Source organism: Melospiza georgiana, chromosome 6 (genome assembly GCF_028018845.1).
Source record: "Melospiza georgiana isolate bMelGeo1 chromosome 6, bMelGeo1.pri, whole genome shotgun sequence".
Taxonomy (NCBI): domain Eukaryota; kingdom Metazoa; phylum Chordata; class Aves; order Passeriformes; family Passerellidae; genus Melospiza; species Melospiza georgiana.
This window is the reverse complement of record NC_080435.1, coordinates 20,647,789-20,764,006: the sequence shown is the minus strand read 5'-3', so window position 1 is coordinate 20,764,006 and position 116,218 is coordinate 20,647,789. Positions and strand designations below refer to the sequence as shown.

At 58.8% G+C, this 116,218-nt stretch overlaps 15 protein-coding genes across 18 annotated transcripts; 11 read left to right on the top strand and 4 right to left on the bottom strand.

The window, feature by feature from the left end:
* Positions 1-1,299: 1,299 nt before the first annotated feature.
* NUP160 (nucleoporin 160) lies at positions 1,300-27,689 on the top strand. The gene is made up of 35 exons (XM_058026051.1): positions 1,300-1,502; positions 1,649-1,859; positions 2,768-2,990; positions 3,073-3,151; positions 4,368-4,482; positions 7,362-7,520; positions 8,384-8,461; positions 8,988-9,085; positions 9,705-9,789; positions 10,004-10,072; positions 10,694-10,777; positions 11,214-11,384; positions 11,469-11,568; positions 12,673-12,838; positions 13,389-13,504; positions 13,596-13,756; positions 14,858-14,991; positions 15,263-15,333; positions 16,832-16,991; positions 17,427-17,496; positions 20,182-20,280; positions 20,524-20,643; positions 21,327-21,422; positions 21,510-21,604; positions 22,231-22,327; positions 22,417-22,522; positions 22,650-22,810; positions 23,351-23,411; positions 24,528-24,638; positions 25,615-25,738; positions 25,941-26,042; positions 26,267-26,408; positions 26,977-27,102; positions 27,177-27,281; positions 27,361-27,689. Exons 1-35 carry the CDS (start codon positions 1,300-1,302, stop codon positions 27,445-27,447), a joined length of 4,185 nt encoding a protein of 1,394 aa, XP_057882034.1. The 3' UTR covers positions 27,448-27,689.
* A 504-nt stretch (positions 27,690-28,193) lies between these two features.
* On the top strand, positions 28,194-38,518 carry FNBP4 (formin binding protein 4). Of its 2 annotated transcripts, none has more exons than XM_058026322.1 (16): positions 28,194-28,317; positions 28,478-28,558; positions 29,390-29,526; positions 29,669-29,879; positions 29,969-30,119; positions 30,200-30,317; positions 30,484-30,822; positions 30,910-31,120; positions 33,035-33,153; positions 35,239-35,343; positions 35,615-35,748; positions 36,706-36,887; positions 37,045-37,358; positions 37,465-37,974; positions 38,067-38,224; positions 38,332-38,518. In XM_058026322.1, exons 1-16 carry the CDS (start codon positions 28,194-28,196, stop codon positions 38,420-38,422), a joined length of 2,985 nt encoding a protein of 994 aa, XP_057882305.1. In that variant the 3' UTR covers positions 38,423-38,518. The 2 variants fall into 2 exon arrangements, with proteins under 2 accessions (XP_057882305.1, XP_057882304.1); XM_058026321.1 differs by having other exon boundaries at positions 30,197-30,317.
* Positions 38,519-39,776: 1,258 nt separating this feature from the next.
* AGBL2 (AGBL carboxypeptidase 2) lies at positions 39,777-43,148 on the top strand. Its single transcript, XM_058026642.1, has 11 exons — positions 39,777-39,828; positions 40,236-40,343; positions 40,421-40,571; positions 40,647-41,411; positions 41,489-41,651; positions 41,770-41,896; positions 41,987-42,084; positions 42,162-42,271; positions 42,345-42,411; positions 42,520-42,606; positions 42,726-43,148. Exons 1-11 carry the CDS (start codon positions 39,777-39,779, stop codon positions 43,146-43,148), a joined length of 2,151 nt encoding a protein of 716 aa, XP_057882625.1.
* A 472-nt stretch (positions 43,149-43,620) lies between these two features.
* On the top strand, positions 43,621-46,604 carry MTCH2 (mitochondrial carrier 2). Its single transcript, XM_058025917.1, has 13 exons — positions 43,621-43,758; positions 43,846-43,930; positions 44,018-44,124; positions 44,248-44,274; positions 44,700-44,747; positions 44,829-44,886; positions 44,970-45,021; positions 45,111-45,170; positions 45,406-45,499; positions 45,615-45,662; positions 45,907-45,974; positions 46,199-46,274; positions 46,403-46,604. Exons 1-13 carry the CDS (start codon positions 43,672-43,674, stop codon positions 46,487-46,489), a joined length of 897 nt encoding a protein of 298 aa, XP_057881900.1. The 5' UTR covers positions 43,621-43,671; the 3' UTR covers positions 46,490-46,604.
* An 851-nt stretch (positions 46,605-47,455) lies between these two features.
* On the top strand, positions 47,456-49,102 carry NUDT8 (nudix hydrolase 8). The gene is made up of 4 exons (XM_058025918.1): positions 47,456-47,691; positions 47,760-47,892; positions 48,602-48,679; positions 48,752-49,102. The coding sequence occupies exons 1-4, from the start codon at positions 47,471-47,473 to the stop codon at positions 48,980-48,982; spliced, it is 663 nt and encodes a 220-aa protein (XP_057881901.1). The 5' UTR covers positions 47,456-47,470; the 3' UTR covers positions 48,983-49,102.
* Positions 49,103-49,406: 304 nt separating this feature from the next.
* On the bottom strand, positions 49,407-51,892 carry NDUFV1 (NADH:ubiquinone oxidoreductase core subunit V1). Its single transcript, XM_058026392.1, has 10 exons — positions 51,771-51,892; positions 51,604-51,686; positions 51,341-51,511; positions 51,084-51,267; positions 50,816-51,005; positions 50,274-50,486; positions 50,040-50,206; positions 49,884-49,965; positions 49,664-49,809; positions 49,407-49,590 (listed from the first exon to the last, which is right to left on the bottom strand). Exons 1-10 carry the CDS (start codon positions 51,822-51,824, stop codon positions 49,507-49,509), a joined length of 1,374 nt encoding a protein of 457 aa, XP_057882375.1. The 5' UTR covers positions 51,825-51,892; the 3' UTR covers positions 49,407-49,506.
* A 401-nt stretch (positions 51,893-52,293) lies between these two features.
* Positions 52,294-54,733, top strand: LOC131084888 (calcium-binding protein 2-like). Its single transcript, XM_058026653.1, has 7 exons — positions 52,294-52,551; positions 52,996-53,157; positions 53,273-53,303; positions 53,374-53,508; positions 53,579-53,688; positions 53,767-53,914; positions 53,995-54,733. The coding sequence occupies exons 1-7, from the start codon at positions 52,294-52,296 to the stop codon at positions 54,018-54,020; spliced, it is 870 nt and encodes a 289-aa protein (XP_057882636.1). The 3' UTR covers positions 54,021-54,733.
* Positions 54,734-55,414: 681 nt separating this feature from the next.
* Positions 55,415-56,375, top strand: CDK2AP2 (cyclin dependent kinase 2 associated protein 2). Its single transcript, XM_058026632.1, has 4 exons — positions 55,415-55,592; positions 55,747-55,847; positions 55,940-56,072; positions 56,170-56,375. The coding sequence occupies exons 1-4, from the start codon at positions 55,502-55,504 to the stop codon at positions 56,235-56,237; spliced, it is 393 nt and encodes a 130-aa protein (XP_057882615.1). The 5' UTR covers positions 55,415-55,501; the 3' UTR covers positions 56,238-56,375.
* Positions 56,376-56,670: 295 nt separating this feature from the next.
* PITPNM1 (phosphatidylinositol transfer protein membrane associated 1) lies at positions 56,671-68,051 on the top strand. Its single transcript, XM_058026604.1, has 24 exons — positions 56,671-56,727; positions 57,288-57,395; positions 58,194-58,408; positions 58,482-58,603; positions 60,991-61,215; positions 61,289-61,603; positions 61,881-61,976; positions 62,084-62,191; positions 62,294-62,355; positions 62,426-62,670; positions 63,181-63,370; positions 63,474-63,581; positions 63,675-63,817; positions 64,043-64,221; positions 64,536-64,706; positions 64,904-65,053; positions 65,153-65,301; positions 65,375-65,485; positions 65,620-65,736; positions 65,944-66,092; positions 66,194-66,343; positions 66,681-66,864; positions 67,092-67,220; positions 67,326-68,051. The coding sequence occupies exons 2-24, from the start codon at positions 57,318-57,320 to the stop codon at positions 67,590-67,592; spliced, it is 3,663 nt and encodes a 1,220-aa protein (XP_057882587.1). The 5' UTR covers positions 56,671-56,727; positions 57,288-57,317; the 3' UTR covers positions 67,593-68,051.
* Positions 68,052-68,309: 258 nt separating this feature from the next.
* On the bottom strand, positions 68,310-70,525 carry AIP (aryl hydrocarbon receptor interacting protein). Its single transcript, XM_058026406.1, has 6 exons — positions 70,362-70,525; positions 70,043-70,222; positions 69,665-69,853; positions 69,310-69,486; positions 69,083-69,224; positions 68,310-68,996 (listed from the first exon to the last, which is right to left on the bottom strand). Exons 1-6 carry the CDS (start codon positions 70,458-70,460, stop codon positions 68,791-68,793), a joined length of 993 nt encoding a protein of 330 aa, XP_057882389.1. The 5' UTR covers positions 70,461-70,525; the 3' UTR covers positions 68,310-68,790.
* Positions 70,526-72,169: 1,644 nt separating this feature from the next.
* On the top strand, positions 72,170-84,423 carry LOC131084886 (antigen WC1.1-like). Its single transcript, XM_058026652.1, has 27 exons — positions 72,170-72,430; positions 72,747-73,067; positions 73,156-73,476; positions 73,550-73,852; positions 73,926-74,240; positions 74,361-74,717; positions 74,793-75,101; positions 75,189-75,563; positions 75,645-75,788; positions 75,938-76,033; positions 76,247-76,330; positions 76,567-76,707; positions 76,891-77,000; positions 77,616-78,103; positions 79,068-79,335; positions 79,450-79,861; positions 79,936-80,256; positions 80,345-80,665; positions 80,739-81,041; positions 81,115-81,429; positions 81,563-82,330; positions 82,418-82,792; positions 82,874-83,017; positions 83,167-83,262; positions 83,476-83,559; positions 83,796-83,936; positions 84,120-84,423. Exons 1-27 carry the CDS (start codon positions 72,262-72,264, stop codon positions 84,233-84,235), a joined length of 7,197 nt encoding a protein of 2,398 aa, XP_057882635.1. The 5' UTR covers positions 72,170-72,261; the 3' UTR covers positions 84,236-84,423.
* A 215-nt stretch (positions 84,424-84,638) lies between these two features.
* LOC131084885 (uncharacterized) lies at positions 84,639-85,868 on the bottom strand. Its single transcript, XM_058026651.1, has 3 exons — positions 85,575-85,868; positions 85,160-85,419; positions 84,639-84,994 (listed from the first exon to the last, which is right to left on the bottom strand). The coding sequence occupies exons 1-3, from the start codon at positions 85,866-85,868 to the stop codon at positions 84,793-84,795; spliced, it is 756 nt and encodes a 251-aa protein (XP_057882634.1). The 3' UTR covers positions 84,639-84,792.
* A 245-nt stretch (positions 85,869-86,113) lies between these two features.
* On the top strand, positions 86,114-91,654 carry LOC131084884 (antigen WC1.1-like). Its single transcript, XM_058026650.1, has 14 exons — positions 86,114-86,136; positions 86,520-86,641; positions 87,171-87,491; positions 87,580-87,900; positions 87,974-88,276; positions 88,350-88,664; positions 88,785-89,153; positions 89,229-89,537; positions 89,625-89,996; positions 90,078-90,221; positions 90,366-90,461; positions 90,675-90,758; positions 91,010-91,150; positions 91,334-91,654. The coding sequence occupies exons 1-14, from the start codon at positions 86,114-86,116 to the stop codon at positions 91,447-91,449; spliced, it is 3,036 nt and encodes a 1,011-aa protein (XP_057882633.1). The 3' UTR covers positions 91,450-91,654.
* A 15-nt stretch (positions 91,655-91,669) lies between these two features.
* LOC131084775 (NACHT, LRR and PYD domains-containing protein 12-like) lies at positions 91,670-96,635 on the bottom strand. The gene is made up of 7 exons (XM_058026485.1): positions 96,475-96,635; positions 94,070-95,762; positions 93,444-93,572; positions 93,042-93,212; positions 92,658-92,831; positions 92,363-92,533; positions 91,670-92,197 (listed from the first exon to the last, which is right to left on the bottom strand). Exons 1-7 carry the CDS (start codon positions 96,518-96,520, stop codon positions 91,996-91,998), a joined length of 2,586 nt encoding a protein of 861 aa, XP_057882468.1. The 5' UTR covers positions 96,521-96,635; the 3' UTR covers positions 91,670-91,995.
* Positions 96,636-99,290: 2,655 nt separating this feature from the next.
* On the top strand, positions 99,291-112,766 carry CEND1 (cell cycle exit and neuronal differentiation 1). 3 transcript variants are annotated; one of them, XM_058026487.1, is made up of 2 exons: positions 99,291-99,393; positions 108,794-112,766. In XM_058026487.1, the coding sequence occupies exon 2, from the start codon at positions 108,961-108,963 to the stop codon at positions 109,351-109,353; it is 393 nt and encodes a 130-aa protein (XP_057882470.1). In that variant the 5' UTR covers positions 99,291-99,393; positions 108,794-108,960; the 3' UTR covers positions 109,354-112,766. The 3 variants fall into 3 exon arrangements, with proteins under 3 accessions (XP_057882470.1, XP_057882472.1, XP_057882471.1); XM_058026489.1 differs by lacking the exon at positions 99,291-99,393 and adding an exon at positions 99,499-99,519; XM_058026488.1 differs by lacking the exon at positions 99,291-99,393 and adding an exon at positions 108,433-108,570.
* The last annotated feature ends 3,452 nt before the right edge of the window (positions 112,767-116,218 follow it).

Genomic DNA, 116,218 nt, shown 5'->3' with positions numbered 1-116,218 from the left:
GTCTAGATGCTGTCCTGGTACAGGAGCCATCCAGAGATGGTTCAGGTACTGTCCCGGCACGGTCCCGGTACTGTTCCGGTACAGAACTAGGCGTGCTTCTGGCGTGATCCCGGTACTGTCCCGGCACAGTCCCGAGGCGGTCCCGGGATGCTCCTGATCCTGTTTCGGGGTGCACCGAGCATGGCGGACGGGAGCCCACAGCCACCGCGTCACCCGTGGGGTCCCTTCCCAGGGGACACGGGTACCTGAAGGGGTCCCAGCCCCAGCCATGGGCACCCCCCATTCCTGCCCGAGGGGACACAGGCGGGGACATAGACAGCCATTGCCGCCAGGCACGGGGTGGATGCAGGGCACCCCTCGGTGCCCAGGTGGGATGGATGCCCGCGGGTGAGGCCTGGTCCCAGTGCCCCTCCATCCCACCTCAGCCCCTTCCATGACTGATGCATGGCCCTGGCACTGCTGTGACACTTTAGCCCCCAAATCCAACTGTGTGCCAAATCCAACTGGGCTCCAACCCCCCAGTAAAGCTGGGGGCCAGCTGGAGCCCCCGGCCCCTCATGGCACCTGCCACCAGAATGGGCCCATTCTGCAGGCGGGCGCCTCATGCGCCGGCCCTGGATCTGCTCAAAGGCCGGATTGTTCCAAGCGGAGCGGGAGCCTGGCCAGGCCCAGCGCTGGCACTGGCACTGTGTGGTGTTGTGGGGGGACGTGTGGCATCCATGGATGGTGGGGTCCCCACTGCCCACACCAGTATGGGAACATGTGCTCTGCCAGTGCTGGGTCCGGTGTGCTGGACATGCCCGGGAAGGCGGCAGTGGCTGCTTCCCTGGGATGAGGTATGGGCACAGGTGGATGTCAGGAGCTGCCGGGGTGGGTGCTGCTGAGGGCACACGCCCCCACTAAACCAGACCTCCTGTCCTGTTCCCGAGTGTCCTGCCCCAAATTTCATAGACCTTCCTCAAAACCCTTTCCCAAATCTCCTTTACCTTCCCCCCATATCCACTCTCCCTATAGCCCCTCCTCTTCCCCTCTCCCTGTAACCCCTTCCTACACCTTTTCCCCATTCTCCCCTCCCCATAGTCCCCTTCCCACATCTCTATCTCCCCAGACCCTCTCCCCACCCTCCCGCCCCGAGCCCTCCTCTCTCCTCCCTTGTTCTCTCTCTTGCCCCCGTCCTCCCGCCCGCCGGGGGGCGTCCTGTCCCCTCTTGCCCCCGTCCTCCCGCCCGCCGGGGGGCGCCCGCTCCCTCCCCTTCCCGCCGTGCCCCGCGCGGCCAAGGCGGGAACGCGGCGGCCCAAGATGGCGGCGGCTCTGGCGGCGCGGAGCTGCCTCGAGCTGAGCGCGGCCGGCCGGGCCCCGCCGCGATCCCCGCAGGAGCTGAGCTTCGTGCCCCCCGGCATCGCCCCGCTCCCCGCCGGCCGCTACAGCGACAGCGCCGGCGGCTTCTGCTACCAAGAGAGCGCGCAGCTCGGGGCCGCCACCAGGAATCGCTGGGTGCGATGGTGAGTGCACGCCCCCGTCCGCCTTGCCTCGCTTGGACTCTTCTCATCCGCACCTCTCCCTTCTCACCCTTCTGACACCCTCCTCATCCTCATCTCTCCCCTCTCAGACCCTCCTCATGCTCAGATCTGCCCCTCTGTTCCCGCAGGAGCACGTCGGGGGACACGGTGGAGCTGGTGGAGGAGTCCCTGGACGTGAACCTGCTGAACAACGCCGTGCGGCTGCGGATCCAGGGCTGCCCGTTCCTGCCGGGCGGGATCCACCTGTGCGAGGTGCAGAGTCACCTGGTGGTGCTGCTGCTCACGGCGCAGACCGTGCACCGCCTGCTGCTCCCGCACCCCGCCCGTCTCTACCGCAGCGTGAGTGCCGGGAATGCCGCCGGGGGCCGGGGCAGGGGTCCCTGTCAGCACAGGGAGGGCTTGGGAAGGGGTAGGCGACCCAAAATACAGCGGGAACAAGAAGAAAAGTGGAGGTCTGGGGAATTTAGCCGTGTTTTGCTCAGGAACTGGCTGGGTGTCCAGCCTGTGTCATGACACTGGAGTTGAGCTGCTGCTGGGATTGAGCCTCAGCTTTTCCAGAGCCCTTCCTGGTTGGATTGTCTTTTTTTTCCTCAGCTGAAAAGGCTGCAGGCTGATTTTGTCTGGGTTGGAATCTGTATTTCATGTGGCAGATAGATCCTAGGCAGGGTTTATATCACATTTATCATCATTCCATGGATGTGGGTTGGAGCTGGATGGTTTTTAAGGTCTCTTCTGACTGAAACCGTTGCAGGATTCTGTGCTTCTCCCCATTTGCTCTGACTTTTCCTCTAGTGCCTGCTTTTTACCAGGATCCTCTCCTCTCTTGGAGAGCTTCTCTCTTGCGTTTAAAACTCTGGGGAACTTTCCCAAGGGATGATCCTGTGCTGTGGCAGAGCTGCTCTTCCTGGGATGTGTCAGCAGCAGTTTTCTCTGAGCTATGACAGAGATTTTTTACTGGAAAAGTCCTTTTTATCAAGGAGACAGTTGCTATTCCATCAGTGTCTGGTGTGATTTTTTTTTCCTGCGCGTTAGATATGTGTGCTAAGGATTTGATGTTTTATTGAATCCTCTAGGATCATGGAGTCCAGCACTGCCAAGGCCACCCATGTCCCCAGGCACCACATCCTGCATGATGGGAATTCCACCACTGGAGCCTGATAACCCTTTCCATGAAGGAATTGTCCCTGATATCCAACCTAAACCTCCTCTGGCTCAACTTGAGGCTGTTTTCTCCTGTTTCCCCACAGGAGCTGATAACAGAGAGCCAAGTGCAGTCCGTGTTTACAGATATCAGCAAGATCCACATCAGGGATCCCTCCAATTACTACGTGATTCCCAGCGTGCCAGGGCTGGCTCCCAACTCCGTGGCCTCTGCAGCCTGGCTCAGCAGCGAGGGGGAGGCTCTGTTTGCCCTTCCCTCTGCCTCAGGAGGGATCTTTGTCCTTAAGCTGCCTCCTCCTGATGCTCCTGGTAAGGATTGGGCACTACAACCCCTCTCCTGTCTTGGAGTTTCATTTGATCTTCATTTTTGATTTTCCTTTTGTTTTTGAAGGAAGTGTTTCTGTTGTGGAGTTGAAGCAGAGCTCAGTGGTGCAGCGTTTCCTCACGGGCTGGATGCCAACTGCCATCAGGTGAGTGCCTGGGGATGGGTAAACTGAGCTAATTTTGACTTTTGGATCCCCTCACCTGGAATTTTTAGCTTGAGTCACACAGGCACCTATAAATACTCCACCCAAAAAAGTTAAGGGGGTCACAGGAGCTATCAGAATACGGAAGTTGGGAGTGGAATGCTGGATTAGCAGGGTCCTGCTGTTCCATGTGTCTGTGAACATGTTCTCTAGTAATTGGCCTTCAAGGATTTGCCCAGGATGTGGCTCACAGCCAGCATGGATTAGGGATTACTCTGCCCTGGTGCTGAGGAGCCAGGCATGTTCCTGACAAGCAGAGGTTACGTGGGGATCACACGGATGCTCCATGGTGGGTTGGGATCTTTAGGGTGGCTGAGGGGGCAGAGCTGAGTCCTAGAGCCTTTTTCTTGGAAGTGGGAGTGAGTCCTTTGGTGCCCTGAGTGACTTTGGCCATTGTGGGGGTGTTGCCCAGGGTCTGGCAGTATCCTTGCCAGGATCCTAGCAGGATCCATCCTTACAGATTGCTCTCCTCAATTTGCTGCTGTTTATACTTTTTGGGCCTGAAGCTGCAATGGTGTCCTTGGTTCTTGGGCTGGAAAAGGACTGCTTTGTCTAACTGAACTGGGAAGAGAACTTGCTAACATTTCATATGAAGCTCAGAGTTCTATACTGATGCAGTATGGAATCTGGAAAACACGAAAGCTAAAACTTAAGGCATCATTTGGAGCTGTCAGGATCCTTGCTCATGGCTTCTTGGATCCTTGTCAGGGCCTGGCAGGATCCATGCCAGGACTGCTTGGATCCTTTTTTCCCTCTGGATCCTTCACCTGTGTTTTGCAAGTACCAGGCTGGGGATGGGGAAATGGGAATCTGCTTCAGTTCCACCAAAGCGAGTGAAGAACTTGGTGTCACTGGTGTGGTGGATCCTCTGCTCTGTGGATGCTGAAACATTCCCTTCTCCTGATCTCACCTAGTGATTTATTTGGATTTAAGCACAATGGAGGAGCCCCGCTGCCTTGGATCTGTGCAACTGCCATGATTTTAGAGTCATTAAATCCTGGAACAGCTTGAGTTGCAAGGGGCCTTAAAGCTCATCAAGTCCCACCCCCTGCCTAGGGCAGGGACACCTTCCACTAGACCAGTGTCCAGGCTGGGTTTGGGCACTTGCAGGGATGGAGAACTTTCTTTGAAGGTGTTGATGTAACCTCTGGTTTTCCAGAGGCGATGGCGGCCCCTCGGATGTGCCCGTCAGCCTCTCGGTGCACTGCCTGGATCACGATGCCTTCCTCTTCGCCCTCTGCCAGGACCACAAGCTCCGCATGTGGTCCTACAAGGTGAGCAGAACCTGGGGTTGGGGGAGCAAAACGAAGCCCCAGGAATCACAGATGAGTGTGGTTCTATCTGCCTTTAAATTGTGGCTGTGGCTTCTGCACACTGGGATTTGGGACAATATGTGAGAACAGTCGTGGTGTGTGTTTGTAGCAGTGTCTGTGAAGTGAGGGGTTTCCTGCCCAGCCTCATTCCTGTAGACACACAGGTTGTGGGAAGTGGGAGTGAGGCTGTGACTGAGCCCCATCCCCAATGGGCTGCAGCTGTGGAAAGCAGGTGAACAGTGTTGAAGGTAATGAGGGGTTATTGACCAATCACCAAAGGGAGCAGAGGGCTCACAGGTGCAGTGCATCAGCAATAAAGGGTATTAAAAGGTTGGGCTGAAGAACAAGAAGGGCAGATGCTTGCAGCCTTCTGAGGTGAGGTGATGTTGTATGGGCAGACTCCTGAAGCCCTCTGATGTGGTAGGGTGACACTCTGGATGGGTTGAAGCCTCCTGATACTGTGTGATGATTCTCTGTGTATAGTGGCCCTCTCAACTGCAGCCTCTGCTGTGTTGTATGTTGTGACCTTTGGTGACCCTGGTGTCTCTCAGGATTGGGCTGTAGGGTGAGGTACAGCCTGAGGCAGAGCCAGCCTGGTGGTGAGAGCAGCAGGAGAAGCTGCCTGGTCTGGACCAGACTGATTTTAACACCTGGGGTGCAGTTGAGCTGCTGAGGACATAATGGGAAATAACTTACCAAGTGAAGAACAGAGTGTTTTATCTACATGGAAAGCTTTGTGGAAAAGAGAAGGAGTTGAGACTACTGACTATGCCCTTTGTAGGGTTTTACCATGGGCAAAGTAATAAGATTTTAAGACTGATGCAAGTACTGCATTTAGTGTTTAGAAAGAAGTTAGGAAAAGACTGTGAGACCTGGACAGAGCTGCCAACGTGCAAAGGACAAGCTGGGGGATGTGGCACACCTCCAGCTATTCACAGTGCAGAGCTTCTTGTTCTTCTTGCAAGAATATCAACGAGGTGAGACTGTGGAATACAAATGCCCAAATTTCTATATGTTGAAAGGATCTCCAACAATCACCTGTCTTAGTGGGCAGTGGACAAGCCCCCCAGTTTGCCTGGTGTCCTGTACAGCATCAGAAGAAGATATGGGCAGAAACAGTGGGAAGGAACTGCTCCCTGGATAGGAGCACTATGGAAAAGAACAATACTGAGTTGCAGTCATCCAGCCACTTGAGCCCCTCGGGGGACCCTGCTGTCTTTGAGTGCAAGCACTGGTACCAGCAGGTTTCCCAGAGGGAGAAGTTCAGAGCACAGTGCCTGGATGGAGTGATTCCATATCCTCTGTGTGAATAATTATCCTTGTTTGGGTAAATGGAAGTGGCATGGGGGAGCCCAGCTGTGGAAATGACAGAGCCCTCAACCAACCTGGTGACTTGAGCTCAACTTTTCCTGGTGTTTCCCATTTTGCTGTGCTTTGTTTGCAGCTTAGGCAATGTTCTGCCTTGGAATTTGTTCTTGTTTTTATTACTGGATGGTTGTCTTTGCATATTATCCATGTTAGATCTAGTTTTGTGAATATATTTACAAAATATATTTTATGTAGACGTAGAGTTGTGCTCGCATTTTAACCATTCTACACTGATTTCACTGTTATTTTATTAACAATTGTAAAAGGATTGTAACTTGGAATTATATAGCTGTATAATTATTGATATTGTTAAAGGTCGTGTAGCTATTGGGGGGAATTGTATAGCTGTTGATTTTGTTGATATCCTGGTATTTTGGCCTTTGGCTTATTCTTGTTGCTATTGATATTGTCAATATTCTATAAATGTAAGTATAAAGATTTTAATAATATGCAAGTTTAGAGAGTGAATCAAGGTCAGTACAGGGATGCATTCTAGAGTTGTTGGAACCTACAAAACAGATACTTGTACCATGTTTACTATTTCTTCTGCAAGGGCCCTGTAGAGAAATAGTAGACATAGCATTTGTTTAAAAGAAAAAAAAAAGGGAATTGTAGGCACACAGTTTGTGGGAATTGGGAGTGGGGCTGTGGCTGAGCCCCATCCCCAATGGGCTGCAGCTGTGAAAGGCAGGTGAGCAGTGTTGGAGGTGATGAGCCAGGGAGTGCTGAGGGGTTACTGACCAATCACCAAAGGGAGCAGAGGGCTCACAGGTGCAGTGCATCAGCAATAAGGGGTATGAAAGGTTGGGCTGAAGGACAAGAAGGGCAGAGGCTTGCAGCTTTTGGAGGTGAGATGATGTTGCTCTGTATGGGCAGACACCTTCTGATGTGGTAGGGTGTTACTGTGTATGGGTTGGAGCCTTCTGGTATTGTATGGTGATACTCTGTGTACCATCATGCAATGTATGTGTGGCTGTCTCAACTGCAGCATACGCATTCCTGGGATACACATTCCTCCAGACCTACTGAGCATTTGGGAAGGCAGGCAGGAGTGCTTTGAAGCCCAAGGAGCCATCCCAAATGGATTTTCTCCCGCTTTCAGCAGTACAGCAGTAATGAAAGTGTCTTTGTCAATAGGAAGTTAATAAAAGCCTCTCGCTCCAGATATTGAGTGCCAGAGCTAATGGAGCAGCACGGTGCTTTCACGGCTCAGTGGCACTGGAATGTGCTCTGGGAGGGAGGGGAAGCTTTCTCCTGCATGCCTGGGCTCTGGCAGCCCGTGGGATTGGTGGGCAGGGGGCCCAGGTGAGCTGGGAGAAGCCAAGGAGTGGTTCAGGTAAGCGTACGGAGCCATAATTCACATCTGTTGTGCAAAGTTCTGGGCAGATGTTTTCTGAAGGGGAAGAAGAGGAGCAGTTTCTCAATCCAGACTATTTCCTAAGCTGCTCTCCTGCTGCTTTGGTTGTTTGCAGGATCAGATGTGCCTGATGGTGGCGGACCTGCTGGAGTTCATGCCGGTCAGCCGGGACCTGCGGCTGGCGGCCGGCACCGGGCACCGCCTGCGCCTGGCCTTCTCCCAGTCCCTGGGCCTCTACCTGGGAGTCTACATGCACGCTCCCAAGCGAGGGCAGGTACGGAGCCACGGGCTCTTCAATGACTCAAGAGGAGTCATTCCCCTAGGGCTTGGGTTTGGAAGGCAAGAAAAGGGAAAAGTTTCATGTGTGGCCCTCTGGAGGGATCGGTTGTTTCTAAATAAACATTTCCCCCCCCACAGCATTGGGGGATATGTGTGCCTGAGTTCTGGGAGTGGAATTCCCTGTGTGGCTAAACTGATCCGCGAGGGCTGGTTCACTTGTTTACCTCCCGCTCTGAAAGAGTGGATGTGCCGTGGGAAAAGGAAAGGTCCAACAGGAGCATGGAAATGCTGGTGGTGTGTTTACACCAGGCTCCTGGGAGCATGTGGATGCTTCTGCAACTTGGGGAGAACTTTTTGTGGAGAAGGATAAATTTAGCAGGAGAGGAGGGACAGCACAAACCAGCCTCATCTGTTGGACAGCTTATCCCTTTCTCCAGGGAATTCCCACACAGAACAAGAGCGTGTAACATGAGTCCTGCTGTCCCACGAGTGCTCTGCTCTGGGAAGAACATGCAGAGCTGGGCCTGCAGCTGAGAAATTGGGGCTTTCCCACCTTAATCCCCTTCTTTTCCCACATCTTGTGGTCACTGGTAGTGCTGGGTGTGGTGGTCTTACAGTTTTTCAAGTTTAGTGTTTGGAAAGACTTGGGAGTCCTTCGGGTCCAGGCAGGGATGATTGTCCTTGGGGAGAAGCCAGGATTTCTGTGCAGAGGGTCCAGTGGTGTGCTCAGCTCATGTCTCTTGTCCTTCAGATTCTGCTACCCCTAGCACCAGGCAGTGAGATGGACTGGAATGGTGATACTCCATGAGATGTGTTGGTTTAGTCCTTCAGGAAATGATTTATGAGGTGTGTTTGTAGTTTTGTGTCTTCCAGCTGGTGAGCACTGAGAGCAACCGCTACAGCCTTGACCACATCTCCTCCCTGTTCTCCTCACAGGTGAGAGCCCCAGGAGGAAGAGTCCTGGACTTTGGGATTTAAATCACAGAGTCACAGAATATTGGGTTGGAAGGAACCCCTTAAAGCTCCTCTTGTTGTTCCAATCTCCTGCTGTGGGCAGAGACACCTTCCACTAGACCAGGCTGCTCCAAGCCCTGTCCAACCTGGCCTTGGATGCTTTCAGGGATGGGGCAGCCACAGCTTCTCTGGGCAGCCTCAGCACCCTCATAGGGAACAGTTGCTTCCAATATCCCATCTGAATCTCCTCTTTCTCAGTTTGGAGCTGTTCCCCCTTGTCCTGTCACTCCAAGCCCTGGTTGAAATTCCCTATTCATCTTTCTTGTAGGTTTCCTTTAGGTACTGGAGGGGGCAATTAGGTCACCCCAAAGCCCTCTCATTTCCAGACTGAACAATTCCCAAAGCCTGTTAAATTCCACAGGGGAATGTTTTGCTGTTAAGTACCCACCTTTCTGTGTGTTCTAATTTGGGGATAAGAAAGGAAATTAGCTCTTTTCCTCTTTCCTAGGAGACTCTGGTTGACTTTGCCTTAACCTCGGCCGAGATCTGGGCACTGTGGCACAACGAGGAGAACCAAACTGTTGTGAAATACATCAACTTTGAGCAGTGAGTTTTGGGCATGGATCACTGGGATAACTGCAGAAAAACCCTGATAGAACTCCTCAAATTAGAGATTTACACTCAAGCTGTTGGAACATGGAAAATGTAAAAATCCAGGCAGCAGGATTGCTGAAAGTGGAGTTTGAGCATGGTAGAGGGAGCATTGTGCTTCCCCACAGCTCCTTCAAAACAACCAGGTGCTCCCTTCCAGGAAAAAACATGTTCTGGGGAGATGGTGATGGGAAAGGATCATCCCTGAATATGAAGCTGAGAGGATGGCTTGGTGCAGAATCAGGGAGTTGAACAGTGAATGAAAAATGCTGTGAGTGTGCAAATTTTAGGAGACGAAGATACTAGTCAGTCTGAGAGTTGCCTGTGAGTTAATGGGATGGGGAGAATGTTGAATTAAATGAAGGATTCCAACCAAGTGTTCCATCAGTTTATGGCTAGGAGTGCCACAGTTAACCTCTCTTGCCAAAATCTGTCCCTTGTCACTGCACACACCTCTTTTTCCACACCCAGAGGGTGTGGAACCCAGAAAAACCAGAGGGTTGTTTTTGCTGACGAAAGCCACAGGTTTGGTTCAGGTGGATGCCAAGGTGATTCCAGGTTTGTTTCCTTGCAGGAATGTTGCAGGCCAGTGGAACCAGGTGTTTGTGCAGCCGCTCCCTGAGGAGGAGGTGACGGTCCGGCAGGATCAGGATCCCCGGGTGAGCCAAAAATAACGAGGTCACTCAGGAGAGAGAATGGGAATAAACAAAGTCAGGAGTGTGCAGGAAGCCATTTTTGATCTCAGGCTGGAGCAGGGTATGGACAGAAACACAGATCCAGGGGATGATGTTGATAATGGGAGGAAAGACCAGAAACAGCAGCTTAAATGTTCTCCTCATCCTTGAGCTTCCTTAAGTGACGATCTTTTTGCAGGAAATCTACTTGGAATATCTCTTCATGCCAGGCCGGTTCACTAATGCAGCTATCCAGAAGGCTTTGCAGGTAAGTGAGAGGGAATTTGGGATGCTCTCTGTTCATCCTTCTGGTGCTTTAGATGTGAAGCAGCAAGATTGCTTGGAGCTCTTACCAGGCCTGTTTTCATAGGGAGTCCCTGGAGTGAGTTGGTGGCTGCTGGGCTGCAGCTGCTGTGTGCCCACAGCTGGAGATGGAACCTGGAATCCAGATAATTGTTTTTTTTCCCCCTTGGATAGCACAGCAAGTTGATGAGCTTGTTTTTCATTCCTGCTGATGTAGCCAGGAGAATGGGGACTCAGCACCCTGTGGTGCTGTTTGTCAGGATGTGTCATGGAATTACTAAGGTCAGAAAAGCTCTCTGAGATGGTGGAGTCTGACAGTTCCCTCCAGCACTGCCAAGGCCACCACTAACCCATCTCCCTAAATGCCACATCACACACATTTTAAATCTCTTGAGCTGTGGTGGTTGCACATTGCCACACATCCGTGTATCCCAAATTTAGCATCCAGACCTTTTTTTTTAACACTTCCATCCCACAAAGTGCTGGCTGATGCTCTTGTCCTGCTTTACCTCACTGAGTGCTGCTTGAACCTTTGGTGAGACTTTTATTTTGCCTTAAAACCCAAGTTTCTTGTGCTGCTTTGCAGATCTTTTCTCAAGGAACTGAGAGGCACGTGGATCTGACGTGGGATGAGTTAAGGAAAGAGGTCACCTTAGCTGTGGAAAATGAGGTGAGATGGATTTTCCTTCCAGGATATTGTGTTGTACGTGGTGTCATGATATTTTAGATGCCAGGTGACCCCGCACCTCAGTTTATCCTTTTTTTCTCCAAAGAGAATGATGTAACTTTAAAAAAAAAAGTACAAGTCTTCATCCTTCCTGCCTGGGGTTCTCTTTTCCTCTTGGGTTTTTGGAATCCTGGCTGTTCTGCCTCTGCTCCCTGTGTGCACTTTGGTCACCCATCCCGTGGTGCCCAGACCACCCCTGCAGAGCAGTTGCACATCATTTTGGAAGAGAATCCAAAACAGAGGGATTATCTTCCAAATAACAATTATTAGGAGACCTACCTGAGAGATCCCTATGTTCTTTTTGTGTTTCAATTCCCTTGTTTTATCCTGCTCTTATTTCACTTGGCTGTTCCTGAATCCCTTGTTTTGCCCCCAACAGTTCCAGGGCAGTGTGACAGAATATGAGTGCTCCCCAGAGGAGTTTTGGCAGCTGCAGGTGGAATTCTGGTCCAAGTTCTATGCCTGCTGCCTGCAGTACCAGGAAGCTCTTTCCAGGCCCCTGGCCTTGCACCTGAACCCCTACACCAGCATGGTGTGCCTGCTAAAGAAGGTGAGGCTGGGTGGAGGTGAGGTTCCCTGAACAAGTTTCTGCAGAAGATTTGGGAAGCTCAAGGACTTTCTCCTCACCTTTCAGGGCTCCATGTCCTTCCTTGTGCCCTGCTCCTTGGTTGATCATCTCTATCTCCTCTCCAACGAGCACCTCCTGACTGAGGATGATGCTGCCATCTTTGAAGGTGAGAATACAAGGAGTTTCTTCTCTCCTGTCAGAGATCTCCATAGAGATCCCTTGAAGAGCTCCTGATCCATAGCTGCATGAAAATAGTTTTATTTTGGTTTTGCAGGGGTACTTATTTTGTGAAATTTGCCATCATGCTCACACCAGCAATTAGAAAATAGTGTCAAGGCTGCCAGTAGAATCATGGAATTGTTTGGGTTGGGTGAAATATTTCCCTGTGAGGGTGGGGACACCCTGGCACAGGTGCCCAGAGAAGCTGTGGACACTCCTTGGGAGTGTCCAGAGTTTGGAGCAGTCTGGGAATATTGGAGGGTGTCCCTGCCCATGGCAGGGGGTGGGACTGGATGGGCTTTAAGGTCCATTGCAACCCAAACCGTTCCAGGATTTATGAAATGTTTTCACATCAGCTGTGGAAAGGGGCTGTGCTGTTCCTTGTGTCCAGGAAGTGAATGCCAGAGTATGGAAAACATGTCATTAATATTGTCACCACAGTGCCCTCTGTGCTTTGCTGGCCCTGGAATGCCGTTTCACTAAGAAAAAGGCAATGGAAAATGTTACCTAAGCTCCATTTTTATGCTTGAGTGATTTTTATATATTTTTAAGAAGTGGAATCGTCATCTGTTTGGTTGAGCTTTTTGTGGAGCAGAGGGAAGGAAAGCTGGAGGCCTGAGCTGGATTGGGAGCCTCAGCAGGAGCCCCAGCAGTTCCTCCCCTGGCTGTTTTAAACAGTCACGGTCTCAAAAAATGGGATTTAATTTAAAATCTGACCCATAAAGGATTGCAGAGCCGAGCTGAGCCATTTTCTTCAGGATATATTTTTTTGTGCTGCTTATTTTCTTTCAACCTGTGGCTGGAAAAAATCCCTTGGAGGGAATTTAGGTATTTTATTGTTGCATCATTTTTTATTTTCTGAATAATAAAGCTCAAATCTTTCCCTTGTTGACTCCTGAGCTTTAATTCAGCCTCATTGTTATTGGGGAAGGTTTGGCATAGGGAACTGGGACCTGGGTGATAGGAGCTGAACTAACTGGCTTTTGCATGGTCTTCCCACCTTCCCTTGGAAATCTCTTGGAAAATACACAGTTAGATTCTTTCATTGCAGATTTGGAGATGTCTCGTGATGTTGTCTGTCTTGTCCAGTGCCTTCGCCTGATCGGAGAGTCAATTTCTATGGAAATGGCATTCATCATGGAAATGGCTTGCTCCCGCCTCCAGCCTCCAGAAAAGGCTGCAGAGCAGATCCTGGAGGACTTGATAGCTAATGACACGTAAGGAGATGGGTTTTCCAGAAGCTTCTCAGAGTGGCTGAGCTGGGATTGTCCAGAGCTGTCCCTGCCTGTCATCCAAGGGCGTTTGAGATGTGTGGGCTCCTTGCCCTGTGCTGCAGGAGACTTTTCCAGGGATAGGGACAACCATGGTTTGGAGTTGTTGGCAGTGTCTTCCATCCACAGCCCTGAGAGCAGAGGAGGCACAAATTCCTGTTAGGTGTGAAAAGAGGTGCCTGGAGACAGAAGGGAGAGATCAGAGCCTTGGTCAAACCTTGTGGTCCTGTGTGGTTCCTGTGCTAACCCAAATTGTTTCCTTGTGGAATGCCAGCTATCTGGCTGTTATTTCCTGGTAGCCTGAGGGAGTGGAATAAATAGACTGGTCCCTGCAGGCACTGTAATAAAACTCACAAGCTAGCCAAGGATTCCAGTTAGGAATGTCCAGGCTGATCAGATACTGATCCTCTCTGGAAGGGAGCGTAAGAGAGCCCTCTTCAGTTGGAACCTCAGGTTGCTGTTCGTGATGATGATGAGGATCTTTTTGATATTGCAGGGAAAATGTGATGGAGGATATCCACAGTAAACTGCAGGAGATCAGGAACCCCATCCATGCCATTGGCTTGCTCATCCGAGAGATGGACTACGAGACTGACGCTGACATGGAAAGAGGTGAAAGCTCTTCAGCAGCTTCTGGGAAACGCTAGGAAGTGCCCTTGTCCTGGGAATGGCTCCTGCCTCACCTGGGTGGTTTTCCCCTCAGCTCCGCACCTGGCGCTGCGCATGAGCCTGTCCCAGCTGTTCGGCAGCAGCACCGCGGCGCACGTGGTGTGCGGGGGGGTGGCCAAGATCTGCTCCGTGCGCTTCCTCCTCTGCCGGGACCTGCTCATCCTCCAGCAGCTCCTGCTGCGCCTCGGAGATCCCGTGAGTACAGCTCCTGGCACCTGGGATCCTGTGGGGCTCTGCTGCTGGTGCAGGGCGGAGCTCTGTCTCATCCCACAAGGCTGTTGGAATAGCCCGAGGCTTGGGCAGGTCCTGCTCTCTCCTCCAGCTGCTTTTGTCTTCCTAAGCAAAGCAGCCTAATTCCCTTTATTCCTCTATGAACATCCAGGAAGCCAAGGTGTATTTGTGGGAGGAGGGCATGGATTCCAGCCTCCTGTGTGAATCAGCACACATGCAGCTCTTCCAGCTGTGCCCTGTCCCTCTCCCAGCAGTGATGGCAGCTCTGTTCTCTAGCAGCACACTCCAAGGTTGCAGTTTCAGCCCTTTGGAAGCTGCTCCAGCCAGAGCAAACAGCCCCCACGATGGTAGCTGTGTTTGGGAATGGTGGGATGGACTGGTCTGGGTCTGTCCCACCCGGCCTGAGGCCATGTGAGGCGAGGTGCTGCTGCTTTGGATGGACACAGCGATGCGGAACAAGTCCCCAGACAAGGACAGCCTTGTTTAAACCAATATTATTTGCTTAGAAATAGCCAGCAGTTTCCTGGTTGAAAATAAATCCCTTTTTCCTGGATAAGGTTATTCTGGTAGCATTTAAGGTGCATTGCAAGGTGCCCTCTGGAGCTGGGCTCTCCCAGACCATGAGGCATGTGACCTGCTGCTTTCCCACCTTGATGTACCTGTGTCCTTCAAAAGCTCGGATTGTTTCATCTCCTGTGACTCTTTGCTGGAGCTTATGGAGACCTTGAGGTGATCTCTGCAGCAAAGCCATGGTTTCAGTCTCAGGGACAGCAATCCTGGAACGCTTTGTGTTGGAAGGGACCTTAAAGACTGTTTAATTCCAAGCCCCTCACGTGGGCAGGGGCATTTGCCACTAGGCTAGGTTTCCCCAAGCACCTTCCACTCTAGCTTTGAACACTTCCAGACGTGGGGCAAGAGTTCCTGCTGGTTCCCTGGGAGGGCTGAGTTCTGCCCGGCTGTTGAGCACCTTGCTGTTCGCAGAAGGGACAAGCTGGGCCTGCCACAAACCTCTCTGGTTGTCCTTGTCCTGCACCAAGTGTGCCAAGCTCTGGGCTTTCCTTGCAGATGGTTTTGGGAGGGGGACAGCTCTTCCAGTCCCAGCAGGACTTGCTGCACCGCACCTCTCCCCTGCTGCTGTCCTACTTCCTGATCCGGTGGGCGAGCCAGTGCCTGGCCTCCGACGTCCCTGTGGACACGCTGTGAGTCTCTGCCTCACCTGGCTTTGGTCCTCCTTAACCCACCTGAAATGCCCTTCCTGGTGTGGAAAGCAGGTGGTTCCTGTGGGAGTATCACTCCAGGAGCACTGGGGAGGGTTTTTTTTCCCTTCCATGTTCTGAGCTGACTCTGCCTTGTGCTAAATCTGCCCTGTGAGGCCTCGCTGTTCTGTGCTCCGTAGGAGTTGAACAATGAGCACAGTTAAAGCGGGAGGCGTTTTGTTGTCTCTTCACTGATGGCTCCTTTCTTCCCTAGGGAATCTAATCTGCAGCATCTCTCCGTGTTGGAGTTAGCAGACACCACTGCTCTGACACCACACAGACTGGGTAAGGTGTCCATGGATCATCAACTCTCCCTTTCAGTTATTTAAGCCTGACTCTGCCACCTAAGGGAAGTGCTTTATGCAGGGAGCTAATGGACTGTGTGGTTGAATGACCCTGATTTAAGTAGGGATGTTTGTCAGGCTGTCCACAAAAAAAAAAAAAAAAACAAAAAAACACAGACAACAAAGCAACAACAAAGGATCTTAGCACTGAACTCAGGTTTTACTCTCAGCCTGAGAAGGATGGGAATGCCTCACTGAGCCAAAAATTTGTCATTCTAACCCTGGGAGCATCAGCCAAACTTACCCCTCATGTACTTTACAGTGGCTGTGGTAGCTCAGACCAGGTCTGTCACAGAATCCTGGAATGGCTTGTGTTGGAAAGACCTTAAAGCTCATCCAGTTCCACCCCCTGCCATGGCAGAGACACCTTCCACTAGCTGGAGGTGCTCAGAGCAACCTGTTCCATCCAACCTGTCCTGCTCTCCACCCTTTACCCTACAGCAACCAAGAGCAGCAGCTCAGGGAAGCATGAAAATGTAGAAGTACTTGCTCAAAACATGTTTAAAAATATGGAAATACCTTCCCAAAACATTGCAGCTGATATTTGGTTCATATTTTTTTAAGTTCTGCTGTAAAGATGTAACTTTTGGGTTAGTTTTTTATTGGGAGAATATAAGTCTGCTTAATTAGGGAAATGTGGGCCTTGAAGTGGTTCCAGAGGGAGGAGATGAGCAGGGATGGGAAGGAAACATGCAGGTAAGAGCCTGCTGTGACTAGTCAGCACTTGGAGGCTGAGATACTTCAGAGGGAGCTGGGGAAATCTGGGACAAACAGGCAGCAGTGCCACGTGTGAGCTGGGAAAGAAATTCTTCCACTTTCTGACATTGGTGATCCTCAGAGCCTGAGCTCTCCCTGATGGAGAGTCTGGGTGCACACGGAGGCAGCTGGAAATGTCAGGGAAGTTGAAAACATCCTTTGTGTGTGCTGGTGTCGTGGGTTATTTCTTGGCTGGCTCGTGAGGGAAGTCCTGTTTGGCCACTGTTCTTTGGGGAGAAATATGTGAAATGTAGGGAAGGAGGTGGCAGCTCAGGGAGAGGCGTTGGGAACAGTCAGTGAGGGGGGATTTTTGGGGTGCTGGAATGAGGAGGGAGGGAATGGAACAGCCAGCTCAGCACTCCCTCAGCCCTGTCATGCTGGAAAGCTGCAGCTGGGCTGGGAATAACAAGTGGAGAGGGAGCAGAGCCCTTTTTTTGTGTGTTTTAATTGAGCTGTGGTTAATAAACACTGCAGGATGGGGCACTTTGATCTCCTGCTGCTCCCTCTGACTTAACCAGACAGCAGGAGAAATCCAAAACCAACAAGTTGGAGTGTGGAACGTGCTTTTGGTTTGCCCTAACTTAATCTGTGCTGTTTGGGCTGATGAGCACAGGACAGGGTGGAAAACCTGGCATCTCTACTGCAGGCTCTCTACTCACTGTTCCTTTAATTCCTACTTTTAGTGTCCGGCCCTCAAACGATCGTGGAGCTCTTCTTTCAGGAAGTGGCCAGAAAACACATCATATCCAGACTCTTCCTGCAACCAAACACCTCTTTGGCTGAGACAAGTTTGAACTGGCCCCACCTGATCACCTCAATAGTGACTGATTTTCTGCCTCTCCTGTATCCTTGGCTGTGAATCCATTGCCACTGAGCCTCCTGCCATTCCAAAATCAGGTTTTGACCTCCAAATTTCCAAGACAAACCTCCTGAACGAGTGAGGTTGTTGGCAATAATGGGATTTGTGGGTATTTTAAGATTTCACAGGTTTCATCCTGTTTAGGTGCACGATAAAGGATTTGAGTTTTTGACTTTAAGCCCCTAAGCTCTCACTACTTGACTTGGTGGGGTGGGATGCTGGGGGATTTGGAAGGGTAACAGGAGTTGGGGATTAGATGTACTGGTGATTTTGTTCTAATATGGATAAATCTTATTACAGAATAATGATTTGTATAAAGAGCAGCTTAATCTTCTCTCCTCTCCCCCCCCACAAACGGAGCATGAGAGGCATGTTGGCTTCCAGACTGGATTGTCCTGTGTTCCTTAACCTCTGCTCAGATGGCCCAGCAATCCCAGCTTCCTCTTCCCAGAGTGCCTGATGGGGAGCTGTCAGTACACCCAGCTCCAGGTGAGTGCATCATGCCAGCCTCTCACAGGTGCTGGAAACCTCCCTGAAACATCATCCTTCCAAGTGCTGGAGTTCTGCTTTCCCCTAGTTGTGAAATCCTGGAATGGTTTGGGTTGGGAGGGACTTCAGAGCTCATTCAGTTCCATCCCCTGCCATGGACAGGGATACTGTCCACTATCCCAGGTTGCTCCAAGCCCTGTCCAAACTGGCCTTGGATATTGCCAGGGATGGGGCAGCCTGTGCCAGGGTGTCCCCACTCTCACAGGGAAGAATTTCTTCCCAATATCCAGTGTAAATTTCCCCTGTTTTAGTTTAAAACCACCACCCCTAATCTCTGAGCTGAGGCAATGCCACAGAGTGTTTGATGGGGAGTGATTTAGGATTGTGGAATCCCAGAACAGTTTGGGTTGGGAAGGACCTTAAAGCTCATCTCATTCCACTCCCCTGCCATGGGGGAGTCATCTTCAGCATTTTCTCTTTCATCTGTTTTCAAGAGCATCCAGATAGTCAGGTTTATACTATTCCCTTTCCTTGGAGGAGTTTATTCTCCCAGGGCTTGTCTGACCGCGTGACGCTGCGCTCCTGAAACATCTTTGCAGAGCCTGTTTGAATATCCCAGCAATCCTAGAGCTTGTTGGCAGCTGGTGTGCTCACAGCCTTTCCTGTACCACCTCTGCCTGTGATTGCCCATGGGACCTGGCTTCAGAAGGATTTCTTCAGTCCAGAAAGGACTGATTTATTTCTTAAATGTCCTTATTAATAAAAAAACAGTGTGAGAAACACCTGCCATCATTCCATCCCTGGCTGCTCCTGGCATCCCAGTAGCAGGGACAGTGAACTCCTGATTTCCAGGGGTTTTAGACTGCTGTATTTCAGATCACTGTTCCTCCACCTTTCTCCCTGTGCTCTTGGCAGCTGGAGTTGCTTGTGCTCGAGTTCTGACCTGCACAATTCCTTGTCTGCAGCTCCACGTGATGTGCAGCTTTATCCCTGTCTGGGCATTCCTGGAGGCAGCAGGCCAGGCAGGCTGTTAGTGACCTGTTTTTCAGCAGAACCTTTTATCCTCGCAGCCCCTCATACCTGGGGGCTGAATTGCTTCCTTTTGTGTTGCTGCTGAGAAGAATTGAGAGAAGAATTTCAATTCTTCAGAGCTTTTGAGCCAGGAAATGCCAAGATTGGAGCAGCATCATTCTCCCTCCTGGCATATGTGCAGGCTCTGAATCTCCTCACATTTCTTTCGCCTCACTGGTGTCTCCTCCAGGCTTTTATCTTTGCAGAGCCTGGCTCCTCCTCCTCCCCACTGCCTTCTGTTCCTCTCCCTGATCCCAGTCGCTCACGGAAACTTGGATTAAGTGCCTTGACCCCAGGGAGATAACAACAGCTTTGCTGTGAGCATGGTGACCCAAACTGGGGGGGTACAGGAGGCTCCTTGCAAGGAGCAGACGGGCACAGGGGCAGTCTGGTGGCAGAGCAGGGGGCTGGGACATGGGCCAAAGCTCTCCGTGCTGCTCATTGTGTGTGACAAGCTGGAGCAGGATTTATCCCTTGTAGCTGCTAATCCAGGGAGTGAATCCGTGCTCCGAATACGTCACCACGTGGTTTTGAGAGGACTCATGGCCAGCAAAGGTGAGGCAAGAGGTGCTGGTGGTTTGTGCACCTGTAGAGGTGGCTTGGCTTCCAAGTCCTGGTTTCTCTTCCCAATTCCTGCTGAGTCCCACGGCCCTGCTAGCAGGACATGGCTGCTCCTCCAAGGATGACGAGGATGCTGTGCTGGCACAGGCCCAGGCTGGGTCATCTCGCTTTGTCTGTGCCCTCAGTGCCATCAGCACTCCCTCCCATATGCTGTAATCCATGTGCTTCCCTGGCTGCTGGCCCTCTCCTGCACAGGTATTCCCCTTCTAGCACCTGCCCTGCCCATTGTGCTGCAGCCTTAGCTCTGCCCTCCACATTCTGTCCACATCTCCCCTGCAGTCCCTGCAACAGGATGTAGGAAGAATCCTGTCTGATTTTTGGCTGTGTTGGGAGCTGTTCCTGAAGTTCTTCACACAGACACCGGAGCTGTTTAGAGCAGTTTTTTTTCCCAGGAGCATGTGGGGGATATCTCCCCCTTACAGGGCTGGAGCAGCTCTGCTCTGGAGAGCTGGGAACATTCAGCCTGCAAAGAGGTCGCCTGGAAACCTCTTCCAGTGCCTAAAGGAGCTCCTAGAGAGCTGGAGAGGGGCTTTGGAGAAGGACCTGGACTGACAGGACAGGGGGAATGACTTCCTACTGAAAGAGAGCAGGGCCAGATGGGATATTGGAAAAAATTGTTCCTTGTAGGGAAGCTGAGGCCCTGGCACAGCCTGCCCAAGGAAGCAGTGGCTGCCTCATCCCTGGAAGAGTCCAAGGCCAGGCTGGACAAGGCATGGAGCAACCTGGTCTAGTGGTAGGTGTCCCTGGTTTTCACAGGGATGTGGGGCTGGATAGGCTTAAGGGGTCCCTTCCAACCCAAATCATTCCAGGATTTCATGATCAGTGCATTGAAGGGACTTTGAGGCTGGAAAGACCGGCCCTCAAGCTGGAGAAGCAGGACTTGTCTGAGCACAGTAGCTAAAGGAGCCACCAAAATCTTGGTGGTCCTGGCTGCCTGCAGATCACAAGTGAGTGCTGACCTGAGTCCAATCTCCCATTCCTTCCTTCCTGTAGGAATACATCCGACTGCTGCAGCCCTGGTGCCACGTGAACATGGGCTCCTGCTGCTTCATGATGGGCAGGTGCTACCTGGTCATGGGGGAAGGACACAAGGTGAGGCCTTCCCTCATCTCCTTCCCAGGGTCTGGGAGCTTTTCCCTTGGGAGGGGGAGGTGCACAGGAATCAGCCTTCCCAAGCAATCCCATCCCCTTGGGAAGAGATGGGATTGGAGCGGCACGGTCTGATCTGCTCTTGGGAAGATCTCACAGGCTTGGACAGGCAGTGTTGTCCCCTCACCTGTACAGCAGGTGGATCAGTCTGAGGGGACAGTGAGCTGATTCCAGGTCTGCTTCCAGGCTTTGGATTGCTTCTGCCAAGCTGCCTCTGAGGTGGGAAGGGAGGAGTTCCTGGACAGGCTGATCCAGCCCGAGGAGGGCGAGGTGGTCTCCACGCCCCGCCTGCAGTACTACAACAAGGTACAGTGCTGAGCAGCTGAACTGGCACCAAGTCCTCCCACACTGGAGAGGGAATTCCTGCTCCATCCCTGCCTTTGTGGAAAGTGACTTGAGCCTCAGAAAACTTAGCTCGTGGAATGTGAAATGTGTGCTTTCTTTTCTTTGTTTGGGGGTGATGACAAGCTGAGTATGTGAAATTTAGGTACTTTCCACCTGTTGATTTCCTAATAGCTAAGGACTTGGTTATCCAGCAGAAAAAGGCAGGATGAGATCCAGCTGCTGGAAGCAGAAGCCAGGCATGTCCTGGCTTGATGTAAGATGCTGCCTAAGGCAAGGTTTACTAAGCTCTGAGGCAAATTAAAAATGAGTATGTTTAAATTGAGATAAGATCTATCTTCTGCATAATGCTGTGGTTCAGGCAGGCTGCAAGCCTGGAGCTGGGCTCTTGGTGAGGGATTCCCTGGAATTAGGATCCAGAAAACTAACCATTAATGCTGAAATGCTTCAAAAATCCCCCATACACAGAGGTGAATCCTCCAGAGAAGCTACAATCTGGTCCTGTCGTGCTGGGATTTCATCCAGATCCCTGTGGTTTACCCAAATATTCCCCTTTCAAGTCTAATCCCTTAAATATCTTTAGGGGCAGGAACAGCTCCTAAAACTAAAAAAAAAAAAACAAACCAACAAACTCTCCTGCCTTCCAGGTCCTTCGCCTGTTGGAGATGCTGGGTCTGCCAGAGCTGGTCATTGAGCTGGCCACCCTGGCCATCATGGAATCAGCAGATGACTGGAGAAGCCAGGTACAGCCATTTATTTCCCTGTTTCTTCAGGAACCTCTTCCACAGGAACTTCTTTCTGGGTTTATAACTGATTTGTGCTGTTTTCAGGCTACTTTGAGGACCTGCATCTTCAAACATCACTTGGATTTAGGGCACAACAGTGACGCCTATGTAGCCTTAACACAAAACCCAGATCCAGGCAGGTAGGTGACAGGCTTATCTTTGTTGTGGAGGTCCATGGTCCCATTTTTCCATGAAACTGAAAGGAAAACCATACTTTAGGGAAGGGCATGACTGCTGTGTTAAGTTAATGTGTAGAGGTGGCTTTAAAAATGTAGAATTCATTTTTGGATGTTCATCTGAAGGACACCTAGGATTGGCACCCTCTCAAAAGAGGAAAATGAGAGGAAGAAAAGCAAGGAAGAGACTGAAGGATCATGTGTGTAGCATTGTATGTTTAGAAGCTGTAGGAGCCTAGTTGATTTTGCTTAATAAAAAGATTTAGTGTTGAGATTTCAGTTTGGGAAGTGAACTGGGTAGGAAAAGCTTTATCCTAGCAGAGAAAAATAACAGGGGAGAAATAGGAATGCTTTTTAACTAATTGAGGGAGGGAGACTGCCCTCCTGAGAGGCCTTTCCAGAAGATCTCTGTTTCCAGTATAGGAGAAACTTGAAGGTTTAAGTTGGTTCTTAGCCAGGAAAAACCCTGCAGAGCTCATTTGGAAGGCAGGAGCTTGTCACAGAGTGGTTGTTTGTTGTTTAAATCCCGGGTTTGTTCCTGCTCCTGGGTTTATTCCTGCTCCTCCAAAGGGTTGTGCTTCCCTCTGCAGGCAGCTGGACTGCTTACGCCAGCTAGTGGTGGTTCTCTGCGAGCGATCCCAGCTCCAGGACCTGGTGGAATTTCCTTACGTGAACCTGCACAATGAGGTAATCCTGCACTGGGATCACGGCTTGTGGGGAGCACACCTTCCCTTTAAAGGGGATTATGGACCCACTGGAGCCTCTGTGTGCTGCAGGTCGTTGGGATCATCGAGTCCCACGCTCGGGCTGTGGATCTGATGACTCACAACTACTACGAGCTGCTCTACGCCTTCCACGTGTACCGGCACAACTACCGGAAAGGTAAAGCTTGGGATGCACCTGCACTGCCCACCTGCTGGGACACCCTTTCCCTGCCCTGCCAGGGCCTGCCTGGCCTGCCTGGCCTCTCTCTCCAGGCTGGTGGCTGATGGCTTTTCCCTGTTTTCAGCTGGAACGGTGATGTTTGAGTACGGCATGCGGCTGGGCAGGGAGGTGCGAACGCTGCGGGGGCTCCAGAAGCAGGGGAATTGTTTCCTGGCTGCCATCAACTGCCTGCGCCTGATCCGCCCGGAATACGCCTGGATAGTGCAGCCGGCCTCCGGGGCTGTGGTGAGAATGCTGAGCTTCCTGAAAAGGAGCTTCCAGAATCCTTTCTGATGGGAGCACAGACACTGGACTTCTTATCTGCTGCCTGTGACCAGCTGTCTTGCTCTGCTCACTGGCCCTATCCATCACCCTTGTGCCATTCCCCCCTTTTTAGGGCAGGGGGAAGTGGGATAGCTTTTGGGAATGGGCTGATGGATAGATATGGGAGTATATCACCTTGTGCTGAAGACAGAAAATGTTTCGGGGAGTGTGAACAGCTGGAATACCAGTCCAGGGGAGAGTTAGTGTTGTGTTTCAAATCCCAGGGGTTGTGTTTCAAATCCCAGTCAGGACTCAGGGAGGTGGTGTCTGCAGCCTGGTCATCTGATCCTGATGTTCCTGATAGCCTGGTATAAACTAACCTGACTTCCCAAGGGACTGCACAGCTTCCCTGGTCCAAATCAAGGCTTGAAATTGAGAGCTCTTGTTGGGATTTATTGTATCAGTGATTTATCCTTCAGAAACCGGGTGGGTATAAATTTTCTTTCTGCTTTTTCCTGCAAGTACGAGCGCCCAGGAGCATCCCCGAAGAGGAGCCACGATGGGGAGTGCATGGCTGTTCCCAGTAAGTGCCCAGTCCTGGTCCTTCCCATGCCTCTGGAGTTTCCACAGCCTCTCTGCAGCTCCCATGGGAGCTGGGACATGGCTCAGGGCAGCTCCTGCCTCCACCAGATCAATAATGTGTGGAATTTTAAGGTCGTTAAATCTCCCAGTGTCTTTCAACAACAAGCTGCCACTATTCCCCAGGGAATACAGCAATTTCCCCAAGGGAGCAGCTATTCCCCAAGGAGCTCCTGTGCCTGCTCCTAACAGCTTGATGCCTTCACAGCATTTTTTTTTCAGTGGAAGTAACTTGTAATTTAAACCAAAACCAGCTTTTTGAGGCAATTTCTAGTTTTTCAAGGCTGTTTGTGCTTTTGAAAATCCTGTTGGGAATAAGCTCTGCCTGTGTCTGCCACAGCCCAGGATGTGGGATCAGGTTATCCTCAGTGTTCCAGTAAGAAAATTTAAGGTCAGGTATTTTTAAACCTGCTTTTTCTGAAGAGGTTTTTTTTTTTTTTTTTTTTTTTTGTGGCGTGTGCCTGGCAGGCAAAGCAGCAGCTGTTCCCAAATATTATCTAACATCTGGAGGAGGAGGAGCAGGACAATGGTATCAAGGACATAAGCACAGTCAAGGGACCGGGGAGGAGTCAGCAAATCCTAATCATTCCTTTGGTGCTTTTTGGGGTACAAATCCTCTTAGGATAGCAGAGGGGTGTAGCGATGCTTTTACCAGGGCTCCAGGGAGACCTCAGGGCCACTTCAGTGCCTAAAGGGGCTCCAAGAGAGCTGGAGAGGGGCTTTGGACAGGAGATGAGCACCAGGACAAGGGGGAATGGCTTTGGACTGTCAGGGGGTGGATGTAGATGGAATGTGTGTAAGAAATTCTTCCCTGTGAGGGTGCTGAGGCTCCTGGGACAGATTGCTCAGAGAAGCTGTGGCTGCCCCATCCCTGTCAATGTCCAGGGCCAGGTTGGACAGGGCTTGGAGCAACCTGGTCTAGTGGATAGTGTCCCTGCCCACAGAAGTGGATGAGTTTTAGGGTCCCTTCCAGCCCAAACCATTCTGTGATTCCATGACATTCTGCACAGTGCCCAGAGCCCTTTCTGAAGTACTGAGAGCCCAGTATCATCTGTTCCAGGCACTCGCCAGATTGAGATCCTGGAGCTGGAGGACTTGGAGAGGGAATGTCTGCTGGCACGGATCCGGCTCACCCTGGTGGAACACGACGTGTCAGCAGCAGCTGTGGCAGGTGAGGGGGGCTCAGCCACTCTCCTGTCCCAGAGGCAAGCCCAGAAGCTGCCAGGGACCATCAAATTCTCATCCCTACCATGAAATCCAGACACTGACTTCAGCAGGGCCTGAGATGCAGATCAGGAGAGCCAATTTGAAGTTTTCCACCTTTTTTTTGGCTTTTTCGAGCTCTGGTTGTCTGCAGTGGGGGTGGGATGAGCTTCTGAGTTGGGACAAAAAAGGCATTTTGGAAATAATGGAAGCAAAGAATTATTAAGGCTGGAAAAGACCTTCAAGATCATGAAATTCAACCTTTTTAAGTGATGAATAATTTATTTTCCTGGACAATGCTGTTTCATGGAACAGTGTTAAAAAGTTGTGAAAGTTGTTCCTTTCTGGGAAGCAGGAAGGTGTAGCTCTCCCACCTGGAGTATTTTAGCATCTCTGGTACAAGTTACACAACATGTCCACATCTTTCCCCTCTAAATGTCAGGAGGAGGTGATTTCCCAGTGTGGGATTGCAGGGAAAGGATGGAACAGCTGCTTTGAGGGCAGAGTGGTGACGCAGGGCGCCGAGTGCCACAGTTTCTGTGCTGCCAGAATATGCTTGGATGCAGGCCTGTGATGAGACTGCCCTCTCCCTAACCTCAGTGATCTTGGGGATCTTTTTCCAAGCTTAACAATTCAATGATTCTAAGCAGCAGCATTTCCCTATCATGTATTGCTACCTGTGTCCCTCCCCAGCTGGTGCTCCATCAGGGACAGCTCTGTGAGTCACAGCTGCTCTGTCCAATCCCTTCAGGGATAACTGCTGGGCTCATGGGATGCTCGGGAGGCCAGGAAAGCCTCCAGCCATGGATTGAGGAGTACTGCTGCAGGGTGTTGGAGGCTGCTGGCACCCTGCTGCTGCATCTGTCAATGAGTAACCCCGGGCAGGGCCCTGTGAGCACTGGGATGTTACTGGGGAGGCTTTACCTGCTCTTCCTCCCCTTCAGGCAACTCCACACCCGAGGAAACGGTGTCTCTGCTGGTGCGGGCCGGGCTCTTCGACTCGGCCATCACCCTGTGCCAGACCTTCAAGCTGCCCTTGACACCCATCTTTGAGGGCCTGACCTTCAAGTACGTCCGGTGCCCTCCCACCTCAGGGGATGCAGGGCTGGAGGGATGCAGGGGCTTGGGCGTGGAGCTTGCCCAAGAGACTTCTTTCCCTGCCAGTCCAGCTAGGTTGTTTGTTGGGAATAGTCCTGTAAGGGACTTTGATGCTGGTGGGAAGGGGCTGGCTCTGGAGGGACCCACCTTCCCATGGCTTTTGGTCGTGCAGGTGCATCAATCTCCAGCTGGGAGGGGAAGCAGCACAGGCAAAGGCCTGGGACTGGCTGGCAGCCAACCAACTCTCAGCCCTGGTCACCACCAAGGAGTCCAGGTAGGTTTATCTCCACAGTTCGGGAGGAGGAGGATGAGACAGGAGCTCTGTGCAAATCCAGAGGGTGTCAGGTCCTTAAAACCCCTAATGCCTAAACTGTGGGCACAGGATGTGGGGAGAGCTGTGCTTCCACCCTGTCCCCACATCACCTGGAGCACACCATGGCCTCGCAGATGGGGCAGGAGCTGCTGGCACGGGTTCCACTGGAAACTGTTTCCTTGCAGTGCCACAGATGAAGCCTGGAGGCTGCTGTCATCCTACTTGGAGCGTTACCCATCCCAGAACAGCCTGTACCATCGCTGCGTCATCAACAAGCTCCTGGCACACGGGATACCTCTGCCCAACTGGCTCATTAACAGCTACAAGGTGACAACAGCTGTCCCCAAAATCCCCAAAACTCCAAATTTCCCAGGGCTGCCAGGTCACCCTCACTGCATTGCAGAGCACCTGCCAGGTGCTCTGTGCCTGGTACCAAGGCTCAGAGCTGTGGTGCTGTTTGTAGAGGTCCCAGGATGAGGGAAGAGATGAGAATGTTGACTTTATGTTTCAGAAGATTTGATTTATTATGATATATATTATATTAAAACTATACTAAAAGAATAGAAGAAAAGATTTCATCAGAAGGCTAGCTAAGAATAGAAAAGGAATGATAACAAAGGCTTGTGACTGACTGAGACAGTCTGGACAGCTGGACTTTGATGGGCCATTAATTAGAAACAACCACATGAGACCAATCAAAGATCCACTTGTTGCATTCCACAGCAGCAGATAAACCATTGTTTACATTTTGTCTCTGAGGTCTCTCAGCTTCTCAGGAGACAAAATCCTAAGGAAAGGATTTTTCATAGAACATGTCTGTGACACAGAGCAGGTTCTCTCAGCGTGGTCCCAGTCCTGGTCACATTCCCTGGCTGAGTTTCCCTCTTTCTGGCAGGAAGTGGATGCTGCCGAGCTGCTGCGCCTGTACCTGAACTACGACCTGCTGGAGGAGGCCGTGGATTTGGTCCTGGAGTACGTGGATGCTGTGCTGGGCAAAGGGCACCAGTACTTTGGGATCAAGGTGAGCTCACCTGCTGTTGGGGTGTGGTGGGATGTTCCCTGAGGACGTGATGTGAGGGTTCCTGTCTGTTCCAGGTGCCTCTGTCCCCAGCGTCCCCCACGATGTGGCTTCCCTACACTGCCATAGACCAGCTGCTGCAGGCGCTGCGGGAGAGCAGTGCCAGCGAGAACAGCGTCGTGGTGGGTACCGGCATGGGGAATGGCGTGGGAGCGTGCTGGGACAGGGTGGGATCCCTCGTGACTCCTGCCTCTCTCCCAGCTCTATGAGAAGCTGAACGACAGGATGGAGGACTACCAGCAGAAGGTCAGCGTGGCCACCATGGAGCGCCTGTACTGCCGGCCCTAGTCCAGGTGACATCGCCAGGAGTGTCACCGTCCCGCCCTGCGGTGCTGGTTTTACCCATTGGTTTTCCATAAGGATCCGGTTCAGGGAGGTGGAGTGCCAAAGGGCGTGTCCCCTCATTGTCCCTTTTGTGGGCAGTGGGTGGGCAGCAGAGCTGGGGTGTGTGGCCTTGGCACCCCCTTGCTCTCTGCCTCCTCCAGACATGGAACTGTTGGGAATTTCTTTTATTTATTGGTATGTTTTTGCATCAACTTTAATAAAATGAAACTGTTATTTGAGGTGTGCATAAGGATGTGGTGGGAAAAGGGGGGGTGGACTGTGATGCTCCTCTCCTGGGATAATCCCCATATCGCCCTGGTCCTAGGGCTGGGGTATGGGGTAGGATGGAGCTATATCCCCAGTGGATATAGCTCAAGGGAGGTTCAAGGTAAAGGGGGTATAGGATAATAAAGGGCTGTAGCCCCCAGGAAGAACTATGGGATAGCACGGGCCCACAGCCCTGGAGGGGCGGGACGGGGATCTGGGATGGGGCTCTAGGATCAAGAGGCAGGACCCTGCTGTAGGGCAGGACGGAGCCGCGGGCCCGGATGGATCCATAACCCCTGGCTCGCCCCCATCCAGAGGGAGCGCGCGCCCGCAGTCCCGCTCCTGGGGGCGCGTCTCGCGCGGGCTCCGCCCTCTGGTGACGTCAGCATCCCGCCCCCTGCGCGCGGCGCGCGCGGCCCCAGCCCTGAGGCGCAGCCGCCGCCATGGGGAAGAAGGCGCGGGCCGCGCCCGGCCGCCGGCCCATCCTGCAGCTCTCCCCGCCCGCCCCGCGCCGCGACGAGGCCGCAGGACCCGCGGGAGAGGGGGGCGACTCGGGCTCTGAAGCGGGTAAGGCGAAGAAGGCGGAGGGAAGCGGGGGGCACTTTGTTGGCGGGGTGCGGCCTAGTGCGGCCTAGCACGGCCTGGCGGGACCGGGTGGTCCCGATCCGCTTCTCCCCCGCCATCCCCCCAGCATGAGCCCCCCGTGATTGACGCTTGTGCCCCGCAGATGAGCCCGAGACGGTGGCGGAGCCGCCCCGCAACCCGCCGAATCCGCCGCCTCCCGCTCCCGCCGCGGTCAAGGCCACAGGTAAGGGAGCGCTGTGTGATGAGACGCGGGATTACATCCCCCCTGAAAAACCAGGGGGAGAATTTCAGGATTTTGGGGTGCTTTCGTTCCATAATGTACAATATTGATAAAAGAAATGTTGGCGTTGTGGTTTTAAGTGGGGCTTTTTGTCTTAATTTTGGGGGTGGTTTGTTCTCACATATAATTTTTTTGGGTTCAAACCATGATTTATTTAAAGTTTAAAATGTGGGGAGTTTAGTCCTCAAAGAGGTGTTTTGTCCTAAATCTAGGCGTTTTTGATACTTGGGGGCTTGGGAGTCGTAAATGTAGGAGCTTGGTCCTTTGTGAGATTTTTTTTTTTTTTTTGTTTGATGGTATGTATGGAGTTTTGGTCCTAAAAGTGCAGGGCTGTGAGGTTCCAAATAGTTTTTGGAGATGCTGAGCGTGGGTTTTGTGTTTCCAAGTGTGGTGGGTTTTATGCTAAATTTAGGGGCTTTTATGGAACTGTGTTTGTTTTCCTCTCCATAACCCCGTATATTTAACACAGGGTAATTAACCATGTGTAACTATTATTTTTAATGGAAGGGAGTTAACCCTTTCCTGAATAATTCACTTTGGGGCTGGAGTTGTTTCCATGTTGATTATTTTAGTCATGCTGTTATATCCCTAGAGGCGACTGCTCATTCCTAAATGCATTTTATTACTGCTCTGGTACTGATTCCCCCCAGGCTGTCCCTGGCACTTGTCCAGGGGCTGTTCCCACAGCGGCACCTGGAGCAGAGGTGGAGGGTGGGATCCAGTGCCCTGTGGCAGCAGGAGGGTTCCCCTGAGTGTCCCCTCTCCCTTCTGCAGGAGGTTTGTGCCTGCTGGGTGCCTATGCTGACAGTGATGATGAGGAGGGTGAGACCCCGGAGAAGCCGGCCCGCTCCACGGATGCCAACGGCAGCAACTCTGCCGACATCGACAGCACCCTGGCGAACTTCCTGGCTGTGAGTGCCCCTCCAGCGGGCACAGAGGGAGGGAGAGGTGGCGGGAGGAGGGCGGTGTCATAGTCCAAGGCATTGTCCTCATCAGTCAGAGCTTTGCTTTGGCTTGGGATTTGAAGCTCATGGCTGGATGCTGTTTTTACAGGAGATCGACGCCATCACGGCCCCAGCACAGCCTGCTGAGCCCACTGCTGCCTCCTCTTCCTCATCTTCCTCCTCCTCCGTGCCGCCCCCGATGCCTCCCCGCCCGGAGCCCAAGGAGTCGGGCTCAGGCCCCTCGTCGGGCACAGCCAACGGCACGGGCTCGGCTCCGGCCCCCGAGTGGCAGTACGACACCCAGTGCTCGCTGGCCGGAGGTGAGAGCCCTTCCTCTCTCCAGAGGGGTGCTGACAGACGGGTGTCACTGGGGAGAGGGGAGTGACAGGCTGTCCTTGTCCACTGGCAGTGGGAGAGCTGGAGATGGGTGACTGGCAGGAAGTGTGGGATGAGAACACCGGCTGCTACTACTATTGGAACACCCAGAGCAACGAGGTGACCTGGGAGCTGCCGCAGTACTTGGCAACGCAGGTCCAGGGCCTGCAGCATTACCAGCACAGGTGAGCAAGACCTCCAAGATGTGTCCTTGTGGGATGTTGTCCCAGTCCTGCCCTTCATTCCTTCATGTCTTCCTCAGCAGCACCGTGGCAGGCACCAATGGCAGCTTCATGGCAGCCACGGAGCCATTCCCTCAGGAGAAGGGGACCCCAGGCAGCACTGGCCGTGGGACCAGCCTCAGCACGCGGGAGGTGAAGAAGGTCAGTCCTGTGGGTTCTGGCTGCCATGGGGCTTGCAGGCACCTCCTTGGGTTTCCTTGGAAGCAGCTGGGATGCTCTGCTCCATCCACAGCCCTAGGAGGGGCCTGGTAGCATGGGCTCTTTCCCAGGCAGCTGTCAGAAAGCTCACATGGAGCTCATCCCACAGGAAGTGAATGAAGGAGTGCAGGCTCTCTCCAACAGTGAGGAAGAGAGGAAGGGAGTGGCTGCGGCCCTCCTGGCCCCACTCGTGCCTGACGTGGTGAAGGAGGAAGAGGAGCGCTGGAGGAGGAAAGTGATTTGCAAAGAGGAGGTTGAGCCACCTCTGGAAGAGGAGGCGAAAGTGGAAGAGGCACCAGCTGTCCCAGAAGAGCCAGAGCCCAGCAGGGATCCCCTGGAAGACACAGGGCAGGAGGATCTGTGCAGCGTGGTGCAGTCAGGGGAGAGCGCGGAGGAGGAGGAGGAGCAGGACACACTAGAGCTGGAGATGGTGCTGGAGAGGAAAAAGGTAATGGGAGATGTTTGTCCTGGAAACAGGGCACACATGGCAGCCATGGCGTTGCTGGGAATACACCGGGGTGTCGTGTCCCGGCAGGCGGAGCTGCGTGCCCTGGAGGAGGGGGATGGCAGCGTCTCGGGCTCCAGCCCGCTCTCCGACGGGAGCCAGTCGGCCCCGCAGGACGCGTCCCGCAGGCTGGCCTCCAAGAGGGGCAAATGGAAGCTGTTCGTGGGAGCCGCCAGCCCCGAGGCTGCCAGCCGAGGCCCCAGCAGAACGGGCCGGGAGAGCCCAGAGGCAGGAGAAGCAGGTAATTGGAAAGGCTTCCTTTGGAGGCAGGAGCAGGGGGTCTCCATTCCCTGAAGACCCGCAGAGCAGTGCCAGGAAGGGCCGTGAGGTACGTGTGTACGTGTGCCAGGTGGGAACAGGCTGAGGGTGGCTCTGTCACAGCCCAGCCTCCCTGGGATAAGCTGCTCCTCTGCCACAGTCTCTCTGTTCTAATTACCCACATGAGGAGAAGAGTTCCGTGTGCAGTGGTTCTTTGGGGACAGGACACTGATAGCAGCTGCCTCACCTCCCATTGCCTTCCTGTTCCTCCCAACATCACAAATCCAGCCTGTGGCACAATGGGTACTGTCACCCTCCACTTGTAAAGTTCAGTTTTTGAGCTGCCTGGTACTGAATTCCAGACAGCTGCAGTGTCCCTGGAGCCACTCCAGGGCCCCACACTCAGTGTGCAGGAAATGTAACTCCAGCCTTTGTGGAAAGGCAGCCCTGTTTCTGTGGGGCTGGTTCAGCTTAGAGTGGTGTGGATAGATCAGTCATACACAACTACCCCTCATGTTCCAGTTGGATCCCCCAGAGCTGTGCTTCCCAAAATGCACCAGCTATAGCATTTTAAGGACCACTCTGTGCCCAGCAGCTCTGGGACTCCCAGATTGTAGAATCATGGAGTTGTTCAAGTTGGAAATGCCCTCTAAGGTCATGGAGTCCAGCTGTTCCCCGAGCACTGCCAAGGCCACCACTAACCTATGTCCCCAAGTGCCACATCTGCATGGTTTTTTAATCCCTCCAGGGATGGAGACTCTACCACATCCCTGGGCAGCCTGTGCAAGGGCTGGACAGCTCTTTCCACTATGAAATTTCCCCCAATGTCCTACTTTAATGTCCCTTGGCACAACTTAAGGCTGTTTCTTCTTGTCCTGTCTCTTGTTTGCTGGGAGCAGAGCCTGACTCCACCCTTCTCTCTGGGCATTGTGGGGACTGAGAAGGTCCCCCTGAGTCTGCTTTTCTCTGGATGTGCCAGTCCCTTCCCAGCACAAGATTTGTGTGCCTGCAGCACAGAAAGCTTCATGAAACTGCTTTTTCAAGGAAAAACTGGTACAAAAGTGCCTACAGCAGGCTGTGTCCTGCTGGAGTGGGAGTTGGTGCTTGCCCCATCCCAGGGTTCTTGTGGCCCTGAGGCACCTCTGCTTCAGGCAGAGGCATGAGCTGGGTGACAGCTCTGGTATTAAGTCAGTGATGTCATTTTTGCATAGGAAAATGAATGGTTTTGCCAGAGGGCTTTGCAAATAACCCTAAAGCCAGCACTTCCCAGCAGCACCAGATTCCACCTTAGCCTAGGGAACAACGAGCTGTCACTCCAAAATAACCAGTTTAAATTGAGCACCCTGCTGCCAGAGGGTGATTTAGGGAAGTGTCATGCCTTCCAGCACCAGGACATGCTGGGAGTTGGGCTTTCTCCCCAGATGCCTGTGGGACTCTGTCACAAAATTCTTTCTTTTGATTTGATTGCTTTGACAGTGAATTGGTAATCTGAAGGCAAAACCTTCTGGTATTGGCAGCTTTTGGGGACCTCTTCAGTCTTTCATAATTAACTTATGTAATACCTAGTACCTGTTATTGACAGATTTTGGGAGTTTGTCTCTTCCTGCTTCCCTGATGCCCAATTTTCCAGGTCTTGCCTCATCGCTGCTTTGCACTATAGCTGCTCCAATGCTCCCCTTCCATGTTATCCTTCTGGAAGGATCCCCACCACCAAAACAGAGCAGTGACCATCCATCCTTTTAAATTTCAGGCTGGTGTCACTGGCTCTGGTGGGTCCTAGCTCTTTGCCCACTGTTGCCCGCATTGCCTTTGGTTCTAGGCACAGTGTCCAGCCAGCTGCTGGCACTGCCAGGGTAGTGATGGGACAAGGACTGACTTGTCCTTCTTTCTCCTGCAGCCCCAAGCACAGAAGCAACTGATCTGAGCTCAGACAAAGAGACAGAATCTGAGGAGCCCCAGGAAAAAGCCAAATCACAAGGGGCTCCAAAAATGGAAGAGGAGGAGCAGGATCTAAAGGTATGGAGAGGTAGAGGTGCATGTCCATGAGATGAGGGATGTGATGGGTGCTCCAGCTGCCAGCAGGAGCAAGGGACATGCTGGTTCCCCCAGCCACCTCTTCCCTGGGGACACTGGAGCTTTGGGCTCTGGATTTGGCCCACCTGAAGCTTTTAAAGCTCAGATCCCAGTGTGCCTGTGGGAACAGCTTGAGAAGGAAGGGCTCTGCAGGGCTGGGACAATATCCTGTCTCCAGTAGGATTCAGCAGCAAAAACTTGGATGAAAGGAGGGTGTGGGGGGGCAAAGACTGAGCCCTGGGTGTTGTGGTGGCAGAGGACAACCAGTTTGATCTTGACTTTGTTTTCACCACTAACAATATTCCAGTCTCTGGCCCGGTCAGTCGTCCCGTTTCCAGGCTGAAGATTCCTCGTCCGTAATCTCTCCGTTTCTTGAGGCTGACGGTACCACTCTGCCCTTCGCCCGGCATTACTCTTAGATACAAGCTGGGGAAGCCCTGGGGATTTCTGCAGCATCCTGCTGATAGCTCTTCTCTGGGCCTTGGTTTGTTCCTTTGGCTGCACTGGATCAGTTCCCTGATCCATAGCAGAGCTCCAGGCTCTAGGGCAGTATGACAGAGCAATAGGGGAGACCTTTCCCGTTTGTCCTTTAGTCCCCATGTCAGTTGTTACCCTGAGATCTCCTGCGGCATAAAATTTGGCTCTGGAGTTATTCTGTGATGTTGGAAATGTTGTCACCTCCCTGTGGCAGATGGGGAATCGCCGGCTCATAGTGGAGCCCAGGTGGAACCTGCAGTGAGAGTTGCCTATCCCTGTCCTCATTTCTCACCACTTAAATAATTTTTCTGGTGTGAAAAGGAAGGTCCTTTTGTCCTTGTGAAAAATCTCGTATCTCCCCCATAAAACAACTCCTTAAAGGATTTTGAGATGTAACGTTCCCAGACCAAAACTGAGCGTTCCTCAGTGCAGCATCCTTTTGAGACCTGATTTTTAAATTAATTTATTTATATAAAAAGAATAAAAGCGTGTAGCAGGGCTGGACTTGCGGGTCCTCTCTGCAGTCCCCTGTGCAGTCCCCTTCTTCTCGGCACTGTGACAGACCGTGTGGTGCTTTTCCATGCAGGATTCCCTTAGAGCCGTTGGAGGAATGCCGGCTCCCTGGGTAACCAGTGCCATTTGCTCATCGGGTTGGGATCTCTCTGGTTACAGGAGCTGCGCCGGGGCCACCGCTCCCAAGTCACCCTCTGCTCCGGGATGTTCCCTGGCTTCTCCAGAGATACATTAACATGGGGATTCATATGCCTGCCTTGGTCTTCTCTAGGGCTTGCTTGTCTGGCCCATCACCCCTGGAGACAGATGCTTCCTTGGTGGCTTTGGTGGACATTCCAAAGCCTCTTCGGAGGAGTGAAGTTAGATATTTTTAAAGCCTTCCTTAAAGCAGTGGTGATGCCACTTGCAGACATTTCTTGTTCTGGATTCCCTTCTGGCTTGTGGCTGCTTCCATGCAGTGCCTTCAGTCAGGAGGATGGAGTCAGGGTTCCCCATGTCCCCAGATTGGAGGTTTCACTCCCATGGGATGCTGGGGTCGAGTAGCCATGGTTGCCATGAGCTGACCTGAGTTTTGGTGTAGCTGCTGCCTCTGCTCTGGAGTAAATCCAGAGCTGTTGTCCCTTTCTGGTGCTTTCCTGCTAGTTTCTCTGGAAAGCAGTTATTTACAGAATCTGGAATGACATCCTGGCCTATTTATTTGGGAAACATTCTTAGATATCTGCTGTGGTGATGGTTCTGCTGTAACTCCCGAGTACCAGAGCTACTGGAGCCTGTGTTGTCCTTCCGCACAGAGTCAAGCGCAGTCCGTGGAGGAGCTGTCACCCAGCCACCCACACTGCCCTGTCCCTGGGGTGCAGGATGTAGCAGGACTTAACAGAGGGGGTGACAAACACACAGGGCCAGGGTGGCACGTCCCAGTCCCTCCAGGCTGAGGGGCTGTGGGTGGTCCCGAGCGGTGTTTCCCGAGAGCCGCGGGGCCGTAGCCGCCCAATGCTGCTCCCAGAAGACAGCTCTTGACTCTGTCCTTTTTCCTGGCAGTTTCAGATTGGAGAGCTGGCAAATACTCTGACTAGTAAATTGGAGTTCCTGGGCATCAACAGACAATCTATCTCCAACTTCCACATGTTGCTGTTGCAGACAGAGGTAACCGAGCCTTCGCCCCTCGCTCCGGCCTCGTGTTCCGGAGCGGATCGGATGCAATCCGCCGTCCGTCCGAGCGCCGGTGCTGCGTGAGCCTCGTGGCGCCCTCCCTTCCTCGGCGGGGGGAGAGCGCGGCTTGGCGCGGAGGCGGGGTGTCCTCCTCCTGGCCCCCCGCGTCCCGTGCCGGAAGGGAGCCTCCCGATCCTCGAGTCCCGTCCCCCCCAGGGCCTCTGGCAGCCCACCTCACCGGCTTCCCCCGGTTCTTGCCCTCTAGACCCGCATTGCAGACTGGCGAGAAGGTGCTCTCAATGGAAACTACCTCAAACGCAAACTCCAAGACGCAGCCGAACAGCTTAAACAATACGAAATAAACGCCACCCCTAAAGGCTGGTCCTGCCACTGGGACAGGTACGCGCTCTCCTCCTTTCTCACCTTTCATCTCTGACATCTCAGACATGATTTGTGACCATCAACCACCCGACGACGCTGGCGCCGTCCCTCTGGCAGACTGAGAGCGGCTTCTGTTAGTGCTGGGCAGGCAGAGAAACGTCCGGCACTCGCAGAGTTTGGGCCGGCCGCCAAACTGGAGGATCCAGACGGAGTGCCCAGTGCTTTGCGACGGAGCCGATTCCTGACGGACAGAGCTGGTTGTGCCTCTCGCGAGTGTCCAGCGCTGTGGAGGGCGGGCCTGGGGGGTCGCGCATGCGAGAGCTCTGTGAACTTTGCAGGATCTCTGGATCAACTCTTCTGACCAACAGCTCTTCTAAAGGACAAACTTCAACTCACCGACGGAATGAAGAACAAGATTTCTGTCTCCTGCCAGCAGGTCAGACCCAAACATTTCTTTGTCTATTTGGCTTTCTTGATTAATTTTCCTTTGTTTGAAATCTTTTGCTCTTTTGTTTTTCAGCTCCCAGATCCGCTCCCTCTCTCTAGCATTCACTGTGTGTTTGACACCAAGAGTATCATAAAAAACTCTGCGCACCATGGGGTAGGGGGGCAGCCGCTTCCCTCCATTGGGCTGTTCCCCTGTGCCTCTTCTCGGAGGGCGACTTTCAGCCAAGGCCGTGCTGAAAGTCCCAATGCTAGCGAGACGTTGCCAGCGTTCCGGCCCTCCTCTCCCTCGGAGCGGGGGGGCTCAGGGTGACGTTCCCGCAGCCAGCGATAGCAAATAGCTTTGAGCGAGTCGGCTCGGGCCTCTCCTGCCTCTGTCCTCAAAGTTGTTTGTTGTGTGTGGGAAAGCAGCAGCCCTGCTGCACGAGGGTCTCCCCTGCGAGAGCGCACTGCTGTCGTGGGCAGGCCCGCCTTGGAGTGTCGGGGGCGGAGAAGGGAAGCTGAAGCCTCCTTCTCTTTCTTGTGATCTAGGGAGCATAGACGCTATTTCTATGTTAACGAGCGCTCGGGAGAGTCGCAGTGGGAGTTCCCCGATGGGGAGGACGAAGAGGAGGGACAGCGAGGTGCCGCCGACAGAAAACCCGACAGTCCTCCAAAGCCACCTCCCAAAGACAAAGGAGAGCAGGCCGAGGGCCCCGCCGAGCGCCCCGCAGGTACGCCTCGCTGGCAGGGGGGGTCCTGGCCCCAGAGCACAGGGTGGGGGACAGGGCAGTCCACAGCGGTGGTGTCTCCAAGTGGGACCATGGGCAAGAGCAGGTGGTATAGATTGTAGGCCATGCATTCAAGCCTGTGTCAATGTCTGTTCTTCAGGCTCCCTTTGTAAAGAATCCTTCTCAGGCCAAGTTCCTGCTACATCTCTCATGCCGCTCACTCCATTTTGGACTCTGCTTCAGTCCTCTGTCCCAGTCCTCCAACCTCCCTTGCCTTTGGAAATGCCTCCGCCGCCTCCACCCCCCCCAGACTCGCCCCCGCCACCTCCACCGCCGCCTCCACCGCCTGGAGAAGATGGGGAGATCCAGGAAGTGGAGATGGAAGATGAGGGGGGTGAGGAGCCACCTGCCCCAGGAACAGAGGAAGATGCTCCCCTGAAGTCCCTGGTGCGCCCTGCTGCCAGCAGCAGCCAGGTGAGCACTGGAGCCAGGGCTCCACTGATTCCAGAGTGTGAGACTCTGGGAAATGGGTGTGTAATGGTGCTCCTGCCTCAACACTCACCTCAGCACTCTCTTCCAGACCACCGTCGATCCGAGCCCAGCCCCGCTGCTCTCGGCCAAGCCACAGAAGAGGAAAGCAGTGGAGATGAGCCCGGGGCTGATGCAGCGCACGGCCACCATTGGCAGCTGCCCCGTCATCTACAGCCAGCCCCTGATGGCCACGGGCAAGTACCAGCCATCAGCCGTGCCCCTGGCCTCCCTAAGGCCCCGCCAGCGCCTCCAGAGCGAGATCCAGGGACGGCCCAACCTCCGCATGGCTCCGGGCCCCGCTCAGCCCGCGGCGCTGGGGCTGCAGTCCAGCTACCTGGGTGTGACGGGACCTGCCGCTCCTTCCATGATGGGATACTCGGAGTGCGCTGTGCCCGTCAGCCCGGCCAGCACGCAGCCGGTGCCGGCACGGGGAGCGCTGCCAGCCACGGGCACTGCAGCTGAGCAGCCCCCGCCACCCCCACAGACACCCCCACCGCCCACCCCCAAGGCGCCGCCGCCTCCGGAGAAGGAGAAGCCGAGGAAGGGGCGCAAGGACAAGGTAGGCCGGTAGGCCAGACGGTCTCACACCGACACCGTTCCTTCCCTCTTCCCTTTCCAGCCACACTCACCACTGTCATTTTTGTGGCACAGGGCAAGAAGGGCAAGACGAAGATGCCATCGCTGGTGAAGAAGTGGCAGAGTATCCAGCGGGAGCTGGATGAGGAGGAGAATTCCAGCTCCAGCGAGGAGGACCGGGAGACCACAGCCCAGCGGCGCATCGAGGAGTGGAAGCAGCAGCAGCTGATGAGGTACAGACCCTGGGGGCTGGCACCAGGACGTTTCCTGGTCCCTTGTAAAGGTGGGGGGATCCATGAGAGAGCCAGCTGGGTGCTGACATTCTGCTTTATCCCTGCAGTGGCATGGCTGAGAGAAACGCCAACTTCGAGGCACTGCCAGAGGACTGGCGGTCACGGCTGAAGCGGAGGAAAACAGCCTCGAGCACATGAGGCCGTGCCCACCTCTTGGGGTTTTTTGTTTTGTTGTTTTTTTACAGATGTACAGTTCCTTTGACCATTGTCCAATAAATTGTAGCAGTTTGGGAAGTGTCATCTCACTGATTCTGCTGAGGGCAGGTGCTAGATGGGGATGGGGAGCACAACAGACCCCTGTAATCCACAATTACAAGTTGGGTGGGTGTGTGGGTTGTGGAGGCAGGAAGGCTCTGCAGAGGAAACTGGACAGGCTGAATTGAAGGGCTGAGGGTAAAGGCCGAGTGCCAGGTCCTACACTTGGGTCACACAAACCCTGTTGAATGCTCCAGGCTGGAGGAAGAGAGGCTGGAAAGCTGGGAAGGGCCCTGGTTGTGCTGGTGAGAGCAGCTGAACAGGAACCCAGCTGATGGCACCTGGGCTGTCCCAGCATTGGTGTGGCCACAGGCTTGTCCTCTGTTCTGACACTGCTGGGCCACCTCCAGCAGTGGAGGTGACCTCCACTCTACCTGGGGCCCTCGTGGCAAGAGGGGCTGTCCAAAGAAGGGAATGGAGCAGAGGAAGGGTCTAGAGCACCAGGAGGAGCTGAGGGGGCCTCAGCCTGGATTCAAGGAGGCCTGGGGGGGGACCCTCTGGCTCTCCACAATTCCCTGACAGGAGGGTGCAGCTAGGGGCTGTGTCAGGGTCTGCTGCCAGGGAACAAGGGACAGCCTCAAACTCTGCCAGGGGAAGTTGAGGTTGGACAAGAGGAGGAATTTCTTCATAGAAAGTGGTGTGAGGCATGAGAAGGGGCTGCTCAGAAAGGTGGTGGAGTCCCCAGCCCTGGAGGTGTCTGAGGAATGACTGGACATGGAATCACATGAACACCTCAGTGCTCTGGTCTGGATGATGAGGTGGAGATTGGTCACAGGTTGGGCTCAATGATCCTGGAAGTCTTTTCCATCTTTAATGACTCCCTGAAATCTCTCTGGCTCCTTTCCCACCTCTGCTCCAGGACTGCCCCATTCCTCCCTGTAGCTCAGCAACCGGGTGCCAGCCCAGCCCTGACGCTGCCTCTGCTGTTCCGGCTCTCCCGGGGCTCTCACAGCCATGGAGCCCGCAGGGCGCCGCGCTGCCCAGAGCGGGGAGGGGGCTCCGGGGAGGTTCAGAGGGGGACAGGTCCTGAAACCCTATGACAGCTTCATCCGCACCCACCTGCGCTTCTATGGCTACTTCCGAGGTGAGCCCTGGCCGCTGTGCCCCCTGTCCCTGGGCCGTGTCCCCTCCTGCCCCCTGGCTGCAGCGCTGTTCTCCCCAAGATGAGAAGCTGGGCGGGGAAGAGACTGCAGTGTCCCCGGGGGAACCCTCCGGGCAGCATCCCAAGGCATCCACCATGGGGAACACCGGCCCTGGCTGGCAGCGAGCTCCTGGGCACGAGCCAAACCGTGAGTGAGACCCTGCAGCCCCTCACAGCCCCTGAGCACAGCGTCCTCCCAGCGCAGCAAGCGTGGGGGGAGGGCCTCTCCCTGTCCCTGCCTTGGTTTTGGGGGGTGCCCCTACCCCAACCACAATGGAGACCCCCCGGCCCTTCCCGGTGCTCTTGCAGCCCCCAGGGTGGTGCAGACGCCCCACCAGGGCAGACTGACCCCCTTTAGGCAGCCCTGGAGGTCTCCAGGAGAACCACAGGCTCCGTTCTCCCTCCCTGCTCCCCGCTGGCCTGTGGAGTGTGAAGTCATCCCGGAGACGATTGAGCACATCGGTGAGGGGATGCTCCAGCTCTCCCCTGCCTCACCCCTGTGCCAGACCTTTGTTGTGTGTATGGCATTTGTCTCTGTGTCCCCCTCTCTCCCAGAGTGGGTTCCCCCCAAACCGGAGCCCTTCTGTGCACCCATGGGCCCGGAGCAGGCCCTGTGCACCCTCGGTGAGGAGCAGGGCACTGTTGTCTACCACTCCAGCCCAGGTAAGGGAGCACAGGCAGCACCCCTGCGTGCCTCTGCTCTCCCAAGCCCCCCACCACTGTCCCTGCTCCCCCCACAGCGCTCCAAGGTTCCTGCTTTACCCATGCTCGGGTTGGAGGAGCCCCAGGGCCACTCTCCTCGCCAGCAGCCCCCTTGGAGGGTCCCCAGGACACCACGCTGCTCTTCGAGTCCCGCTTTGAGAGTGGGAACCTCCAGAAGGCCATCAAGGTGTAAGAGAGAGGCCGGGGTCCATGGGGCCTTTCATGCCAGCTGGGAGCCGGAGCACTGCCCTTCCCTCCACACAGGGGACCCTACGAGTACGTGCTGATGCTGCGGCCAGACCTGTACACAGCCAAACACACACAGTGGTTCTACTTCCGTGTCCAAAACACGCGGCAGGAGCCGCTCTACCGCTTCACCATCGCCAACATGGCCAAGCCCAAGAGCCTCTATGGCCAGGGCCTGCAGCCGCTGTTCTACTCGCAGCAGGATGCCCAGAGCCGTGGCATAGGCTGGCGCCGGGTCGGGACCGATGTCTGCTACTACCGTGGCAGCGCGGGGGAGCCGCCGCTGTTCCGGCTCAGCTGGACCGTGCGCTTCCCCCACGATGGTGACACCTGCTTCTTCGCCGCCGGCTACCCCTACACCTATTCGGATCTGGGGCGCTACCTGCGCGTGCTGGCGGCCGACCCGGTGCGCTCACGGTACTGCACGGTGCGGGTGCTGTGCCGCAGCCTGGCCGGCAACACCGTGCCCCTGCTGACCATCACCGGCCCGGGCGGCACGGCCGGCAAGCGCACGGTGGTGCTGAGTGCCCGTGTGCATCCCGGCGAGAGCGGCGGCTCCTGGGCCATGCGGGGATTCCTGGATTTCCTGCTGAGCCCCCACGAGGACGCGCAGCTCCTGCGTCGCCTCTTCGTCTTCAAGGTGGTGCCAATGCTCAACCCCGATGGGGTGGTGGTGGGCAACTCCCGCTGCTCCCTGGCAGGACGGGATCCCAACAGGGCCTATGGGAAGGCGCTTCCCGGCTCCTTCCCTGGTGTGTGGCACCTGCGGGCCATGGTCCAAAGGTGAGGCGGGTGTGGGGAGCCGGTGGCACAGGGTCACTCCTGTGGCGGTGCTGGTGGCTGTATCCTGATATGTGCAGGGAGCTGGCGGAGCGGGAGGTGGTGCTGTACTGCGACTTCCATGGACACAGCAGGAAGAACAATGTCTTCATGTACGGCTGCGATGGCAGCGGGGACGGCACAGGGACACGGCTGCGCCAGCGTGTATTCCCTCTGATGCTGAGCAAAAACGCCCCCAACAAGGTGGGACACGGATGCCTCAGGGCCACCGTGTTGCGGTGGCAGCGGGAATGCAGCCAGTGTGCTGCTTCCCCAGCTGTCCCTGTGGGGCTGGGACCCCTCTGACCCTGGGGGCCTCCAGTTCTCCTTCTCCAGCTGCAAGTTCCAGGTGCAGAAGAGCAAAGAGGGGACAGGCCGGGTCTCCATGTGGCGCCTGGGTGTCTCCCACAGCTACACCCTGGAGGTGGCCTTCAGTGGCTCCACACTGGGTGAGGGGCTGCCACAGCCACAGGGACAGTGCCAGTGGGGTGGTCCTGGCCTGGAAGCTGCCCTTGTTTCCTTTTCCCTGTCCCCTGCAGGTGGGAGGAGCTCCCACTTTAGCGTGGAGGACCTCGAGTCACTGGGCCGCCTCCTCTGTGACACCCTGCTCGACTTCTGCGACCCTGCACCCGCCAAGGTGGGCTTGGGCCTGGCTCAGGGAGTCCTGGTGCCATGGGACCATGGTGACACCGTGACACTGGCACTGTCCTGCAGCTCCAGCAGTGCCTGGTGGAGGCTGATGTGCTGCTGCAGCGGCGGATGGGTCGTGAGCCAGGCTCTGGAGGCAGCTGGAGTGATATGTCCCCCTCAGAACTTGAGTCCAGGTATGTCATCCCCTGTCACCTCGTGTCCCCCCGAGGTGCCACTGGGGGCTGCAGATGGTTCTTCCCCCTGCAGCATCAGTGGGTCTGACAGCTCTGTGTCCGACGGGATCCCAGATGACTTCCACAGCCCCAACCAACAGGTGAGTCTCCATGTGCCACTGATTTTGAGGTGGCAGAGACGCAGAGCCAGGGTGGAACATGGTGACAGAGGGTACAGATGTCCCAGTGCCACTTTACCACTGGCACAGATGGAGCCACGCAGGAAGAAGCAGCTGCAGAGACGAAGAGCAAGGAATGTCCTGCGCCGAACAAAGCGGAGCCACACCAGCATCCGGGTGAGCCTGGAGCCACCATAGGCCAGCCAGGCCCCCAGGGGACAGTCCTGCAGGGACACTTGTCCCCAGTGCTGTCCCACCCCTCAAGTGGGTCTGACACCTCTCCTGTGCCCCCCCAGGCTGGGACCCGCAGGCATCCAGTTCTTCCTGATGTCCAGAGTGGAGGTGACAATGTGGGAGAGAAGCCCAGAGCCAGCTCCAGCGTCACCTTTTCCAGCGCAGCTGGAACAGGGAATGGCTCCTGTGCCATTGCAAGAGAGGTGCCTGGTGCTGACTCTGGAGTGGCCATTGCCAGGGCACCTGACGCAGGGAAGGGCCACTGTGCCACCATGAGAAGGCATCAGCTGGACAGTGGCACAAACGCTGTGACACACCACAAGCCACCACTGAGCCCCTGCCACCATGCTGCCACCAGTGACTCTTCCCAGGATCCAGGCATGGGAGCAATCTTGGGGCCATCCTGGCAGCGGGACAGGGACAGGGCCCGTCCCCTCACTGTCCGTGCGGTGACCTCACGCTGCTGCGCCTGCGCTCGGCAGTAAAGGAGCTGCCACCTCCATGTCTGTGCCTGCTGCTGCCTGTTTTCATTGTGATGTCCCCTCAGGAGTCCCCTTGTCCCTGAGCTCGGCCAGAGTCTTGCTGGCACCCAACGCCATGACACCACCGTGGTGTCAGCGTATGCCTGTGGTGCTACCTTGGGCCTTGCCACCAGCGTGTCACCTCCATTACCTGGTGTCACCTCAGCCCTGCCACCATGGTATCACCTTGGGCTCTAGGGATGTGGTGGCTCTGCCACCCGGTGACTCCTCAGCCCTGTGACCCCGCTGTCCCCCCTGTCACCACGGTGTCCCCGCAGGCCCCGTGGGTGCCCCAGGCCCGCAGGCCCCGTTGCCATGGCAACACCCCCACGGCGCCTCCGGCCGTTTCCATGGCAGCCGCTGCGCCCAGGGCGCCCCCCAGCGGCCGGAATCGCGTCACGGCGGCGCCGGAACTCCCGGGAGGCGGAAGCGGAAGCGGCGGCAGCCGTGGCCGTGTCCTTCTGTGCCGTGACGCCGGGGCGGCACCATGGAGAACGCGGCTTCGCAGGTGCTGCTGGGCTCGGGGCTCACCGTGCTCTCGCAGCCGCTCATGTACGTGAAGGTGCTGGTGCAGGTAAGGGCGGGAACGGCGGGGTTGAGAGGGGGTACCGGGCCCGGTATCGGCCGCGCGGGGGATACAGCCTGCCCGTTCCCGCTGCAGGTGGGCTACGAGCCGCTGCCGCCCACCCTGGGGAGGAACATCTTCGGCCGCCAGGTGTATCAGCTGCCCGGCCTCTTCTCTTACGGTGAGTCCGCCTTGGTGGGGCCGCCCCGGCGCCGTCCCGGTGCCGCCGCGGGGTCCCCCCGGGGCTGACGGTCCCCGCTGTCCCCAGCCAAGCACATCATAAAGGTGGACGGGAGAGCAGGACTCTTTAAAGGCCTCACCCCCCGCCTCTGCTCCAGCGCCATCGGCACCGTGGTGCACAGCAAAGTGCTGCAGGTACCGGCACGGGCGGGGCGCTGCGGGAACCGGGGGTTCTGCCGCCGGGACGGGGGGACACCGGGGCCCCCTGGCTCCCCGCACGGTGCTGACCCTGCGCTGACCTTGCTCTTTGCTCCGCAGCGGTACCAGGAGGCCGAGAAGGCTGAGGTGGGTGCAGAGATGCTTCCCACAGGGAATGTATCCTCCCCTCCCCTCCTGTCTCCTCCTTTCTCCCTTTATTTCTCTGTTCTTCTAGTCTTCTCTTATCCTTTCTTTTTTTCTTTTCCTCATTCCTTTCTCCTTTTTCTCCTTCTCCTTCCCTCTTTCCTTCCTCCTCTTCTCTCTCTCCTTCCCTCTTTCCTTCATTCTGCTCTTCTGTCCTTTTTCCCTGCTCCATGCTTTCCCTCCTTCTTTTCCCTTTGTTTCTCTCCGTTCTTTCCTCCTCCTCCCCTTTCTCTTCCCTCTCTCCCTCCTTCCCATGGCCCCCGGATTTGGGCAGCCCCAGCCCTGCATCCGGAGCTTCCACCCCACTCTGGGGACAGCCTCCCCTCTCCGGGCAGCTCTTCCCCCCTGACTGCTCCTTCCCCCTCCAGCCTGGAGCCAGGAGGAAGGAGTCCTCGCTGGAGCAGGTGCTCAAGGAGGTGAGGAGCAGCAGGAGGAGGAGGGAGGCAGTGGGATGTCACATCCCTGTCCCCTCCTGCTGAGGCTCCCTTTGTTCCCAGACCTCCCAGGAGATGGTCGCCCGCTCTGCCGCCACCCTCATCACCCACCCCTTCCACGGTAGGTATCCCCCCACCCCAGGGCCCCGGGGGTGCAGTGCCAGGAGCCTCCTGTCACCCCCGTGTCCCCCCGTGTCCCCGCAGTGATCACCCTGCGCTGCATGGTGCAGTTCATCGGCCGCGAGACCAAGTACAGGTACGGCCCGGGGGCTCTGGGTGCTCTGGGGGGCCGGGAGTCCTGGGGTCCACCCCTGACCTTATCCCTCCTCTTCCTCCCTATCCTAGCGGGACACTAAGCGCCTTCGCCACAATCTACCGGGAAGAGGGAATCTTGGGATTCTTCGCGTGAGTGCCGGCAAGGCGGGGAGGGGCACGGCGGGGGTGTCAGCGGTGGGAAGGTCCCAAAGCCTTCCTGGGAGTACATTGGATCCCTCCAGCAGCTCTGGATCTCTCACCTGAGCATCCCAGCTCCCAGGGATGGCTGTTCCCTCTCACCCTGTCCCACACCAGCTATTCCCAGCTCTCCTCACAGCCCCATCCCAACCCTGGGCCGTCATTCCCACTGTTTGTTCCCTTGCAGCGGCCTCATCCCGCGGCTCCTCGGGGACATCCTCTCCCTGTGGCTGTGCAACATGCTGGCCTACCTCATCAACACGTACGCGCTGGAGAACGGGGTAGGCTCTGCTCCGGCATCCCCAGTGCCCGGAGCTCACGGGGGGCAGCTCCGGGGGTGTTCTGGGAGCCACCACCCCGCTCTGGGGGGACTCAGGTGCTGTTGCTCCTCCTCAGGTCTCCGCCATGACTGAGATGAAGAGCTACTCCCAGGCGGTCACTGGGGTGAGTACAGCCACGGGCAGGGAGCGGATCCTTTCCCTAGGGAGGGGTGTGTTCCTGGAATCCTGCAGCTGCCAGGGTGGGATCAGCTGGATTAGCCCACAGGCCAAGGGATGCTCCCTGGAGGACACGTGTGACCCTGTGGAGGTGGCAGGAGTGGGCTCCCCTCCCTGGGGAGAAACTCTGAGGGGTTCTCCCGATGTGGAGGGAAGAGGGAGTATCCCACTGATCCCCATTTTTCCTGCAGTTCTTTGCCAGCATGCTGACCTACCCCTTCGTCCTGGTCTCCAACCTGATGGCTGTGAACAACTGCGGGTGAGTCCCTGCTCCCACTGACCCTGCGTCCCTCTGCCCCAGATCAGCTCCTGGAACTGAAATTCCCAGGTGGAAAGGTGCTTCCAGTGCTCCACAGGGTTGATCCCTCTGTGCTTAAAGTGGGAGAGGATCGTTTTGGGGTTCAACCTGGTGTGGAGCTACAGAGGAATTGGGTCATTCCCGGATGGGAATAATTCCCTGTGGGTCTTTCCTCCCTTCCCCAGGTTGGCCGGGGGTCTCCTTCCCTATGCACCCACCTACTCCTCCTGGCTGGATTGCTGGAGCCAGCTGCAGAGGGAGGTAAGTGCTGGAGCTGGGATGCTCCAGACACCAGGGACACGGAGAGGAGCCAGGTGGAAGCCCCATGGGGTTTGGAGAGGCCACCCTGGACCTTTTGTGGCCCCTCCATGGTCATTTTCCCTTTCCAGGGCAACATGAGCCGAGGGAACAGCCTGTTCTTGCGCAAGGTTCCAGCAGGGAAGCGATATGTGTGGGAGGAGCAGAGGTTCCGCTGATTCCAGAGATGGGAGTGGGATTGTGGAGCCAATGGTGGGCTCTGGAAGCAAAGAATCATGGAGAGTGATGATTTCTATACAGTTTTTTAAAAATCATTTCCTGCTGAGAGCTGAAGATGCAGGTGTGAGAGTCTCTGTCCATGGGGGTTTCCTGGGAAGTGGGGCTGGCCGGTCACTAGCATTCCCTGACTTATCCAGGAGCTTTTCCCAACCTCAAACACCATTGAGGCTGTTTCCACAGCAGAAATTCCCTGACAAGCCCAGGCACCTGCTGACATGGAGGGCCAGTGGCACATGGGGGCTGTCAGCAGTAGGGGGAGTGTGTGCCTGGAAGGGGCTGTTGGATGCCTGGAAGGGGTTGTTGGACTCCTGGAAGGGTCCTTGCCAGGCCTGTGGGGGTCAGAGGTGAGCGTTGCACACTGGGCCAGAGGTTTGCACACCCAGGGGGTGTGTGGGGCTGGGAGCTGGGGTCACACAGCTGGCAGGGGCTGTCACACACCAGCAAGGGGGACACACTCTGAGGGGGTCATTGCACACCTGGCAGGGGCTGCTGCGCCTGTGATGAGGGATATGGCATGGCTGGAGCAGGTCTTGCACAGCCGGCAGAGCCGGAAGGTTGTCACAAAGCTGGAGGGTAGGTGGCACACCTGGCGGGAGTTGTTGCACACCTGGTGCGGCTGGAGCAGGACTGGCACACTTGGCAGGGACACCGCCAAGGTGGGACGTGGGTCACACACTCACACACCTGGGGGCGGCTGTCACACACACAGCCAAAGGGCTGCACGCCCGGGAGCGGCTGGCAGGCGGTTTCATACCCGGCCGGGGCCGTTCCGCACCGGGGGAGACTGTCGCCCCCCGGGCAGGGCTGCCCCACGCTGTGCACGGCCGGGCCGCGGCGGGGCGGGCTCGGTGCGGGGGGCGGTGCCGGTCCCTCCCCGCGTCCCTCCTCCCTCGCCGCTCCTCCCGCCCCGTGCCGGCGCCATGGCGGGCCCGGGCGGTGCCGACGGTGCCGGGGACGCCGGGGATGTGCTGAGCGGCGGCAGCGAGCGGCGGTGCCGGGCGCGGCTGGCGGCGGCGGGCGCGGGGGGCGCGGCGGCGGCGGCCGCGGTTCTGGTGCCGCTGTGCTCGGTGCGCGGCCGCCCCGCGCTGCTCTTCACGCTCCGCTCCCGCCGCCTCGCCGGCCCCCACAGCGGCGACGTCAGGTACCGGCGGGGGGAGCGGGCACCGGGGCCGGGCCGGCCCTGACCCCAGCCCCCGATCCCTCCCGCAGCTTCCCCGGTGGGCGGCGGGACCCGGCGGACGGGGACGCGGTGGCCACGGCTCTGCGGGAGACGCGGGAGGAGCTGGGGGTGGCGGTGGCAGCCACCAGCGTCTGGGGACAGCTTCGGACGCTGCCCGACCGGGTACCGGGGATCGGCGGGGCTTGGAGGCGCGGGGACAAGGGCGGGCAGGGACACGGGATGGGTTCAAGGTGACAGGGAAGGTGGCAGCGTCACGGGTGACAGGGGCAAGGCAACAGGGTCACGGGTGACGGGTTCGAGGTGACGAGAACAAAGGTTCTGGCGTGATGGCTTTGGGGTGACAGGGGCACAGGTGACAGGGGTTGTGGTGTCAGGAACAAGATGTGACAGGAATAAGGCCACAGGGACACAGAGGAGGAAGGGGTTCAGTTGACAGAGAAAGCAGTAGGGACACAGGGGACAGAGCAAGGGTTCTGGGTGACAGGGACAAGGCAAGGAGATGGGTGACAGGGTGCAGGTGACTGGGGTCCAGGGGGACAGGAACACAGGTGAGGGGGGATTGCAGGCAGCAGCGGATTGGAATGACAAGGAAAAGGCAGCAGGGTCATGGGTGACAGGGACAAAGCAACAGGGTCATGTGTGACAGATTCGGGGGGACAGGGATGTGGGTGACAGGTGTTACAAATGATGACGATTCTGGGTGTCAGGAGGGCATGGGTGACAAGAATTCTGGTCATTCAAGGTGAAAAGCCAAAAGCCACTGGTGAGGGGGTGACACACAGGGTGGGTGTCTGCACTGGGTGCAGTGGGTCAAGGCATGGGCACTTTGGGGAGGGGGTGTCACCCTGTCCCTCGCTGACACACCTTCCAGCATGGAATGACTGTGGCGCCCGTCGTGGCCAACCTGGGGCCGCTGGAGGCCTTGACACTGAACCCCAACCCTGATGAGGTGAGTGGCTCCTCCCCAGGGCTGCTCCCCTTCCCCTGGCAGCCGCTCCTGTCACTGTGGTCTGTGTGACAGGTGGAGGAGGTGTTCACCCTGCCCCTGGCTCACCTGCTCCGCGAGGAGAACCAGGGCTACACCCACTTCCGCACGGCCAGCGGCTACGGATACACCCTGCCCGTGTTCCTCAACGGCCCCCACAAGGTCTGGGGGCTCACAGCCATCATCACCGAGCTGACCCTGGAGCTGCTGCTGCCCGGCCGCTACCGCAGGAAGACCCACGTGCCCCCGCGGAAAGCCTCGGCCTGAGCGGGCAGGGGCAGCTGCAGGGTCCCTGTGCCTCGGTTCTCCACGTGCATGGGGAAACGGCTCCAAGCCCAGCAGGGATGTCACACACTGTGATTCAGTAAAAGCCATGTTTGGAACTGCCCTGGGCTCCGAGTTGTGGACTGTGGCCAGGACAGCTGTCCCTTGGCACGGGCACAGGAGGAGGAGTCTTGGTGCCACTGTGGCGGGGACAGGGAGTGTGGGTTCCCCAAGGAGGGGACTGTGTCTGTTAGTACCCCACAGCCATTGCCTCTGCCCCACCCCTAGCCTATGGAAATCCAGGATCTCCCCTCGGGCTCCATCTGTGTGACCCCATGATCCCTGGTGATCTTATACTCCAGGGGCAGCAGGACCTTGAGGCCCTCTGCCCTGTCAGTCCCCTTCTACCATGTAATGCCCACAGCAGAGCCTGGGAGCACAGCAGCATTTATTGAGAAGCCTCTGAGTGCTGCCAGCACCCCAGAAACCCCTTCCAAGCAGGACGAGGGAGGCGTGGTGGTGGATCCTTACGCCGACGCCGCTCGGGCTTTGCCCTCGTTGTAGCGCCGCATCCTCTCCTCCAGCTCGGGGCGGAAGTGGCGGATGAGGCCCTGCATGGAGCGGGGCAGTGGTTAACGGGGTGGGGGAAGGCTGCTGGCCCCTCCAACCCTCCAGGCCCCTCACCTGCACAGGCCAGGCCGCGCCGTCGCCCAGGGCACAGATGGTGTGTCCCTCGATCTGCTTGCTGATCTCCCAGAGCGCGTCGATCTCAGCAGCCTGTGCGTCACCCCGCACAAACCGCGCCATCACCTTGTTCATCCAGTCCACACCTGTGGGAATCGGGATGGGGATGAGTCCCTGCAGTGCCCCACCCTGCAGCCCCTCAGCCATGGCCCCCACTCACCTTCCCGGCATGGAGTGCACTGCCCACAGCTCTCATGCTTGTAGAATTCGATCAGGCGCGCGATGGCTTTGACGATGTCGGTCTGGGAAGAGAGGGAAGGTGAGGAAGGCAAGGGTCTCACCATGGCTGGGGGAGCTGGGGGAGCCCACCCCTCACCGATTTATCCATGACGATGACGGCAGCTGTGCCCAGCCCGCTCTGCGCCTGCACCAGGGAGTCGAAGTCCATCAGCACGGTCTCACACACAGACTTGGGCAGCAGCGGTGTGGAGGAGCCGCCCGGGATGACGGCCAGCAGGTTGTCCCAGCCCCCGCGGACGCCTCCTGCAAAGAGGAGGGTCAGGACAGGCAGCTCCGGCCCCGCTGCGGCCCGGCTCAGCGCGGCACTCACCGGCGTGTTTCTCGATGAGCTCCTTCAGCGGCACCGACATCTCCTCCTCCACCGTGCAGGGCGTGTTGACGTGCCCCGAGATGTTGAAGAGCTTGGTGCCGGAGTTCCGCTCCCGGCCGAAGCTGGCGAACCAGGCGCCGCCGCGCCGGCAGATGGTGGGGGCCACCGACACCGTCTCCACGTTGGCCACTGTGGTGGGGCAGCCGAACACACCTGGGGAAACATCAGGAAAAAATTCCTCCCTGTGAGGGTGGTAATGCCCTGGCACAAGTGGTGCAAAGATGCTGTGGCTGCCGCATCCCTGAAGTGTCCAAGGCCAAGTTCAACAGGGCTTGGAGCAACCTGGGATTGTGGTATGTGGCCCATGGGAGTGGGGTGGAATGAGACAGCTCCCTTCCAACCCACACCATTCTATGGAACAGTGGGAGCTCTTAATGGACGTGGTGTTGGCTGTGGTGTTGTCCCTGCAGCAGGACAGTGTCCTGGGGACAGTTGTTTTGGGGTGGCAGCTGGGAACTGGGGACAGAGCTGTGGCGCCGTACCCACGTCAGCGGGGAAGGGGGGCTTGAGGCGGGGCTTCCCCTGCTTGCCCTCGATGGACTCGATGAGCGCCGTCTCCTCCCCGCAGATGTAGGCGCCGGCACCGCGCACCACGAACACGTCAAAGGCGTATCCCGAGCCGCAGGCGTCGCCGCCCAGCAGCCCGGCCTCGTAGGCCTCGCGGATGGCCACCTGCAGGGGGCAGGGGGTGAGCCCGGAGCGCCCCGAGCCCCGCCGGGCTGTGGGGGGGCTGTGGGGCACTCCCCGCACCTGCAGGTTGGAGGCCTCGTTGTAGAACTCCCCGCGGATGTAGATGTAGGCGGCGCGGGCGCCCATGGCCCGTCCCGCCACCAGGCAGCCCTCCAGCAGCTTGTGCGGGTCGTGCCGCATGATCTCCCGGTCCTTGCAGGTGCCCGGCTCGCCCTCGTCCGCGTTCACCACCAGGTACTTGGGTCTGCGGGGAGCTCACGGTCAGCGGGGGCTCCCCGCAGGCCGGGGCCGCGCTACCGGAGCTGTGCCGGTCTCACCTCCCGTCCGAGGGTTTGTTCATGAAGCTCCACTTGAGCCCGGTGGGGAACCCGGCGCCGCCGCGGCCCCGCAGCCCCGAGGTCTTGATCTCGCCGAGGATCCAGTCCACGCCCTTGAGCAGGATCTCCTTCGTCTTGTACCAGTCCCCGCGGCGCAGCGCGCCCCGCAGCCTGCGGGCACCGGGCACGGTGACCATGGCACGCTGGCACCGGGCACGCTGGCACGGGGCGCCGGCGCTCCCCACGCTGCTCCCGCTACTCACCGCCAGTCGTGCCGCCCGTAGAGGTTGGTGAAGATCCGGTCCTCATCCCGCAGCGACCCGAACTGCGTCTTCTTGGGCGCCGTCTGCGGGGACACACGGATTCAGCCCCGGGAACACTGGGAGCGGTACCGCACGGTCCCGGCGCTCCCCGCCCCGTCCCCGCTCACCGAGAAGGAGGCGGCGGGCAGGCGCCGCAGCGCCAGGAGCTGCCTGCCGGCCATGGCGGGGGGCACCGGCACCGGGACCCGCCGCCGTCACCTTCAGCCGCCCCCCGGTGACGTCACGGGGAGCGCCGCCGGCGCTGCAGTGACGTCACGAGAGAGGCCGGCCCAGTGTAGGTTTGGGGCGGGGCCGGAGCGGGGGGCGCGGTCACAAGGCGGGCTCGCGGCGCCGGGGGGGCGTGGCCTGGCTGTTGGCGCGCCGGCACGTGCCCCGCGCCCGGCCCGGGTCGGGTTTCGGTGCTGAAACCGGAGCCCCCCGTCCGCCCCCCCCCGGAGCCCCCCGGGGCGCCCCGCTCCCCCCCCCCAGCGCCCCGGGGGGTCGCTGCGCTCCACCCGATCTCCTGTGCACCGCGGCGGGTCCCGGGGACGGCGGTGGCCTCGTCCCTGCGAGGGACGGGCGCAGCTCCGGGGCGATCTGGTTTCTCCTGCTCGGTCCCGGTAGTGGGGAGAAGGAGCAGGAGCGGGCGGGATGTTCTTTCTCTTCCGCGGCCCGCAGCGGCGCGGCCCTGGCAGCCCCGCGCCCCCCGCCTGCCGGGGCACCCCCCGGCGCCACGGCCCCGGCCGGAGAGGGGCCCGCGGCTCCCGGCCGGCCCCTCGGCTCAGGGGTCCCGGCACCGCCGGCACTGCGGGCAGCCAGGGCAGATTAAGCCGTAGTGGTGCGTCCCCCGTGGAGCTTCAGCGGGCTGCCCAGGAGCCGGAGCCCCGGCCGCCCCCCGCTTTTGGGCAGGTAACCGGCGGCGGGGACGGGCCCGGGGCACGGTGGGTGCCGGGGATCCTGCGTGCCTTCGCAGGGAGGCTGCGGGACTGGGGAACAGCTGGGCGGCTGCCCACATCTGGAGCAGGGCGGCCGAGCGGGGAATAATCCGGAGGATTATGCACGCGGGCGCGGCACCCACCCCCCCGCGCCTGCCCTGCATATCCCCAGATATTCCATAAAAACCTCAAATCCCCGGTGGCAGTCCCGCGGTCTGCGCCAGCCGGCCCCCCCGGGGCCAGGCATGTCCTGCGGCGCGGGGGCAGCCCCCAGCCATGGGCAACTGCACCAAGACCCCTGAGCGGCGGCTCCCCAAGGCACGGCAGGGCTGCGGCACCCGCGGGGCAGCAGCAGGAGGAGGAGGGGGGGGGTCCCTGCTCGGCCCCCCCTCGCCGCTGACGCCTGCTCCACCCGCAGGATGGGAAGCCGCGCTCGGGCGCTCCAGGCTCCGGCGCAGGGGACCCTGAGGACGTGCTGGACGCGGCGCAGACCCCCCCGATGCAGGGATACTCGGTGCTGCAGGGGCTGGTGGGGCCGGCCTGCATCTTCCTGCGGCAGAGCATCGCCATCACCCAACGGGTACGGCACCGTCCCTCCCCTCCCCACGTGCTCCCGGGGGGCGCAGGGCAGAATCCCTGTGGGATCCCCGGGAGCAGGACCCCTCTTTCGTCTCTTCCCCTTCTCTCTTCCCCAGGACCGGGAGCTGCGGCCCGAGGAGATCGAAGGTGAGCTGCTGGGGAGGGGGTCCCGCTCGGGTGGGTGGCGGTGCCGGTGGTGACGCTGTGGTGTCCCCAGAGCTGAAGCAGGCGTTCCGGGAGTTTGACAAGGACCACGACGGTTACATCAGCTACAAGGACCTGGGCGAGTGCATGCGGACCATGGGCTACATGCCCACGGAGATGGAGCTCATCGAGCTGTCCCAGCAGATCAGTACGTGGTGGGGCAGCGGGTGCCTGTCAGTCCCTGCCCCTGCCCCCCTGACACCCCTCTCCTGTCACAGCCGGGGGCAAGGTGGATTTTGATGATTTCGTGGAGCTGATGGGCCCCAAGATGCTGGCGGAGACGGCGGATATGATTGGGATCAAGGAGCTGCGTGACGCCTTCCGCGAGGTATGGGGACAGTGGGGACAGACAGGTAGGCTGCCAGCGTGCCAGGGGTGGCCGGTGGCAACGGGACCTTGTCCGTAGTTTGACAGCAATGGGGACGGACAGATCAGCATGGCGGAGCTGCGGGAGGCCATGCGCAAGCTCCTGGGGCAGCAGCTCAACTATCGGGAGGTGGATGAGATCCTCAAGGACGTGGATCTCAATGGCGACGGCCTGGTGGACTTTGAAGGTAGGAGCAGGGAAGGGGCCAGGAGCGCTCCCAGGGACAGCTGGGATGTTCCAGATGTGTTCCCCCTCCTCCCCCGGCAGAGTTTGTGCGGATGATGTCGCGCTGAGGGCGGCGTGTGCCAACGTGGGACCTGAGCCCCCCGTGCCTTACAAAGACGAGGGGGCCATGGAGGGACCCCCAGCTCCAGGGGCTGGGGCAGTGCTGGCACAGCGGTGCCCGTGCCCGGGGTGAGGCTGGGCGCCGGGGCTGCTCCAATGCTGAGCTCTGACCGTGGCGGGAGGCACCGGGGCCGAATTCGGGACCCTTCTCTGCACAGGCTCGGCCGAGCTTCGACTACTCTCGCCCTCATCTCTGCTCTCTCCCTGCATCATCCCCCTTCCCACCTGGACCTCACCCTGAAAGTCACACTATCGTGGTCCCCTCTCCTTCAGCTGTGCCCCATCCCTGCTGCTCATCCCTCCAGCCTCCATTCCCACTCTGTGTGCCGCACTGAGCCCCTCAGGCTCCCCCACGCCAGGTTTATTGCGGACTGCAAGCATAACCCGCCCTGCCACCACGGTTTGAGCTCAGACCCGCCCCAGACCTGCCTAGGGTGAGGCATCCGTCCCCTTTTGGGGCTGGCACAGACCCTCATGGATGTTCTGGCAGCCCTCAGCACAGGGGAGACTCCCGGCAGCCCAGCCAGGAGACCCTCCAGGGGTGAAATAAAGCATTACTGGGTGGAAGGGCCTCAGCCAGCTGCAGGCAGGGCTGCTGTAGGTACCCTCCCTGCCCTGGCTGCAGTTTTGGGGCCAATTTTGCCCTTTTGAAATGATAAAACTCTCTGTACGGACTTTTGGCTTGTGTTTTATGTTGTTTCCAAAGAGTTTATTCGTGGTTGTTCCATCCACTGCTATTCCCCAAAACCCTGGACTCCCACTGTGCCTCACGGGAGCCCCCCAGGGAGCCGGGACCGCGGGCACAGGGCTCTGGGGAATGTGCGGCCGGCGGGTGGGGCCTGTTCCCCAAAGTCCGGGCCGGTGTTCACCCCCGCGGAGAGTCGGGACGCCCGGACCGACGGCGGCTCGGGGCTGTGGGGTGACACGGGGGCTCTTGGCGGCGGGGGGAGCGCGGCGGTGCCGCTCCCGGTGCCCCCCCCGCGCCCCCGGGGCGGCGGCGCCCGTCAGTCACGTGACACCGAGAGAGGCCCCGCCGAGCGAGGGGGCGTGGCCCGCACAGCAGTCACGTGGTCGGATAGGCACCGAGGGGCGGGGCCGACGCCGCGTGTCTCCACGGTGACCGGCCGGCGGGCGCGCGGCGGCGTGATGACGTCGCGCTCGTGACGCGCCTGCGTCATCACCGCGAGCGCCGGCGGCGGCGGCGGAGGGGGGAGAGACCCGGGTCAGGCCGGGGCCGCGCAGCACTACCGGGAACCGGGGCCGCTGCGCTCCGCTCCGGTTCCCGGCTTCTCGCCGGGCCGAGCGGGGCCGAGCTGAGCTGAAGAGGGGCGGGCACCGGCGATACAACCGGCGGGGCGAGCGCGGGGGCCGCACGCCGACCCCCGCCGCGGGGCTCCAGGGATCCGGGAGCGGCGGGCGGCCGTCGGGGATGTCCTACAAGCCCATCGCTCCCGCCCCCGCTACCCCCGGAGCCGCCAGCGCCAGCCCCGCCCCGCCGGGGCCCGGGGCACCGTCCGCCGGTGAGAGAACGCCGCGGTAACCGCGGGGGACGGGGGGCACCGAGAGCGGAGAGGGACCGGAGGGATGGAGGGTGGTACCCCGGGAAGGGATGGTACCGGATCAGGGTGGTACCGAGGAAGAGGGAGTGCGGCCGTGACCCTCAGTTTCTCGCAGCCACGAGTGTCCCGTCGCCCTCCGGTTCTGTCCCTGGCGCCGCCGCCCCTTTCCGGCCGCTCTTCAATGACTTCGGGCCGCCGTCCATGGGCTACGTGCAGGTGAGGCGCGGCGCCGGGGCCGCCCGGGCCGGGTGCGGCGGCGGGGGCGGCCCCCAGCCCCTCCGTCCCTGCTTGTCCCCCTGTTCCCGCAGGCCATGAAGCCCCCCGGGGCGCAAGGCTCGCAGAGCACCTATACGGACCTGCTCTCGGTCATCGAGGAGATGGGGAAGGAGATCCGGCCCACCTACGCCGGCAGCAAGAGCGCCATGGAGCGGCTGAAGCGGGGTAGGGGCAGGGTGGGGAACCGGGTGCCCCCGAGGCTCCTCAGCCCCGCGGGGAGCCGCTGGAGGTGATACGAGGTGTCCCTGTGCTTCTCCCGCAGGGATCATCCACGCCCGGGCGCTGGTCAGGGAGTGCCTGGCAGAGACAGAGCGAAACGCCCGCACGTAACGGCAGCTGCCGCCCGGGAGCCCCCGGGACCTCCCGGTGGCGGGGGCGGGGGGGCCGCCGTGCTGCCCGAGCCCCCCCTCCCCGCGCTCTCCGCTCTTTATAAATGCGTGTTTTTATAAATAAAGGACAATGTTGGAACTTGGCCTCGGTGTGTCCCCGCGGACTGGGTCCCGATGGCGATGGTGGGACGCGGGGTAGAGGTGGGGGAGTCGGGGGGGGTTTGGAGCCGCGCTGGGTGGGTGTCGCGGAGCTGAGAGTGCAGGAGTGATCGGACCACTCGTTGATCACTTAAAAGAGTGGCTTTTAAAATAAAACACCGGGTTTTTCCGGGGGCGGCGGTGCCGGTACACGCGGAGCGCCCGTGAGTGGCGCTCGCTGCCTTCCGCTCTCTGACGTCACGGGCCCCCCCCTCACCTCCATACGTCACGGCTGTCGCCGTGGGAACGGGCTGTGATGTCACGATCCGAGGGGCCGGTGCGGAGCGGCGCAGGTTTGGTGGGGCCGGGGGGCGGCGGGGACCGGGCGGGCGGGCGGGGGGAGTGGAGGGGGCCGCGTTGCCATGGCAACGGAGCCGAGACCAGTGGGGCCGAGCCGGGCCGAACCCGGGGCCGAGAGGGGCCGAGCGGTACCGGACTGAGCCGAACGCGGGACTGAGCCGGGCCGAACCCGGAGCCGAGGGTGGCCGAGCGGTACCAGACTGAACCGAACCGGGAGCCGAGCGGTACCAGACTCCGCCGAACCCGGGGCCGGGCTTTTCCGAGCCGGGCCGAACCTGGGGCCGAGCGGTGCCGGGCGGTACCGAACTCAGCCGAGCGTGGTGCCGAGCCGGGCCGAACCCGGGACCGAGCGCAGCCGAGCGATACCGGACTGAACCGAACCCGGAGCCGAGCGATACCGGACTCAGCCGAACCCGGGGACGGAGCGGCTCCGAGACGGGCCGAACCCGTACCGGGCTGAGCTGAGTGCGCCCCGAGCGGTTCTGAAGGGGTGCCGAACCGGCCCGAGCTGTCCCGGAGCCGGCCCGGTCCGGTGTAACGGAAACCCCCTCAGGAGCTGCCCCCGCTGTGCCCCGCCGCCGCCATGCTGATCAAGGAGTACCACATCCTGCTGCCCATGAGCCTGGAGGAGTACCAGGTGGCCCAGCTGTACATGATCCAGGTGGGAATGCGGGGCTGAGCGTGAGGGCTCGGGGGAGCTGCGGGGCTGAGCGGGGGGACCTGGGGATGCAGGGTCTGGGGGGTGAGCCTGGGGGCTGCACGGGTCTGGGCTTGCGGGGCTGAGCCTGAGGGGTGTGGGGACCAAGGGCCGAGCCTGATGGGGTGCACAGAGCTGTGGGGCTGGGCATGGGGAGCTGGAGGGGTGCAGGGATCTGGGCACTGTGACTGAGGGGTGCACAGGGCTGTGGGGCTGGGCATGGGGAGCTGGAGGGGTGCAGGGATCTGGGCACTGTGACTGAGGGGTGCACAGAGCTGTGGGGCTGGGCATGGGGAGCTGGAGGGGTGCAGGGATCTGGGCACTGTGACTGAGGGGGTGCAGGAGGCTGGGAGAGGCTGGAGAGTGTGGCCTGAGGGGTGTAGAGGGCTGTGGGGAGGCATGAGGGATGCAGGGGCTGAGCCTGAGGGTGCACAGGGGACTGTGAGGCTGAGCATGGGGTGCTGGAGGGTGTAAGGGGGCTGTGGGGCAGAGTGTGGGGAGCTGTAGGGCTGAGCATGGAGCCTGGAGGGGCACGGTAGGGGGCTGAGGCTGATCCCAAAGGATCACCCTTGCAGATTGCAGGGGTTTCACTGAGGCTCCGGGCGGGTTTGGGACCAGCGAGCCAAGCAGAGGGTGCTGTGAGCAGGTGTGGGGCCGGTGGATGCCGGCACATGGGGCAGGAGTGTACACGGACCCTGCGCCCCCGTGGGGGTGGGGTCTCGGGGCTTGGAGGGGCCGCACCGAGCCATCGTCTCTGTGCAGAAGAAGAGCCGGGAGGAGTCGAGTGGCGAGGGCAGCGGCGTGGAGATCCTGGCCAACCGGCCCTACAGCGATGGCCCTGGGGGCAGCGGCCAGTACACCCACAAGATCTACCACGTGGGCTCCCACATCCCCAGCTGGTTCCGGGCTCTGCTCCCCAAAGCCGCGCTCCAGGTGGAGGAGGAATCCTGGAATGCTTATCCCTACACTCGCACCAGGTGGGAGCTGGGAGGCGGCGGGGTGGGCTGCAGGACTGGCCGTGCCCCTGGGCTCAGTCCTGTGCTCCTCCAGGTACACGTGTCCCTTCGTGGAGAAGTTTTCCATTGAGATCGAGACATATTACCGCCCGGATGCAGGGCAGCAGACCAACATCTTCAACCTGAGCGCCGCGGAGAAGAGGCAGAGGATTTTGGGTGGGTATGGCTGGTTTGGGGAACGGGGCGGGACTCTGTGGCTGCTGGGATTCCCACATAATGCTTTTGGGATGGGTGTGTGGTTGTGATGGGACCTTAGGGACTCAACTTCACTCTTCTTGCTGGCCCTCATGTTTTAGGGATGCTGGAAGGGAAGAGCTCCCTGGATCCTGAGCTCTCTGCCCTAGGTTCCCTGCTCCAAGCTCCCTGCCTGCTCCCTCTCAGCGCTGCGAATTAAGTTCCACATTAAAGATATTTTCAGGGACAATTTTGTCCTCTGCCTCTTCCCTTGCCTCTATTTCTGTTTGCAGCTTCTCCTTTCTAGTGCCAGCCTACTCCCCTCTCCTTCCGTGTCCCACCCTTGTTCTGGCATGGATTTGCCTTCTCAGTCTCTCCTGGTGTAGATGGGACCCCTGGGTCCTGTGAGGTGTTTTGGATCAGCTGGAGCAGGGAGAGCTGGAAAAGCATGTCCCCATTTTCCTACTCCCTGCCCTGCTTCCCCTCTCCCCAGGGCTTTGCTCCAGTTCGCTGTCTGCCTCCTTTGTGCTGGGATGGTGGGCAGAACGGGGAGCTCGGGGTGGGATTCTTCCCTGTGCACAGAGTTCCCATTCTCAGTGGTGTTGGACATGGTCAGTTCAGGCGCCAGAGTGTGGAGTGTGACGTGCTGCCTCTTAAAATGGAGGCCCAAAATAGGCACTCGGAGGAAATGATTCATCTGACCTATTTCTCTCCCCGGCTCTTGCGGCACTGGGGATGTCCGGCCGGGATACCGATGGCTGCGACCTGGGGGCAGGAATTCTGCCCCTACTGCCCTCAGGAAGCCACCAGGGCCAAGCAGACGGCATCAGGGCATGGCCCCGTGCCCACTGCCTGGTTTTCCACTCTCTGTGCCCGTCCAGTGGGCATTCCACAGGGCACTCAGCATCTCCAATGGCTGCTGCCTTCCACAGAGAGGAGGGTTGAAGTGGGTCCAGCCCCAGTGTGGATCCCACTGGGATTTCTCTGCCCTGGTGTCTTGTAGCACTGACAGATTTAAACCCCTCTCCCGTTTCAAAGGGCAATGGAAAAACATGGTCTGGGCGATCCGCAGGGATAACTGCTTCCTTGGCAGCTTTCTCCCAGTGGCAAAAGCAGAGGGAGTTGGATTGTGATGGGAATGACACTGCCAGGAGCTGCTTGGGGACAGCAGGTCCTATCCCAGCTCTTTGCTGCTATTATCCAAGATGCTTGGCATCATGCTGTGCATTGCGTCATTTTTGTGGATTCAGGGCATCTCTCGTTTTCTTTTCCCCCCCTTTTTTCAGTCCAAGCTGGAGGAAGTGAGGCTGACAGCACCTTAGGGACATCAAGGAGGGCAAATAAATGGGCTTGTCACATCCTAGAATTGGGGACAGGGCTGCAGGATGGTACTGGGAATGAGTGGGGTGCCCTGGGATCCCCCAGACCATGACCTGGAGACAGGGCTGGAAATGCCAAATTCTAGCAGATTTTGTGCTGGATTGAGCCCGAACAGCTGTTGGAGCGTGTTTTCCTGGGTGTCCTTCAGGACCCTTTCTCTCATCTTGGGAGGTCATCCTCATTTGGGGGGAGCTCACCCTCATTTGGGAAAGGTCACCTTTGTCTAGAGATGGGGCTCATTTCCTTTTCCCCACCCCCAGGTCTCTGGAGGCTCCTGTGTCACATGGTGGTTTTGCTGTGCCCTGGTTTTGGGGGACCCTTGGGCTTTTTGGTGGGGAGCCAGGAACTGTGCCAACTTTTCCCCATGTGCTTTCCCTGTTGTAGCCCCCCATGTCCCCCAGGGTGGCTGGGATCACTCTGCAGCTGCCAGATCTGCCAGCTGATGTGTGTATGTGTGTCAGCCTCAGCTCTCCCCAGCTCCCAGACCCTCCCTCCCTGTGCTGCTCCCTGGGGTGCTGGATTGGGATCCCACGTGGGGACAGAGATGTCTTTGGCTGCACTAAGGGTGTCTGTGATGTTCCAGCCATGGGATTTTATATGTTCTATTAGGAAATTCTTGCCTGTGAGAGTGGTGAGGCCCTGACACAGGGTGTCCAGAAAAACTGTGGGTGCTCCATCCCTGGAAGTGTCCAAGGCCAGGTTGGACGGGGCTTGCAGCAGCCTGGGATAGTGGAAGGAGTCCCTGCCCATGGCAGGGGGTGGAATGAGATGATCCCTAAGGTCCCTTCCAACCAAAGCTATTCCAGGTTTCTATGATTCCAGAACTCCAAGATTTTAGAATTCTCAGACAGAGAGTGTTTGCTGCCAGCTGCGTTGGGTGCATGGCTCATGGGAACAATTTGACCTTAATTTTGTCCCTTTTTCCTTATTTTCGTACCTATGCCCCCTTGCCAAGCGCTGCGGGGTGACAAGCGCCGTTTCCCCCACAGACACCATCGACATTGTGCGTGATCCCATCTCCCCCGGGGAATACAAACCCGAGGAGGATCCCAAGCTCTACCACTCATCCAAGACGGGCCGGGGGCCACTGGGGGATGACTGGCTGGAGGCAGCAGCAGCCAGCGGGCCCCTCATGTGCGCCTACAAGCTCTGCAAGGTGGAGTTCCGATACTGGGGGATGCAGTCCAAGATCGAGCAGTTCATCCATGACGTGGGTGAGTTCAGACCCGGGGGTTGCTGGAGGATCATTTTGGGCAGCCGTGGGATCACACTGGACTCTGCCCCCAGGCTTGAGGAAGGTGATGCTGCGCGCCCACCGCCAAGCCTGGTGCTGGCAGGACGAGTGGACGGACCTGACGATGGAGGACATCCGGCAGCTGGAGGAGGAGACGGCGCGCATGCTGGCACAGAAGATGGCCAAGTGTGGCGAGGGCGAGGAGCCACCCGCGGCTGGGGTCAGCCCCGAGGGGCAGCCGGAGCCAGATGGTCCTGGCGTTCAGGAGGAGGCTGAGCTGCAGGCAGGGACCGATACCCCCTCGGATGATACCTTTGCCAAGCAGTGGTCCACCTCCTCCCGGTCTTCCTACTCTTCCCAGCATGGAGGTGAGACCAGGTCCGGGGTGGTTTTGCCCTGGATGCTGCAGTTCTCTATAGGAGATGTGTCAGGGGACTGTTTTGCCTGGCTTGGGTCTCCATGGCTGGGGCTCTGGGTTTCCTAGGGATGGTCACAGATCTCCCAAGGAGGGATTCTGAGGGACACAGGGATGGCTCCAGATCTCCCTGTGCATCTGGGTCCATGACCAAGGGGGAGCTGTGGGGCAGGAGAGGGGGTCTCTCTCGCAGCAGGGGGCTGTGAGTGCTGACCCCCCATGGGTGGCAGGGGGCGTGTCTCCTCAGAGCCTGTCGGAGTGGCGGATGCAGAACATTGCCCGGGACTCGGAGAACAGCTCCGAAGAGGAATTTTTCGATGCCCATGGTACTGGCACCATGCTGGAACAGGCTGGGTGGGGGCAAGTGCATCTGAGGATGGGAATGCAGGCACAGGGGTGTCCCCCCACCCACGCTTCCCTCCTGCCTCTGCAGAGGATCTGTCTGACAGCGACGAGGTCTTTGCCAAGGAGATGACCAAGTGGAGCTCCAATGACTTCTTGGACACCCTTGAGCGGCCAGCAGAGCTGGATGAGGCACTGGGTGAGCTCTGGGGGTGCTCTGGCCCCAAATCCTGGGGTGGATGTCCTGGGACAGGCCTGATTCCCACCTGGAGACCCCAGCTACCTCACTGTGTGCTTACAGGGGATGGAGCCAGCGCTGCCAAGGGAGATGGTGAAGGATTGGGAACATCCAGCTTCCCTGAGGTGCGTGTCTCCTCCCTTGGGCCCTGCCCTCCTGCCATGTCCCCCAACTTGACTGCTCTCCTTCCTGCAGGGAGGCACGGCAGAGAGCACGGAGCAGATGTGCCGGATCCACGCGCTCTTCCTCATCCTCCACAGTGGGAACATCCTGGATCAGGGAGCAGGCGAGCCGGGCTCCAAGCAGGCGGATGTGCAGACTCTGGCAGCCACCTTTGATGCTGTCACCCGCGTCCACTTTCCCGAGGCACTGGGACATGTGGCCCTGCGCCTGGTGCCCTGCCCGCCCATCTGTGCTGCAGCCTACACCCTTGTCTCCAAGTACGGATTCCCACTGGGAAAGCAGGGGGCCGGGGAGCTGGTATCCTTGGAGAGGGGACTTCACTTCTGGTGGGACATTAAGGACTGGAGAGGGGGTGGAGGTTAACTCCTGGTGCAGTGTCTTGGGCCAAGACAGTGTTGTGTGATGAGATGGGATGGCATACATATAATTCCTGGTGTGGTATTCCAGGACATGCAGGTATTTTGGTGTGGGACGAGGACAGTGGGGTAGGATGGGATGGGATAGGATGGGGGATAACTCCTCATGCAGGTTCCTGGGTTGAGCAAGCATTGTGCAGAGAGATGGGGACATCAAGGCAGCATGAAATGGCATGGAATTGGATGGAATGGGGTAACTCTGGATACAGCATCCTGGATGAGCAAGTGTCTCGTGATGGGAGGGAACAGGATGGGGATTACTCCTGGTATGGCATCCGGGATGAACCAGTACCATGCAGTGGGATGAGGACATCAGAACAGTCACGTTCATCCCTCACTGTGTCCCCTCAGGCTCAGCCCTTACAGCCATGACAGGGACAGCCTGTCCAGCAGCCAGGACCACATCCCACTGGCAGCACTCCCACTGCTGGCCACCTCCTCAGGCACCTACCAGCAGGCCGTGGGCACTGTCATCACCCGTGCCAACCAGGCCTACACAGCCTTCCTGCACTCTGGAGAGGGCACTGGCTTCTGTGGCCAGGTGAGGTGGAATCTGGGGGGAAGCTTGGCTCTGGGGTCCAGCTGTGACCCTGCATGGAGGGTTTGGGGGTTTCACCCTCCTCAAGGATCTGTGGTCTCTGCAGGTGGTGCTGCTGGGGGACTGTGTGGGTGGCATCCTGGGATTTGATGCTCTGTGCCAGAGCCGGGCGGGCTCGGGGGGCAGCCGGAGCAGCAGCCGCCGTGGCAGTCTGGTGAGTGCCTTGCATTCCTACACCCCCTGGGGAGGGTTTGCGGGTGCACTGGAGGCTACATGGGATCTGGGTGTTTGCTGCCTTTCCCTGCAGAGCACAGAACCCATCTCCCCAGAGCAGTGTGGTGGCCTGGACCCGCTGGCTGATGGGACAGAGGGAGCGCCAGTATTGGGCCAGGCCAGCCCTGAGGCCCCAGGGGCACAGGGGGACAGCCAGCAGCACAGCTCCACAAGCAGGTGAGCCCAAGGGCGATGGTTGGCTATACTGTCCTTTATCGAAAGGGCACAATTCCCATTTGCTCCAGGCTGGGAAGGAGCATTTCATGGAGGCTACCTGCCCTGGGGGGATCTTACTGGAGCTCCTCTGGGATAACAGGGCCACACCAGGCACAGCTTTGCCTTCAGGATGGTGGGAATCGATGTTGCCATCCCTCCCCATGCCCACTGTCTCTGCTGTCCCAGCCTGCAGGCCAGCGAGGCCCCGCTGGAGGCAGAGGCACCCCGGAGCAGTGCCGTGGCGCTGGATGGGGCAGAGGGTGCCAGCACCCGCCTCGAATTTAAGGTATCCGGCTTCTTCCTCTTCGGTTCCCCACTGGGGCTGGTGCTCGCGCTGCGCAAGACCGTCATGCCTGCTCTGGATGGTGAGCATCCCTGCCTGCCACGGTGCCAGCCCCTGACCCTCCCTGCAGGGCTCAGGTCCCTGAGTCATGCTCACCTGACAAGCCTGAGCTCCTCAGGACCAACCCAGAGAGCCCTGCTTGGGTTTGAGCCCCTTGCATGCCCAGCCCTGGCTGTGTGGGTGTTGGTGGGTGGCTGAGTGTTCCTGCTCTGTGCCAGCCTCAGCCTATCTCTGGTGCCCCAAATTTCCCTGTCCAGCCTTTCCTTTTGCTCTGTCCTGCTTTACCCCTCCTCGGTATTTTGCTCCTGGTGCCCCTGACCCTGCTCTGTGCTGCAGTGGCCCAGCTGCGTCCTGCCTGTGAGCAGATCTACAACCTCTTCCACGCCGCCGATCCCTGCGCCTCCCGCCTGGAGCCCCTCCTGGCCAAGGCCTTCCATGCTGTGCCCCCGCTCAGCGTGCCCCGATACCAGAAGTACCCCCTGGGTGATGGCACCTCGTCCCTGTTGGGTGAGCAAGTTCCCACCAGGCTGGTGCCAGGCACCCTGGGGCCACATCAGGGTACCCAGAGCACCCACATCCTGGGTGGGTGCGGGTAGGGGGATGTGCAAGCCCTTCCCACTGCTCTGGGGCTCTACAGGAGGGGTGTTTTGGAGTGGTGTGTGTCCCCAGGGGCTCTGGGTGTGCTCACCCAGCTCTCTCTTCAGCGGAGGCCCTGCAGACACACTCTGCCCTGTTCCTGCCCAAAGTGGATGTGGCTGCTCCCCCTACCCCGACTGGCAGCTTTGGGGGCTTCTGGAAGGGCAGTGAGCCGACAGAGCCCCCCACTCCTGCCAGCACCAGCGAGGTTGTCAAGAGTAAGTGTCATCCCCACCCACCCTATCCCATGTGGACACCTTAGGCAGCCCAACAGGGGATGAGGTCTGGAAAAGGCTTCATTCCAGCTCTCCCTGCAGTCCTGGAGCGCTGGTGGGGCCCGAAGCGCATTGACTACTCTCTGTACTGCCCCGACGCCCTGACTGCCTTCCCCACCATCACCTTGCCCCACCTCTTCCACGCCAGCTACTGGGAATCCTCCGACGTGGTGGCCTTCATCCTGCGCCAGGTACGGCGGGCCCGGTGGGGTGGGTGGCAGGCCGGGGCCGACGGAGGCTGAGCCGGTCCCGCGCTGCCGGCAGGTGATGGAGAAGGAGGGGCCACAGCCTGCGGAGAGCGAGGAGAGCTCCATCTACAGCCCCGCCATCCCGCGGGAGAAGTGGCAGCGCAAGCGCACCCAAGTGAAGATCCGGGTATGTGGCCAGCTGGAGGCCACCTGGGGCATCCTGGGGTGTGTGGGTTCTGGGACAATCCTACAGCCCTGTGGTGTCCCTGTGGTGCCTCAGGAGCTCCCCCAGGAGCTGCTGAACATCCCATGTGCCTGCAGAACGTGACGGCCAACCACCGTGCCTGCGATGTCATTGTGTGCGAGGGCAAAGCGCAGGTCCTCAGCGGGCGCTTCATGTACGGACCCCTGGACGTGGTGACACTGACTGGGGAGAAGGTATTGCTGGGCTCAGGGGCCACCAGGACCCCTCAAACAGGGTGGGATGTCCAGGACTGGGCATAGGGCTGGTGTCACCCACAGCAGGGGAAGGATATGGTTAGCAGGACCCTGTGTAGGGTGGCGGGAGAAGGTTGTAAGGACTTGTGTAGGGATGCAGCAGGATGTGGGAGTCCAGCCTCTGCCCAGCCCATCTCCCTCTCTCAGGTGGACATCTACATCATGACACAGCCACTGTCAGGGAAGTGGCTGTACTATGGCACCGAGGTGACGAGTGGCAGCGGGCGCGTGACCTTCACCATCCCTCCAGACAAGGCTCTGGCCATCGGGATCTACCCTGTGCGCATGGTGGTCAGGTGAGGCGTTGCCTCAGTGTCTCCTGCAGCCCTTCTGGCAGAGCTACACCTGCTGCTCTGGCAGGAGAGCTGGTGCTGAGCCACCATCTCTGCCTTTGCAGAGGGGACCACAGCTATGCTGAGGCGTACCTGACCGTGGTGGCCCGTGGCACCGAGTCTGTTGTGTTCAGCATCGATGGCTCCTTCACTGCCAGCGTCTCCATCATGGGCAGTGACCCCAAAGTGCGAGCCGGGGCTGTGGACGTTGTAAGGTGGGTGCCCTTCTGTCAGCGATTTAGTTTCCCCATCTTTCATGGTGTGACAACTCAGCTGCGGAGTGTCAGAGCAGGGACAAGGGGCAGGGTATTCCACCACTCCCTTGCCTCCAGCACAACATCATCTCTGTGCTGGTGCCCTATTGTGGAAAATAATCCTGTCCAAGTTTAGATGTGGTCCCCAGAGCTCTGCTGGGCCTTCTCCTTGATAAAATCCCTGGGAGCAAGGAGGTTTTGGAGGCAGCACCCATACATGCTGTACTGGGAGATCCCAGCTCCCATAGCAGGACTGTCTCCACACAGGCTCCTGGCAGCCACCCATGTCCCCTCCTAGGCACTGGCAGGACTCGGGGTACATGATCATCTACGTGACGGGGCGCCCCGACATGCAGAAGCACCGCGTGGTGGCCTGGCTCTCACAGCACAACTTCCCCCACGGCGCCGTGTCCTTCTGCGACGGGCTCACCCACGACCCGCTGCGCCAGAAAGCCGCCTTCCTGCAGAGCCTGCGCACCGAGGTGGCCATGGGGGTGCTGCCGGGACACAGGGCTGGTGCTGGGGTGGTGGGGGCTGTGCTGAATCCTGGTGGGGATGCTGGGAGCTGGACTGCATTGCCATGGCGGAGCTGGAAGCTTCTCGGGGCAGCTTCCAGCCATCCCTCTTAACATGAGGGTGTCCAAGCCCTTAGGGGTAGCTGTCCCTGGGAAAGGCTGTTCCTTGCCCTAATGCTCTTGTCCCTGGGCAGGCAGAGATCTCCATAGTCGCTGGCTACGGCTCCACCAAGGATGTCTCCGTCTACAGCTCACTGGGACTCGCGCCAGCACACATCTACATTGTAGGACGGGCCGTCAAGAAGTTCCACAACCAGTGCCAGGTACGGTGGTGGCAGGGCTGGGGACAGACTGGGGACATAGGGGATGATGGCTGACCCCACCAGCCAGCCGTGGCCACTGGCTCAGGCTGTCTGTGTGTCCTGCAGTTCCTCTCTGAGGGTTATGTTGCCCACCTGGCCCAGCTGGAAGCCGCAGCCCTGGCTCACTCCCCCAAGGGCCCCCCACGGCCTGTGCTGGGCAAAGGCACCTATGGCTGCCCGGCGCCTGTCGACTTCCTGCGGAAGCAGAGCCAGCTCCTGCGCTCCCGGGGCTCCAGCCAGGCAGAGCGGGATGGGGGGCCCCCCTCAGCACCCCCCGGCTTTTCCCGGACCAAGCCCCGCAGCATCAGCCTCAAGCTGGAGGGTGAGGAGTGAGGGTGGCACGGCCATGTCCCCCTTCTGCCACATCCCTGATTTCCCAGCAAGGAGCACCTGGGGACAGAGCTGGTGCTGGGCCATGAGGCCATCGCAAGGAGATGAGGGTGCTGGGTCCCCTGAGGCCAGGGGGTGCTGGGACAAGGCTCAGAGCTCCCCAGAGGACCAGAGTGATCCCCTCAGGGCAGGGCCACCCTGGGTCCTCCCTGCTGCCCCCAGCCCCGTCCCCTCTGGTCCTTTGGGGCCGTTGGGCAGTGCCCAGTGGGGTCTGCACCCCAGGGTCATTATCCCTGTGCAGAACTGGGGCTGTGGCTGTGCCCCAGAGCGAGTGGCACCTCCCCACCTATTTATTTCCGTCCGGTGTCACAGCGCAGGGCTGGGTTGGGGTTCCAGAGTGGTTCCTCTGTTCCCCCCCCTTTCGTTTTGGTGTTGAATAAAGAGATGTTATGACAAGGTGCCAGCACCCACGAGTGTGCTCTGTGCTTGTGGCTGCAGGGTTCCCATCCACTGGAAAAGCCCTGGGGAGCCTCCAGGGACACCATGTCCCACAGGGAGATGGCTGTGGGGCACAGCAGTTGGGTCACAAGCAATTTAGGACAGGGAAAAGAGCCTGGTGTGTGTGGGCTGTGCCGATGCTGATACCTTCCCCCTCTCCAACGTGGTTTCCCCTCATTCTACCTCTAGCAGCAAATTTTTGTAGTGACCAGGGTGTGTGACTGGTTTTACTTAAGTTTATCTTGGCATAGCATGATCAGATTTATAGAGATAGCAGAAACAAGCTGTTACTCTATATAAAATATTCCCGACACTGACATGACAAGAGGAGACACTGGGTTGGGATGATAGCAGCAGCCTGGATAAGTGACAATGGCGTGGCACGGAGAACAGGCATGAACGGGTTGGAGCTGGGGCCGAGGCTCAGTGCCGCCCTTCCATGGCCATCATAAAGTATAAAAACATCAAATAAGTGATAAAAGTTGGCAGGAAGCAGCAGGCTCTTGTCACCCACGTATCCCTGGCGTGACGATAAGCCCTGGCTGTGTCCCCAGGCTGTGGCGAGCTCCGGGGCCATTTCCACTGACTTCAAATAAGTAAAATCTGTATTAAACATTAATAAACATCCATGACCATTCCACATGTGGAATATCTAAAAGAACCTGTCCCGAGAGCACTGGGCTCTCCCTTGCAGCCACGGACTCTACTGGGAGAAGATGCCCTTGAAGCGGATCTTGTCCTCGGCGTCCTTCTCCCGCAGCCGCGCTTCCAGGCTGCGCAGCTCCTTGGACACCACGGGGCGCAGCGAGGGGTCGAGCGCCAGGACTTTGGCAAAGTCAGCCTGAGCCTCAGCCACGTTCCACACAGCTGCGTGGGCCTTCCCCCGCTTGAAGTAGGCCTTAACATTGTCTGTGGGGAGAGAGCCGGGGTCAGCGGAGGGTTGGGGGTATCCTGGTGCCCTCCAGAGCCACCTGGGGTGGCTCGTGGCTCCTTACCCTCGTACTTGTTGAGGATGGAGGAGCAGTGGTCCAGCACCTCGTAGTACTCCTCACACTGCAGCTTGCACTGGCAATAGTTTAAGAGCAGGGGTGTGATCTTCTGGTCGAGCTCAATCCAGTCTGGAGAGCCTGGCTGCTCCTGTGGCGACAGAGCAGAGAGAGTGAGTGGCAGCTCTCAAGCCCTGCATTCTTAAGGATGCCTTTGTGTATCTGGGGAGACCCACCTTCATCTGCAGGTTCTTGAGACAGGCAATGGCATCGTAGTATTTAGCAGCTGCCTCAGACACCTTGCCCTGCCGGTACAGCTCGTTGCCTTCCTTGTGGATCTGGGGCACAGCCTGGAGCTTCTCCTCATCTGTCATGGCCCATGGGTCCTGCTGGTAGGAGCCAGGTGGCTCCACCTGCCAGCACCCCATCATGCAATCAGAGAACAGGATCATGGAATCGTTCAGGTTGGAGAAGACCTCTAGAGTTCTCGAGTCCTGCACTGTCAGGGCCACTACTAAACCACATCCCACATGCCACATCTGTGTGTCTTCTGGACACTTTCACCCCGAGCTCCCCATGCCGGCACCTCACCTTCAGCACCTCGATGTCAAAGATGAGGGGCTGGGGGTTCTTCTGGAGCTCGTCGAGGTCGGGGTACCCCAGGGAGTAGTGCTCGTGCATCTGGGCAATGCTGCAGCAGTGCCGCTGCCCCTCCAGCGGGTCCTTCCCTGCTGCGATGTTCCGCAGGCTCTTGGACACCAGTGGGTAAAGCACCACGTGCTGCGGGAGGGAAGGGAGCCGGAATTTGAGGAGGGCGGTGGGAAGCAAATAAGGATGATGCTCCAGCCTCGAACCGCGCGGCTGGAGCGCACCGGGGGCCCTGCCACCCGCGCCCACCACACGAAGTCACCGCCCACTGCACAGACCACGCCCCCGAGCTACAGACCACGCCCTCGGCGGCCCGCCCACCTTGGTGTCGCAGCGGAAGCGTGCGCGCTCGCCGGGCCGCATGGTTCGCAGCGCCGCTTCCCACACCGGCAGCTTGAACTTTTTCCCGGCGATGAGCTCCATGGGCTTCCCCCGCGCCCTGCTGTCGTCCACTGGCGTCTCCTCATCGCCGCACCGCAGCGTCCGGTAGTGGAAAGTGGCCTGAAGGAGCAGGAGGAGCCCGCGGCGTCACCATGGCGAAGCAGGCGGGGGGGGATGGGGGAAGGCGCGCATGCGCGCCTGCCCCGCCGCGTTCCGCTTCCCACATCCCCCACCCCGCCCGTTCCCCCGCAGACCTGACCTTGGTGCCGTCGCGGAAGTCTGGCAGCGGCCCGGTGCCCTCCCGCAGCACCTCCTTGTCCACGCCGTCCGCCCGCAGCTGCTCGACTTGCTGCGCCATCGCGCCCGCTCCGCCCGCGCCGCCAGCCCTGGCTCGGCCGCCTCCGCCGCCGCTCGGTTCTTTCCGGATCGTCGCGGCTGCGCGGGGCTCCCCCTGCCGGCCCGGGGGTGGCGCTGCGGGGCGGGGGCTCCGGGAATGGGGCGTGCTCACAGGGACGGGGGGCGTGTCCAGCAGGGGCGGCCGCGCTCCCGGTTCCCACGTCGTTCTCCTGGTTTCCCGTCTCCTCCCACCTTCCTGGAGTGTCATTCCAGGAGACGCGGGAGGCGTTCCGGAATGAAACCTCCTGTGGCACTTTGCCGCCTACATGCAAAGGCCGCGGTGTAGAGTGGGAGGTTGATAATGTCGCGGGGACCCGCTATGAGGGTTCCCGCCCGCCGCGGGGAGAGCGCAGCCGGATCGTCCCCTCCCGGCAGCCCCGGCTGGGTCTGCGTGCGGGCAGGAAGGACAGGCAGCCGCAGCAGCGCCGTGCGAAACCCTAGGGGGAGACACCTCAGGGCTAAACAGGGTTTAGGGCAGCTCACGAGATGTCCTGGGGTGGCACGAGGACACTGGCAGGTGGCAGGTCCCCAGTCCCGCAGAAAGGCTGGTGGCTCATGGCGGTTGTGAAAAACGCATATTTTATGATTGGCTTTTCGTAAATATTAAAATGAATATTATATGTGTTGTGTTACAAAGTAATGCTGTATTAATTCTCTTTAAGCAGTGTGTGAAATATAGTTTTAGGTTATAAAAGATATTAAAATAGAAACTATGCTATATAGGATACTTTTTTTTTTGCGAAGAAAGGACTTGCAGGGAGATGCGGTCACACGACACCTAACTCTTTCACAGAAAAATAATTTATTGCCCTCTTATCAGAAGAAACTAACTTCTTCCCGCCTCGAAGGCTCTGTTACGATTCCGAAGAAGAAGTTGACAATGACCAGACGGAATCCTGTACTTGAATGGAATGTATGCACCATGTATGAAGTGTATGAATATGCAACAGGCAGTTGTTTTTAAGGGTTAATCCTCTGTTAAAGTAGCCCTTTTTCGGGCTTGTGCTGCCCAGTAAAAGGTAGCCGGACGTCCGTAACTTTTATCTCTATTGTCTCATATTGTCCTAATTCAAATTCTCCAAATTATTATTACTCTAATTGTATTACTATTTTTATAATAATTTTATTACTGTTAAACTTTTAAAAATTTAAAAACAAGAGATTGGCGTTTTTCACAGCGGTGACTACGCGGCTGCAGGAGTGACCCTGTAGGGAGTACGCTGTTCTGCTGGCACTGTCACTGCTCAGCGCTGCTGGGGGTGGCTCAGACCCAATGTCAACCTCACACACAGCCGAGAACTCAAGAGAGCTCCTGCTCCCCCCTCTTACACCCCTTGTTTTTCGGTGGTGCTTGATCCAAGATAACGCAGGTGGGTCCTCACAAAATCAAGTGGGCTCTGTGACCCCCCCGGAATGTGGCTTCACCGCGAGGCAGAACCGGCGGCGGAGACGCGGCGCTGTCGGCGGCAGCGCAGGTGTCGGGAGGAGCGTGCGGTCGCTGGCGAGGCCGGGAGCCGCCGGGGGGTGACCGCCTCCTTCCTGCCCTGGGGCGAGGCGAGCGCGGGGCCGCAGCTGCGGCAGCAGCGCCATGTGGCAGCGCCGCCGCGAGGGACCGGGCAGCTGGCAGCCCCGCCGAGAGCCGGGGGCTGCTGGCACCCCCCGGGGGCTCCGAGCAGCCGGGAGGGGAGCGCCCCGAGCGTGGGCCTTTGAGCTTTGCAGGTGCCTTGCCTAGAAGTGGTTCTGTGGATGCTGCTGTCGGTAGGATGTGGGCTGGAGCCCGTGCTCCCCATCAGGGGGGCTCTGGGCAGGCTCCAGCAGCAGCAGCAGCAGCGCTGGAGCCCCGGGGGATGCGGGAGGGGCCGCCGCAGGGCAGGTGCTGTGGGGGGGCTGTCTCCCCCCGGGGACATCCGGGTGGCAGCCCACTGTGGCGAGGTGTGTGACGGCAGAGGCGCAGGCGAGGCTCATATTTGGGCACGGAGCAGGTTATTGGAGGCCGCGGCCCCGCAGCCGGGAGATGAGGCGCCTGATAAAGGCTGCTGCCCCCGGTGCTGCTGCTGCAGCGTGCATTGGCTCGGGCGCTGGCAGAGGTGCCCTGGCTGCGCTGGCTCTGGGGCCGCTGGCCATGGGGCCGCTGCTGGCTCTGGGGCTGCTCGTGTGCGTGCGGCTGTGCGGGGGTGAGTGTCGGGCGGGCGGCAGCGGGGCCCGCGGCAGCGGCGGCGGGCCCGGCTCAGCAGCCTCCGTGCCGCAGGCTCCGGGGAGCTGCGTCTGGTGGGCGGCGGCGGGCGCTGTGCCGGGCGCGTGGAGGTGAAGCACGGCGGTGAGTGGGGCTCCGTGTGCGCCTTCGACTTCGACTGGGAGGCTCGCTGGGCCGTGGTGGTGTGCCGGCAGCTGGGCTGCGGCCGGGTGGCCAGGGCGTCCCTGCACGCCCCGTTCGGGCCGGGTAGCGGGCGGATCTGGCTGCAGCCCTTCTTCTGCAACGGCACCGAGGATGCGCTGGAGCGGTGTCCTAACTTCGGATGGGGACGGCATTTCTGCGGCCACGAGCGGGATGTGGGGGTGACCTGCACAGGTGAGGGGACACGCTGGCCGTGCCAGCACAGCCGCCGTGTGCTGGGACACCGTGGGCTGGTGTGAGCCGTGCCGGTGCCCCTGTGCAGATGCCGTGGAGCTGAGGCTGGCGGGCGGCGGCAGTCCCTGTGCCGGGAGGGTGGAGGTGAAGCTGCAGGGCCACTGGGGCACAGTGGCAGACAACAACTGGGACATGGAGGACGCCGAGGTGGTTTGCCAGCAGCTGGGCTGTGGCTCGGCTTTCGCTGCCTACTACACCCACGAGCGCTTTGGCATCAGGGACGGGTTCGTCAGCCTGGCCCTGGTGGACTGCAGAGGGGACGAGGCCACGCTCTGGGACTGCGAGATCCGTGGCTGGGGACCCTATAACAGCAGTATCAATGTCTCGGACGTTGCCGTTGTATGCCAAGGTAGGAGCTGGGCCTGGGGGCTTGAGGCTGTTCATGCACATCCCTTGCCACTGGCCCTGCACTGCCCCCACAGGCTTTTCCCGGCTGGTTGGTGGTGATGGATCCTGTGCCGGGCGGCTGGAGGTGCGTCAGGGCCGGGCCTGGGTCGGTGTCTGTGAGGATCAGGTGGACATGAAGGTGGCCCAGGTGGTGTGCAGGGAGCTGGGCTGCGGTGAGGTGATCGCCATCGCAGGCAGTGGCTGTTTAGGGGCAGTGTCGGGATCGCTCTGGGATGGAGGTTTCCAGTGCAATGGCACCGAGCCCCGTCTCAGCGCCTGTGCCCGGCGTCCGGCAAAGAGCCCGGGCTGCAGCGGCCCTGGCAGCGTCATCTGCTCTTGTAAGTGGCGGGGACAGCGGGGGCAGTTGGGGTCCCGGCAGTATCAGTGCTCACAAGGCTGTTCCTGTGGCAGCCTACACGGGCTTCCGGCTGGGGAACGGCAGCTCGGGATGCTCCGGGCGAGTGGAGGTGGCAGTGAGGGGGACGTGGGGCTCCGTGTGCGCCAGCGAGTGGGACCTGGCCGATGCGCACGTCCTGTGCCGCCACGTGGGCTGCGGCCGCGCCCTCAGCGTGCTGCCGGGAGGCTCCTTCGGCAGCGGGGAGGGGCCGCTGCGGCCGGACGCCTTCGGCTGCAGCGGGAGCGAGCGGCACCCGGGCCAGTGCCCCGTGGCCGTGCTGGGGAAGCCGCCCTGTGCCCCCGGGAACGCCGCCGCCGTCAACTGCTCAGGTGGGTACGTGTGCTCCGTGAGGAGCCTTAAGGGCTTTCGGGACCCTCCCAAAAGTGGAGATGGTTTGCGATGATGCACGCTTATTTTTTGATGAAGTTCTCAGTGCGGCCATTTTACAGGCGCTGTTGAGTCCCTGCGGCTGGTGAAGGGTGAGACTCGGTGCGAGGGGTTTCTGGAGTCGAAGACAAGTACCGGGTCCTGGCGCCGTGTGCCAGGAGAGGTTTTGCTCATACGGAATTTGAGCAATGTGTGCTGGAAGATGGGCTGTGGAGGACTGGAGAAGAGTGAAGTTTTCCTTGGAACGTCCTACCTGGCCCAAATCAGCTATGAGGACTGGGAGATCTTGAAAACGGTGATCGAGGACATTAAGCAGATGACCACTGATCTGCCCAGTAGGACTGTACGTGACGATTATTATTCTGACATGACCACTTCAACAGCTGACGGCCGTCATGGGGCCTGCCTTGTCTGCTCAGGTGGGTGTCCCGAGAAGGGCCGGCGGTGCCGGTGCCCCAAGCAGCAAGCTCAGCCCACTCCTTCCGTGCCCACAGGCAGCCTGCGGGTGAGGCTGGTGGGGAGCTCTGGGCGCTGTGCCGGGCGTGTGGAGGTCTATTCCGGTGGCAGCTGGAGCTGGGTGTGCCAGGAAGGCTGGGAGCTGCAGGACGCGGCCGTTGTGTGCCGGGAGCTGGGCTGTGGCACGGCGCTGCAGGCCCCGGGCTGGGCGCGCTTGGGTGGCGGCCCGGGGCCGCTGTGGCCGTACAGCCCCGAGTGCTCCGGCTCCGAGGAGTCTCTGTGGGAGTGCGGGCGCACGGAACGGCGCGAGTGCGGGCGCGGCGGCGGGGCAGGGGCCGTGTGCTCAGGTGAGTGCGGGGCAGCCCCGGATCAGGGCCCGGCAGAGGCGCCGGGGGGTTCCTGGCCGTGCCGTGACCCCGCTGTCCCCCTTGCAGAGCAGCTCTCCGTGCGGCTGGCAGGGGGCCCTGGGCGCTGCCGGGGCTTCCTGGAGATGTTCCACAACAACACCTGGGGCCGCGTGTGCGCCAACGGCACCAGCAATGGCACCGCCGCCACCGTCTGCCACCAGCTGGGCTGTGGGCGCTCGGTCTCGCTCACAGCTGTCTCCGCCCAGGAGCCGACCGAGGCCTGGCTGGCCTGGGTGGGCTGTGAGGACGGGGCCCGCTCGCTCTGGCAGTGCTCCTCGGCACCCTGGCACCTGCAGAGCTGTGGCAGCCCAGGCGGGCACGCCTATGTGGAGTGTGAGGAGCACAGTGATGGCACCACTGAGGGACACACTACCCCATATCCGGAGGGTGCCACCAGCACAGGTAGCTGTGCCCATGCCTGCATCCCCCAGAGCAGGCTGGTTGGGCTCCCCCTGGCCTCACTGCCTGCCTGTGTTCCCACAGGTGTCCCCAGAAGAAGGCCCCGGGCAGTGGCCGTGGGGTCTGTGTCTGTGCCCACTGTGCTGTGCGTGGTGCTGGGGACGCTGCTGTGCCTGTCCCTGGGTGCCCTGGCGCTGCTGCTGTGCCGTGCCCGTGCCCGGCGCCGAGGTGGGTCTCGGTGGGTGGGGGTGGGGACAGATCCCGTTTGGGGGGTCCAGGGACCCCAGCCCAGCAGAACAGCTCGGAAGGGGTCCAGGGGTGATCCCGGTGCCCCCACAGTACCCACGGCCCCAGGTAAGTGCTGCATCTCCTTGTAGGCCCTGGCAGAGCTGCAGATGCCATCTCCAACGCTGTCTACGAGGAGCTGGATTACAAAGCCATGCCCGAGTACCAGGAGGTGCCCACTCCCCCAGGTGGGTGCAGCCCTTGTGCCCCAGCTGTGCCCACAGTGAAGGCTCTGCCTGAGAGCCCCAGGGCAGCTGTGGCTCCTGGTGGCCCTGCAGGGGCTGCTGGCCATGGGCTGTGGGTGTCCCTCGGTCCCAGAGCAGCCCCGCTCGGCGGTGCGAGGTTCTGTCACCGGTGGTGCCGCTTGAGGCCACCCCCAAGTCCCTGTTTATGCCCTGCAGGTTCCCTGTTGGAGGGATGGGTGAAGAAGCTGCCGTATGACACCGGGGACAGCGTGGCGGGCAGTGACACCGAGGCAGCCCCAGGTAGGGCCACTGGGCATGAGGCCAGCAGGGAGAGCTGGGGACAGGGACACACCTGTGCTGGGAGAGGCTGAGGGCATAAATCTCCTCCCATATGAATGTGCAGTGAAACATCACCTGTCCCTGTGGGACGCAAGGCCCTCCAGCTCGGGCCGAATTGGAAAGGCTGGAGGGGGTGGCACAGCCTGAGCCCTGCCAGGGCCGCTGGTCACTGCCATGGACCCCTCTGCTTTTCCCAGATCCCCCTGCCCGGCCCGAGCAAGGACCGCCGGATGGCTACGACGATGTCCTGGATGTGGCCCAGGAGCCCCCCGCTGGCAGCACTGGGGACATCTCCGAGGGAGTGGCACGGCAGAGGTGGATCTGTGTGCTGCCCACAGGTGAGAGGGCTCCCGGCTGCCCTGTCCCCTGTGCAGAGCCACTCCATGGCAGGCTTTGGCTGTGGGGGCGGGCAGGGCCCCAGCAGCAGATCCATGACTGCTGTGGCCAGAGCCCAGGTGGGGTCTGTCAGGGGGACACGCAGCTGCCTGCCCCCTCAGGCACCTTTCTGTGCTGTCCCCAAGGTGGCATCTACTCCCCTCCAGGTCCCCCAGGAGCCACCAGGGAGCCCTCGGAAGAGCCCCCTGGACACATGGACTATGATGATGTCGGCACCAGCACCCTGGGGACGTTGCCATGAGGACGTCCTGGCCATGCCACAGCTCTGGGGACACGTGTGTGGCGGTGTGGTGGGGTCCTTGTCCCCAGGGAAGGCTGGCCGTGCCCACAGAGGTCAGCCATCGCTGTCCAGAGCTGCAGGAATAGAGCTCCTGTACAGGGATTATCTTTGATTTCAGTGTGATTTTCCCTTTTTTCCTATTAAAACCCAAACTGGTCAGAGAGTCATTCCCAGACCAGGAACCTCATTTTGTCATGGGTACCTCTATAAAGGGGGTATCAGCCATTCATTGGGGATTCAGGGCAGGTATGGGAACCACAGACACATCCCTGGGAATGGTGGGCTGAGGGTGAATAGCCCAGGAGATTGCTGGGATTGCAGGGTCTTTATTTGTCACTGCCAAATGCATGCAACTGCTGCCACCAACAACGAGGACAAAAGGGAGGGGACAGGACCCAGATCCTGCCCCACAGATGCAGCAGGATCTCCTCCCTGTGCGCCGAGGGTGGGGCAGGCTCAGCCCCACTCTCAGCACAGAGAGCCGGGCCAGGAGTGGCTCTGTTTGTTGGAAGGATGTTCCTAAAGGATGGGAGGTCTCCTGAAGGAGGGCAGCGCCTTCCTGCCCCCCAGCAGCACCCCGCGGTGGCAGGGCAGCCGGGCCATGGCCCCGGCCTGCGGCAGGTCGTGCTCCAGGAGGTTCCCGATGTTCAGGCCGGGCTGCAGGGCCCGGAGGGCGTCCAGTTCCTGCAGCAGGGCCTGGCTGAATCCGTCCGTGCTCAGCCTGGGCGTGGAGGAGGCAGGAGCAGAGGAGAAGGTGTTGGAGCTTGTGGGGAGGGAGGAGCTGCAGCGGCCGCGGTGCCGGTGCGGCCCTGGCTGTCCCGCGGCCTCCGCTGCCCGGCTCGGGCATGCCGGGCATGGAAGGGGCCGGGGCAGGGCCCCGACTCACCCCAGGCTCCTCAGCGGGCAGGCGGGATGCCGGAGCTGCTGGCAGAGCTGCAGGACGCCCTGGGCTCGCAGCTCGTTGTCGCTCAGGTCCAGGCAGCTGAGACGGGGCCCAGCAGCAGCTGCGCAGCCAGGGCCGGGCAGGAGGCGCCCGCCAGCCGGCAGCTGCCCAGCCTGTGGGAGCGAGGGAAAGAGGGAAGGAGGGCTTTGGCCTCTGCTTGCTGAGCTGCTCCAGGTGGGAAGGGCGGAGCAGCGGCTGAGGTGCTCGCAGCAGCAGCAGCAGGGGCTGCTGAGGCGGCAATCCCGCAGCCCAATGAGAACTGTCGGTAAGAGCCCTAAGAGCCTCCTCAGGGTCCCGAGATGTGTCCGTGGACTCGGAGATCTCCTGTCCGCTGTGGCCGGGCCAGCAGGCAGCCACCCACCCAGGCAGCGCCCTCCGGTGCGGGTGGCCCGGCACAGCCGGCCCGGTGCGGGCTCCGTGCGGTGCGTGCGTGTGTGAGCGGAGAAGGCCCGGACAGGGCCCGGTGTCGCAGGGCCCAGCAGCGCGGGGGGATGGGGCAGGGCAGCTCCTGCCGCCGCCGCACAGCGAGGGACCGGGACGGGGTGCCGGGCAGCAATGGCCGCGCTGCCGGTGCGTGGGTAGCAGCTGCAGCTCCAGCGGCTCCGTTTGCTCTGCGCGGGAGCCCGGGACGAGAGTCCGGGAGGTGTCGATCGTTTGCATAACAAAGGGCCGAGGAGAGTGGGATCCCGGCCAGGTGAGGGCCACTGAGAGAGACCGCGGGAGAGGAAGACCGGGAGGAAGAGAGAGTTTAGAGTAGACATTTTGCGCTTGGAATGTGAGAGCCTCAAAGCCCTCTTCCTTTGCCTGGGACAATCCTGGCAGTCAGCAGCCGGGGCTGTTTCTGCGTTCCTGCAGCAGCAGCACTCGGATTTAGAGTGGGAGTCACCCGCGGATGTGCCATGGGAAAGCTGGAGTGGAACTGGTGAGGAAATGTGGCTTCTGAGTGTGTGGCCGTGGGTGTTTGGGGAACCTCTGGGGCCAGCGGGGAACAGTGGAGCCGCAGCTGTGGATGTGTGTCAGTGCCATCGGCGCAAGCGGATCGCTGCGTAGGGAATGCGCTGCCGGAGAGTCCTGTGAAGGGTGAGCCCGGGACGTTTCCTGCCGTGCGCGGCCGGCGGGCTGCGGGGGCCCGAGGGCGGCGGCTGCGCGGCGCTGTCGGCGGCAGCGCAGGTGTCGGGAGGAGCGTGCGGTCGCTGGCGAGGCCGGGAGCCGCCGGGGGGTGACCGCCTCCTTCCTGCCCTGGGGCGAGGCGAGCGCGGGGCCGCAGCTGCGGCAGCAGCGCCATGTGGCAGCGCCGCCGCGAGGGACCGGGCAGCTGGCAGCCCCGCCGAGAGCCGGGGGCTGCTGGCACCCCCCCGGGGGCTCCGAGCAGCCGGGAGGGGAGCGCCCCGAGCGTGGGCCTTTGAGCTTTGCAGGTGCCGCCTTGCCTAGAAGTGGTTCTGTGGATGCTGCTGTCGGTAGGATGTGGGCTGGAGCCCGTGCTCCCCATCAGGGGGGCTCTGGGCAGGCTCCAGCAGCAGCAGCAGCAGCGCTGGAGCCCCGGGGGATGCGGGAGGGGCCGCCGCAGGGCAGGTGCTGTGGGGGGGCTGTCTCCCCCCGGGGACATCCGGGTGGCAGCCCACTGTGGCGAGGTGTGTGACGGCAGAGGCGCAGGCGAGGCTCATATTTGGGCACGGAGCAGGTTATTGGAGGCCGCGGCCCCGCAGCCGGGAGATGAGGCGCCTGATAAAGGCTGCTGCCCCCGGTGCTGCTGCTGCAGCGTGCATTGGCTCGGGCGCTGGCAGAGGTGCCCTGGCTGCGCTGGCTCTGGGGCCGCTGGCCATGGGGCCGCTGCTGGCTCTGGGGCTGCTCGTGTGCGTGCGGCTGTGCGGGGGTGAGTGTCGGGCGGGCGGCAGCGGGGCCCGCGGCAGCGGCGGCGGGCCCGGCTCAGCAGCCTCCGTGCCGCAGGCTCCGGGGAGCTGCGTCTGGTGGGCGGCGGCGGGCGCTGTGCCGGGCGCGTGGAGGTGAAGCACGGCGGTGAGTGGGGCTCCGTGTGCGCCTTCGACTTCGACTGGGAGGCTCGCTGGGCCGTGGTGGTGTGCCGGCAGCTGGGCTGCGGCCGGGTGGCCAGGGCGTCCCTGCACGCCCCGTTCGGACCGGGCAGCGGGCGGATCTGGCTGCAGCCCTTCTTCTGCAACGGCACCGAGGATGCGCTGGAGCGGTGTCCTAACTTCGGATGGGGACGGCATTTCTGCGGCCACGAGCGGGATGTGGGGGTGACCTGCACAGGTGAGGGGACACGCTGGCCGTGCCGGCACAGCCGCCTTGTGCTGGGACACCGTGGGCTGGTGTGAGCCGTGCCGGTGCCCCTGTGCAGATGCCGTGGAGCTGAGGCTGGCGGGCGGCGGCAGTCCCTGTGCCGGGAGGGTGGAGGTGAAGCTGCAGGGCCACTGGGGCACAGTGGGAGACGACAGCTGGGACATGGAGGACGCCGAGGTGGTTTGCCAGCAGCTGGATTGTGGCTCGGCTTCCGCTGCCTACTACACCCACGAGAGCTTTGGCGTCGGGGACGGGTTCGTCAGCCTGGCCCTGGTGGACTGCAGAGGGGACGAGGCCACGCTCTGGGATTGCATGATCCGTGGTTGGGGACCCTATAACAGCAGCATCCATGGCTTGGATGCCGCCGTTGTATGCCAAGGTAGGAGCTGGGCCTGGAGGCTTGAGGCTGTTCATGCACATCCCTTGCCACTGGCCCTGCACTGCCCCCACAGGCTTTTCCCGGCTGGTTGGTGGCGATGGATCCTGTGCCGGGCGGCTGGAGGTGCGTCAGGGCCGGGCCTGGGTCGGTGTCTGTGAGGATCAGGTGGATATGAAGGTGGCCCAGGTGGTGTGCAGGGAGCTGGGCTGCGGTGAGGTGATCGCCATCGCCGGCAGTGGCCGTTTTGGGGCAGTGTCGGGATCGCTCTGGGACGGAGGTTTCCAGTGCAATGGCACCGAGCCCCGTCTCAGCGCCTGTGCCCGGCGTCCGGCCCACAGCCAGGGCTGCAGCGGCCCTGGCAGCGTCATCTGCTCTTGTAAGTGGCGGGGACAGCGGGGGCAGTTGGGGTCCCGGCAGTATCAGTGCTCACAAGGCTGTTCCTGTGGCAGCCTACACGGGCTTCCGGCTGGGGAACGGCAGCTCGGGATGCTCCGGGCGAGTGGAGGTGGCAGTGAGGGGGACGTGGGGCTCCGTGTGCGCCAGCGAGTGGGACCTGGCCGATGCACACGTCCTGTGCCGCCACGTGGGCTGCGGCCGCGCCCTCAGCGTGCTGCCGGGAGGCTCCTTCGGCAGCGGGGAGGGGCCGCTGCGGCCGGACACCTTCGGCTGCAGCGGGAGCGAGCGGCACCCGGGCCAGTGCCCCGTGGCCGTGCTGGGGAAGCCGCCCTGTGCCCCCGGGAACGCCGCCGCCGTCAAATGCTCAGGTGGGTACGGGTGCTCTGTGAGGAGCCTTAAGGGCCTTTGGGACCCTGTTAAGAATTGTGAGCAGATATTTTGGACTGAAGTGCAGTGTGAATCAGGTGCCACAGCCGCATGGGTCTGCTGTTGGTTCTGCAGGTGTTGGCTTCGTCACGTCCCTGAGGCTGGTGGATGGTCAGAGCTTCTGTGATGGGCGGCTGGAGGAGAGCATAACCAGCCCAGACTGGCGCCGTGTGCCTCTGGAGCAGTGGAAGTTATGGGATGTGTACATGGTGTGTGCGGTGCTGGGCTGTGGCCTTCCCAAGGACGTTTACACTGCCTTGGGTACGGCTCCTGTATTGAGCAGCAGCCGCAGCGAGGTGGACATCATTACTGAAGAGATGGACAGCATTTTTGGCATGGGCTCTGCACTGACCAGCAGCCCTGAGGAGATGGATAACCAGCTGGAGGAGATGGGTGATGTCTCAGGAATGGGTCCTGCAGCGAACAGCAGCCTTGAGGAGATGATCATTGTCTGCTCAGGTGGGTGTCCCGAGAAGAGCTGGAGGTGCCGGGGCCCCAGGCAGCCACCCCAGCCCACTCCTTCCGTGCCCACAGGCAGCCTGCGGGTGAGGCTGGTGGGGAGCTCTGGGCGCTGTGCCGGGCGTGTGGAGGTCTATTCCGGTGGCAGCTGGAGCTGGGTGTGCCAGGAAGGCTGGGAGCTGCAGGACGCGGCCGTTGTGTGCCGGGAGCTGGGCTGTGGCACGGCGCTGCAGGCCCCGGGCTGGGCGCGCTTGGGTGGCGGCCCGGGGCCGCTGTGGCCGTACAGCCCCGAGTGCTCCGGCTCCGAGGAGTCTCTGTGGGAGTGCGGGCGCACGGAACGGCGCGAGTGCGGGCGCGGCGGCGGGGCAGGGGCCGTGTGCTCAGGTGAGTGCGGGGCAGCCCCGGATCAGGGCCCGGCAGAGGCGCCGGGGGGTTCCTGGCCGTGCCGTGACCCCGCTGTCCCCCTTGCAGAGCAGCTCTCCGTGCAGCTGGCAGGGGGCCCTGGGCGCTGCCGGGGCTTCCTGGAGGTCTCCTACAACGGCACCTGGGGCCGCGTGTGCGCCAACGGCACCAGCCCCGGCACCGCCGCCACCGTCTGCCACCAGCTGGGCTGTGGGCACCGGGGCTGGCTCACAGCTGTCTCCGCCCAGGAGCCGACCGAGGCCTGGCTGGCCTGGGTGGGCTGTGAGGACGGGGCCCGCTCGCTCTGGCAGTGCTCCTCGGCACCCTGGCACCTGCAGAGCTGTGGCAGCCCAGGCGGGCACGCCTATGTGGAGTGTGAGGAGCACAGTGATGGCACCACTGAGGGACACACTACCCCATATCCGGAGGGTGCCACCAGCACAGGTAGCTGTGCCCATGCCTGCATCCCCCAGAGCAGGCTGGTTGGGCTCCCCCTGGCCTCACTGCCTGCCTGTGTTCCCACAGGTGTCCCCAGAAGAAGGCCCCGGGCAGTGGCCGTGGGGTCTGTGTCTGTGCCCACTGTGCTGTGCGTGGTGCTGGGGACGCTGCTGTGCCTGTCCCTGGGTGCCCTGGCGCTGCTGCTGTGCCGTGCCCGTGCCCGGCGCCGAGGTGGGTCTCGGTGGGTGGGGGTGGGGACAGATCCCGTTTGGGGGGTCCAGGGACCCCAGCCCAGCAGAACAGCTCGGAAGGGGTCCAGGGGTGATCCCGGTGCCCCCACAGTACCCACGGCCCCAGGTAAGTGCTGCATCTCCTTGTAGGCCCTGGCAGAGCTGCAGATGCCATCTCCAACGCTGTCTACGAGGAGCTGGATTACAAAGCCATGCCCGAGTACCAGGAGGTGCCCACTCCCCCAGGTGGGTGCAGCCCTTGTGCCCCAGCTGTGCCCACAGTGAAGGCTCTGCCTGAGAGCCCCAGGGCAGCTGTGGCTCCTGGTGGCCCTGCAGGGGCTTCTGGCCATGGGCTGTGGGTGTCCCTCGGTCCCAGAGCAGCCCCGCTCTGTGGTGTGAGGTTCTGCCACCGGTGGTGCGGCTTGAGGCCACCCCCAAGTCCCTGTTTATGCCCTGCAGGTTCCCTGTTGGAGGGATGGGTGAAGAAGCTGCCGTATGACACCGGGGACAGCGTGGCGGGCAGTGACACCGAGGCAGCCCCAGGTAGGGCCACTGGGCAGGAGCCCAGCAGGGAGAGCTGGGGACAGGGACACACCTGGGCTGGGAGAGGCTGAGGGCATAAATCTCCTCCCATATGAATGTGCAGTGAAACATCACCTGTCCCTGTGGGACGCAAGGCCCTCCAGCTCATGCCGAATTGGAAAGGCTGGAGGGGGTGGCACATCCTGAGCCCTGCCAGGGCCGCTGGTCACTGCCATGGACCCCTCTGCTTTTCCCAGATCCCCCTGCCCGGCCCGAGCAAAGACCCCCGGATGGATACGACGATGTCCTGGATGTGGCCCAGGAGCCTCCCGCTGGCATCACTGGGGACATCTCCGAGGGAATGGCACGGCAGAGGTGGATCTGTGTGCTGCCCACAGGTGAGAGGGCTCCCGGCTGCCCTGTCCCCTGTGCAGAGCCACTCCATGGCAGGCTTTGGCTGTGGGGGCGGGCAGGGCCCCAGCAGCAGATCCATGGCTGCTGTGGCCAGAGCCCAGGTGGGGTCTGTCAGGGGGACATGCAGCTGCCTGCCCCCTCAGGCACCTTTCTGTGCTGTCCCCAAGGTGGCATCTACTCCCCTCCAGGTCCCCCAGGAGCCACCAGGGAGCCCTCGGAACAGCCCCCTGGACACATGGACTATGATGATGTCGGCAGCAGCGCCCTGGGGACGTTGCCATGAGGATGTCCTGGCCATGCCACAGCCCTGGGGACACGTGTGTGGCGATGTGGTGGGGCCCTGTCCCCAGGGAAGGCTGGCCGTGCCCACAGAGGTCAGCCATCGCTGTCCAGAGCTGCAGGAATAGAGCTCCTGTACAGGGATTATCTTTGATTTCAGTGTGATTTTCCCTTTTTTCCTAGTAAAACCCAAACTGGTCAGAGACTCATTCACACACCAGGAATCTCATTTTGGCATGGGTACCTCTATAAAGGGTGTATTAACCATTCATTGGGGATACAGGGCAGGAACGGGAACCACAGACACATCCCTGGGAATGGTGGGCTGAAGGTGAATAGCCCAGGAGATTGCTGGGATTGCAGGGTCTTTATTTGTCACTGCCAAATGCATACAACTGCTGCCACCAACAACGAGGACAAAAGGGAGGGGACAGGACCCAGATCCTGCCCCACAGATGCAGCAGGATCTCCTGCCTGTGCCCCGAGGGTGGGGCAGGCTCAGCCCCACTCTCAGCACAGAGAGCCGGGCCAGGAGTGGCTCTGTTTGTTGGAAGGATGTTCCTAAAGGATGGGAGGTCTCCTGAAGGAGGGCAGCGCCTTCCTGCTCCCCGGCAGCACCCCGCGGTGGCAGGGCAGCCGGGCCATGGCCCCGGCCTGCGGCAGGTCGTGCTCCAGGAGGTTCCCGATGTTCAGGCCGGGCTGCAGGGCCCGGAGGGCGTCCAGTTCCTGCAGCAGGGCCTGGCTGAATCCGTCCGTGCTCAGCCTGGGCGTGGAGGAGGCAGGAGCAGAGGAGAAGGTGTTGGAGCTTGTGGGGAGGGAGGAGCTGCAGCGGCCGCGGTGCCGGTGCGGCCCTGGCTGTCCCGCGGCCTCCGCTGCCCGGCTCGGGCATGCCGGGCATGGAAGGGGCCGGGGCAGGGCCCCGACTCACCCCAGGCTCCTCAGCGGGCAGGCGGGATGCCGGAGCTGCTGGCAGAGCTGCAGGACGCCCTGGGCTCGCAGCTCGTTGTCGCTCAGGTCCAGGCAGCTGAGACGGGGCCCAGCAGCAGCTGCGCAGCCAGGGCCGGGCAGGAGGCGCCCGCCAGCCGGCAGCTGCCCAGCCTGTGGGAGCGAGGGAAAGAGGGAAGGAGGGCTTTGGCCTCTGCTTGCTGAGCTGCTCCAGGTGGGAAGGGCGGAGCAGCGGCTGAGGTGCTCGCAGCAGCGGCAAGGGCTGCTGAGGCGGCAATCCCGCAGCCCAATGAGAACCGTCGGTAAGAGGCCTCAGAGCCTCCTCAGGGCCCCGAGATGTGTCCGTGCACTCGGAGATCTCCTGTCCGCTGTGGCCGGGCCAGCAGGCAGCCACCCACCCAGGCAGCGCCCTCCGGTGCGGGTGGCCCGGCGCAGCCGGCCCGGTGCGGGCTCCGTGCGGTGCGTGCGTGTGTGAGCGGAGCAGGTCCGGACAGGGCCCGGTGCCGCAGGGCCCAGCAGCGCAGGGGGAATGGGGCAGGGCAGCTCCTGCCGCCGCCGCACAGCGAGGGACCGGGATGGGGTGCCGGGCAGCAATGGCCGCGCTGCCGGCGCGTGGACAGCAACTGCAGCTCCAGCGGCTCCGTTTGCTCTGCGCGGGAGCCCGGGACGAGAGTCCGGGAGGTGTCGATCATTTGCATAACAAAGGGCCGAGGAGAGCGGGATCCCGGCCAGGTGAGGGACACTGAGAGAGACAGCGGGAGTGGTGGATCGGGAGGAAGAGAGAGTTTAGAGTGGACATTTTGTGCTTTTAATGTGAGAGGCTCAAAGCCCTCTTCCTTTGCCTGGGACAATCCTGGGAGGTAGCAGCCGGGGCTGTTTCTGCGTTCCTGCGGCAGCCGCACTCGGATTTAGAGTGGGAGTCACCCGCGGATGTGCCATGGGACAGCTGGAGTGGAACTGGTGAGGAAATGTGGCTTCTGAGTGTGTGGCCGTGGGTGTTTGGGGAACCTGCGGGGCCAGCGAGGATCAGTGGAGCCGCAGCTGTGAATGGGTGTCAGTGCCATCGGCGCAAGCGGATCGCTGCGTAGGGAATGCGCTGCCGGAGAGTCCCGCGAAGGGTGAGCCCGGGACGTTTCCTGCCGTGCGCGGCTGGCGGGCTGCGGGGGCTCGGGGCGGCGGGGCCGGGGCGGCGGAGACGCGGCGCTGTCGGCGGCAGCGCAGGTGTCGGGAGGAGCGTGCGGTCGCTGGCGAGGCCGGGAGCCGCCGGGGGGTGACCGCCTCCTTCCTGCCCTGGGGCGAGGCGAGCGCGGGGCCGCAGCTGCGGCAGCAGCGCCATGTGGCAGCGCCGCCGCGAGGGACCGGGCAGCTGGCAGCCCCGCCGAGAGCCGGGGGCTGCTGGCACCCCCCGGGGGCTCCGAGCAGCCGGGAGGGGAGCGCCCCGAGCGTGGGCCTTTGAGCTTTGCAGGTGCCTTGCCTAGAAGTGGTTCTGTGGATGCTGCTGTCGGTAGGATGTGGGCTGGAGCCCGTGCTCCCCATCAGGGGGGCTCTGGGCAGGCTCTAGCAGCAGCAGCAGCAGCGCTGGAGCCCCGGGGGATGCGGGAGGGGCCGCCGCAGGGCAGGTGCTGTGGGGGGGCTGTCTCCCCCCGGGGACATCCGGGTGGCAGCCCACTGTGGCGAGGTGTGTGACGGCAGAGGCGCAGGCGAGGCTCATATTTGGGCACGGAGCAGGTTATTGGAGGCCGCGGCCCCGCAGCCGGGAGATGAGGCGCCTGATAAAGGCTGCTGCCCCCGGTGCTGCTGCTGCAGCGTGCATTGGCTCGGGCGCTGGCAGAGGTGCCCTGGCTGCGCTGGCTCTGGGGCCGCTGGCCATGGGACCGCTGCTGGCTCTGGGGCTGCTCGTGTGCGTGCGGCTGTGCGGGGGTGAGTGTCGGGCGGGCGGCAGCGGGGCCCGCGGCAGCGGCGGCGGGCCCGGCTCAGCAGCCTCCGTGCCGCAGGCTCCGGGGAGCTGCGTCTGGTGGGCGGCGGCGGGCGCTGTGCCGGGCGCGTGGAGGTGAAGCACGGCGGTGAGTGGGGCTCCGTGTGCGCCTTCGACTTCGACTGGGAGGCTCGCTGGGCCGTGGTGGTGTGCCGGCAGCTGGGCTGCGGCCGGGTGGCCAGGGCGTCCCTGCACGCCCGGTTCGGGCCGGGCAGCGGGCGGATCTGGCTGCAGCCCTTCTTCTGCAACGGCACCGAGGATGCGCTGGAGCGGTGTCCTAACTTCGGATGGGGACGGCATTTCTGCGGCCACGAGCGGGATGTGGGGGTGACCTGCACAGGTGAGGGGACACGCTGGCCGTGCCGGCACAGCCGCCTTGTGCTGGGACACCGCGGGCTGGTGTGAGCCGTGCCGGTGCCCCTGTGCAGATGCCGTGGAGCTGAGGCTGGCGGGCGGCAGCAGTCCCTGTGCCGGGAGGGTGGAGGTGAAGCTGCAGGGCCACTGGGGCACAGTGGGAGACGACAACTGGGACATGGAGGACGCCGAGGTGGTTTGCCAGCAGCTGGGCTGTGGTTCGGCTTCTGGTGCCTTCTCTGCCCGTGACCGCTTTGGCGTAGGGGATGGGCTGGTCAGCCTGGCCCTGGTGGACTGCAGAGGGGACGAGGCCACGCTCTGGGATTGCATGATCCGTGGTTGGGGACCCTATAACAGCAGCATCCATGGCTTGGACGCTGCCGTTGTCTGCCAAGGTAGGAGCTGGGCCTGGAGGCTTGAGGCTGTTCATGCACATCCCTTGCCACTGGCCCTGCACTGCCCCCACAGGCTTTTCCCGGCTGGTTGGTGGCGATGGATCCTGTGCCGGGCGGCTGGAGGTGCGTCAGGGCCGGGCCTGGGTCGGTGTCTGTGAGGATCAGGTGGATATGAAGGTGGCCCAGGTGGTGTGCAGGGAGCTGGGCTGTGGTGAGGTGATCGCCATCGCCGGCAGTGGCCGTTTTGGGGCAGTGTCGGGATCGCTCTGGGACGGGGGTTTCCAGTGCAATGGCACCGAGCCCCGTCTCAGCGCCTGTGCCTGGCGTCCGGCAAAGAGCCCGGGCTGCAGCGGCCCTGGCAGCGTCATCTGCTCTTGTAAGTGGCGGGGACAGCGGGGGCAGTTGGGGTCCCGGCAGTATCAGTGCTCACAAGGCTGTTCCTGTGGCAGCCTACACGGGCTTCCGGCTGGGGAACGGCAGCTCGGGATGCTCCGGGCGAGTGGAGGTGGCAGTGAGGGGGACGTGGGGCTCCGTGTGCGCCAGCGAGTGGGACCTGGCCGATGCGCACGTCCTGTGCCGCCACGTGGGCTGCGGCCGCGCCCTCAGCGTGCTGCCGGGAGGCTCCTTCGGCAGCGGGGAGGGGCCGCTGCGGCCGGACACCTTCGGCTGCAGCGGGAGCGAGCGGCACCCGGGCCAGTGCCCCGTGGCCGTGCTGGGGAAGCCGCCCTGTGCTCCCGGGAACGCCGCCGCCGTCAACTGCTCAGGTGGGTACGTGTGCTCCGTGAGGAGCCTTAAGGGCTTTCGGGACCCTCCCAAAAGTGGAGATGGTTTGCGATGATGCACGCTTATTTTTTGATGAAGTTCTCAGTGCGGCCATTTTACAGGCGCTGCTGAGTCCCTGCGGCTGGTGAAGGGTGAGACGTGGTGCGAGGGGTATCTGGAGTCGAAGACAAGTACCGAGGCCTGGCGCCGTGTTCCAGGAGAGGTGACGCTCCTACGGAATTTTAGCAATGTGTGTTCGAAGCTGGGCTGTGGAGGACTGGAGAAGAGTCATGGTGTCCCTGGGACGTCCATCCTGTTCAATATCAACTGGCAGGAGAGGGGCATCTTGAAAGCGGTGATCAGAGACATTGTGCAGATGACCACTGATCTGTCTACTCGGACCATATCAGAGGATTATTTTGGGAGTGATTACTGGTCCATGACCACTGCACCAGCTGACGTCCCTCATGGGACCTACCTTGTCTGCTCAGGTGGGTGTCCCGAGAAGGGCCGGCGGTGCCGGTGCCCCAAGCAGCAAGCTCAGCCCACTCCTTCCGTGCCCACAGGCAGCCTGCGGGTGAGGCTGGTGGGGAGCTCTGGGCGCTGTGCCGGGCGTGTGGAGGTCTATTCCGGTGGCAGCTGGAGCTGGGTGTGCCAGGAAGGCTGGGAGCTGCAGGACGCGGCCGTTGTGTGCCGGGAGCTGGGCTGTGGCACGGCGCTGCAGGCCCCGGGCTGGGCGCGCTTGGGTGGCGGCCCGGGGCCGCTGTGGCCGTACAGCCCCGAGTGCTCCGGCTCCGAGGAGTCTCTGTGGGAGTGCGGGCGCACGGAACGGCGCGAGTGCGGGCGCGGCGGCGGGGCAGGGGCCGTGTGCTCAGGTGAGTGCGGGGCAGCCCCGGATCAGGGCCCGGCAGAGGCGCCGGGGGGTTCCTGGCCGTGCCGTGACCCCGCTGTCCCCCTTGCAGAGCAGCTCTCCGTGCAGCTGGCAGAGGGCCCTGGGCGCTGCCGGGGCTTCCTGGAGATGTTCCACAACAACACCTGGGGCCGCGTGTGCGCCAACGGCACCAGCCCCGGCACCGCCGCCACCGTCTGCCACCAGCTGGGCTGTGGGCACCGGGGCTGGCTCACAGCTGTCTCCGCCCAGGAGCCGACCGAGGCCTGGCTGGCCTGGGTGGGCTGTGAGGACGGGGCCCGCTCGCTCTGGCAGTGCCCCTCGGCACCCTGGCACCTGGAGAGCTGTGGCACAGATGTGCACGCCTATGTGGAGTGTGAGGAGCACAGTGATGGCACCACTGAGGGACACACTACCCCATATCCGGAGGGTGCCACCAGCACAGGTAGCTCTGCCCGTGCCTGCATTCCCCAGAGCAGGCTGGCTGGGCTCCCCCTGGCCTCACTGCCTGCCTGTGTTCCCACAGGTGTCCCCAGAAGGCGGCCCCGAGCGGTGGCCGTGGGGTCTGTGCCCGTGCCCACTGTGCTGTGCGTGGTGCTGGGGACGCTGCTGTGCCTGTCCCTGGGTGCCCTGGCCCTGCTGCTGTGCCGTGCCCGTGCCCGGCGCCGAGGTGGGTCCCGATGGGTGGGGACAGATTCGGTTTGGGGGGTCCAGGGACCCCAGGCCTGTAGAACAGCTCAGAAGGGGGCCAAGGGATGATCCCGGTGCCCTCAGAGTGCCCAGGGCCCCAGCTAAGTGCTGCATCTGCTTGCAGGCCCTGGCAGAGCTGCAGATGCCATCTCCAACGCTGTCTACGAGGAGCTGGATTACAAAGCCATGCCTGAGTACCAGGAGGTGCCTACTCCCCCAGGTGGGTGCAGCCCTTGTGCCCCAGCTGTGCCCACAGTGAAGGCTCTGCCTGAGAGCCCCAGGGCAGCTGTGGCTCCTGGTGGCCCTGCAGGGGCTTCTGGCCATGGGCTGTGGGTGTCCCTCGGTCCCAGAGCAGCCCCGCTCTGTGGTGTGAGGTTCTGTCACCGGTGGTGCCGCTTGAGGCCACCCCCAAGTCCCTGTTTATGCCCTGCAGGTTCCCTGTTGGAGGGATGGGTGAAGAAGCTGCCGTATGACACCGGGGACAGCGTGGCGGGCAGTGACACCGAGGCAGCCCCAGGTAGGGCCACTGGGCATGAGGCCAGCAGGGAGAGCTGGGGACAGGGACACACCTGTGCTGGGAGAGGCTGAGGGCATAAATCTCCTCCCATATGAATGTGCAGTGAAACATCACCTGTCCCTGTGGGACGCAAGGCCCTCCAGCTCGTGCCGAATTGGAAAGGCTGGAGGGGGTGGCACAGCCTGAGCCCTGCAGGGCTCAGGCCGGGCAGGGCCGCTGGTCACTGCCATGGACCCCTCTGCTTTTCCCAGATCCCCCTGCCCGGCCCGAGCAAGGACCGCCGGATGGCTACGACGATGTCGTGGGTGTGGCCCAGGAGCCCCCCGCTGGCAGCACTGGGGACATCTCCGAGGGAGTGGCACGGCAGAGGTGGATCTGTGTGCTGCCCACAGGTGAGAGGGCTCCCGGCTGCCCTGTCCCCTGTGCAGAGCCACTCCATGGCAGGCTTTGGCTGTGGGGGCGGGCAGGGCCCCAGCAGCAGATCCATGGCTGCTGTGGCCAGAGCCCAGGTGGGGTCTGTCAGGGGGACACGCAGCTGCCTGCCCCCTCAGGCACCTTTCTGTGCTGTCCCCAAGGTGGCATCTACTCCCCTCCAGGTCCCCCAGGAGCCACCAGGGAGCCCTCGGAAGAGCCCCCTGGACACATGGACTATGATGATGTCGGCACCAGCACCCTGGGGACGTTGCCATGAGGATGTCCTGGCCATGCCACAGCCCTGGGGACACGTGTGTGGCGGTGTGGTGGGGTCCTTGTCCCCAGGGAAGGCTGGCCGTGCCCACAGAGGTCAGCCCTTACTGTCCAGCGCTGCAGGAAAAGAGCTCCTGTACGGGATTATCTTTGATTTCAGTGTGATTTTCCCTTTTTTCCTATTAAAATCCAGACTGGTCAGAGACTCCCTCCCAGGCCTGGAACATCATTCCGGGCCTGGCACTTCCATCCCAGGTACACCAGCCCGGAACAAGGATATGAGGCAGACACAAGCTTGGCAATGGTTGGCTGAAGGGGAGATGTAGTGGGAGATGGCTGGAATTGTCTGCAGGATCTTTATTTGTCACTGCCAAATGCATACAACTGCTGCCACCAACAACGAGGGCAAAAGGGAGAAGGCAGGACCCAGATCCTGCCCCGCAGATGCAGCAGGATCTCCTGCCTGTGCCCCGAGGGTGGGGCAGGCTCAGCCCCACTCTCAGCACAGAGAGCCGGGCCAGGAGTGGCTCTGTTTGTTGGAAGGATGTTCCTAAAGGATGGGAGGTCTCCTGAAGGAGGGCAGCGCCTTCCTGCCCCCCGGCAGCACCCCGCGGTGGCAGGGCAGCCGGGCCATGGCCCCGGCCTGCGGCAGGTCGTGCTCCAGGAGGTTCCCGATGTTCAGGCCGGGCTGCAGGGCCCGGAGGGCGTCCAGTTCCTGCAGCAGGGCCTGGCTGAATCCGTCCGTGCTCAGCCTGGGCGTGGAGGAGGCAGGAGCAGAGGAGAAGGTGTTGGAGCTTGTGGGGAGGGAGGAGCTGCAGCGGCCGCGGTGCCGGTGCGGCCCTGCCTGTCCCGCGGCCTCCGCTGCCCGGCTCGGGCCTGCCGGGCATGGAAGGGGCCGGGGCAGGGCCCTGACTCACCCCAGGCTCCTCAGCGGGCAGGCGGGATGCCGGAGCTGCTGGCAGAGCTGCAGGACGCCCTCGGCTCGCAGCTCGTTGTCGCTCAGGTCCAGGCAACTGAGACGGGGCCCCTGCAGCAGCTGCGCAGCCAGGGCCGGGCAGGAGGTGCCTGACAGCCGGCAGCTGCCCAGCCTGTGGGAGCGAGGGAAAGAGGGAAGGAGGGCTTTGGCCTCTGCTTGCTGAGCTGCTCCAGGTGGGAGGAAGAAAGCTGTGCATAAGAAGGAGGGAGCACTTGCCCATCCTGCAGCCACTTTACCGCAGTGTCTGTAGCGGGCAGGCACAGTGCTGGAGCCCCTCACACAGCAGCTCCACGCCGGCATCTCGCAGACCCTCGCTGAAGGACAAATCCAGCTCCTCCAGGCAGGTGTTGGTGCCCAGCACAGCGGCGAGGTCCTCGCAGCTGGCACTGGTGATGCGGGAATACCGAAGCCTGATGGGAACCCCGGGAAAACCCTCAGAGCCTCCTGAGTGCTCCTACTGCCATCCCACCATGGTGGCGTTCCCCACCCTCATGCCACAACCTTGGTGCTCCTTGGCCTGATGTGTGGGACAGAGGCACCACGCCACCCCAGGGGGACCCTCTTTGGTGTTTCCGGAGCTCTCAGGTCTGATAGTCCTGAGGGACTCTGGGAGTGCTCACCGCAGGATGCGCAGGCGGCAGCCCGGAGTCCGCAGCCCCTCACAGAGGAGGCGCACGCCACTGTCACCCAGCGAGCGGTCAGCCAGCTCCAGCTGGGCCAGGCCCGGGTGCTCCACCAGCAGTGCTGCCAGCTCCGCACAGCAGCTCTCGGACAGCCGGCACCACTGCAGCCTGCGGGAGAGCATGGAGAGCAGGGGCTCAGCACATCCCACCTGTCCTGGCTGCTCACCTGCCCACCAAACCCTCAGGTAAAGAGGGCCTGGCCTCCCCCTGGCTCCTTGCCATTGTCCCCGGGGAGCAGCGGGGCAGCACCAACCCACTCACCCCGTGCACTGTGGTCCGGGTGCCCCCACCCCCAGCCCGGATCCCAGCCCTGGTTTGAGTTCCACGTGCGTCTCTCACCGGAGCACCTGCAGGGCACTGTCCCGGTGCCGCAGAGCGCGGCAGAGCAGGTGGATGGGGCAGGGCAGCTCCTCCCGCCGCCGCGCAATGAGGGCACCAGGATGTCCTCTGGCTCCCGAGACTCCAGAGCTGCAGGGAAACAGAGCTGCAGTGGTGGCTGCTCGCGGTTCTGACACCAGCACACAACCCCCCCACCCCGAGCAGAACCTCCAGCTCCTCCACCTTTGCGGCTTTGGAGGAGCAAAGGACCTCAAGCATTGCTGCTTGAGCCACCTGGAGATGTAAGGTGAGTCACAGGGTGCATTTAACATTCCAGCACAAGGGATCCCCCTTTTCAAGGGAGAAGGGGGATGATGGGAACTTTGAGTGACAGCTGGCCACAGGTGGGCCTTGCTAGGTCGAGCCAAGAAGCTCCATCACTATCAATCCCACAGTAAGCAGCAGATGGAGGAGCCCACGTGTTCCTTATTCTCCCCAAGAATAAGTAAATCCTCTGCTGCAGAACCAAACACCCAGGGAAAGGCCAAACTGGTGTTCAGGAAGGAGGAGCTGAATCATCCTTTGGGACAGAGGAAGAGAAATCTTTGCAGTTTTGGGTCATTAAAGCAAGAAGGAGCAGGACTTACCAAGGCACTGACACATCCAGCTCTGCCTCAGGATCCCGCCAGTGGAAGGAGCATCCTTGGAGGGTGACGGAGCCCAGCCCAGTCCAGTGTTGGATGCAGAAGGAAAGAGCCATCTGGTCATACAGGGTCAGCCTGGTGTCCTGCAAGTCCAGGTCAGTGAAATGACTCAATGCACTTTGTGCAAAGCTCTTCTCGTTCATCTCAAACAAGAAGTGGAAAGTGTCCATCTCCGAAACCTTCAGTGCTTGGCCAGGGTGAGAGAGGTCTCTGTGCCTCCCCTGAAGCCACTCCAGCAACTCTTCCCTGGCTCGTGGTGAAATTCTGCACCCAATGGTATTGTCCATGTACTCTATGGATTTCTGGCTGACCAGACCAAAGAGGAATCGCACTGTTACACTCAAATCCTTTCTGGACTTGTTGTAGCTTTCTAACAATTTATTTACGTTCTTTTCAAGCCTCCCCAGGCTGCTGATTGTTTCCCCATCATCCTCCAGAACGTAAAACATTGCTGCAAAAAACTCCTGGAGGTGCAGATGGGTGAAAGCATAGACACTCTCATGGTCTTCTCCTTCCCTTGGGATTCTTTCATTGAGGAAGTAGGGGAGAAGACCTGGCAGGTCCAAGCCACAGTCCTTGATTTCCTTCTCCTCAAAGAAGACCTTGTGCTTCCAAATACCCTCGGCTGCCAAGGAGCAAAGCTGGAGTAGGAACTGCTGGAGGACCTGGGGGTTGTCCCTGTCCCTGTGCTTCAGTAACTGGGAGAGGTAGAACATTATCATCCCTGTGGTGGTTTTGGAGCACTCAAGGAGGTTTTTCTTCCCACAAAGCTCTTGTTCAAGGATGGTGCAGATGGTCCAGCTCATGATAGGGATGACACACAAGCTATAGAGGATCTCATTGCCTCTGACAAACCTGAAGGCCACGTCTGCTTTGTTGGGGTTCTCAAAATACCTGTGGAAATACTCCTCCCTCCTGGCTGCTGAAAATCCCAGTATCTCCACATAATTCTCACCCTTCAGGCACTGCCTCAGGCTTCCAAGAGCCATTGGCCTCATGGTGATGAGCAAAGAGGCTTTGGGGAGCAGAGTCTTCTTCAACAAGCTCATCAGGGTGAGCTCCAGCGGCTTCACCTCCCTGGGGTCAGAGCTCAGCTCAGCTTCAGGCTGAACCAAGGAGAACCCCAGGGCCTCAAAGCCATCAAAAATGAACAGGATCTTCTTCTGGTCATCCAGGATCTTCCCAGCTGGCACTTGCAGGCCAGGACAGCACCATGAAACCAGGTCTGCCACGCTGGCTTCCATGGGAAGGACGATGGCTTTGCAGTCAATGCAGAAGACAAAGTCAAACTGCGTGTGGAGTGCCCCTTCTCCCCACTCCACCATCACCTTCCTGACCATCATTGTCTTCCCCATCCCTGGGGCCCCCACCAGCACCACGACCTGCGGGGTTTGCCCATCTCCACTGGGTTCAAACAGCATGGTGGTGGTGGTGGCTGCTCCGCTGCTGGCGCTGGCACATCCCTGGCTGGTTCCCACAGCTCCATCCTTGGCTCCGTGCTTGCTCCCAGGCTCCCTGGTGATGGTCAGGGTGGTGAAGCGGCTCTGGAGGGACGGGCTCTCCCTGGGACAGGCGCCCAGCTCCCTGTCCTGGCGGGACTCCCGGACCATGTGCTCTCTGCTGTCCCACCTGTGCCCTGTGCCAAGAGGAGCAGGGTCAGTTCCCAGCTCAGAGAAATTCCCCACCAGCCCACCTGTGCCCCCGACACACCAGCAGCTGCTTATTTCAATGCTCGGTGCTCTCCCAAGTCTGGCTGCAGCACTAAGGACACAATTTGTGAGGATCTGGGGATTCTGGTAGGTTGGCCATTCTCCTTCTGGGTCCTGATCCTGATCTATCCACCCTTGTTTTATCATCCTCATTAATCTGGGAGCAAATGCAACTGCCTGGGGCTGCCTGCAGCCTCTGACTCATGCTTCAGGGGACAAAGGCTCCAGAGCACAAAGCTCTGCAGAGATATCCTTAATCCCCATCCCAAGAGGAACGAATCTGCCCAGGTGGCTGCTGGAAAGTGCTGAGAGCACTGGGTGAGCTTTAAGATCACTTCCAACCCAAACCATTCTGTGATTTTAAACAATGCAGGAGGAGTTGTTTATTTATCGAGGAATTACAAGCTCATGTAATTAATTCACTGCAGGGATGAGCTGCCTGGACAGAGCTGGGTGACCCTGTCCCCAGAACAGCTTCAACAAGGAGTGCCCAGGACTGAACTCAGAGCCCAGGCCCATGCCAGCTGGTGGGGAGGCTCCAGGTGAGGCTGCTCAGCATTCCAGGCTATAAATAGTACCCCAGGGGGAGCAGGGCTTGGATTTTCACTGCAAGGACTCCCTGCTGCCAGGGAAACCCACCTTGGGTGCTGCAGCAAGTCATTCCACTGTGAGAAATGTCCTTCATCCTGCTTTCCCGGGAGTTTGAGGTACAGACAAACGGTGCTGCCCAAACAGCCACAGGGTTTTGCTGCTGTGTAGCCTTTTCCCCCCTCTCCAGCTGCGGGGTGGGTTGTAACTTGGGCTCTAGGAAAGGAGAGAGGCTCCTTTAGGATCTCTGGATGCTCAGGGATGAAAGGGGTGTGAGCCTGTGCTATGACCTGCTCTCCTGGTTTGCCTGCTCCAGTTTATGTGCAGGGCACCTGTGTCTGGATTAGGAGGGGGTAACCCACTCAATGATTTTATTTTCTGTGAGTGATGATTTTCTTTCCATGATGGGGGAAAAAAAAGCTTCAGGGTGATGTGTTTAGCAAAGCAGCCTCTGAGGGATACTGGGAAAGGGAGAAAGGATGTTTTAAGGCACACAGGGAGTTTAAGGACTTCTTATTTCCCTACTCAGAGCCAGACATTACACTGTCCCTCCTGCTTGCAGGATGTCAAATAATTCTGGGGACAACCATTTCTCTCCAAAGGAAATGGTCTCAAGTGTGTCAGGGGACATTTAGACAGAATATTGGGGAAAATTCCTTCACTGAAAGGGTTGTTCATTCCTGGCACAGCTACCCAGGGCAGTGATGGAGTCCCCATCCCTGGAGGGATTTAAAAGCTTCGTGGATGTGGCACCTGGGGACAAGGGATAGTGATGGCCTTGGGCAGTGCTGGGGAATGTTTGGTCCTGATAACCTCAGTGGGCTCAAACAATTCCACTATTCTGTGTTCCTTCTCATGGATGCTGCTGCCACCAACATTCCCCTGTGGGTTTTGCAGGGAGAGCTCCCCAGGAGCCAGGGCTGTCCTTATCCCTACGAACTCCTCCTGGGAGGTGCTGTGAGCAGAGGGGGAGGGGGCAAATCCAGCAGCACCGTTTCTAAAGGTTTCCCACTCCATCTGACCTTGAAAAAGCCATTTTCACCTTGCTGTGTCTCAGGCAGGGTTGCCGCTTGCTGTGCCTGCGCTGCGTGAGGGGGGATGTGACTCTGCCACGGGGAGATGGGGGAAGTGTATTGTTTTAACAGCTTTTCCTTCACTTCCCTTTTTCCTACCTCAGTTTAAAAAAAAAAAAAAAAAAAAGTTTACATTCAGAATTTAAATGTAGCGTGAATTCTGGTCTGAGACGTGTGAGAGCATCACGTGGGGCTGCTTATCTCCTAAGGCACAGGCAGAGTGTGTGATCACAAGGAAACTGCTGTTGGAGCCCCTCATCCAGGCTCTGGGGACAAGACCCGGTGGTTCCCACTTGCAGGAGGCTCCCTCCCTCCTCCTGCCACCTTGAAGATATTCCTGCCTGATCCAGAAGTAGCAAAGAGATTTTGCTAGGGAAGCAGTGGTTTGGGAGTGTCCCCTGCATTAAACTGTGGATTTCCACCAGCTTTGCAGGAATTCAGCCCCTCTGCTGCCCTCTCTGCTGTCTGTCAATCCAGCAGATTTGGGTGGTGTTAGGAAGGGGAAGCAGCTGTTTGGAGACATGGAAAGGTCCTGGCTGTGCCTGGCACAAGTCTCTGAACGAGCAGGGAGTGCTGGCACTGCTGGGTGCAGGACCAGACAGGGAACAGAGGGTACATCAGCATCAGCCACAGCTAATCCCGTCTGTGCCAGCCTGTCTGAGCCCAGCTGGCTCCTGGAGCCAAGGACTACAGAAGGAATAACCTTGCTTATCCCTGTCCCAAGGGGGTGTGTAGGGTAGCTGCATCCCAAGGCAGGCCCTGGAAGCACAGCCTGTCCTGGGAGATGTTCTTGCATCCAGCCCCTCATTCTGCAGCTCTCTTCTAACAGGCAGGATTTTTCTTTGCAGTGGGATTTAAGCAACCTGAGTATTTTTTGGACATGACATGCACCTGGCTGGGCACTGGTGGGTGGTTGGTGGGTCTCGAGCAGGGTGCAGGCAGATGGGCAAGTAGCACACAGCCCGATTTGCTCTGAAATAAGGGCTGAAAGAGCTCCAGAGAATCCCAGAACCTGCTGAGGTTTGGGATACAAGCAGGAAGTGACACAGGGATGGGAATTTGAGCCCTGTACCTGGTTGGAGGGGTGAGGCTGTAACAGAGAGGTCTCTTTGCTTTTAGCTGGTGAGGATGAGGAGGAGGTGGCTGTGTCTGACAGTGCCTGGCTGGCTGACAGCACTCTGCAGTGGGATTGGGCTGTGTGCCCAGCTCCGGTCTGGGAAGGGGTGTCAAATCCCAGCCTGCTGGGACAAGGAGCAGTCTGGGGAGAAGGGAAGCAGAGCTGGCACAGAACTATCACAAGGTGCAGCATTTCAGTGTCTTCCCTCCACTGTGCAGAGCTTCTCCTTGGCAAGTCAGTTTTACATTCCTTAACTCACTGCCCGGGATCATCTCAGTTGGAAATCCTGGTGGGGGGAGGCTCATACTCCTTTTGCCTGTGGTCTACACAGAGGCATCCCAATTTAGCAGGCTGGCCTGCTTCCGGGTATTTTTCCCTGTGTGTCCTCCCCACTTCGTTGCTATGTTTCATGCAATTGCTGCAAATCCAGGCAGGATTTGGAGGAGAATCAAACGGAGCAGCAGAGGGGTCAGTGCCGCAGGGATGGCCCTGAACTGCTGAGCCAGCTCAGCCCCAAATGACAGAGGATGTGGAGATGCAGCTGGGCTGCCTTCACCACCCTGCGGCCCCCCCTTGGCACCCGGCCCCTCCAGATCCCAGCCCTTCCCTCTGGATTGGAGCGCCCTCTCCCCCCCTCCCTGCTCTCCATCTTCATGCAGTCTGCAGAGGTGCATTGTGGGAAACTCCCAAGTTTCCCCCCCACCCTCTGCCTGCCTCCCTCCCTCCTCTCTGCGCAAGAGCCAGCTCCCAAGGTGTGACTGCTCCGGCCGGAGGACAGAGGTAAGGGAGGGATGCCGCTGGGACGGGGGGCGCGGGTGGAAGGGCCGGGGCTCCCAGCTCGGGGACGTGCGGATGTCCTGCGCAGGGTGACAGAGAGACACGGAGACGTGGAGCTACCTGCCCAAGGTGAGTGTGCACCTCCCGCGGCCGCCCGGGATGGAGGCCGGGGCTGCCATGCCGGCTGCCTCTGGAGCCGGCACCCGCAGCTTTCCCCGTGCGAGGCAAAAAGATCCTTTTTGACCCCACACAAGGAGCACGGCGAGGATGGCCGGCCCCGAGGGCTCCCCTCCCGCCCCAGCTCGCACGCTTCGCTCGCTGAAGGTCAGGCAGGCACAGGAGCGGCTCCTGCACACGCACGGCCGCCTCCCGGCCGCTTCCTGCCCGCAGCTTCCCGCACGTACCTGCAGCCTCCCCGCCGCCGCCGCGGGCTGTGCCGCGCCGCCCTCCCCGCCCCGAGCCGAGCCGAGCCGGGCCGGGCCGGCCAAGGACAGGCCCTGGATGCCGCAGAGCACTCCGGAGGCAGGAGGGCGGCGGGCACGGGGAAGCGGAGCCGGCCATGTGCCGGAAACAGGGCTGCTGGGAGGGAGGAGGGGAAGCAGCATCCCGGGCTGAGCCCCTCCGGCCTTGGCAGAGAGCTGCCGCACCTCCCCGGAAGGGTTTGAGCGCTTCTCCAGCTGCTTTTCCCCTCCCATCTGCATGGACAGAGGGATTTGTTTGCCTTTTGCTCTGCCTGGATGGATTTAATGACTTTGTTTAATTCTGTGAGTCGTGAGGCAGGAGGGAAGCAGGAACAGCCGGCAGCTTGGTTCAGCCTTCACCTTTTCCCGGGAAAGGGGGTTGTTTTGTAGGACAGGGAGAATCTGAAATCTATTAGGGGGTGTATCCTTTGATTTGACCCTGGGCTTGTGCTGGAGAGGAGCTCACAAAGGGAAATCTGACCCCAAAAAGCCGCAAAGGGAGGAAGATGTCAGAGGCAGCAGTGCCTGTTAAAACAGGGAGAATATTGCACCGAAGGAATGGGAGAGGGGTGGGTGCCAGCCCAGGGCTCCTGAGTCACGGTGGGTGCTTCCAGGGAGGGAATGCTCTGGGAATGTCTCAGGCTCTGCAGTCTGATGTCCCTGCTCTCTGTGCATCCATGTGCATCCCTGGGATATGTGCTGGCAGGGACCTGTTGATATGCTCCTGTTTACTTCTCTGTCCCTCTGGTGGCTTCTGGGAAGCTGCAAATGGGGGAAAGAAGAGGATTTTTAAAATTGAATCGAGGTCAGGCTGTCAGAACTTGGGCATTGGGACAAGAGGAGGAAACCTCCCCGCCGCAGCCCCGTTTTCCTGGGTGGGGCTTGGGCAGGATGCCGTCAGGAGAGGGAGGATGGACTATGCCGGATTAAGCTCCCTGCTCCATCTCAGGACTGACCTCCAAAAGTCTGACCTTCACAGGTTTGACCTTCAGTGTTTTCCAGCTGTCCTTTCTCAGCCACGGTGCCCAACACCAACATCTAACCCTGTGATACTGTGCTAGAGTGGGGGAAGAAATCCCAATTCTCCCCTAAAAGTGCATTTTCATCCCGCTGCATCCATCCCCTCCCCTGGCAGGCTGCTGGGATGCAGGGCTGGAGAACACCCTGGCACATTGTTCCCATCCTGGATCAGGTGTCGGGACTGGCAGACGGGATGGAGGGAGGGATGGAGCTGCATGAGCAGGGATTTCCATGCTGGAGGAGCTTTGGCCATCCTTCCCCAGATGCTTTCCAGCTTTCTGCTGGGAAGGAGAATGCCCTGGTGTTGCTGCACAAGGTAAGGGATGGGTTTTACCCCAGAGAGTGTGGGAGCCTCCCTGGAAGGTCACTGCCTCGTGTGGAATTGGCCCCTTGTCTGCCTGCAGTGGCTTCTTAGATTTCAGCTGCAGGGCAACAGCTTTCAGGCTGATGCCTGCAGATCCAGGGGCTGCCAGATTCCAGACCCAGCTCTGCATGAGAGGAATTGCTTCCAGAATCTTCCTGCTGGCCCCAGCTGAGCCACAAAGGGGGTGATGCCGCATCAGGCGGAAGGGATGGATTTAGGATGCCCATAAATTGGGGAGGGGTGTTGAATTTGCTGCTGCTTCCTGCAGTGGTTGGAGCTATTTCACTGTGTCACATATATCCCTCATTCTTTTTGCTTGTGGATATTGAATTTGGGATGCAGGACTGGGAGGAAGATGCCTTAACAGCAAGATGTCAGAAAGGGAAGCAGCCTCCTGAAGCTGGGGACTGGCTTGTGGCTGCTTGGGGAGCAGCACCCCAATTTGGAAGCATCTGCCCTCTTCCCAAAGGCTTCTCCCAAGTCCTGGCAGGCCTGGGGTAAGGAGCAGGGCTTTGTGGTGGGAAGGAATGAGTGTTCACCATTTTCCAAGAGGCAGGGAATGTTTGCTGACCCTGTCACTTTATCCCTGAGCTGGCACCACAGGCCCAGAGCTGAGCAGGGAACCAAGAGAAGCCCCCTGGCCCCAGCCAGAGTGTTGCTGGAAATGAATTTTTCACTCTGGGATGGCTGGAAAAACATTCTAAAGAAAGGAACTGAGTGTGTTTGCAAAAGCAAAAACAGGAGGAGTTGCCCAGGGTAGGGTTCAGGATGCACCCAGATCCCTGTGAGGTGCCATGGGTTAAGGATCCAGGATTCCTGTTGCTGTGGTGTCTCCCAAAGTGTTCCCAATTATTGCTCCAGTGTCCTGACAAGTAGCTGCCATGGGAATAAAAAGTCATCCTGGCTGAGAAGCTTTTCCTTTGTGCCCTGAATTTCTGTTTGGGGTGAGGGGCGCCCAGCCCTGCCAGGGAGAGGCTCAAGATCTAACACCTCATGGTTTTGAACGGTAAAAGCAACAGTTTGTCTCTGCTACAAAAAAAACCAAAACTGTTGAGGGGAAAAGAGAATTTGATTTTGTGTCTGAGAGAAGTTCAAACTCAAGATTAAAGTGAGATTAGCACAGCAAATTGAGGTGCTCTGAACTCTGTTTTAGGAGCTTGGGGACTGTGTTGGGACCCTGAGGAGCCAGGCTTTGCAGCAGGTATTTCCAACCCAGCCTCAGCGACGTATTTCCGGATTCTGTTGAATTCTAGAAATTATTTTGCTGTAAGGTGTGTCTGAGAGTGCAAGCTGTATGGGGGAGGCTGGTGGCAACTTGAGGGGCCTTCCCAGGTGTGGCTTTTCCTGCTGACAGCAGGCCAGGGCCGTGCCAGCTGTGACTCAGTGCCCACCCCAGGGAGTCAGTCCGAGCACGTGGCTGGAGACAAAATCTCCTCTCTCCCACGGCTGCTTGGCAGTGCCTGGTTTTTGCTGGGCACGTGGCTGTGTACAAACATGTGTGGGTTACCAGGGTAGGTTGGAACTGTGTTTGGGGTTAAACCCCTCCAAAAGAACACAGGTTGAGCCCCTGGTAGGAGTGTGGTGTGTCTGCAATGCTGCCTCCATCTCTCAGAGAATAAAATGTCTGCCACATCCATCCCAGGAGCTCTTTGGGGACAGGATGTGTGTGGTTTGCAGAGGTGACGCTCAGCTCGGAGCTTGTCATCTGCAGAGGTTGTGGTGTAGAAAAAGACCATATATGTCGTGTTTCTGGGCTCTTTCTGGTGGGGAGACTGAATTGCTGTGTCACCTGTGTGGGCAGCATGGCTGGGCAGCCTCCCAGGAGGACACTGGCGGTGGTGTCACACCTCTGAGCAGCTGGTGGCCCGGGGTCTGCATCCCAGAGCCCTTCCCTTTGGAAATGGAGGGCAAAGCTGCCTTTACTGGGCTACAGGAACCTGTCCTGTTCCCTGACCTCACCTTGGTACCAGGTACAACCCAATCTCTGAGTGTGGATGCCTTGCCCAGCCTGGAGAGAGGGGACATGGCTTGGTGGCACTGGGAGCAAGAAGGAGGGTCCTGGCCATGCTCTGGGGGCTGTGGGGATGGTGGGTACAGATTTTTGGTCACTGCCAGCACCAGCTGGACCAGTGAGGAGCACGCTGGGGCTCCGAGCAGCTGCAGGAATTGCCGCAGCCACGGAGCAGAGGCTTGGCTGGCAGATCTCCCCCCGTGGCAGCAATTTGAACCTGCTGCCTCTGCTAAAATACTTCCAGCATCTGACACTCTCCATAACAAGATTCAAAGGGCTTGTTTGAGAGGGAAATGTTTAATCCAGGGATGGGGGGAGGGATGTGGGGAGTAACAAACAACAGATTGGGAAAAGGATTCATAAATATCTCATCAGAGTGAAGTGGGTCAGCAGTGTTTGCTGTGACTGGGTGCTGCTGTCACTGAGGGTTGGATTTGGGAGGGCTGGGAAGCACAGCAGGCTCCTGTACAGTCTGTCCCTGGCTGTGCAGCACTGAGGCCGTTCAGGAGTGTCTGTGACAAGTGACTCTGCTGGCGTGGGGTTTGCGTTGCGTTGTGTCACATTTGCCGTGCGTTGCGTCAGGAGCCGGGGGCTGAAATAGCCTGGAAGGGAGCTAAAAATCCTCCTTGGGGAGCTGCTCATGGCAGCTGAGAGAACACAAGCTCCTTATGTAAAGCTGCTTTAATATTTATGGTAATATCAGAGGCGGTGCATTACCTCATCCATCTTCGCTGCACTTCTTGGGCATGGGGAATGGCTTAGTCACTACTCTGCTGACCTTCTCCTGGGTGCTTGCTTGGCATCTCCCTGCCTTGAACACATTTGTTCTCCCAGCAGCTCAGAGAAAGGGAGAAATGCTGGCTTTCCCCATTGGGAATGGGGAGTTGAAGCGCCAGGAATGCTGCTCACTTGCAGGAGGGGACTGGAGACAAATCCTTCCAGCCCTGACAGATCACTCCAGGTGTGGCAGAGGGGACAGGCACAGACCCCTGAGGACACGTCCCAAAGGACAGGGTGGTCCTGGCTGCATTCCTTAGGGGTTAGATGAGAAGATGGAGGAGAGTGGGATGGTGAGAGTGCCGGAGAAGGAGCTCCCTCTGCTGCTCCAGAGCCACCTTTGTAGCCAGCAGCTGTTTCCTTAGGGACAGCAAGGGTCTGTCTGTCCCGTGCACTAGGGGATGAGTGCCTTTCTTCCAGACAGGCAGGAGTGACAAAAAAAAGGAAGAGGAGATTAGGGGATGAGAGGGAGGATTTGAAGATTTTTCCTGCCATCTCTGGCTCTTTCTGCACAGCATTGCTCCAGGTCAGATGTGGTCAGCTGTTTCCAGGATGGATGTTTCCAACTAGAGGACACCTGGAGTGTAGGGATGGACCTTTGCTGCAGGATAAATCCTGATACATAACCCCACTGTGCTGTTAAATCCTTCCTTGCTGCCAGTCTCAGTGTGGCAGTCAAGGACCTGATGGAAATGGGTTGCTTTTCATGACAGAGGGAAAACCCTGGGGATGAGCTTCCCACTGCACCCCAGACGCACACCCTGGAGCAGCTCCTCGCTCTTGCAAAGTGACACTGACTTTTCCTTCCCCATGGAAGCAGCAGAGGAGGATGAGAGAATTTGGAGCTGGGATGGGTCCCTGTAGAGGGAAGGGGCCATGCTGGTGGAGCTGTGCTGTGGCTCAGATTTGGGGCTGGGATGGGTCCCTGCAGAGGGAAGGGGCCATGCTGGTGGAGCTGTGCTGTGGCTCAGCTCAGCAATGACTCATCCGCTGCGCTCGGTGCAGGATTGATGCAGCTTTCATCTGTGCACGCAGGAGACAGATGAATAGATGTGTTTGGTGATTTGCTGGGATTTGAGGCAGGAAAGTGCCCTTCAGGGAGCCAAGGGGAGCTGCTCCTCTGCTGGCCTGTTGCTCCAGTGGAGGGCAGCTTGTTGCTCTGGGTGAGTCTGACTGCACTGACCTTGAGAGCATCCCAGGGGAGCTGTGGTGTTTGTGTGCCAATCTTTGCAGCAGCAATTTGGAAGGCTTTCCTTTTCCTTTTTCTCCTTGATCATCCCTGATTTTATTACACCAGCTCCTTCTTCCCAGCCTGGGAAAGAGCTGGTTAGCTCTGGCAATGAGAACCTTCCAGAAAGGGCACTGATTGTTAAACAGAAATAGCATGGAGCAGGGAAAAGGGAGGGAATGAAGCCTGTCTCCCACAAAATCTTATTCCCAAGTGCTGCTGCCTGTGTAGGAAGCAGAGAGGGAGATGAAGGGGGAGGAATGGGTAGACAGGCAGAGACAGCAGCTGACAAGAGAAAAGGGAGGAATAAAAAGATGTGAGGAGCTCTAAAGAAGAAAGGAAAGGTAGGAAAATGTGTCATTAGAGAAAAACTTGATGTGATGGAATGAGGGAAGAGGAGGAGACGAAGGAATGGGGGGAACCCTCACATGCAGGGTTAGTTTTTTGAAATGAGGAAATCACTTCTTTCTTCAGTCTGGGGGAGAGAGAGGTGCTTAAAGATGAGACCATGGTCATGCCCTTGGAAGTACAGAATGGAGAGCAAAGATGATTCCCAAGGTAGGTGCTAAGAGCACATAGAAGAGGGTTAAGTACTGTGGTGGAAGAGGATGTGCTGCTAAGGGTACCCAGGTGCCAGAGAGGAGCCAGGACAGAGGGTCTGGAGAGGTGCTGGGTAATTCTGAGGCTACTTGCAGTGATGGAAAACCACAGACAAAAGCCCTTTATGCAGGCACTTAAGAACTGCTGATATTGATTTTTGGCTTAGTTTGGTTTCTACATCTTTTAAAACCTTTTCTAAGCTGTGTGATGGGTTTGTGTTGCTTTTAGTGGAAATGCACTTAAAATCAGGAAATTCTGTTTGTGGCAATGCAGGGCATGGCAGCAGGACAAAGCTCCTGACTCCATGGCTCCAAGCAAAACCAGCTTTTGTGCCCCCAGGAATCTGGAGCAGTGAGGGGTGTGGATAAACCTGGAGGTGCCTGGGCTGTGCAGGGTCCCCATTTCTCAGCAAGAAGGTGAGTTTGCCCTCCCTGATTTACCTCACAATCTCCATAGGCTGCACATGATTTTCCTAGGGAAAGAGCAGAAGTTTAATGCTTGGTCCATGTGCTGTAACCACATGAATGTCAGAGTGTGTGAGTGGCCCAGTTAACTGATATCAAAGCAACAAAGAAGGTAAATTAATATTTATGCCATGATTAATCTGACCCTCCCTTCTTTAACCTGTGAGCGGCCTGCTTCAGTTGTGGGCTCCACTTACTATTTCTTTGTGTCTCATTGTACCAGACTGAAAAAAAAAAAAAAAAGGATAAACTGGTCGCAAATCAAAGGAGCAGAGTCCTGAGAGTGACTGTGTGCAGCCTCAGCTGTGGATTTATGTGGGATTTGTGCTGACAGAGCAGTATGGATGCTCTCTGGAAGCACAGGAAAAGGTGAGGCAGGTGATATCTACAGAAATATCACAGAATGAGCACTGAGAGGAAAATATTCTTGCACTGGGCCAGGCCCTTGTTTCCCTCCCACGCCCCAAGCCACAGCGAGGTCTGAAGCTGGGTGAGCATCCGGGATGGTGTTTGTGTGGTACAGGATGCCCAAATGTCTGATACACACTCAGCAAGCTGTGAGGGAGGCACAGTTTGGGCTTTCCAAAAGGCTTTAGTTTCCCAAACTAGGGAATGCAAGCACTGTCCAGCTGCAGTCAATGAGAAATACGGGGTTTTATGGTCACCAAGCCTAGTGCAGCATGAGGAGCTGGGCTGGAGGATCCTTGTGGGTCCCTTCCAACTTAGGATATTCTGTGAGAGCTGTGGAATTCCATGATTTTGGTGCTGCAGTTCCCTCAGTCTGCTCTAGCTGCCTGACACTGGAGCAGCTGGTGACCACCAAGCAATGGCTGGCAAGGGGGAGCAGGGGAGGGAGGTGTTTCCATCTTACACTTCGGAGCCATAAATTTGCTCAGCTTTGCTCTAGTCCCAGACCTGTCATTTCTGTGAGATTTCCTCCATTCCTTCCTAAATGGAGATGAAGGCCCCATGTTTGTCAGCCTCTTTCCCAGAAGAGTCAGCAGCACAGATCATTGCTGCAGCCCTGGGACCTTGTTCCTGTCATTAGAGGAGTGATCTGCCCTCTGAGCCGCTGTGGAAGGAACCTTTGCTGGCTGAGGTTTGTGAGGAGCCTCTTCATCTCTCGATGCAGACAATGAGCTCTGATTTCACTTAGCAGGCAGAAAGCTCCTGGCAGGTTCCTGGCAGCCCTGAAGGTCAGCAGGGAGCCGGCAATGCCGGCGGCTTGGATCCTGGTTACTCTTTATTTCCCTCAGCTCGGGGCTGATGTGGTGCTGAACTGCCAGAGCCTGCTGGCAAAGTGCCCAGTGCATTGTCCTCTCCTCCCATCACATGGATGTGCAGCCACAGGAGCTCCATCCTCAGCTCACCCTGCCCTGCCAGCTTTGTGGGGTGAGGATGTTGTGGTAGTTTTTCATCCCCTCAAAGCCCACTTTGTCCCTTCGCTGAATTCCCGTGGTGCAGCAGTGCTGTTCACTGCTTCCACCAGTTCCCTGGGGAAGATAGCCCCAGATGAACACCAGCATCCTGTTTGGCTCCATGGGCAAGTCCAGCAAACCCTGAAAGGAGATGACAGGACTGAGATGTCTCTATCACCATGAGATCCAGCTCTGCAGTAAATCCATGCAGTCAATTCTCTGTTTTGCACCAGCTGAGGATCTGGCACTTTGTTTTGCTGTTGCTCTACTAAAATGCTGGTAGAAAGAATCCTTTTATCTCTGCTATCTGTGAGAACTGAGAAACTAATGCTGCATTTCCTGCAGCACCCATCTGGAGAGAAAGTATCACATAAGATCACATTTTAACCACTTCCTGAATGGACCTTGGGATAGTGCTGCAAGAGGGAGGGTGGAGGGTGAGACAGACAGGAAGAATCTATCCATCTGTTCTCCCGTGGAACACAGTGTTCTCTCCTTACCCAGAAGGAATTGAAAGGGTGAGCAAAGGCAAAGAAGGTTTATTTGGTTGGATGTGAGTTTATCATCACTGACAAATGGCCTCACACACACAGCCAGGATGGACTTGGACTATGGATGCCCAGTATGGCAGCCATAGATGACAGTCAGTCCAACTTGTTTGATGTTCCTGTTTGATATTAGGAAAAAAATCCTTCCCTGGGAGGGTGCTGAGGCCCTGGCACATATTGACCAGAGAAGCTGTGGCTGTCCCATCCCTGGAAGTGTCCAAGGCCAGGCTGTGCAGGCTTGGGGCTCTCTGATCCAGTGGAAGGTGTCCCTGCTCGTGGTATGATCAAGGTGAGTTTTAAGGTCCCTTCCAACCCAGGCCGTTCTCTGCTTCTGTGATTGCTACAGGCACAGAGCCTGTAGTAAATGCTTTGAATGGAGTTCACAGTTCTGAAAGAAGGAGCCAACAGTTTTCCAGTCTTCCTTTCCATCCTCCTCCATCACCTCCAGGCAGAGCAACACTGGCTTGCTCTGCCCTGTCACTCACCTCTCCTTGTTCTGCTTCCTGCTCCAGGTGCTGTACCATGTCCAGGTAGGACACTGCCAGCGTAACAAGCATCCCAAGACAGCCTCTCCCAGGCCTTGAGCTCGGGTGGCTCCTCTGCTTCCTGCAGCAGCTGGGCGAGGGAGAAGAGCTGGGATAGCCCCACGTATCCAGCCGCTGCCCACAGCACCCCTAGGATGGATTCCAAAGGCAACGTCCGAAGCGGAAACAAACCCGACGCCAAGGCCGCCAGCTCCGGGAAGCCGGAAAAGCCCAACCCCGGGCCTGCCACGAATGCAGACAAGAAGGAGGCCCCCAAAGAGCAGCCTGCTCCTGCCACGGCCACCAAGAAGGCAGCAGGTGACGCTGCCATCGCCAACAACCACAGCAACCTGAAGCCCGGCCCCGCCGGCACGGAGCCGCAGGAGGCCAGCGGGCAGTCCCCTGACTCTGACCACAAGGGAAACAGCTCCGAGGAGTCCCCGGGCGGCTTCTTCGACAACATGAAGCCCTTGATCATCGTGGGAGGAGTGGCGGTGGCCGCGCTGGCTGTGATTGTGGGAGTGGCTTTCCTAGCCCGGAAAAAATGAAGACCGAGACGGGGTGGGGATGAGGAACCCAGCCCAGCTGTACAGCTCCTTTTGAGACAAATGCATGCAGAGAAATTCTATACATAGCTATATATATAGAGAGCGAGCTAGATAGGCCAACAACAAACACCAACTGCAACTCCAGGGTCTTGTTCAAGACGACTGTGCCAGTCTGACCCGCTGTGGGTAACTCCATGCACTCAGTGTGTTCTTTCATGTAATATATCTTGGCTTATACCGCTGTGTATAGATTACAGCTTCTCCTGATCGGTGTAAATGACGGTGTCCCCTCCCCTCCCCTGCTGTCCTCCCTGGGAGACACCTCCCCTCCCCTCCTTGCAGTCCCGTTTTCAAGTCCAAAGTGTTCTATGTCCCATTCAGAGTCCCAATTTGTGTTTTGGTTTCTGTTTGGTTCTGTTTTAACTTGGGCTGTGGTAAAGAAGATGGAAGGGGAGTGCTAAGGCCCAGCTCTCCTGTCACACTGGGCTGGGGGTGTTTTTCCAGCCCCATCCCAGGACAAGGGAAGCGCAGGGGCAGTGGCAGGGAAGAGGCAGCTCCCTGACCCAACAGCCATGGGCGATCCCTAATCGGTGTCTGTGCATCTGCCCCTCATCATCCCACCTTGGAACGCCGGCCTGGGAAGTGCTCCGGAGGAACCAGGGTGGCTGTGGCGTGGCAGAGCCCGGTGTGAGCCTGGATGTCACATCAGGTCACTCCTCTGGCTGAGCTGCCAGCGGGACAGTGACCAGAGGGGCTGTGCTGTGGCCCAGAGAAGTCCCATTGCAGCCTTCAGGATCCCAGGGCTCGCCAGGGTCACGTGGGCAGCGTTTGGAATAGAGAGACTTTGTTTTGGATCTAGTATTTCCTAATGTTAGGCTGGGTTTTGCAGGGTGCTGTGGGCTCAGTCCAAGCTCCCTCGAGGTTGGCTGGACTATTTGTGTTCATTTTTTGGGGTTTTGGATAAGGCCTTTCACTGGATTTTTTTTTCCCCGCTGAAGGCTGTGGTCTCTCAGCATATGGGAAGACAGGAAAATGGGGAGAAATGAGCTGGTGTTAGGGGCAGAGAGGACCTGGGACCCAATGAGAGTAACACTAACCTACCTGCTTTATACCAGGGAACCCCCTTCAAGGGCACTTGAAGGATTTCTTGCCTCCCTCTTGTGACAGTAGTAACAGGGATTTGTAACTCGTCCACACTTTGGAAATGGAAACAAATTCCTGGCCCTCAGGAGCAGCCTGATTTCATGGGTGAGTACCTTGGCTCCCAAGCCAGATCTTGTGAGGGGGAGGAGAGAGGGTGTTTAGTGCTTTGGCCGGTGCTCAGCACTAAACAGCAAGGGGTGAGGAGCTCTGCCTCTGAAAGCTTCCATTAGGCTTCTCTTGGCTGCTGCAAAACAGTGTTACAAAAACCCCTTACATTTTGGGTTGAAGTGGGGTCAGAGATGAGATGAGGTCCAGTGGGAGCTCGGCAGCGGCCACAGCCCATGGGCAGGGCAGGAGTGATGGTTAGAAAGGGGCTGTGACACAGTGGGGTGAGCTCTGTTACAGAGCCCATCGATCACCTTTAACTGGGATGGATGGATGGATGGATGGATGGATGGATGGATGGATGGATGGATGGATGGATGGATGGATGGATGGATTCAGGGGCTGTAGGGATAGAGGGGGATGTGCATTCATTCCTCAGGTGCTGCCTATGCAGTGTCTGCCTCTGGCACAGTCCCTGGATGGGATGGTGTGGGGGTATAACCTGACCTGGCAATTCTGCTCTTGGCTTGTGTCTGTCTTATTCACCTCCAAAACTGAATGCACATGGGCTTGGAATGCATGGCTACTCCTGTGGTGAGCTCAGAAAATATTCCCAAGGGTGTGTGGCCTCTGGGAATATCAGGCACTGTGTCCTGGTGCAGATGGAAGTTGATGCCTCCACCTTTGCCAGCACAGAGGCAGAAGCAGGCGTGTTGGGCTCACAGGAGTTTTGGGAAGCAGGGCTACAGCTCCACGTGAGATCCTGGTAGCCTAAAACACTCTTGGCATGAGCTGTGGATGTGTATCCAGCAGCAGTGTGTCACTTACAGCCTGGGGAAGGGTTAGAAGCAGGAGGGTCCTCCTCTCCCCTCAGCAGCACAACTTGGCAGGGAAATTTTCACAGGGAGTTTTGCTAACGTTGCTCAGAAGGAAATCAGCCCCTCCTGTTCTGGTTCATGTTTTGCCGTCTAAGGTAGTGATTTTCAGACAGTGACTTATGTTTTCAAGAGATGTTTCTGCCTTTCCTGCCCCCTCCCTCCCTCTCAGCTCTGGCCTAGGATTGTTTTCAGCAGTGTGTGACATTAGGCACAGCATCTATCTGTTCTGCCCTGACCAGCATAGATAGATCAGAGGAGGAAAGGGAAGCACCTGCTCCACTCGAGTCTCCAGTTTTCCTTTCTAAAATGTTTTTATTTCCTTGTCTTCACCTTTGGCAACAGAAGAGGGGAAAACCAGTTCTCAGCCAATGGCCTTAACCTTTTCTCCCTCTCCAAACCCTGCCTGCCCTTAGAGCACTCGGATGCAAGGCCACCAATTTCATCCAGAAACGCCCCAGAGGTGGTGATGGGGCCACAGCTCCTCATCAGGCACGGCGCTCATTCGAGCCCTCCCTGCTCGGCCAGCCTGGTATGTTCTGTTTGTCAGGGGTTTCTGAACGAGGTCTGTCCTGTTCCCAAGGGATTTCCCACTTCCTGTGATCAGTCTGCTGTCGAGGTTCAGCACCTGGAACCCGCCTCTTTGGCAGTGTGGTTTGGAAAACACCTCTCTGTGTCTGTGTGTGCCTTGAAGCACATCCTGCGTGTGTGTGTGTACAAACCTTTGTGTTGCATTGCTGCAGTCTGGGAGGGGGAGAGAATCCAAGCTGGAGATGCCCCTTCCTTCGTTCCCTGCAGTCACACCAAGTGTCCATGATGTGTTTTCTGTGCCATTCCCACCACGCCATGCAGCTCCTGAATTCCTTTCCAGTCCTGGTTTCTCCTCAGTGCAAGGGATGTCTGGCTGGTGAAGTGCTGAGTGTGTGGTGTGCTCAGAGCCCCGAGCCCCTGCTCCCCCCCTGGGCAGTCCTGTGGGCTCTTTGCTTTAAATTGAGGCACTTTTAGACCCTCCTGGACTGTGCTGCAGCGCTTTTCCAAGCGTGGCTCTAGTGTTAAGCCGGGCAGATCCAGCGTAGATGCCACAGCGTGCCGCAGCCCTGCCTTGCAAACAGCTCCTGTCCTGCCTTCCTGTGCCAGGCTGTGCAATGCTTTTGTTCTGAGCCAAAAATGTCCAGCGAGCACCAGGGAGGGAGCACATGCCCCTCTCTCAGCCCCAAAGCTGTGGAAGCAGAAGGCTTTAATGACTGACCTCGCTGCTGTGCTAAATAAATAGTTGTCTTTTCTCTCGTACTGAGCACACGCCGTTATTTGCTTGATGTCCTTCTTTGTGTGGTTTTTGTGGTATAAAGTCCTTCCAGTGACATCTCCATGGGGAGAGTGAATTAACACTTAAAACTAATCAAGAGTCTGTGCTTGGGGTTTGAAGAGATCTAGATTGCTAGTTTACTCTTTTGATCAAGTCGATAAATTAAATATTGGCAAAACTGGTTTCAGCTTATCACCAAAACTCTCGATTGAATCACTGCACCCAATCTCAATCTCTTTTTAGGGAATCATAAATTTTAGTTGAATATAAAGATGTCATTTTGCTGTCTTGGACAACTCAGTAGAAGGTTTTTTGCTGCTTCTATTTTAAGAGAGATGAAATGGATTATGCTTCTGCTTCCTCTTCCTACTGATTTAATACCCTGTAGATAAGTCCTGTTATTCCTAGCAGTGCTGCAGCAGGATGAAAACAAATCTGGCAGCCAGGGGATTGTGCAGCAGCATTTTGGGGAGGGGAAGAATGCATTCCTGCCTGCCTGGGGCTCCCTTAAAGCACTCAACAGTCACTTGCCCTGAAGCATTTCTTAGGGGCCTGGGTGATAAACTAAACATCCATTTGTGTCTCTGATGGGCTAGAGTTTGATGGTTGAGCCATAGAATACTGAAAACAAGGGGAATTTTTCCACTGGCTTCACCATGCTCTGGCCTTTGAGTTCTTGTTGGCACCAGGGATATGATCACAGGTCATCATAAAATCATCTCAATTGCACATTTACTTTTCAATTGACATAAATGTTCCTTAGAGTGAGCGTAAGGGAAGTCTCTTCTCCAAGGCAGCTCTGCTTATACTGGCACCAGGATTTGTGTATGAACAACAGCAGTGCAACCAAAAAGCCCCTGGAGCTGGTGAGAGATGATTTATGCCTTAAAATATTCCTTACTTTTTCTGGAAATGCTACTGGGGTTTAGAATTCAGCGGCCTTCTAACTATTCTTGGAATAGGTTGAAAATAACAGTGCTGAAGATTGAAGAGGAAAATGATTATTTGAGAAGTAAGCCAAAAAAGGAAGGCAATGAAAAAAATATGTTTGAAAGGTAAAATTCTTGGAATTTCAATCATCTCCATGGAAAGCTTCAAGTCGGTGAAGATTCTGAGAGGGTGCCAGGAACAGAACAGAGAAGTGGAGAGAAAAAGCACTGTTTAATTATCTTAATAGTTTTGGTAAGGACATGCTAACTTGTATATCCTCTTCCCCCTTTTTCTTTCCTCAGAAAAAGGCAAAAATGATGAGCTCTGGTGCCATGCAAATTAACCTCTGCTAATTGCCTTTTCCAGATGAATTCCTGCTGGCTCTGAGCAATGTTAAAGGGTTAGAAAAATACCTGAACTTTTCTATAACCAACTTTGCATGATTCAGGGGAATTTCCAGGACATCAGGAGGGGCTGTGTTCTCTTTTCACGTTATAACAAGGACTGCAAATGCAAATGCTTGCACTTCCATCCTCCTGGTCCATCCTCCATGCTGGAGCAGGAATGATTCCCTGATTCCCTTCCCAGGCCTTGCTGTGGTGTCATTCCCTTCACCACGAGGCTGGGAGAGGAAGCAGCATCACATCATGTTCATGAGCTGGCTGCAGTTCTGCTGCACAGCTTGGGCACTTCCCACCACAAAGAGGAATTGGCTTTGATCTGGAGCATAGCAGTTCTGTATTCCAGTAAATTCTCCTTGCAGGACATTGGAATTGGGAATATTTCCTGCTATTTACACTGGAGGTATTTGGTCCTTTACTCTTTTGGGGAGAAATCTGCTGATGCTGAGGATTTGTTGGCACATTTGGGGTCTTATGAGTGACACTTGGCTGGCAGCCCCAAAAAGCCTTGGAGCCTGTACCCCCATCCAGCAACCCTCAAAGGGAGTTTAATCCACTGAATAAAGTGGGTTTATGATGACTTCTTCCTCTTCTTTTTGAGACCATCAATAACCTGATTTGCTTTTAAATTCCCTAATTCCTGGGATGTCTGTTGACACCAGATCTTCAGCTGCTACAAATTATGGGGTTCCATTGGTTTCTGATCCAATTCATTGCTTGTTCTTTCCTCCTTCTTTGACCACTGCACTGTATTCACTTTTCTTTCCCTACTTTCTTCCTGGGCAGCTCTGCAGATGTGGCCTCTCCATAGCCCAAGGCTGGGGCAGATTTTGGGTTGTCTAAGGCAGATTTTAGGTGGTCCCCCAAAAATACAGGCGGTGCTGGGTCCCCAGACTGTGTCACAGCAGGGAGTGTGTGAAGCTTTGATCTGCCCTCACCTTTGAGGGTGTAAGTCTGCCACAGGAATTGTGATGGATGACAAATCCCCAGAAATTCCTGTCCTTCCCTGTCAGGTGTGAGATGTTCTGGCTGCTTGACAGGGGCTGACATGTGTGAGCACACACTGCCCTTGGCTGCAGCCAGAGCTCCCTCAGCCCTCTGGAGCACCAAAAACAGAGGGAAAAGAGAAGTTTTGAGGTTGAGGACATGTATTTCTGCTGGCCTGGAAGGATCAGCTGTTGTGCCAGGGGTGAGGATGCAGGAAGTGCAAAGATTGTCTCATCTCAGTGAGCTGATCAGGTGTCACTGGGTGATAGGGAACTGTGGGATGTCTGGGCCTCTAAAATTCACATTTCATTCAATTGACCATAATAGGCCTCAAATTCCTGTGAGAGATCAGAGCCTTTGGCTTTCCAAATTCATGAGTTTGGATCTACCTTGTGCTACAGCTCTGCTCCCTCCTCTGGACAGTGTGTGCTTGGATATGCAGAACTGGGCGACTTGTGCCCTCTGCTCTTTGATACTCTTCAAACTACATAGATTTTTCTGATGAAAAGCATAACTTGGGTTGAACAGGCTTTGGACTGGATGTTCCCTTTTCTCTTCTGGTTGTTCCCAAACAGTTGTTTGCAGTTTTCAAACAGTTCCATCACTTTTCCATTTCTCAGCCTCAGTGCAGCATCCCAAGCCTGAATGTATGGGTTCTTTCTGTCTGTGTGATGATGCTGCAGCACCAAAGCTCCCACCAGGACAAAAGGAATCTTCATTCACCTTTCCAACAGTCACATCCTGCATCATATCCCTGGTTCTGCCATGGCTGCTTCAAGCAGCCAAGCTTCTGGGGCAAGCTGATGAGAACAAGGGTGCCACACAATTTTGTTTGGTTAAAAACCAACCAACCAACCAACCAACCAACCAACCAACCAACCAACATGGGAATAATTTGGCTTTACTGAGTTTTGAGCAGCCCTTCATAACCCTGGTGCCTTTTCCCAGGACTGTTTCAACTGAAGCCTTTAAAAGTTGCAGTTTCACCTCCCCAGGAAACCAACTCTCTTCCAGTGCAGGTTGGCTATCAGTTTGTGGAGGAACTCAAATTTTAGGAAGGGAAATTGAAGGTCAGATTACAGGGGATTTTTATTTTGGTTTTGGTTTGTTTGGATTCT

What these genes read in the sequence shown, in the direction of transcription:
- NUP160 (XM_058026051.1), top strand. Translation starts at nt 1,300, where the DNA reads ATGGCGGCGGCTCTGGCGGCGCGGAGCTGCCTCGAGCTGAGCGCGGCC. An exon ending in AGGAATCGCTGGGTGCGATG is followed by an intron (nt 1,503 to 1,648) that starts GTGAGTGCACGC and finishes CTGTTCCCGCAG; the next exon opens with GAGCACGTCGGGGGACACGG. An exon ending in GGCAGGATCAGGATCCCCGG is followed by an intron (nt 9,790 to 10,003) that starts GTGAGCCAAAAA and finishes ATCTTTTTGCAG; the next exon opens with GAAATCTACTTGGAATATCT.
- FNBP4 (XM_058026321.1), top strand. Translation starts at nt 28,194, where the DNA reads ATGGGGAAGAAGGCGCGGGCCGCGCCCGGCCGCCGGCCCATCCTGCAG. An exon ending in CCAGTGCTCGCTGGCCGGAG is followed by an intron (nt 29,880 to 29,968) that starts GTGAGAGCCCTT and finishes GTCCACTGGCAG; the next exon opens with TGGGAGAGCTGGAGATGGGT. An exon ending in CCCCGCCGAGCGCCCCGCAG is followed by an intron (nt 36,888 to 37,044) that starts GTACGCCTCGCT and finishes TCTGTTCTTCAG; the next exon opens with GCTCCCTTTGTAAAGAATCC.
- AGBL2 (XM_058026642.1), top strand. Translation starts at nt 39,777, where the DNA reads ATGGGGAACACCGGCCCTGGCTGGCAGCGAGCTCCTGGGCACGAGCCA. An exon ending in CTGCGGGCCATGGTCCAAAG is followed by an intron (nt 41,412 to 41,488) that starts GTGAGGCGGGTG and finishes TGATATGTGCAG; the next exon opens with GGAGCTGGCGGAGCGGGAGG. An exon ending in GCAAAAACGCCCCCAACAAG is followed by an intron (nt 41,652 to 41,769) that starts GTGGGACACGGA and finishes GGGGGCCTCCAG; the next exon opens with TTCTCCTTCTCCAGCTGCAA.
- MTCH2 (XM_058025917.1), top strand. Translation starts at nt 43,672, where the DNA reads ATGGAGAACGCGGCTTCGCAGGTGCTGCTGGGCTCGGGGCTCACCGTG. An exon ending in ACGTGAAGGTGCTGGTGCAG is followed by an intron (nt 43,759 to 43,845) that starts GTAAGGGCGGGA and finishes TTCCCGCTGCAG; the next exon opens with GTGGGCTACGAGCCGCTGCC. An exon ending in ATGGCTGTGAACAACTGCGG is followed by an intron (nt 45,975 to 46,198) that starts GTGAGTCCCTGC and finishes TCCCTTCCCCAG; the next exon opens with GTTGGCCGGGGGTCTCCTTC.
- NUDT8 (XM_058025918.1), top strand. Translation starts at nt 47,471, where the DNA reads ATGGCGGGCCCGGGCGGTGCCGACGGTGCCGGGGACGCCGGGGATGTG. An exon ending in CCCCACAGCGGCGACGTCAG is followed by an intron (nt 47,692 to 47,759) that starts GTACCGGCGGGG and finishes TCCCTCCCGCAG; the next exon opens with CTTCCCCGGTGGGCGGCGGG. An exon ending in TTCGGACGCTGCCCGACCGG is followed by an intron (nt 47,893 to 48,601) that starts GTACCGGGGATC and finishes CACACCTTCCAG; the next exon opens with CATGGAATGACTGTGGCGCC.
- NDUFV1 (XM_058026392.1), bottom strand. Translation starts at nt 51,824, where the DNA reads ATGGCCGGCAGGCAGCTCCTGGCGCTGCGGCGCCTGCCCGCCGCCTCC. An exon ending in TGCCCGCCGCCTCCTTCTCG is followed by an intron (nt 51,687 to 51,770) that starts GTGAGCGGGGAC and finishes GTGTCCCCGCAG; the next exon opens with ACGGCGCCCAAGAAGACGCA. An exon ending in TACGGGCGGCACGACTGGCG is followed by an intron (nt 51,512 to 51,603) that starts GTGAGTAGCGGG and finishes CGGTGCCCGCAG; the next exon opens with GCTGCGGGGCGCGCTGCGCC.
- LOC131084888 (XM_058026653.1), top strand. Translation starts at nt 52,294, where the DNA reads ATGTTCTTTCTCTTCCGCGGCCCGCAGCGGCGCGGCCCTGGCAGCCCC. An exon ending in GCATCGCCATCACCCAACGG is followed by an intron (nt 53,158 to 53,272) that starts GTACGGCACCGT and finishes TCTCTTCCCCAG; the next exon opens with GACCGGGAGCTGCGGCCCGA. An exon ending in TGCGTGACGCCTTCCGCGAG is followed by an intron (nt 53,689 to 53,766) that starts GTATGGGGACAG and finishes CCTTGTCCGTAG; the next exon opens with TTTGACAGCAATGGGGACGG.
- CDK2AP2 (XM_058026632.1), top strand. Translation starts at nt 55,502, where the DNA reads ATGTCCTACAAGCCCATCGCTCCCGCCCCCGCTACCCCCGGAGCCGCC. An exon ending in GCCCGGGGCACCGTCCGCCG is followed by an intron (nt 55,593 to 55,746) that starts GTGAGAGAACGC and finishes AGTTTCTCGCAG; the next exon opens with CCACGAGTGTCCCGTCGCCC. An exon ending in CGTCCATGGGCTACGTGCAG is followed by an intron (nt 55,848 to 55,939) that starts GTGAGGCGCGGC and finishes CTGTTCCCGCAG; the next exon opens with GCCATGAAGCCCCCCGGGGC.
- PITPNM1 (XM_058026604.1), top strand. Translation starts at nt 57,318, where the DNA reads ATGCTGATCAAGGAGTACCACATCCTGCTGCCCATGAGCCTGGAGGAG. An exon ending in GCAGTTCATCCATGACGTGG is followed by an intron (nt 61,216 to 61,288) that starts GTGAGTTCAGAC and finishes CTCTGCCCCCAG; the next exon opens with GCTTGAGGAAGGTGATGCTG. An exon ending in GCACCCAAGTGAAGATCCGG is followed by an intron (nt 65,486 to 65,619) that starts GTATGTGGCCAG and finishes ATGTGCCTGCAG; the next exon opens with AACGTGACGGCCAACCACCG.
- AIP (XM_058026406.1), bottom strand. Translation starts at nt 70,460, where the DNA reads ATGGCGCAGCAAGTCGAGCAGCTGCGGGCGGACGGCGTGGACAAGGAG. An exon ending in TCAAGAACCTGCAGATGAAG is followed by an intron (nt 69,225 to 69,309) that starts GTGGGTCTCCCC and finishes CTGTCGCCACAG; the next exon opens with GAGCAGCCAGGCTCTCCAGA. An exon ending in CATCCTCAACAAGTACGAGG is followed by an intron (nt 68,997 to 69,082) that starts GTAAGGAGCCAC and finishes CTCTCCCCACAG; the next exon opens with ACAATGTTAAGGCCTACTTC.
- LOC131084886 (XM_058026652.1), top strand. Translation starts at nt 72,262, where the DNA reads ATGTGGGCTGGAGCCCGTGCTCCCCATCAGGGGGGCTCTGGGCAGGCT. An exon ending in TGCCCGTGCCCGGCGCCGAG is followed by an intron (nt 83,018 to 83,166) that starts GTGGGTCTCGGT and finishes ATCTCCTTGTAG; the next exon opens with GCCCTGGCAGAGCTGCAGAT. An exon ending in GATCTGTGTGCTGCCCACAG is followed by an intron (nt 83,937 to 84,119) that starts GTGAGAGGGCTC and finishes GCTGTCCCCAAG; the next exon opens with GTGGCATCTACTCCCCTCCA.
- LOC131084885 (XM_058026651.1), bottom strand. Translation starts at nt 85,868, where the DNA reads ATGATCGACACCTCCCGGACTCTCGTCCCGGGCTCCCGCGCAGAGCAA. An exon ending in CACCGGAGGGCGCTGCCTGG is followed by an intron (nt 85,420 to 85,574) that starts GTGGGTGGCTGC and finishes CGCTGCTGCGAG; the next exon opens with CACCTCAGCCGCTGCTCCGC. An exon ending in TGCCCGCTGAGGAGCCTGGG is followed by an intron (nt 84,995 to 85,159) that starts GTGAGTCGGGGC and finishes CTCCACGCCCAG; the next exon opens with GCTGAGCACGGACGGATTCA.
- LOC131084884 (XM_058026650.1), top strand. Translation starts at nt 86,114, where the DNA reads ATGGGACAGCTGGAGTGGAACTG. An exon ending in GGACAGCTGGAGTGGAACTG is followed by an intron (nt 86,137 to 86,519) that starts GTGAGGAAATGT and finishes GCCATGTGGCAG; the next exon opens with CGCCGCCGCGAGGGACCGGG. An exon ending in TGGCAGCGTCATCTGCTCTT is followed by an intron (nt 88,277 to 88,349) that starts GTAAGTGGCGGG and finishes TTCCTGTGGCAG; the next exon opens with CCTACACGGGCTTCCGGCTG.
- LOC131084775 (XM_058026485.1), bottom strand. Translation starts at nt 96,520, where the DNA reads ATGAAGGACATTTCTCACAGTGGAATGACTTGCTGCAGCACCCAAG. An exon ending in AGTGCCCTGCAGGTGCTCCG is followed by an intron (nt 93,213 to 93,443) that starts GTGAGAGACGCA and finishes GCTCTCCCGCAG; the next exon opens with GCTGCAGTGGTGCCGGCTGT. An exon ending in TGCCCGCTGAGGAGCCTGGG is followed by an intron (nt 92,198 to 92,362) that starts GTGAGTCAGGGC and finishes CTCCACGCCCAG; the next exon opens with GCTGAGCACGGACGGATTCA.
- CEND1 (XM_058026487.1), top strand. Translation starts at nt 108,961, where the DNA reads ATGGATTCCAAAGGCAACGTCCGAAGCGGAAACAAACCCGACGCCAAG.